We start from the raw sequence: 102,857 nt of genomic DNA, 5'->3' as shown, positions 1-102,857 counted from the left end.
TTAGGCTGACGTTCATTTTATGATTGGCATTATTATTTGAAAATGTAACAAGTTCAGTTTGAAAAAATCTATCAATTTTCCACAAGGACCCTCCAACAACAACTTTTTATCAGAAGTATCACTGCTTTACATCGATAACCGCTGGTTGTAGCTACATCGACACATGCATGAAAATACATGTTGACAATAAAATACCTGAACAGATCCAGATATTCCAATGACATATAATAAATCATGTCTAATGTTCAAAAATTGTATTGGGACATTTACAAACCAGTGTTGACATTTTTATGTCGGTCCATATATGACTCCTGATTGTGATATGCAGATTAGCCAGCTAACTGCATCATTGACATTTGACCCAAAACTAACCTTGCCAACACCTCTGCAAAACCCCAAATATGTGACTTCTGGGAATTGCACATGAAAACCTAATTGATGTTCAAGAAGTTGTAATTGATGCTATGCAAATAGAAAGTTGTAATCGGCATTGGTGCCAAGGACTACACCGGTGTGAGAACACTGTTAAATGGCCTCATTAATAATTTGACCAACAGCAGCCAGCATTGTTTCTTCTGATGGTAATGTAATCGGTTTTGGTGGTTGATGGGTCACTAATAGTTGTGATCAATCCTGAAACAACTTAAATGTCCATGATTCTAAATTTTTTAACTGATCAGCAGCAATATTTTTGATGCTATCAACAACTTGCATTGTGATTTGTTAGCAATTGGTACAGCACATGATGACAGTTTTGGTGTTCTTGTAAGCAATCCTTGAACAATGTTGCCTAAATCCAGTTTTGTAATATTTCACATAAATGGGTTTTCTTGCATTAACAGCACGCATTGGTAATACATGTTCACATACGACTGTTATTATATCTAAATGTCAGGCAGTTCTCTGATGCGTGATTGTACTATCAATATTTCACCACAAAGATCTACAATGTTCCTGCTGTTCTTCAAAAGGGGTAAAATGAATATGTGTCTACTGATCATTATGACATGAAAGATAAAAAGGTGATGAAGTAATTGAAATAAAATCATCCAATTCACAGTTGGTGAAAAAACAAACAATGTATAACCTTAAGCAGCTATGCCCATTGTTTCAGATCTGCTTTCATAACTGCCCCAAATGGCATTATAGGGTAATTGTTTTGAATCATTGCGGTATTATTGACAATGATGGGTGCAATATGATATCCCATGTGTAAATATCATTTGTCTTCTGGAATGTCGTCAGCCCAACCTAAAATTGATCTTATTCATGACCGTTTGATGTTAATAATATATATCACTAAATCAGTTGAAATTAAAGGACTGAGTGCAGGCTCATGGGCACTTCTAGACAATTTTGGATCTTTGTTAGGTGAACAATTTATTCATGGTTGAATTTCTTCATTGATCAATGCACACTCCTGCAGGGAATTAAATATTATTCCAAATGGTGCTATTGTCTGAAAACACAAATGAGTTATTTGCGCTAAGACCACCAAATATTAGGCCAACTGTAATAATTTCTCGATGATGCTAATGCAGTTTCAATTTAGCGCAGTTCACCAGCGGTTAACATGTGTAGAAAAAGTCAGATTAAATTCTAGTTTGACATTAGGATCATCAAGGTAATGCTTTGAGTTGTATTTACAACACATTGCATCACTGCAATGATTTCATATAAAACAAGCAGAGTTTCATCAGAATTCATCATCACTGTTGTATTATACATCCTTTATGTCTTCAACAAGTTCATGCATTAATGTACAAACTGTTTTTTGGTCCATGATGTCATTGATAGCAATTGCAGACAAATCAATCTGGACTCACAAACTGATCCAATAAGCAGTTTCAATCAATCTACAAATCCTTTAGAGTCACCTAGTCCACCAAGGCCTTTTTTTTGTTGTTGTTTCTTGTATTTTCTTTAGTTGTTCTTGGTTTTTATTTACTTTACACATATCAGCTTGAGCTTTTCTTGGGGTGCAGATTCTTTCGGTTCATGTAAGGGAATATCGGTTAACCTCAGGTGGCATGTCTGTTTATTCAGACTTATCTTATTGATCTAGTCTCTGGCCAGTTTCAAATTATTTAGAAAATTAGCTACATCTGATTTAGTCTTTTCTTCTCCTATGGTTCAATAGAGGTTAATAAGCTTTTCCAACTCAGGCCACATTAGATCTCTACCGCTTAATCTGCTTTGTCCAGTCCACTTCTTGTGCTCCAAAATATACTTGGTTAGTACCATTCCATATGGTATTAAAGAGCCAAACCATATATATTTAATATTTTTGCTGTACTGATTCTTAAATCATCTTTTGGTTCTTTCAAGTTTGATCTATATTCAGGTGATTTTCTTGTGAAAAATTCGTAAGCGCTTCTCCAATATCTTATTGTATTTCCTCTAATTGTTTTTGTATTTTTGTTAATTGTGCTGCTGCACTCCTCATTCAGTCAGGTTGTCAATGTGTTCCCATCATCACTGCAGTGGTTTCTGTGACTTTCTACGCTTGTTCCATAGTTGCCACCTTTTCTTTTGTCTGTTGAATCAGTAGTGCATATGTTTTTCCAGACCCCATCATGAGGTACCCGTAGTGTCCTGCCATTTATCTTGATTGTAACATATCTTTGAAATTTTTAAGGCCTGCTCTAATGTTTCAAATCAGTTCCTGGTGCTCAGGAGTGGATTTACGACATTGTTTTTCATACTCTTTTATTACATCACTGGTGGAAAGAGACATTTTACGATTATTATGTTTGTTAAATAGTTGTGAGATACACATTTGTGGTAGATGCTAGTGTGGAAACATGTAAGATATTTTTATTTTGGTCTACCAATCAAATCAATAGTGTAAAAACTATACACAATAACCCTTCAAACTCCATTTGCCTTTTTGTTATTTGGCCCAACCACACTCAAATACATTTTAGGTCTAAGTCCCACATACTCTTTGATAGGTTTAAAAGAGCATTCGTCTTTACATTAAACAACATTTCTATTGTTATTACTAAACAACGGGTGTTCTTTTGGATAATCACTGTTGTCAAATTCATTCACGAGTACGTTTGATTAAATGTATGAATAAACATCATTGGTAGTTACATACATAAGCAGCGAGCTGGTGTTGGTATAAAGCATCTCAACGCAATTTTGGTAAAAAGGTTTTATTTTGTAATAAAATTCATACCTGAGAAGCTTCAGCAAGTCAAGTAATCATGAACCAACATAAGTAGGTATTGTCAACTTGAGTTTTGTCCCTCTTTTTACTATTGTCAGCAATTAGAAAATAATCAAAGATACTTTGGGTTTCAAGTGCCAGATCAGCAATAAGTCTTTTAAGCTTATCTTGTTCACTATCATGAGCTAGGTCGACTTGAATTTTCTTTCATAAATTCCCCATTATCTTGTCAAACACGAAAATGTTCATGAACTCAAAAGAAATCTTTTTCAAAATCATTGGTGGTCTTTGTTCTCAGGCCCATATTCATTTCAATGATGCATGTTGGCATTCTATGGACTTTACTTAGATGCATTCCCAATCCCAAGTAAAACCAGATGTGTATCGATATCAGTCAGCAATTCCAACTCGATTGTCATTTTTTGTACATGCACATCCCAAGTCATTCCAGGTAATGTAAAATAGTGCAAGGTATCTAACTTATCAACATTCATAGCAGTGTCACAAAAATTTTCAAACACATCAGCGGGTAATAATATTCAGTTCCATAAATACAGATCATGATAGTCGACCATGTTCTTTTTACAATTAAATGTGGATCAGATTTATAATAATAATAATAATAATAAAGACTTTATTTAGAGAAGGTAACTCAATTAGTTACAGACCTAATCTACCTTGAGGCCTTCTATCTGCTATGTACAATATATACAGTATATACAACATGATGTGAAGAATCTGGCTTGACACTAAATAATTAAGTAATTTTAAAATTCAAAGTATCAAGCCTGGAACACATTCACAGGCATCAGTGAAAACATAAACATATATATAAAACATAAAATATAATCCTGCATTGAAATATTCAGCTATGAAAATGATGTAAAATTACAGAAAAGCAGGTGGTATTTTTTGTACTAGAACTGTTCAATTTTCTAAAGATTTCATCCATTTAAGACATTGATTGTGAAAAGATGAAATGCTAGGAGCCTGCCTTATTTCACTGGGAATGTTGTTCCATACCAGTGGACCAGTATATTGAAAACTTTTTTAAACAATTCCCTCTTTGGCCTTGGTATAATGTAATTTTTTCTTCTTATAGACCTTAAATTTGGAGTGCCATCAGCATCTCTTTGGTGAAAGATATTGCTTAGATAGACAGGAATGTCTTTTCTGGATACTTTATACATCAATTTGGCCTTTCTAAGAAATATTCTTTCATGTATTGTTAAAATCTTTATATTATTCATTGCATCCTGAAAATTGTCTATACTTTGATCTAGAATTAAATGGCAAGCCCTTTTTTGGAGTCTTAAAAGTGTTGTTATGTTTGAATTAGAGGTATTACCCCAAATTACATTACAGTAGTCCAGATATGGCTGAATATAACTCTTATAAAAGATGACCCTATACTGAAGAGGAATGTATGTTTTGATTTTCCTCAGTAGCCAAAGATAAGAGTTAACCTTTTTTGAAATATGTTTAATGTGAATAGACCAAGTAAGATTGTTATCCACAAATACACCAAGAATTTTATCTTGGGAGGTCATATTGAGGCTCACATTGTCAAATAGAACCTGGAGTTTGTCGCTATCTAGCCTTGCTCGTTTTTGTTGTGTTGTAACTAGTAGGGCTTTTGTTTTTTCTGTATTTATGATCATACTGTTTTCCTTGCACCATACTTGAAGTCTGTTGAGAGCATCTTGTAAATTATTTTCAAGTACTGTTTTGGTTTTACCAATCTCAGACAGTGTAGTATCATCTGCATAAAGGTCAGTGGAAGAAACTGAAGTTCCAATCTTAAGAGGTAAATCATTGATAAATAGTATGAATAAGAGAGGCCCAAGGATAGAGCCTTGTGGTACTCCACAATTAATATTTTTATTTTCAGAAAGTTGACCATTTAAAGATACTTTTTGCACTCTATTGGTTAAGTAAGAAGTAAACCAGTTTAGGGAGTTTTCACTGCTTTGATAGATTTTTAGTTTTTCAAGCAAAATCTCATGGTCTACAAGATTAAAAGCTTTATGAAAATCAACCATAATAGTGCCTACCATTTCTCCTTGATCTAATGCTTTCATCCATTTATCAATCAAAGATACAAGTGCAGTTTCACAGGAGTGATTCTTTGCATGTTCATAATCTTCTTCTGAAAATCTTCGTATGAAAATGAAGAAAAAATGCCTTGATTGGTGGCGGGGCCCCGAGTGGCCGAGTGGTCTAAAGCGCTCTTCATTACGGATCACTGCCATCTCACCTCTGTCTGCGGCGGTTTGAGTCTAAGATTCAGCCAATGTGGGTATGTGAGAAAGCTTGCCAGTAGCTTCTCGTGGGTCGGTGGTTCTTTCCGGGGTTTTCCGAGTTCTTCCTCCACCATTAATACTGGCCGCCATGTATAGCCTATCGTGCTGAAAAATGGCGTTAAACCCCACAACAACAACAACAACAACTTGATTGGTGGCAACTGAGTTTTGGCACACATGTCCCAATCATTTTTTTATTGGTAGGGATACATGCCTTTTCCAGTTAATAAGTCATTGTTAGTTGTACAATATCGTCTAGTGATTTTGAAGTAGTTCTGCCACTAAATTGCTAACTAGTTTGTCTATTAATGAATTCAAACCTATAACGAATCAATGAAATGTAGTTGTCATAGTTTAAACATCATATATTTTTTAAGTTGGTTGGAATAACACTTATTGGTGCATTTCACAATGCTTGTATCATTATCATACCCAGGTGACAATGTACTGCAGGAAGTTTTGCTTGACCCAGTTTAATTCGTAACTGTAACTTGCATGCGGTCTGTGCAGATCCTCTATACAAGCCAGTCATGTGACACTAATCTTATACTCAAGAAGCTTCAGTTCCATCAAAAAGACAGATCCATCAATGAATAAAACTCATAAATATCATACATGTGTAATTGATTATAATCATATAGGCTGGAAAATAGAGTTGTTGTCAATCACTCTAACCATAATGTCAAGTGATTTAAGAAACTAAATCCTTACCATGACATAACATTGGTGGCTCAGTTTGCTCATCACCTGTAACAACAATGTAACAAAAACCAAAAGGGACATGTTCAGTGATTTGCATTATATATATATATATATATATATATATATATATATATATATATATATATATATATATATATATATATATATATATATATATATAGCATTTATTTAGTCCTGATTATTCACATGAATATTGAAACATTCTATGTCTGCATACATGATATATGGGACTTCTGTTTTTTGTTGCATCACTGTAAACTTCAAAATGTTTTACCAGGTTCTGGCATAATCATAAGCTATATTTTTAATACTAATTCCACTTCAATAAAAGTCAAGTCCATGAAGCTGATGTTGGGTGTGAAATACATGCATGTAACGTCGAAAAAGAAATTACGACTGTGGTAACCAGTTAAATAACCAGGCAAGATTTTTTTTATCCATAATAGTGAATTATCGATTCAACCAAGCAACAGTAGATTAATCTTAATCCCCTTGCTTTGTCTTTGTGGAGTAAGTGTAAGTTGATAAAGCCTTTATCCCAAGTCAACACATTAACAGCAATACCCATGATTTTTTTAAAATTTTGTTTCGTTGTGGCCATAGTAACCTGCACCAGAAATTCTAAATCACCAAGTTTGAGTTCACCCAAGTACTGCTGGTATAAATGTAGTTTGTCTTATCACTAGCTGGGTGCAATGCATTTAAAATCACCTTTCAAAACATCTATCATCATTGTTTTCTACATTTACCACAAACCCTGGTGGAACATACTCTCATGTTGGTAAATAACTTGATCCGCAAAAGAGTTGGCATAGGGAAATATGCACTTTAAATTGCGCACATCAGTCATGAGTCCATCCTGCTAAAAAGCTATTCACGTTGAATAGTAAAAGGTTAAGTTTTTTTGTCATTAAAACACATCATCGGCCATATATCCTTATTCATGTTTATTGACAATTTTATATCATTAAAGGACAAGAACATTATCAGACATTGGTTTTTGTTCAAATCCTTTACCTTCTATATCATACCTATGATAATCTCCAATTACAAATTTATGGAATAAAATATGTTTAAGTTAAGAGTTCATCCTAATCCTGTTTTGGCATATTTTTCCAATTTCTTGATAATCTTTTCAATTCGTTTGTTACTTTCATTGTTGATAGCCTTGGTGTCTTTGTCATTTAAAATTTTAAGAGCAATGCAATGAATCCATGATATTGTGATTTTAAACCTCTCCTTGCCATGATTGGGCAGCATAATTAAATCCTTATAAAGAACAATATCACTTTAACCCTTGAGGTACCAGAGTGATAATGATATCATGATACGAATCTTATTTGAAAACATTTCTGGAGCATCTTTAAATGGTTTTTTGTCGGATAATTGCAAGGTGATTTTCTAATTTACCAGCGTGCTTGTGAAACTTACATTCAGGAACTTGCTGTGCTTTTTCAGTGGCCTCAGTTGCAGTAGTACGTATAATACGGTGACGATGTTTTTGTCCACGAACATACTCAGATGCCTCGGTAGTAATGGCAGATTTTGTTCATCTAATAATGCAAATGTCAGCTTTATGCAGATGGCTTGGTAGCTGTATTCCACACTGTTGCACAATTTTCCTTGGTTGAATTACAGTTCGCATGCTAATATATAAGGGAAATTGTTCTCCAAATAAAAAGTCTCTCAATAACTTGTTTTAATATTTTTACTCTATCAAGATCAGAACTGCCTCAATCTATGCTATTATTTCATTTACTTACATGTCTGTTTCCTCAACAGCATGAGTAAGGTGGTAAATGCAATTTACAATATTCATAATGGCATGTTCTGCTGCATAGGTCATACTTTTCAGGGCCTACACCCAATGCCAGTATAAAAGAAGAGCGATTGACATAATGAAAGTATATATATATATCTCGTCTTTCTCTTATTAAATTGATAAATTGTGGTACAGAAGTAAACACTTTATAATCCAAAGGATGGTGTCAATATTTAGAATCACCATTAAATGGATAATCATCCCACCAATTAATAATACATGTACTGCAACCCTTCAAGAAATCTCATGTGAAGTATACAGTGGAAAATTAAACACATTTTAGATCTGATTGAAGCATAGCTGCACATCATAACTGGTTGAAATCCAATAATCAACCTAAATATATGCTTCAAAACAAACATTTAAGAAAACAAGAAATCAGGAACCATAACTGACGTGAATAATAACGTGAAATGATGGATATAAAATATATTCAAGGTTTCATTGATATTAGATTGCATGTCCAATTTACTTAAAGCTAAACAATCTTAAATATAGTTAAGATGAGCAACCAAAGCTAAAACATAATGCAGTCATGGTTAATAAATCCAGTAAATGATGACACAGAATGCTGGAAATTAAAATCACTCATCCATTTCTAACATGATGCGAAATCTGGTTTGAATCCAAGGTTCCATGTTAAAATCACGCTGTGGAAACCAAAGTTAAAAACATTCCGGACAACTCTTGCAAATTACACCTTGAAAATGCTACAAATCTAACTTGCTTGCAGTCTTGTCATGGTAAAAAGCTCCAGGTAAAATTTGGCTGTAGTCCAATGATCCAAGGTAATGTTATGCAGCGTAAGTGAAAGTGAGATGGCCTGGCAATAAGGGTTTGGGCATTTATTGTATTTTATCCTAAAATATCACAATAAGCAGCTTCTTATATTGTTTTTTTTATGTGGTTTATATCTGAAGAGGGCTTGATTCTGAGGTAAGGCGAGCATGATGTTAAATATTGATAGATGTAAGATACAAAATATTATTTCTAGTTTATCAAAGATCATTGCTGTATCTCAATGATACTGGAAATAATTTGATTCTTCTCAATGTTTTGAAATCACAGAGAACATGCTGGTCCAAATTTACACACACTTTTATCAAATGAGCTTAACATTTATGTAGTTCATAATATTTATCTCTTCTATGAATTAAGTATATGTGCATGCTGATACATCTTCAAACTAAACGTGAATGAAAGTTTCAAGCTGACGTATCTGAGGCTGGCTTAAAATACTGCAGAAGTATTTTCAAGAAATGCTTACTTTTGAGGCCCACAGAGATCTTAATACATGTATATCCAGTATATTATTTTCATACTGAAGCCCTATGTGTAGAAATGGAAATTTGTTCAGTGAGCAGTGTATCAGCTTGAGTTAATAACAAAGTCGGTCAGTCTGGCTTTAGGAGACAAAGTATTCTGATAACATTTGAAAGTTACATAGCATTTCAAATAGCATACAATTTTCTTCAACATCATATATTTTTGTATTGAAAATTTTCAAAATATAAAAATTCAGTTGAAAGTAAACATGCTTTAAATTTCTTTTTGTAGAATTTGCTTTCAATGCAGTTTTTTTCTATCTACAGTATTATTTTTACCTCCTATATGTAATGTAATAAATGTGGGGAATTAAGATAGTGAAAAAGTAATAAAAAAGCAATGATGAATGTTAAAGGCTATTACTTTTTTATTTAATTTACTCGCATGTGATCCTTTCATTTTCTTTCAATATTTTTAATCCATAATAAATTCAAATTCTCAGAGCTTTGGTGTTTTAATTTTGGTCCATTTCCAGGAATGCAGTAAAATGTTATCATACAATGCACACACCTAACCTCATTATATGGGCAAACAGTAAAGTTATCAAAATGTCCACTTAGCTTAAAATCTATCCAAGTCTTCATCACCATCATTATCTGTGTAAAAAACACAAATTAACAAGTTTATCATCTACTCAGTTTATATTGATGTTGTCAACATCTCTGCCTAAAATACCAATTTCACCCATAAAATTGTCAATATTTTCATCAAAACTGGCATCCACATCACTTGCAGTTTCAGTGCTGTCCCCCATTTTGACCTTGGCAATTTAAAATTCACTACTTGTTAAATCCAATTTTCTATTAAACAGATACATTAATCTCTGTTTATTTCATGAAAGTCAAGATGAAGATCTGCACTGCCAAAGACATCATTTCCCAATAAAACGTCTATATTTTCATAAAGAGGGCCTTCACTTGCCACTTCACTGCTAACCGCCAAGTTGATTTCAGATATTAAAACTCATGTTTCAAAAAAACTTAGAACAAGCAAAAGATATTTTCATGATATGCTCAAACGGGTTGGCTGATTCAAATGTATTAAGAGTTTCAAAGAACCAGATTTCTTAGGTAATGGCAGCTGTTCACTGGTTATGTTCTGTAGATTTGTCGAAATTTGCAACATAAATTCCAAACCATAATTCTTTCTTAATTCAAAACAACAAAGAATACACATTAAAAAAAACCAAATTAATAGGGTGGGATTCAATCCTGGATCTTTTGTGTGACAGATCAACAGATGTCCACTTGACTACACTGGTTGACACTCTGGAAAATGATACTCTATGTTTATGTTACCATTCCCTATTTAAAAAAGAATCTGGATTGTTAAGTAAAATTTAATTATCAAATTTACGCACATCGTAACTTATGCATAGTGAGTGTTTTTCGAAGGTGTACATAAATCAGATACATCTTCACAACGTACACACCTGCCATATGTTGGTTACTATGACTCTTCATCGATAGGAGACAAGAAAGTTGTCCTAGTGATGTAAACTTCCGGCACGAACTTGACAGAAGACAAACACAGCTTCACATACAACAATAATGTCAGAAGGAGATGCAAGGTCGAATAATTGGTCGGAGGGGAATATCAATTGCCTGACAGATGCAATAGTTGAAAATTATCACAATCTTTTTATAAGTCATAACACCGGGCTTTCTGAGCGCAAGAAAAAGGAGATTTGGGTTAAAATTGTCAATTCATAAGTATTGTTTTTATCTTACAGTATTGTACCACTTTGCATATGATTCAAAAACCATAGAGAAAACAATCATGTTCCAATTGATTATGCAGCCGATCTGCTCATCCCTAGTGATACATTATGCCAATAATTAACATTTAAACACCATTCCAAAAATGATCTCACAAATTTAATAATAAAAAACAATTATAATCAATATATACCTGTTCCTCGATACTAAGTGTTTGACAACAGTGAGAATAAAATTATTTGGTCACAATGCTGATCAATTTCTCGGTAAATAATTTGTCACTATGAAAATATTATCAAAATTATTAAACGAGAAAATATCCTAATTCATGGACTAACACAAATAATATAATTATTATATCTATGTCTACATAACAGAGGATATTTTACATATAATTTACAAAGTTTAGGAGAGTTACCTTCACCAGATTTAATACAAATTTTATTATTGAATGTTTATCACAATACAGTAATATAAATCTTATCTTTTCAACAACAAAAATTCCTGCATCCAATGCTAATATGTTATAGCTTCTAATAATATTGACACAAACACAAGTCTAACTAGTCATTCTAGAGAGGATAATGGGCTGCATTTATTTGAATCGTTGCTTTAAAAAATTATGATATTTAAATGATACAAATTTGATTCTTGACATTGCTTACATATGACATTTTAATTGATACTGCTCATGTTTATTTTTGTAGAGTAAATGCCTGTGGAACTGCCCTCAGAACATTAAAACAAGTTAAGAAGAAATGGTCTGATCTGAAGCAGTCTTCAATGAAGAAGGAAATAGAAGAAAAAGTATTACATTGACTGAAGGTGGTGCCATGAAAAAGGGACTAAGAGATTATGAAGAAAAGGTGATTACCTTTTCACATAAAGTTCATCAAATGTGCAGGGGCTATAGATGAGACAGTTAAGTTTTCAATAACAAGCATGGCATTTCAATTTTTAAAATCAACTGCAACTCATCAAATAAAACATTACCTCGTTTGTCATACTAGGTAACTGTGATCATTATGGCATAACATTTTGTAAAATTTGATGAATATTTTGTTATATATTTAATATGGTACAGATTGTTATGAAATTAATTTCCTTCCAAATGCCATCTATATAATTGCACACAAGTTCTCCTTTATATTATTATTGAATGCATCATTGAGTTAATAATTGCAACAACCCGTTTCTAACAAAATTTTTATCATTTTAATTTCATACATCAACATGAAAATTGGTTAATGTTATGCTCATCATCTGAAGAAGAAAAATAAATAATTCTTGCCATTGTAAATTTGTTAATTTTTAACCATGTATCATATTGCAGGATTAAATAAACTGGCAGTAATATTAGTACAACTTTGTCCTTCATTATATGAATGGAACTTTTTAAATAATTATGGTAATCACCTTAATATCGAAAGATTCAATGAATTTATGAATACAATGTCAATGAATGAAATAAACAATGTGTCATTTTATATGTATATGCTTGATGCAATCATTCTTATATATATTCATGTTATTTTCTGACAGGATTTAACCTACTGTTATATCTGCATTGTTTCATTTGTACATGATTATATGTATGTATGTTGTGTGTGTGTGTGTGTGTGTGTGTGTGTGTGTGTGTGCATGCATATGTATGTATATGTGTGTGTATGTATGCATGCACAAAAAATGATAGAGTGATTGTAGTTTAGTTGAATATATGTATAAATTACACTTCCGGTGAAATCTAACTAAATTCTTTTTTTAAAGCAGAAACATATTTAAATGAAAAATGTAGATTAATTTTATTAAATGGTGAAGAATGAAAAATGAGGGTTTTTTTTACAAACATTACTATCATCTACAATCATGCATGTATACAGTTAATAACTGATGGGTGACTGAATATTTTTCTGACCAAGGCAAAATAAAAACAGCTAGTGATCTAACCAGGCCTGTAATATCTACTGCATGATATATGATTGAAACTGTCACTCTGATAGCTACTGTCAATAGAGTTTTGACAAGTATGCATCATGTTGAATCTAGTGGCCAATGGGCCCATGTAGTGTCTGCTACATGATATATGATTGAAACTGTCACTCTGATAGATACTGTCAATAGAGTTTTGACAAGTATGCATCGTGTTGAATCTAGTGGCCAATGGGCCCATGTAGTGTCTGCTACATGATATATGATTGAAACTGTCACTCCTGTCACTCAGATACTGTCAATAGAGTTTTGATAAGTGTGCATGGTGTTGAATCTAGTGGCCTTTGGGCCCATGTAGTATCTTCTACGTGATATATGATTGACAATTGTCAATCTGATAGACAGTGTAACTAGAAAGTGATAAAACAGCATGGCTTTGATTTAAGTAGTCAATGGACCTATGTAATGTATGCTATATGATATATGATTGGCATTTGTCCTGTGTTGGACAGTGTAAAGAGAGATTGGGTAACCCTGGCTAGTGTTGATTTGAGTGGTAAATGGGCAAAAAGTCTGCTTCAATTTTACCATATGATTAACAATGTTAACAGAACCTGGTTAAATCAAGTAATTTCATATCATAAGTGCAATGACACATTACAAGTTGTACCTTATGTAAGAAAAAACCCACCAACATATCCCATCCTCACACTTACACTCACCCTAAAGAAATATATAGACAGAATGATTTAGTTATTAGTTTTTCTGCCTGTATTTATGACTATATTTATTTTGATTTTGGTATACAGCCTTATCATTCAATTTTATCGTTAAGTTTGGTGTAATTTTGGCAATATAAAAAAAAGATATTTTATTACATGTACAGAATATGTACACTAAAATAAAATAATTTTTTTATGGATGAAATTGTCCAGGAAATTGCATAATCAATGTTAGAGTTTAAAATACATTATCAATGTTAGAGTTTAAAATGCAAAAATTACCATTCAGTTAAATTTGTATGATAATCAAAGGTGAAAATTTTTGTAAGTGTGTGTGTGAAACTTATAGTGGTCTTCAACTAGCTATTAATTTGATACTTATGTTATTAAAGTATACATCGCCATGGCATTTTTTATGTTTTGAAATGCCGGGAAATTGTATGTTGTCCTTTGTTGTACACTGAAATCAGTGCATTTAAAAAGAAACTAGTTTGAAGGGGAGGCTACTTTACCAGTATCAATATGTAAAGTTATAAAGACTTAATTGTCTACAATGTTACATCAAAAGCTAATTGAAAAGAAAATGTCTGTTATTTCTATATTGCTAATGATATATTTTAAATATTTTTAAGTTATTGCTCCTATTTCACACACGCACGATGCAGAATGAGTATTCTTTTAAAAAATGACATCGTTACCCCCCCCCCCCACCGTTAACAGATTCTCACTGGGCAAGTAGATGTTATTTTTGGCAGGGTATTTCCAAGTGGCATACTTAAATTTGAATTAGTGAGACAATAATTCGATGTTACAAACCTGAATGTGTGCGGGTACTGGATGAGATCTCAGTGTTGGTCTTTATACATCATCTCTCACCAAATCTGTGAGTTGCAGAATAATTTAGCTTGGAAAACAATATCTTGATAGTAAACTTCGGTCATCCAAAGTATCGAGGACCTGTGTTCTGTCCCGGAACACATGTTGGCATTGCAAACTTCATTGGACATTTCGCTGCTGAATAAGTCCAAAGATGATAAAAGCTGCCAATTTTTACTTGCGCAAAATTTACACCAGGTAGGTGCTTGCCTTAAAGTTACGCGAGTATTTATGTTAATGCGTAGCTTACGGAACTTTAGTGAAACGGGAAAATTCTGCTTATGCAAGGTACTTGGCATAACTTATGCCAGATGTTACGTAAAGCTTATGTACTTTACTGAAACAGGCCCCAGTTGCCATGTGAATAGTCTTAATAATGGAGGGTGCAAGGAAGTGCAAATAATCTGTAAAATTTAGCACACAGCCACCCTATGAATGTACACTTCCTTAGAAATTGCAAGTTTGCACCTTACCCTTTATTTTTATATGGTGTATTTACGTTGACATTTTAATATTGTAGATGCCATTTTTTGCGGGGAGATATCTTTGTTTTCAGCAAGTCATAATACAGTCATATGCATTACACATACAGTTATATTTGTTACACATATCTGAAATGAACAGCCAGAAACTGAAACAAATATTGATTTTTCTTCTGGTTGGATAACACAGCACATGTTTCTGTCAGTTAAAAATAAAACAAATATTGATTTTTCATCTGGATGAAGAGAATAGGCACACATTTGTCAGTAAACATGAAGAATACATTGATTTTTCGTACATTGAGAAAGAAGCCTCAGAAGTAATTTGTTGCCATTTTTGAACTACATTTTGAACTAATTTCATTCACTTGAAATGTAATGGCGGCAGAAGGTGGTAAAGTCACAATCAGAATATTCTCTGACTTTGATGTCGTAACATATGTGGTGCACTCCGCCAGGTACGGTTCACCAAACAAATCAAATTGATGTGCATCCCTACAACCACTTCTGAAAGTATTTCATGACCTGACGGAAATGGTCGTGCAATGTTCTGATTGACCTGAGGAACAATTTTGTCAAGCAGAAATAGCCAAACAATTTCCTGAAACTAATGGTCTCCATATAACAGAATAAAAGACAGTATGTAAAAGTAAGCGACACTTCATGTTGCTGTTGTTGTTCTAGGGTTTAACGCCATTTTTCAGCACAAGATAGGCTATACATGGCGGCCAGTATAACTGGTGGAGGAAGAACCCTGGAAAACCCAGGGAAGAACCACCGACCCACGAGAAGCTACTGGCAGGCTTTCCCACATACCCACGTTAGCCGAGCCTTGGACTCGAACCCACGCAGACAGAGGTGAGATGGCAGTGATCCGGAACGGTGAGCGCTTTAGACCACTCGGCCACTCGGGGCCCCACTTCATGTTGCATGTGAACAATTATAACTATAGTGAAACCACGAACTGAAATACAGATAGGTGAATATTACAAGAATGATAAATGTTACTTTTGAATAAGGGTTTATTGCTTCATTAGATAGCAAAATTGGAAGAGTGGTCTAAAGCGCTCTCCGTTACGGATCACTGCCACTTCACCTCTGTCTGCATGGGTTCGAGTCTCAGATTTGGCTAATGTGGTTATGTGAGAAAGCTTGCCAGTAGCTTCTCGTGGGTTGGTGGTTCTTTCCGGGGTTTTTCCAGGTTCTTCCTCCACCATTAAAACTGGCTGCCATGTATAGCCTATCGTGTGCTGAAAAATGGTGTTAACCCCTACAACAACAACAACAACAACAAGATAGCGAAATAAAGCATTTATCTCTTTATTATGTCCACATCATGTGAATAGAATGAACATTCAACATAGCTGACACGCCACTAATCTCCCTTAATTTGAGAATCTGAGTACTGTATTATTTTTACTTATTATGCAATGTTTGCCAATTCTTTTAATTTAATCTGCCATCATCTGGTGTTTATTGTATCACGTCTTTCTTTGTGCACATTGCAATTCAAAATAGTAACAGAATTAGTTTCTTTGTGTGAGAGTGTGTGTTTATATATATATGTATGTGTGTGTGTGTGTGTGTGTGTGTGTGTATAGGGAATAATGGCATGTCAGCACAATACTGGCTATATACTACCATTTAAAAACTACAATGTAAAGGCAAGGAATTGCTAATAAAAGTTAAGGAAGACAAACACTTACAAATAAGCATAAACATATAGTACTAAAACATAAAACATAATTAGCAAAATTTTAAAAAAATATACAAAATATAAAATACTGGTGAAAAATGAAGAACTGAGGGGTAAGGGAAACAAAATAAAAAAGTTTGGTATCACAAAGTTTGATCAAACCTGATGGATTTTAAAAAAGCTGTTAAAAATGTTTTCCATGGAAGCCAAATGGTTATTATGGAACACTTCAAAGACAAACACACAAAATAATTTGATACAATATCTCATTGGGAACATTTCTTCTAAGTCCAATAAAAACTGCACTGCTTTTTTTGAAGAAGTTTTCCACCTGGTTGCTATTGAAACCAAGCTCTATGGGAAGCCACCATAATGAAAATTCCTACAAGTTTTATTTGAATTGGCCCAGTTTTGTTGGAGGTCATATCATAAATGTTTTCAAATTGGTTGCTATGGAAGTTAATGGGTATTTGTGGAGTCAATAGAAATAACATTTTGGAACGTGTCATAAAGAACATTCTGACACAATTTTATCCAAACTGTTCTGGCTGTTTTGGAGGATTTTTCAAAAATGGATTTTCCATCAGCTACTATGGAACTATCAAAAGCAACTTTGAAAGAACAAATCATTAGGCACATCTTCAAAATGCTCGAACAAAACTTGGTATATTAGTTTTAGAGATGTCAAAAGTTATTTTACTTTTGGTTCTATGGAAACCAGTTACATGAGAAACCACCAAACAGCAAATTTGATAGAGCATATTGAATAAAAGCTTGATCCAACTAACTCTGTAGTTTTGGAGATCATGTCAAATATGTGGTACATGCTGACAGACACATAATACATTGACAGATGATGCATCATTCTGAATAAGATATTCTTAATTTTATTTATTTAATGCATGAATTCTTGAATATAGTGGAAACATAAGGAACATACAAGATTAAACTTCATAGTTTTATTGAATAAATACAATTTAGTACAAAACATGCACCATTTTGGTATAAAGAAATATAAAATAAAGCTACTGCATCCAATCCATTGTCAAGATTTGTCCTTGTAGCGTATAGATTGCTCCTGGACAAGGGTATGAAGTTGTTCTTTCTTTGGAGACAAATTTGAGTTTAAAACTTGACTGGACAAATTCATACTGATAGTGGACCTGTAAAATTAAATAGAAAATTGTATGAAATCTTCAAGAATAATGGTCATAGTGTCATCACCTTAAAAAAATGTAATCATGGAAAACATAATTCATTCTAACATTCTTAACACTGTCAAGCAAACGGATCACCAGATATACATATAAATCCTGTTTAAAGTGTACATACATCTGTGCAGAAATGAAGAATATATTCCTTATTGTTAAAGAGTTCTTTTTAAACACATTTTCTTACTAGGTCCTAATGATACAGCCATGTGTATTCAGTAATATGACAATTTTAATGTAAATATTTTACCATCATAGACTTTGACAAGGTTGAAAAAAATGATTTCTCAACCCCAGAAAAGTGATACTCCTCAAGGCCATAGACCATTGTTTAAAGCTTTAAAATCTTTGTATCCAATTAATATTATAAAAGTAATTTTTATGTCATCTTCCTTTATTCCTTTTTATTAAGTCTACTGATCAAATACCAGAAGGACTTATGGAATTGCCCGTCCTGCATCTTTTCATCAGCATAAATGTGTAATCATTACTTCTAAACTACTTCAAGAATAGCCAAGAAACTTTATTCACACATTCATCCAATGGTCTAGTTGGTACTAAATAAAAATGGTACTGTTCAGACATCCAATCCTGCCACAGTGGCCATCTTGAAAATATTGCTGTCACCACTCCTTATGAAATGGTCATATCAAAGCAGGTTTTCACTAAATGACTTCTTGCCAGTCCAGCTGGTCCTAAATGAAAATGGTGCAAATGAGACATCCAATATGGATGCCATGGCAACCATCCTGAAACACTTGGTATCACAACTCCTGAAAGTCACATGCAAAGACTACTTCAGTATCCAGTTGGTCTTAAAGAACATTAGTGATGATCTTACAGCCAACATGGCCACCACAGCAGCCATCTTGAAAATCTTGTCATAATTCTCCCAGGCAGAAAATTCACTTTTCACCAGAAGACTTCTTATAATTTTTACTAGGTACCAAATGAAAATGGTGCCAATCTGACACACAGTATGGCCACCATGGCAGCCATCTTAAGTTTCTCTTTATATGTGGTACTTATTTTCTCCGCATATGAAGTATGTGTGAAGCTTTTATATATACATTTATAGTACTCATTAAGTTTTTCCTGATACATGTATGAAGTACTTGTGATGTTTCTACACATATAAAGTACATGTTAAGTTTCTCTACATGTACAGTAGTTTCTATACATATAATGTTCTCATTAAGATTATATATGCAGTCCTTGTTATATATATATATATATATATATATATATATATATATATATATATATATATATATATATATATATATAGATATATATTCCTTATTATGTTTCTTTATATATTAAGTGCATGATAAATTTATATACATACGCAATCCTTGTTAAGATGATGTATGCCGTCCTTGTTAAGTTAATATGTGCAGTCCTTGTTAAGTTTCTCTATATATACAGTATTTAAGGTTCCCTATATAATAAGTCCTTGTTAAATTTCTCTATATATACAGTGCTTGTTAAATTCCTCTATATATACAGTCCTTGTTAAATTTCTCTATATATACAGTTCTTGTTAAATTTCTTTCTCTATATATACAGTCCTTGTTAAATTTTTCTATATATACAGTTCTTGTTAAATTTCTCTATTTATACAGTACTTAAGGTTCCCTATATAAGTCCTTGTTAAATTTCTCTATATATACAGTCCTTGTTAAATTTCTCTATATATACAGTGCTTGTTAAATTTCTCTATATATACAGTCCTTGTTAAATTTCTCTATATATACAGTACTTAAGGTTCCCTGTATAATCAGTCCTTGTTAAATTTCTCTATGTATACAGTTCTTGTTAAATTTCTCTCTCTCTCTCTCTCTCTCTCTCTCTCTCTCTCTCTATATATATATATATATATATATATATATATATATATATATATATATATATATATATATATATATATATATAGTCCTTGTTGAATTTCTCTATATATACAGTCCTTGTTAAATTTCTTTCTCTATATATACAGTTCTTGTTAAATTTCTCTATATATACAGTTCTTGTTAAATTTCTTTCTCTATATATACAGTACTTGTTAAATTTCTCTATATATACAGTTCTTGTTAAATTTCTTTCTCTATATATACAGTCCTTGTTAAGTTTCTCTATATACACAGTACTTAAGGTTCCCTATATAATCAGTCCTTGGTAAATTTCTCAATATATACGGTTCTTGTTAAATTTCTCTATATATACAGTACTTAAGGTTCCCTATACAGTAGTCCCCCTCTTGAACGGCCCCCCTGACCAGCGGCCACCCGCTCCTTACGGCTAGAATCCATTGGCACCGACGAGTTTGTGTTCAAAAGTACCCCTCGCGAAAGACCACCCGGCTAACGCAACCAGCAGCCAGCATATCAGCACAATAATATAAAATTTACCCCTCACAAGCGGCTGCATTTTATTTGAATATGTATCCAGAACCAGTATTTTATTCATAACGTGTGTTAAGTAATCCGATTTCGGTTTCCCCGATGTCAGGTTTTCGTTACTGAAAGAAGTGTTGAGTAAAGTACATTTACCATTAAGGTTAATATTATATCATTTACGCCTCATGAGAAGCCAAATTTATTCCATAAAAACCGAGAAAGACTCAAATTTTAATCCATACAAAAGGGTACATACATGTAATCCAATTAGCCTTACTGCTGTGTTATCATAAGATGTCCGGTTTAGTCACTGATAATTGTTAAAATTACAATTATTGAACAGTAGTAACAGCTGAAAAGTGGCAGTATCGATGTACAATACACAAGTCCGCTGGAAAATGGTTTGATAGCCTTTATGGCTTCCCTTAGTAAGATGTTGACCTTGTTCACTTTGATAATTAGTGGCTATTACTACTGACAATAATTGTCAAAATTACAAATTCTAACGGCCGCGAGGTCAAATCTGCGTGATGTTAAATGGGCTTCTCTCACTTAGTGTAAAGAAATGTATAAAAACAATAGGGTAACAGACTGCGACTAACGAATCACGTGACAAGATCACTTCCTTTAAAAATACATGGCAATTTGTTTAGATGCAAACAAACTTGTTTTATCAGTATTGTAGTTGGCAACATGGGTAGTTTACTGCAAAAAGATCAACATGTCATCGAGGAAAATAAAAATTCTCAGTTTAGAGGAGATAGTGAAAGTAACTGAACTGGGGGGAAGGTCGTCGAGGATCCTTGCAGAAAACTAATGTTGGGAAGACTCAGATAAACAATATCGTGAAAGATAATGAAACAATTCTGCAGAAGTGGGAAGGTGAAATGGACAGAGAAAGGAAGATTGTTTGAGCCAGGAGACGTTTGTATCCTGATTTGAATGACAAGAAAAAGCAACAATTTTGTCAGTTGAATTGGGATATGATGACTTTACCGCAAGTAACGGATGGTTGCACAGATTTCAAGCGCAACACAATATTAAGTGTTCTGTCCTTAGTGGAGAATCAGCTGATGTGAATAATGAAGTTGTTGAAGATTGGAACAAAAGACTAAACGATATATGCAGGGGATATGACAGCAAGGATATTTTTAATGTGACGAGACTGGTTTGTTTTTTAGACTGTTACCAACAAAGTTACTGATGATGTGAACTGTAACATAATTATAAAGACAGTTTTAAAACTATATCAATGGTTATTCATAGCATTCTTTTGAAAATGATGACACAGTTTTTTTTACATTTATTTCACATCATGCATGTGATTTTTTAATGAAAATATTAAATATTTAAAATTAAATGTACTTGTGACTTTCTTCATATGTATTTACTGTTCACATTTGTCATCCCCCCTAGAAAGGCCACCCGCATTATAAGGCCATTTTCCTACTGCATTAGGGGTGGCCTTATAAGAGGGGGACTACTGTATAGGTCCTTATTAAATTTCTCTATATATACAGTGCTTGTTAAATTTCTCTATATATATACAGTCCTTGTTAAATTTCTCTATATATACAGTACTTAAGGTTCCCTATATAATCAGTCCTTGGTAAATTTCTCTATATATACAGTACTTAAGGTTCCCTATATAATAAGTCCTTGTTAAATTTCTCTATATATATACAGTGCTTGTTAAATTTCTCTATATATACACAGTACTTAAGGTTCCAAATATAATCAGTCCTTGGTAATTTCTCTATATAAACAGTTCTTGTTAAATTTCTCTATATATACAGTACTTAAGGTTCCCTATAGAAGTCCTTGTTAAATTTCTCTATATATACAGTGCTCATTAAATTTCTCTATACATACAGTCCTTGTTAAATTTCTCTATATATACAGTCCTTGTTAAATTTCTCTATATATACAGTCCCTGTTAAATTTCTCTATATAATAAGTCCTTGGTAAGTTTCCCTATATAATAAGTCCTTGTTAAATTTCCCTATATAATAAGTCCTTGGTAAGTTTCCCTATATAATAAGTCCTTGGTAAGTTTCCCTATATAATAAGTCCTTGGTAACTTTCCCTATATAATTAGTCCTTGTTAAATCTCCCTATATAATAAGTCCTTGTTAAATTTCCCTATATAAGAAGTAATTGTTAAGTTTCTCTGAAGTTTCATTTACCTATTGTGTTTGAGATGACTTCTGACTAGATGACCAGCTGCTAGTGCTGACATTAAAGAAAGCTCACTTGCTAGAACTGTGGCACACACAATCTGAGCCAACTTCCTGGCATTTTCCCCTGGTGCTAATTCACATGAACCACTCACCCCAAGCATCTGCAATTAAAATTTTCAACCACAGTTTAAGAGTTTTTACTTTTCTTCTTAAGTGAATTAGTCATTGTTAGAGATGTGAAAATTTTGGGAAATTTTTATTGGGTACCTGTCAATCATAACAACCAGTTACCTGGGTACCCAATCAAAGGGAAATTGTATTAAATGTGAACCTGAATTGCTTTGTTGTAGGTGCACATATGCCAACCCCCAAGAGATGTAAAAGCATAATTTATTACTAATATAAGTGGCAAAAAGCATAATTTGAGCATAAAAAGACCAATCTATATATTACATGCTATAGTTACAGACTCTGTATGAAAAATGCACATTTTTATTTTATTTAATGTACATTTATTTTTGTTACTTACCTGATCTGCAGTTACATTTTTTGTCACAAATCAGCTAAATCCACATGGATTAGTAGTTAATACAAGAGTATATACATAAAAGAAATGGATAAATTAATTTATGCATAACACTCATTTTATACATATCTACAGTAACGTTCAAGAATAGTTATAAAGTCCACAACTGATCACTGTCATAGTATCCTCAACCTGACATGGTTTGTCCATTAACGATGGTCCTGTGCAACATGTTTTTAAGTTTAACAAAATCCCTCTCCTCTATTTTTTTCAGTAATATAACATCCAAAAATTACATTGATACAGCCTGTTTTATTTATTATATTTGGCACCTTTTATTTTAAATTTATACTGGTCCACTACATATTTAGTATCAAAATAGAATGACTCTGTGGCAAGTGGTTTCACATTCAATAATCCCGTCTGCTTTCTTGGCACTGTTTCAAGAAAAATTAATGCAAAAATTACCATATTTACACACATGATAATTTTATTTTAGATTTTTGTTGTCAGTGTTATTAAATAACTCAGATTTTCCTTACATTTAAACACTACAGTGAAAAATTTCTTTCTGTAGTTGTCCATTTCGTTAATTTTTTCCTAATATGGTATAAGAAGTGCATGTTATGGGACCAAGTTTTTGCGTTGCATTTGCCATGACAAAAATATTTGTCTTGGGTTTCCCACTAATAAAAAAAAAAAGAGAGTCCAGTAAACAAACCTGTTAACAGTGGCCGTAACTTGAACAGCTAATATTCGCTCCTGTGCCACAAACTTGAGGCAAAAATGGCATTAGTTAAACTGGACATGTATATTGTGCTTTCTTTTATTTGAATTGTAGTACATATTTAAAATTTTATTTCGTCAAATTTTTCTTAATCAGTACTTATTGTTGCTGTTGACAAAAGGTACTGACCTAGTTAATGTCATCAGGATCTCAAAACAAGCGCATTTAAGTCGCGAGAAAAATGGCATATGAACCATGGACAGGCACAAAGTTAGAACAGTCTAGCTTTAAATATCAGCATTGATTCTTAAATAGGTCACTCAAGAAAGAGAAGTGTCCTCCCTTGTATTATTATATAGTACATGTATGACAAGTAAATTGGAAGCAGCCATACAAGCCCCTGTGATGATGAATAAATGTCACATGACATGAGCTTATAACTGTAATCATTATTCTGTGTCTCAATGTGAACTTGGAATACTTTTTTAATAATGGGTACCTGGTTGTTCATTTTATTACCCAGGTTATTATTAATGGGTGGATAACCGAGTACCTGTTGGCATCTTTAGTCATTGTGCCCAATAAAGGGTATCTAAAATCATTTAGCCATTATGTCCAGTACGGGTTTAAAAAATCATTTAGCCATGATGCTCAGTAAGGGTTTCTAAAATCATATAGCCATGATGCCCAGTAAGGGTTTCTAAAATCATTTAGCCTATATGCCCAGTAAGGGTTTCTATATTCATTTAGCCATGATGCCCAGTAACGGTTTCTAAAACATTAAGTCAATATGCCCAATAAAGGGTTTTTCAAGTCAGTTAGTCCTGATGCCCAATAGAGGGTTTCTAAGGTCAGTTAGTCCTGATACCCAATAGAGGGTTTCTAAGGTCAGTTAGCCCTGATGCCCAATAGAGGGTTTCTAAGGTCAGTTAGTCCTGATGCCCAATAGAGGGTTTCTAAGGTCAGTTAGTCCTGATGCATAATAGAAGGTTTCTGGATCATCATGCTAACAAGATTTTCACAAAAAAGAGAAAAAGACTGATAAAAGATACAAAAGTTGCATCAATTCATCCCTCTACAATTCGCAAATTTCTGAAAAGGTTACACCAGTGAAACGATGTGGGAAACAAAACTATTACCAGAACACAGGCAGATAGCAGAGAAACAAATTGTCACTAGTTGTCAAAAAGTGAACAGTAGCAAGTAGTGCAGGAAATAACCAACTTTTGTAATATATATGTGCCTCTTATGGTATCCATTGACATTTACATTCTCTGGGATTTTCTGAATATATGGAAAAAAAAACTTGACAAGTGTGAAGTAAATTAGAAGAAACATCTGGCATGGCACAGTGGAATGATTACACAAAGTTGGGCATGATTGGAAGAAAGTGTTTTTACTAATAAGATTGTTTACAAACTGTGCAACGTGATGGAAAGATAAAGTGTGGAAAAAGAACAGTGAGTAATGGACAGGCTACTGTCTTGCTATCTCAGCCTAGGCCTGACAGAAAGCAAACTTGATATGTGGGGCTGTTTAACCTTTTAAAGTGTAGAGATCTTGCTTGTAGATGGTAATATGAACAATGACAAATATACTGAAAAAGAACATGAAATCTTCCTGTGGCCTGTTATTATGAAGCACTCCTCCATCCAACCATCCAGCTGTGGGTGTACAAAGATTACAGTGTACCTGAGCATTAATCCAGAGACAAGACAAATGAAAAAGAGGAAAAATATTCCACAAATAATGTTGCTGGCACAGATATCTGCTCTTAACCCTGTAAAAAAATGTTTGGCAAGTGTTGAAAACTGATGAAAAAATGTCAATGAAAATATCAGAACTCTTGAAAATCTGCTAACCCAACTCATTCACACCTTGAAAAATCAGCACATTTTGTATGTACTGGTCTGTTTCAGACATTATAAAAGAGCTGATAATTACTACTGTCAAACATCACAAAATACTGAGGATTTACATTCATATCAAAGAAAGTTTATTCATCGTTCATCTGCAAAACGCGCATGACTGTATGACATTAAAATTTTAAACAATTATGGTACCCGAGCGTACACCAAGTGGTTGCTGGGTAATTGTACTGACCAGTTTGCCTGGAATGGAAAGACAGGAGCAAGTCATGACGTACATGCTTATCAGTCTTATTTAAACAGTAACAATAAGCAACGTGTTTCAAGCCATCTGGTCTCAGATATCCCAAGAAATCTTGTTATATTTATTAAAAAATATGATGAGCAAAAACGTAAAAAGATAAACAAATTTAGGCAAAGGGTCTTACTTTTAAACAAGCAGCCTGGGGAGGCAGGATTGTTCCACCACCCACTGTACCAACTTCTAGAGACGGCATGGTACAAGTGATGTACAGGTCCTCCTTGTTTGGTCCACTGGCCTCCATAAGAGTAATACAGTTTGAGCTGACTACATTCTGGGCAGGATCCTGGAGATAAACTGTATTAGTCAAGCAATTTTTCTGGTAAAACTAAGCAGCTGCCACAAAATTAACCCAGTTAAAAGCTTTTCTTTCCACTGCTAATTTATAGTTTCTGATGTTTTACTTGAAAAGAAATTCCTCTCCAAAAATGCACCCAACAGAAATTATTAAAAAAATTTAAATTTAAACTCCAACATGATCAACAAAATTTGTTGCAAGTTGATGTCATTTAAATTAACAACACTGTTTTTCATTAACAAATACCAGGCAGTAACAATTTCTGTGTTCTGGGAAGCTGATGACACCTGGGATGTCAAGAACTGTCAATCACTCCAAATGAATGGTGAAAGCTTAAGATTCAATATATCTTTTACAGTTTTATTAAAATGGACTACTTTCTACTGAGAGAAAAATAAATAATCAAGCTCACCTGTCCAGTTGCAATGAATATGGCAGTGACAATATTAGCAGCATGAGCATTAAATCCTCCAATACTTCCAGCCATGGCTGAGCCAACTAAGTTCTTGCTGATGTTAACATCCACTAGGGCCTCAACAGAGGTCTTTAGAGTAGTCTGTACCACACTGGCTGGAACAGTGGCTTCACACACTACTGATTTGCCCCTTCCTTCAATCCTGTAATTAAAGAAAAAGTGATCTGAACATTAGGAAGCACTTCTGACCTATTTTATTTGATACATATGTATAACGGTAGTGCAAACAGCACATAATACCACACCAAAATAAGCTTAGTTGTTTGAATGTAGTTTTAAAAGCAGTGACCTTGACCTTGGAGCTATTGACCCCCAAATATATATCATGGTTCTTCAAGTGGCTAAATGGAATGAAATGTACTGAATTTTGACAAATTCTGTTATCCAGGATTTCAGTTATCACGCAAATTTGAAATGCATAGGCAAAATCTATTTTTAACAATAATGACCTAGACCTTGGATCAACTGACCCCAACATTAACAGGATTCTTACTTGGGGTTGGAAAAATAAATGTAGCATGATGGGTTGAAATTTGCTCACTAGAACTTAAGTCAGCATTCAGAAAAAACCCAAACAACTGCTGCCTACCAAAGTCAGAGACGTCCAAACTAGATTGAAATCTGTTAATTAGAACTTGTTACTGTTCATAAACAAAAGCATACAACTGCTTGCCTTCCCAAGTGAGATACAACCATGCCCACTGATTAGCTTGAGCGTACAATTTAACCAGTATATCAGTATACCATGGTACGGATTCTGGTGGTAGAAGTACAGCAGTCCACTGCCAATCATTCACAACCTGAATTTGACTTCAATGACATTTACATTTTAATGTTGATTTTTTTCATCTTCTTCGGAAATATTTATTTATTTCCCAAACCAAAGTTAGTGTTGGCAGGAAAAAAAATGGGTTGGATGGGTAACCAGAACCACATATTTCATTTTAAATTTGGTTTATTACTAAATGATTATACAATATGCACATGTTGATCTTGTGTCAGTAAGTCTTGCAAGCTTCATGCAATTTGATAATTATAGGTTACTGCATTCGTATGGGAAAATATGAATGAGGTTTTTGGATGGAATACTGCATGACCTTGGGCATGCAGTATATTCATCCAACAAAACGAGTTCATATTTTCCCATACAAATGCATTAAGCTTTTTATTATATGCTCATTTTTTTATTCTACCTAAGGCTTAATTATATAAACAAAATACAATACAAGAAACAAAGTAACTGAATGTATGCCGTATTCCAAACTAAATACACAAGCACAGATTCATCATTACACAACATTATTAATCCATACATAACTCCGCCCAGATAAATTTGAACTTAGTCACGCTAGACATAAGGCTAGACATAAGTTTTGAAAGAAAATGGCATTTTGGTCTACTTAAAATTGAAATTTAGATTCATAATGTGAATGAATGTGCATTGCAACAACTTTTCCATTTGATCTGGAATGAATAGATTTTGGTATTTTTGTTGATTCTACGAAATTTCGTGATTATGGACTGGATTCATCTGTGCAAATTCTACTTGAAATACATCAGATTAAAGTAGCGAGGGAGAAGTGTCTTGACATCTGCAAGTGTGTTTCTGTTCTGTCATTGAATATTTGAAATCATAATGTGGGAAAAATTGAAGTCTTTCAATTGCAATAATCAAAAAGACGCTATGGAATTTAATGTTTATTTCATTTTGAGAACAGTAAGGAGGATGTAATTGCACTTGGAATATAGTCGAAATTACAGTACAATTTCGAAATGTGTAATCAAGCTTGAGAACCCATGACATGGCTCATGTAATTCAGATTTGCAGAACTAAGAAAGGAAATTCAGGATGTAAAACTGAAAGTATATTTTTTGCCATTCTTATTACCAGCTAAAGAAGACAGTTTATGCCTTGTAACGCAGAATGTAGCAAAGCAGCTGGCATGTGGCAGTCCACAAAACTATCTGCTTAAGTTATTCAGAAACAAATGTAATCAACAAAAATGTAAACCGCCTACTATGTGAGTGTGCATGATTTGTTTACAAAAAGTGCTGGCCATCTGTCTCCATTTTTTGTTTACAACAAAAAGTAGTTCCTTTATGAGTGCAATATGAAGTTGCATGCGAGTTAAGTATACTAAAATACTGAACGATTCTGACAATGCAAAGTTAATGGGAAAAAAAATGAGCATATAATAAAAGCTGTTGGAAACCTTGCACATCCAAAAAATGTCATGTATAGTATATATATTCAACACCAAAATAAGGCATAACTCTAAAAAAAATACACTGGAGCAAGATGACAGAAAGACATGTGCATGTAGGCATTGCATCAATAACGTCTGCAAAATTTGGGGACATTTTGTCAAAAGCTGTGGAATTAACTGCACACGCAAGAACTATCAGATACAGTATATACCTTTAGAACAATAATATGCATGCACCAGAGCACACGAACTTAATAATATGTGCATGCCGATTACATGTCAAAAATATCTGTTACATTTCAGCACAGTCCATGAAAGATGTGGGAGTTGATGAACACACAAATATTGTGGAACAGACAGACAGACATGACTAATGCTATGTGACTCTGCAATATTCATGGTGGAAGCACTAAAATGTCTTTGTATATCTCACCAGTATGGGTAAAATTACAATCATGTTTAAAGAAAAACAAGTATAATGCTGGTAGCCCCGTTTTTTCAAATGCAAAAATATTATCATCTGTTTCAATGTCCAAAACTTACAAAGAAAGAAATCAATTCCTATCAAAACTATCTCAAAAACTATAATTGGATTGTACTGGGACTAGATCAACCATTTTCTTTGTTTCTGATCTTGATGAAAGAACAACTAAGCTGGCAATGTAAATATGATGAAATCAATAAATATGTAGTCTACATATAAATGCTTTTGATATATTTTATGCCAATGTGTAGTTTTCAAAACTTTAAACTACCTACATCAATGCATCAGTTAGTCAATTTCTGAAACTCAAGTTTTCTGCCCCCTAATTATCATCTCAATCTATATAAAGTCATTGTTGCAGTGCAATTGGTAGATTGAACAGGGATAGTTAAAAGGACTACGTTCATTCCAAATCAAAAGAAATATTGCCTTTTTTTCAATTAAAATATCCCCAGTTATAGTCCCAATTATGGCCCCATATGTTGTATGCTGCCCTTTTCATGCAGACTGAACATTCAGCCAATTAATGCTTGTAATGTAACAGATGACTGATAAAGTACTACACAATATCAGCAGAAATTGCAAGTAGTATTACTGCCATGCATTACTGAATGGGATGGCTGGTATTCAGCAGGGTGAACATGAATCTATCCTGGGCTTTGCACCAAGACAAGGAAATCCCAGTCATGGGGTTACATTATTTGTCTCCCCAAGGCTCTCCTCCAAAAACTATTTTGGTAAATTTCCCTAAGTGTCGGCATCTGTTTGATTGGAAAACAGCTCCATTAGGCCAAGCAGAAGACAACAATGCTTGCGTTCCTTGACAAAGTAGTCTCAAGAGTGTGGACACCATGATTGAGACAAATGGTCTAAGATAACCAGACTTAGGAAAAGTAAGGTAAGCAAAACAGGTAGATTTCTGTCGCATGGGTGAGAAAACATGAATCACAATTTTGAGCATCATAGTCTGAATCTCTCTCTCTCTCATGATAAATATAGACTACCAGATTAAAGAAATTTACCGAAATGGACAAGTGATATATTGATACAAATGGCATTCATAAGTTCCAAATAACAGTTGCACATAAGAGTAATATGTTAAGTAAATTTAGTAATTACTAAACCTGGACTTTTGTACTGACTCCAAATATATCTACTAAACAAAAAGACCAAAAAACAGTCAGTGCTTTTTCTCCTGGGAAACAATTTATTTCAGAACAGAACTTTGTTCCACAACTGATATAAATTCATCTTTTATCATGTCTATTAAACAATGTCAACCTGAAAATAAAATTAGATATACAATATAAAACTTGAAAAATCTTAAGTTTCAGACATTTTCCCACAAAAATTTAATGCAAAACTATCATTGATAATCTTAAAATTGCAACTAATAAGAGACTTTTATTGGCAGTATTATGCAGTCATATTCATTTTTCGAATACTGGGTGATGGATTGAAGCTAATTAATTTGTTAGTGTGTCTGAAAGTTAATTTCAAAATAAAATTACTGACCACAACAGTCCAAAACTGAGGTTTTCAAAAATACAGGACAAATTATTAATTAAAGACTTACCAATTTACAGCTGAGGGCTTTTTGTCTGTGCAGAAATTACCACTCAGGCTGATAATTTCCATCTGGGGAAATTCCTCACTAATCTTCTGAAGAGCCTTTTCTGTTCCCTGAAAATGCAAAACAAGCTTTGGGTTTTTTTTGTTCTTTTTATGTCTGAAAAAATATCTAACCATGAAGTAAATTCATCTGATAGAACAACCATAAGAGTTTTTGCTGTTATTATCTCTGAAATAAAATATCTCATTGTGATGATTTGGCACCGTTATTTGCAACTAAGAAAATTCATCTGATAGAAATATGATGAGTTCAGGTGTTATATATATATAGGGTTATATAAATATAGGCATGTTACATTCATATTTAAAACAAATCATCTGAGATAGCAAAAGAAACGCAAATAATAAGCGGTCCAATAACATTCTTTAAATTTTTATACTTGATCAGTATTTTATCTACCCATGCGTCATGCGTCAAATATGCAGACTTTTCCAATTTGATGCACAAAAATCATCAACGGTACGTAAATTGATGCACCCCAGTGATATGTTTTGCTGATTAACACAAAACAAAGGTTTGGTCTAACTACTTTATTGGCCAGATTACAACTCTCCCAAAGAGGGCAAATGCACATATCAAGTTTCTTGCGTTAATGTTACCATAATACATAGGGTTAAACTGAGTGTGGAGCCTGGAGCTGACCTTATGTGACCTGTAAGTGTAACATCTTTTGTAGCAACAGGATGTTAGAACCATATAATCACCACACACAAGAAAGAGGTGGAAAATAAACACGTGATTTTAAAGAGATTCTCACGAGAAACTATTATTTTATGCATATCCTTGTCATGCAACGAAACAACAATGTCCATTGTATGCCTTACATTGTTCCAAGATACTGTCAGCATTCGACTGAAAATGGTGTCCACGGCAAAAAAAAATTAAAATAGATCCGAAACGAAAGAAATTATCATTTTGACCATGTTTACAACCAACCGACGATAATAGTACTGTTATTGAACCAGTGGAGCCTTCATCATCTAAAAATGAGGTAATGGTTACTTGGAAGATAAAACATAATTTTGTGCAGCAATAGTCGAAAACATACAGATGGCTATGTTGTCAAAAAGAAGTTAAGTCGAGTGAAGACTGTGACAGTGAATAAGCCTTATGTTTTGCGTACAGAGGCTAAAAGAAGACCTCCATGACCAAATGTGCAAAAGATAATAACTTTCAGATCAGTACACTGTCAAGGCATGCTGGGTTGCCAGAACAGAAACTGCTGAGTGAAGGTCCACAACACCAGACAGATCTGAAAGCAGGTTTACAAAAACATTCTTCCAAACAAAACATAGCAGTGAAAGTGTTACTTAAGTGTGTACATTGGCTGAGTGTAGAAGACATCCCTTTTTTAAAATACATATCTCTTCTTAATTTTAATACACGACTTAACAGCTGAAGAAATTTATGCCATTGGCATTTTGAAGAATTTCACCATTCAGTATGACTTAGCTACCACCTGTTCAGACTTAATGGAAAGCCTGACAAACGTTGTTGAGGACAGCCTTATATGTGACCTGCATATATGCTCAGATTATTTCCAAAAACATGAAACCATCAACAAGATTTTTAACAAATATAGAATATTCTGATGCTTCTGGCAAAGGAATTGCCTTATTGGCTTTAGTCACATTATATAACTAATATTTTTGTTGTGTATTTAAACAATTATTTTTTTAAAAACTACTGAAGACTGATCATCGGCTTGAGTAGGAGTTGGATTTTGACTTGCTTAATTTTGCCTTGATGAGTCAAATGACTTACATGAAGTCATTTGTGGATAAAACACTGCTTGATATGGTGTGAATGGCTGCTTGAGGTGTTGGCTGTGTCCTGTATTATCCAACCATGAAGCCACCATGATTGATTTATGAAGAAAGACATGATAGCTCAGTTGAAAGAGTGTTGGACTTGTACTCCAAGGTAGCAGGTTTGATACCCAATCAGGTGGTGTGTACCTGGAAAAGGCAATTAGCTCTGATTTCCTCATTATGATATGCCAACTGAGAAAGAAGTTAAAACCAACAAAAAGCATAGTCATCTCATTCCTTGGGAGATAAGGCAGATGAGAGACAGTATGTGTTTTTGTGTTTTTTTAATATTTTTAACATAGCTGTAACAATTTTAGTCATATCACTACATTATCTGCTGTGTGGCAGTTTATAGTGAAGTCTAGCACTAAGGTATCATGCCGCAGACATATAGCATGATGTCCTACCCGGTCACATTATCCTGACACCAGGTCTACCAGTCCTGATGCTAACCTCTTAATGCTGAGCAGCAAGTGAGGTAGTTACTTGTTCCATTTGTATAAGTCTTTGGTATGACTGGTATGGGTTTTGAACCTGTGACCTCCTATTTCTAAGGTGGATGCCTGGATCACCGAAGTAGTCCAGATGAGAGACACAATGTAAACCAAAATTCACAAGATCAAGCTCCCAGTAGTACTAGGAGTTCTGTTTCTATCTACCTAAGCACAGGTGTACAGAATGAATTATATCTGATAACAAGTCATTCTATCTGGCCCAGATTCTGAATAAAGCAAAACATTGAGGTAGAGAACATCCGGATACACCAGCTTTATATTCTCTATCAGCTTAACATTCATGGATAATTGGATTTTTTTGGGGGTCATTATTCCAACAGAAACTTGATGTGAAAAACAAAACATGTTTGTCATACTTGGACAAGCCACTATGTTGCTTGCACTTATGATTCCTCTAATGTATGACATGAGAGTTCCTTCTCGTGGTTTTACAGATACATTGTGCTATGCTGGAGAGAGATTGGTAGCTATGTTTATGTAACTTCACTGTCAGCATTCATGAATAAAATAAGAGGGCCTTCTCTTGGTATTATGGGCAACACCATACTATGCATGAGTGAAATTGGTAGCCATTTATACAACCCACTGTATTGTCTGCATTCAAGAAACTTCACATGCATAATACAACACTGCTGAACAGGTCCTTCTCATGCATAAATACAGGTCCTTCTCATTCATAACTGACAAGTCCTTCTCATGCATAATTCAAGAGGTCATGCATAATTATAAGTCCTTCTCCATAGTACAACAGGTCCTTCTTATGCATAATTACAGTTCTTCTCATTCATAATTATGGCAAGTCCTTCTCATGCATAATACAACAGGTCCTACTCATGCATAACTATAACTCCTCATCCATAAACCAACAGGTCCTTCTCATGCAAAATAGAAGTCCTCATGCATAATACAACAGGTGATTCTCATTATATAATATAAGGTTCTTCTCATGCATAATAGAATGGGTCCTTTTCACGCTTAATGCAGAGGTCCTTCTCATGCACAATGCAACAGGTCCTTTTCATGCATAATATGACAGGTCCTTCTCATGGTTCTGAAGACATAGCATTATGCATTTGACTGCTTGCATATGTATGTGAATTAAAGACAACCTACTATGCTGTCTGCATTCATAAACCTCTCATGCATAACATAAAGATTCAATCTATAGATATCACATTGTGCTACGCATGATTGTTGTTGTTGTTGTTGTAGGGTTTAACACCATTTTTCAGCACATGATAGGCTATGCATGGCGGCCAGTATTAATGGTGGAGGAAGAAACCCGGAAAACCCCGGGAAGAACCACCCACCCACGAGAAGCTACTGGCAAGCTTTCTCACATACCCACATTGGCTGAATCTGAGACTTGAACCCACGCAGATAGAGATGAGATGGCAGTGACCCGTAACGGAGAGCACTTTAGACCACTCGGGGCCCCTGCTATGTATGAGTGGTAGCCACAATTATGTGAATGTACTGGACATCCTACTCTACCTTTGAACATATCTCTTTCTGTGAATTTGATTGGTTCAAATACACTCATTATATCCTTGCACAGAACTTTCATTAATGACTGGCTGCAAACATGGAAATTTTTCTTGCCACAACATCCTGAATCAATTTTTTTCTACTATTTGCTATTGCTATTAACAATAAGGTGGCCATATTTCCAATTGGAAGCCAAATGGACACTGCTGAAAAAAAAACCAGGCAGCTAAAAAAAAAAAACGAACAGCAGCTGCTATGTAGGATGGAACATCGCCCATTTATCCTAATTAGAATTTTCCGATTGCCAACCAAAAAACAGAAAACAAGTAAATGCACTGGGTGCATTGAGAGAATCCATCACACTATCCGACGTGAACATGCCAAGTTGATGCAGAGAAATGCCTACCAGCCTAATATAATGCAAACTGTCACATTCATATTATTGCTATCACACAGTATGAATCTTGCACCCTACCACAAGGACAAGCAGGATTTAAATGTCATTGCACCCTACCCCAAGGACAAGCATGATTTAAATGTCATTGCACCCTACCCCAAGGACAAGCATGATTTTAATGTCATTGCACCCTACCCAAGGACAAGCATGATTTAAATGTCATTGCACCCTACCCCAAGGACAAGCATGATTTAAATGTCATTGCACCCTACCCCGAGGAACAAGCATGATTTTAATGTCATTGCACCCTACCCCAAGGACAAGCATGATTTAAATGTCATTGCACCCTACCCCAAGGACAAGCATGATTTAAATGTCATTGCACCCTACCCCAAGGACAAGCATGCTTCAATGTCATTGCACACTACCCCGAGGAACAAGCATGATTTTAATGTCATTGCACCCTACCCCAAGAACAAACATGATTTAAATGTCATTGCACTCTACCCCAAGGACAAGCATGATTTAAATGTCATTGCACTCTACCCCAAGGACAAGCATGATTTAAATGTCATTGCACCCTACTCCAAGGACAAGCATGCTTCAAATGTCATTGCACCCTACCCGGAGGAACAAGCATGATTTTAATGTCACTGCACCCTACCCCAAGGACAAGCATGATTTAAATGTCATTGCACTCTACCCCAAGGACAAGCATGATTTAAATGTCATTGCACCCTACCCCAAGGACAAGCATGATTTAAATGTCATTGCACCCTACCCCAAGGACAAGCATAATCAAAATGTCATTGCACCCTACCCCAAGGACAAGCAGGATTAAACAGTCATTGCACCCTACCCCAAGGACAAGCAGGATTTAAATGTCAATGTACAGGAGTAAATAAACAAACCTCTTGTACAAAGAGAATGTTGACAAACGCTGGTCTCTCAACAGACAAAAAGTTATCCAACCAAATAATTCTTCCAAATCAGGTCATAAAAACTTTCAATCTGGAAAATGATGAATGCAAGCTGGTGCCAACATATACCCTCTATATAAATACTATTAGATTTAGTTCAAGTTTCTACCTCTAGTGATCAATCCCTCAGATAAACATCCAACATTATGTCCTATCCAAGACTGCATCTGTGGTGAATATCATTGTTGGGTGTGATGTATTATGCCATATCCAATACTGCATCTGTGGTGAATATCATTGTTGGATGTGATGTATCTTGCCATATATTATGTCCTATCCAAGACTGCATCTGTGGTGAATATCATTGTTGGGTGTGATGTATTATGCCATATCTAATACTGCATCTGTGGTGAATATCATTGTTGGGTGTGATGTATTATGCCATATCCAATACTGTATCTGTGGTGAATATCATTGTTGGATGTGATGTATTATGCCATATCCAATACTGTATCTGTGGTGAATATCACTGTTGGATGTGATGTATTATGCCATATCCAATACTGTATCTGTGGTGAATATCATTGTTGGGTGTGATGTATTATGCCATATCCAATACTGTATCTGTGGTGAATATCATTGTTGGGTGTGATGTATTATGCCATATCCAATACTGCATCTGTGGTGAATATCATTGTTGGGTGTGATGTATTATGCCATATCCAATACTGTATCTGTGGTGAATATCATTGTTGGATGTGATGTATTATGTCATATCCAATACTGTATCTGTGGTGAATATCATTGTTGGACTCAACCAACTTTCAGTGGAAGTAACGTAAACAGTCATTAAAACCCATGTATATGGCACTTCTGTTGACCTCAGTAGGTAAACTTTGTAAAAAAAAATACAGGATTTCAATCGGAGATCAAGTGCTGGAAAATTCAATCTATTTTTAAAGGTAATCAGTTATCAAACTGTGCAATACTGCTTGAACTTGCATTTGGGATTATAATTTCATTCACAAGATTTGAATGTTGCAGCATCTCAGCAAGAATTATATGAAAGCCAGAAAATCATCTATTCTTCCTTCTATCTAGATTCACTCCAGCATAAATAAAAAATATTTGATATACAGAATCTTAGGTGGGTGATGATTTAATACTGAAGTTATCAAACTCATTGAAGAATGTCTGGCTTTTGTTCACCAAGGCTTGCAAAAGCTGGAAACTATTCAAATCATTTCAACCACGGAATATTAAATCATTACTCTTCTGAGACCCTCAATATATATATAGCATATGGAGAATGTTTTATTTTCCTATGTTAATACTGTATATACTTCAGTGTGTGGTACCAAAAAGGTGATATTTTAATGAATGGCAAAGCCACAAGTTAAAATATATCATTTTGGTACACATGACATATTCAATATTAACGTAGGAAAGGAAAATTTTCTTTTTATTATATATCAAACAATTCAGCAATGTAAAATATGTTTAATTTTTCTCACATAAAAATGTCCTTATCTCTGTATTAATATAAATTTAGAGATAATGTGTAGTAAAACTGAAGGAAAAGATAGTGTTTTTTCTTATCAATAGATCAATTGTTTTATTAAACCTGCTTCATCATCTGCAATGTCATCAAAATCAGGCAATGGTTAGAAATTTACAATACAAATCCACCCCTAATGACCTCATCTGTGATGTGATCAAAATCAGGCAATGGTTACAAATTAACAATACGAGCCCTCCCAAACCAATCTTGAAATGCTCATGACTTCAAAATATCATGAAAGATTTTGCTTGAATTTTCAGTTCTTACAATGCCCTTTTTTATCATGCTTTTTTTTCTTGACATCATTGCCACTAACATTAAGACTTTATTTTCCATCTGACCAAATTACGCATTGGTTTACCTTTGACACCATGTTCATGCCCATGGCATCCCCTGATGTAGCCACAAATCTGATGTAGAGGAGCCTTCCTGCCTGAACAGTGTGTGTCTTTTTAAGTCTACCAAATCTGTGGAAAAAAATATCAAAATATATGTATTGAAGAAATATACGTCTATTTTAAAGAAGTGTCCCATGTGGGTTTGGTATCACTCACCTGGATAATTGACAATGTTAGCTTATTCCTGAAAATTCACATATATACAGAAACTGAAGAGGGGAAGGGAAAGGTTGGAGCATTTAACTACTTCAGCATGCATTAATTTTGGTGTTGCTTATTTCCATAATATGTACAGAGCTCGAAACATTGGAGCCTAATGCCTCTAATTTCATATCAGGCACCTCCTGTGCTCTAAATGAGGTACTGTTTGTCTTGTCCAAAAGGTAAATCTAATTTTTATTGCAAAGATGTAATGTGGAAGTTTATTTTCAAGATGTTGAAAGACTAGTAGACTATTAATATTTATCCCATGTATGCCCCTTACCCTTATGAAGATCATATACTTATAATTCTATTGAAAGCATTTTGTGTACAAAGTGAATCACGTGACCTATGAATGGGGAACTGATTGCCTTGGTTACCTACAATTAGTGCTCATTTGGCTTTAAAATAAATGTGATTCTACCAGAAGTAGGACAAAATACTATTCTTGATATTTATGTCCATTACAATACTTAATGCAAAGTAATTTGAAAACATTTTTCATAGATAATAAATGACAACTGACATCTGTCATGCATCTCACTGCTAAAAGTATCATAAAAACAAACAAGTGATTTTATATATATATATATATATATATATATATATATATATATATATATATATACACACACACACACATATATATATATATATATATATATATATATATATATATATATATATATATATATATATATATATATATATATAGTCGAATCTGGTTATTTGGGGCAGCCGCTTATTTGGGACAAATCTTAAAGAATAAAAACAGATTAAAAAAATAAGCAGAATTTGCTTTGTTTATTTGGGACGACATGCCACATAATCGGGATAATAATTGCTAGATGGCACACTTGTGGTGTGTTGCATGACGGTCATTACTGCAGTGGCATGGTAGCCATTACTGTGTTCATCGCTGTGTCAATCAGTAATGCACTTTTACCTGGAAAATATCAGATCCTTTCCAAGATGCCAAGGAAAGATTTGACATTAGCAAACAAAATTGCCTTACTCGACCAAATTAAAAGCCAGCTGCCTAACACCAGTCATCACCAACTGACGGAGATAACTGGAGTGTCAAAATCTACAATTGCATGCGTGATACAGCATCAAGATAAACTGAGAGAGGAATGGGCTTTACACGAAGGACATCATGGAACAACCCAAAAACGGAACTGTGAAGGCAAGGATTCAGACGTTGAAGAGGCCCTCAATCAGTGGTTCTCTATGGTAACTGGACAAGGTGTATGTGTCAGTGATCCAATGATGAAAAGTAAGGCATAGGAGTGAGCTAAAAAGCTGGGTCACAATGATTTTAAACCAACAGATGGCTGATTGTCTTGATGGAAATCTAGGCATGACATTAAATTCAAGAAAGCACATGGCGAGAAGGACAGTGCTGATGCTGTAAGTGCTGAACAACTGAAATTAACAAAAGAGCCTGACTTGCCTAATAAATTTTGTGCAGATGACATCTCCAGTGCTGATAAAACAGGCCTGTTTTATCATGCCATACCACATGGTTCCTTGACCTACAAACATGTAGCACTGTTGGGATCAAAGAAAGCAATGGATCGCATAACTGTGTTATGCTGTTCAAACATGTCAGGAACTGATAAATGAAAGCTGTTATTGGGAAAAGTGCTAAGCCTCGATGCTTTAAGGGGCTTAGAATAGAAAGTTTACCAGTTGTGTAACTTGCTAACAAAAATGCATGGATGCCTGCTGAAATTTTTAAGAAATGGCTAAAGAGTTGGGACATGGAACTACAACGGAATTCAAGAAATATTTTGCTGTTACTTGACAACTGTGCAGCACACCCTCATTTTGATTGTTTGAAAAACATCCATGTGGAATTTTTGCCTCCCAACACTACATCCTTGGTGCAACCAATGGGCATAGGAATCATAACATTTTTAAAGACACTGTATCGTGCAAAGTTGCTAAACTACATTCTTGATTCAATTGAAGAAAACCTACTGACATCATCTTCAACAGCCAAGGAGATTAGTGCAAAGATTAACATTTTACGAGCAAAACAGTTTGCTGCTGATAGTTGGCGAGAAATAAGCATCAAGACCATTTAGAACTGCTTTTCTCACTGTGGTTTTAAGCATTCAGGCTTGGATATGATAGATAGTGAAAATGACATCATTTTGGTAGTGCAACACATCACAAACTACGAAGAATTTGCATGCATTGATAACAATCTTCAATGCTGCAATGAATATAAAGATTGTGAGGATGAAATTGTTGAATAAATTGCAGCAAAACACCAAAAGACATCAGATGACCTGGAAAGTGAGGAGATAATGATAACACACCAGAGCCTCGATGTGTGACTAGCCAGGATGCCCGAAAAATGATTGCTGAATTACAACACTAATTCATACAGGAAGGCAATGAAGGCAACCCAATATCTGCAATGATTTCGTTCAGCTACAATCAATTAAGGGAATATGGCAGGGGACACTCGATAAATTCATCAAACATCATTATCTGTTAAGAACATTAAACTGAAATTGTTTTAGCCTAAATATTTTCTCTGACCTAATCTATTTATTTCCAGAATTAATTTACATTACATGTATTACAGTGTTTTTGTTGCTCAGTAAACGATAGTTGGTGTTTTGTTTTTTACATTTTTATACAGTACACGTATATGTACAGTATATATTTACCCTTGTGTACTTACTTCGCATAATTGGGGCAGCCGCTTAATTAGGCCAAGTTGTTCTGGTCACGATGTGTCCCAATTAACCGGAATCCACTATATATATATATACACACACACACAGTGTGACCCCCCTCCATTAGTGATGGGAATCGGTCAGAAATTCCTAATCAATAATCGGTTCCACTTGACCAACTGATAATCGATTATAATCGGTTACTAAAAGCAAATTTTAATTTTTGTTTGTTATTCAGTTATATCTTTGATCAATAGTTCAAGATGTTAGTAAATGTACAGGAGTAATCTCTTTTAATGACATGTATACTTTAACCTGATAATAATATTACATTTTTGTCTATTGTGTTGTGTTATTTTTGTTCTACATCTTTGTTAAATGAACGCAACTTTTTATGGCTGATAAGTCATATGCAACTGAAATACTGCTACAATCCCCCAAAATCCTTTCATTCATGTGTCTATAATTTTAAGTGTAGAAGGACATGGTATTCTTGTTTGTCATTGTTTACAAATACTACAAATAATGTTGTATTTAAAACTGAAACAAATCATCAAAATGTGTTTAAATTTATTAACTCAACTATTTAATAACTTGATCATGTAATAATGGCTATATGTTCCTAATTAAGAAATTTTGCACCTATGAAATATCATATGGTTTTATACTTGTAGTTGTGAAGGGAATTAATAAATTTCAGGTCAACTTTAGTGGCTGGGAGTTTTACTAACCCTTGTGCTTTGCATACAACTAAAAAGTAATCTCCCTTTACACATAATCGATTATGGAGTTTCACAATCGATTATCTTATTGGTTCGCTCAACCAACTGATGATCGATTATAATCGATAATCGGAACAACACTAGCCTCCATTATAACATGAATTCAGATATAACATGATTATGACATGGCTCCCAAAACTTCATATACATATATTTTTCTCATACATGAAAAAAAAAATTCTTTCTTAAAAGTATGAAACTAATGTGTATAAAGTTTATTATCATTTTGGGGAAGAGATCATGTATGAATTCTAATATAAGACAGTCATGGCATTGCTCCTGCTATTTCATATACATGTAGTATTACTGTACACAAGAAAAGGTTTTCCATCTTTAAGAGTATGAAAAATAATGTGTAAAAAGTTTATTCAGAGATCACACTGGGCTTTAGCAATGTCACAAACTGTGATGTATTTTCCTTACTGGTGACAAAATATACCATCTGGCAATTTTGTTTTTGCAACAAAATTTTATGTTAACGGTCAAGACCAAAGGCAGTATAAAATGCAAATTAAATTTCCAGTCTTTTGAAATAATATCTGGCCATCAAGTTAAATGAAGATGGAGTATCTTGTAAAAAAAAATTAACTTGATATGTTTTCATTTCCCTATAAATAGCCTTGTCCCCTGGGCAGCCTCAGCAGGATGATAGCTGTCTCCAGCTGACCAAAATCTAGGCCAGTTTAAGTACATGTACCTGTATCATGTAAACAACTATAGCAACATGCTACTTGTGACAACTGTAGTGAATTGGTTAGTGACAATCTGATGTAGATCAAATGAGGACAACCAATTTTATATATATATATATATATATATATATATATATATATATATATATATATATATATATATATATATATATATACACAAGTATTGTGTTTTCTAATGGGATGTGAGTCATACACAAAGTTTATAACATGTATACTCCAATTCATGGATTAATTATATACATGTACAGTACTTAACGGATAATGGACTGTACTACTCAAATGTAAATTATCAATATACAAGTATTTTCCAGCCTAGTTTGTCTTCATGTAATCAAAAGGATGTATGTTTGTGACGCTTTTATTCCCCCCTCATGTTTTCGGTAAATGCATAATTTTCTTCAGCTAACTGACTTAGTTGTTTATAATATAGTTTGGTCTATAACAAGGTTGGGTTCTATGGACCCAACTATTGTGTTATAGCAGGGTCACACTATCTCTCTCTCTCTCTCTGTGAACAAATGTCATTTGAAGTATTTATTAGTTACAGTATATACCATTTTTGGAGATGTGTCCTGAAAGTAGTGAATTTGCTTCAGTGATCAGAAACAATGACAATGGCAAACTTAATGAATGGAATGGCTAGAATGCCTCATTAATATGCACAGATGATGCTTACAATTGAACAGATCCAAAAGGAAAGGTCACTGCATAAGCTCTTATGGTCAATGAAGTTGCTAGAATGTTCATAAATGTTGATGAAGGGACTGAAGGGAGACACAACAGACAACAAATGCAGGGCCATACCATAAGCTCTTCCAGTCCATTACCAGTCATGCAAAAAATGAAGTATCTACAGTGTTCGTAAATGCTGATGGCGGGATGAAGGAAGACACAACAGATGACAATTGCTGGCCATATGACAAGTTTAACTGAAGTTCAGGGCAGTGTGCTAACAATGTTGATCTCTGACAAATGAACTTTAATTTCATCAAATGTTACGATTATCCTGTTACCTATACACTATACCTATACACTATACATTATCTTTACAATTCAATGTATACTTAAATGTGAGATCCATGTTGATGTAATGACTGCATTGTTTGAAGCAATTTGCTCATTCATCCATACTCTACAATTCTATTAACTCCTGATGACAATCAGCAAGCAATTACTTTATTCTGGAAACGAAAACTTGCTTAAAGGAAATCATTTCTTTAAGTCGAAATAATAATGTGACATACATGGAAGTAAATTCACAGATGCCAGGATGGACAAATGGCTAGAGAAAACCAATGCTATATGCCTCCACACATTATTTAGTTGCAGTTCACAGAATAATATAAAAGTAGAGATACAGCGACATCAACCAAGCAAATATATTCATATGGTCATAAACTAATAATTTATTTCATATTTGGAAATTACTAACCTGCCTGTACTATCAAAACTGTCCTTGACCTTCTGGAAGTTTTTACTATCTTCTAGCCAATACTTTAATTCACTGTAATCAGAAAAGTGATAACAGTCATCAATAAAATAAACCTAGAAATAATTATTAGCATCAAAAAACGTACTAAAACGTAATCTGAACTGTAGTACCTGTCTTTCATAAGTGAAATTATCATTCACATACATATTTGTATATACAGTAGCAATTTACAAAACTTCACCCAAGAGTAGTTGGATTTTCAGATGGTAAAAGAGAATACAAGCTTTAATATGGAATCTAAAAAAATACAGGAGGCCCAAGTGGGCAATAAATTGTATATAGAAGTTTTCAAAAGCAAATTCAGATATTATTTTGAATCTGGAGTGTAAAGAAAATTTTGGAGAACTAAGCTGCCACACTGTCTATAAGATCTAAACAAAGAAAATAGGTGTGTTTCCAGTTTCATGTAAAGAATAAGTTGGGTTGATTTATCAGAATGTGATTATTTTTTTATACTAATTTTGTTCTCCTTCATTTATAGAAGATGAGCCACTGATATATGACCCAACTGTATTCTTTTGTGAAAAAAACTTTGTAAGAACTCAACAACATTTGTTATATAATATTTATGTGTGCACTCTATATAATTACTTAATTTGCATTTGATAGAACTTCCTCTAAATTTGAACAGACTGCGATTAGCAATCAAGCTTTCAAGTCTATATCCAGTAGGTGCTAAAAAACCAGTGTGAGAAAAAGCAAGCATGTTAATGAAAATGATGTCCAATACTGTTACTGATAAAAAATTTTAATGCAATCCGGTCCCAACAGTCTGAAAATCTGAAATTTATTTGTGATGTTGAAGGTCGGGGGTATTTTCTTTCTTTATAAATGGAAATTTTTTTGGGTTGCCATCTGGAAAAATTTAAGGTCTTGATATCTGCATTATTTGACTAATTAAATTTTAAAGTTTTTCATGAAAAAACCATCTTGGACAATTGCTATGTTCTGGGGTTGTTTAAAAACCTAAAAATCAAAACAATGTTCGTTGCCTGACAAACATGCCCCAGCTACCAAGTGCAGAGGATCAATTCAAAAGTGTTCTCCATGGTATAGCAGTGTTAGGGACCAGCTTTGCACTGCTAAAAGAGATCACTGTAAAGCTGAGAGGCTTTGGCTTTCCACCAGACTCACTATTCATAAGCAAATCTATGAAGCCGCTAAGAAGAATGTCACAAATATAGTCCATGCAGCGAAATCAGCCCACTATATTACTAAGATCATGGAAAGTTCCAGCTGCAAAGAGCTCTTCGAGATTACTAACAAGCTAATGTCAAGGAACAAATCTACACCACTTCCAACTACCTTCTCTCCAGTTGAACTTCCGGACATGTTTGCAAATTTCTTCCGTGACAAAGTACAAACCATTAGAGATAAGCTTGACACCACAATTTCAATTGACTCGTCGTCACCATACAGTTGGGATACAGAATTTGAGCGGCAACAATTAGCAGCATTTGAACCTGTTTCTATGGATTTTGTACGTACAATCCTGATGAAGAGTGCACCAAAGTCATGTGAACTTGATCCAATTCCAACATCACTGCTGCTTGAGTGCTTAGATCCAGTATTGCCTTCACTAACTGATGTTATTAATACCTCTCTCTCATCCGGGGAATTCCATCATTTTTCAAAACTGCCATTGTAAAGCCTCTGCTGAAGAAACCAACACTAGACCATAATGATTTAAAGAACTATCGCCCAGTTTCTAATCTCCCATTCATACAAATTTTTTTAGAAAAGGTTGTTCTATCCCAGCTTGTATCTCATCTAAATTCAAACAGTCTTTTTAGCAATGTACAATCTGCATATTGCCCTTGCCATAGTACTGAAACTACTCATCTAAAAGTAGTTAATGACATTCTCTCTGCGTTGGATAGTGGAAAGATTACAGTCCTCACCCTCCTTGATTTGTCTGCAGCATTTGACACAATAGACCATGATATATTACTTCACCGTCTCCAGCATGTATTTGGCATTCATGATACAGCCTTACTGTGGTTCAAGTCCTACTTGGTCAACAGGACACAAATTGTATCTTTAAATGGAATACACTCTAGCCCAGTTGATCTATGTTGTGGTGTTCCACAGGGGTCTGTTCTTGGACCTGTTCTCTTCATTCTGTACACTCAGTCGCTCTCAAGTGTCATAGATCATCATCCAGTGTCTCACCAATTGTACGCTGATGACACCCAAATATACAAATCTAGCCACCCAACTGAAGTTGATGCTACCATCCAAGGTGATGAGAGGTGCATTTCTGATGTGAAATCATGGATGACATGTAACAAGCTGCAGATGAATGATGATAAAACTGAGGCCATTCTGATCACAACACAAAGACTTTCTCATTCACATCCTTTACCTCAAACAATAAATATCAGCAACACCAACATTAAATTCACACAATCAGTACAAAACCTAGGTGTTACTCTGGACAGTACTCTCACATTGCACCAACATGTCATGAACATATGCAAGGCTGCATATCTTGAGCTGAGATGCATCATCTCAATTCGCAAATATCTTTCAGTTGATGCCACTAAAACACTTGTGTGTTCATTAGTACTTTCAAGACTGGACTATGTTAACTCAATTCTGTCTGGTTCATCTCAATATCTGCTCCAGAAACTTCAAAAAGTTCAAAACACAGCTGCTTGGATCATACTTAGAGTACCACGATCAGAGCACACCTCCCCGCTGCTCTGTACCCTATACTGGCTATCCATTCGATCCAGAATCAAACACAAAATTTGTTCTCTGTGCTACATTTCACTGTCGGACTCTAGTCCAACATACCTATCCAACCTCACCCATTTGTACACACCAGCAAAATACTTACGCTCCTCTTCTGACAATCATATACTCATTATTCCAAGTATGAAAACAAAGTCATATGGACAGCGTTCTTTTGCATACCAGGGCCCAGCAACGTGGAATGAATTGCCCACTGAACTTAGACACAAAAACACAGTGATCACATTCAAGAGGGCCCTCAAAACTCACTTATTTCGACTGCAAGAACAAACTTAAAGACCTAATAATGTTTCCTACCTTAAATATTCTTAGCATGTTTTTTTAATGTTTTCTAACTTCATGGTGTTTGTTTTTGTAATCATATCATTATATGTTTTTTATCTTATAGGTGTTGTCTAATGTTGTAAAGCACTTAGAACTTCGAAAGATTAGGCACTATACAAAGTCCTCATTATTATTATTATTTATTGCTAGTTACTGGTGTTTAAAAAGCTAAACTGCAATAATGAGCTCTTTTCATATTTTGTTGATAAGAACAGATCCACCAGCTACAGGTATCTAACTTTTACTTCTACAGTTAACACACAGCAGATTACTACTTAAAATAAAGGGCAATCACTCTGAAATATTCATTTGGCTGAGGTACAAGGTAGATCTTGCCTTGTCTTATGTAAACAACATAAACAAATTGCAAGCTTTGTCATACTAGAAAACCCAAGAAATATTATAATTATTTAAATCTGGAAATAATCTACACTTAGTACAGCATTCTTTTTTATTGAGAAAACAGCAGGATCACTATTAACAGAATTTTAAGTCCTCAACCTGAGGTTAAAGAAATTCTCAGCCCCAATGTTAAATTTGCTTTACTTTCTCATGATCATCACATTTTAGAATGTACCTTGAAATAAATCAGTTAATTAAATTGGTGGTGCCATTTTTTAAACCATCAAGCAACAAAAAAACCTTTTTAAAATGACTGTCTTTATTCAAAACAAGAAAGTAAAACTCTTTTAACAAAGAGCTTAATCTATAAAAAAAACTTGAACAATAAGTTTAATTTAGAGTGTGCATAAATGTATGGATGGATTGGACATCAAAGTGAAGCAACCTCGACAAAATCAACCCTGTTTAGTGTACAGTATTAAATCTCTTTCAAAATCTTCAAGTGTGAACCTACCTTGCCTCCTTTGCCGATTCCAATCTTACAACAGGACCTCTTGTCATACCATCTCCAATAATCACACTGTGCACTCCTCCACTTTGCTGAAAAACATAAACATCAAGTCCAAAATTCTAATCATGGAAATATGACAACATGATTAGTGAATGACAAGTACTGAGACCAACCTGAGAGATTACTGTTTTAAATACATGATGCTAATTAAATTCTTAATTATTTGGAATTTAAACATCATCAAAATTAAAAGAGAAACTTTACTAATCAATAAAAGAAATGTCGACTAGAGTAATCAATAAGTGATGAATGATGTCATAAAGTTGACATAGTACTGCAATGTCAGAATCTTCCACTGGGGGGAGGGTGAATATAAATGTGACACGTACGTCTAAAACAAGAAAAACGTTTTACAGTTAAACCTACCATTAAGGCTCTGCAACCCCTATTGGTGCTGGCAATAAGACATCCCTCTGTTGTAGCCATTGGTACATGAAATTCTTTTCCATCCAATAAAAGAGGCCCTGCAACACCTACAGGTACTGGCATGTAGCCTATCACATTCTCACAGCAAGCTCCATCCACCTAAAATCATCCAATAGTTCATACAGTGATCTGGTTGAAGTGGAACTGTTCTTGTTTGGTTAATTTAAAAAATGATTGACAGAGCGGTTACTTATGTGGAAACAACACAAAATCCAAGCAGATACTGTGAATTTTGATTTAAATTTTGAGTCTTATGTACGACTGTGTGGACAAGCTTTGGACAGACAGATAAAAGAGACTGAAGAATAAAAATATCAAAAACACTATTGAGTGACTGTTCAAATGTTTAATATGGACTGTAGTGTAAAATACAGTTTATGAATACATATTTGTGTGCATTTGGATTCTAAATGTAGCTTTAACAGTTTTAGTCATATTAATATGTCTGCAGTATGGCAGTTTCTAGTGATGTCATGCACTGGGGCATCATGCTGCAGACATGAGCAGCATCATGTACCACCCAGTCATATTATTCTGACATCAGGCTGACCAGTCCTGGCACTAACCTCTTAATGCTGAGTACCAAGTGAGGCAGTGTGTGAATGTAAATTGATGTATGCAATAGAAGTGGTAAGACAGGACCACAAATCTATATTTACAAAATAAAACCCAGATAACCCTACAATAATAAGTTCATTAAATAGTTATGAAACTTTTATATTGATAAATAAATAGCTACTCTGATTTTGTCTAGTTGCCTAAAACAACCATTATCATTGGGGGAAAAGCAGGCACACAGACAGTCATATAGGCAGACAGTGAAAAGTAATGTAATCATTACAAATTATTTGAAGAACAAATGCCCTTAACATTATTGTAAATAAAATCAATTACTCTTGGTTACTATAAGTAAATATTTAGCCAATATTAGGGTTCCCAACATAAAGGGATGCAGCTGAAGCACTGTAATAATAATGGTACTTGGGTTTATGTCCTTTGGTAAGCAGAATATGACTATATTAAATGTGAATTTCAGGTAAACACTTTTAATATTGGCAAAATCAGGAACGGGAAAGAACTTCTAATGGTGTGGGATGGCAGACTGGCAAAACAACTGGCTAATTCTATGGACTCATGATATTGCCAGTTTCACTGCCTGAGACACAACTGGTAGACAAAATGTCCTTTTTAACCAACAAACCAAATGTGTATTTGTTATTCAAGCCTGGTTTCCTCATCACAAAGTTCCATCAAGCTGACATCTCCTTCATAATGAGTCCACTGGAACTTTAAGCCTTCCTGGGATGCATCAGACTTTGCATGTTTATATGACACTGGCAATTCAAATAAAGGCACACCCAAATCATAACAAAAAAGGCCCAGTGATTTCATCCACCTTGATTTAAGAGGTAGTTCACTACAACCCAACTGTAAGGCATTATCAGAACCAACTTCCTATTGATACATTCTACCCAAGCATAGGAGACATTGAGAAAGGTTTTTATTTCCAGGAGACTGATGTGATGAGCCTTCTCTTGCAGTGTCCTCTTGCCGCTGACCATTACAAAGTCCTGTAGCAAATGTGATCCGATCTGACAAAGTGGCATCTGAAAAGATTCTGATTTTCAGTTGTGGAACTTCTAAAGGTATCCCTGTCTTGCCACTGAAGCAAAAAAGCCTTTGATTTCAGATGAGACCATAATCTGATGAAGTAAACAAAATAAGATTGGCACTAGAAGGGCCATCTGTAGAGACAGATGCAAAGGCAGCTAAGATATAACACGTCCAGCTCTGAATTGCATAGGCCAAGGAGTTGAAGAAACTCCCTTGCCAAAATGAACATTCTGGTCGATACCTTCTCCAACACACTTACAATATTATCAATTCTATTGGGAGGGAGATGAACCAGGTTGATATGATTTAGAAAATCCATAACTAGACGAACAAAATAAGGAGAAGAAATAAGATCTGATTTCTCCACATTGACTATCCTGCCAAAGCTGCAAATGAGTAGAGAAAATCGTTCATATCATGAAACAGAACTAAATTTACCAAATATTTTTGCAATGTATCATCCAGGTCTGTAACCATCATATGGTGTAGTACAATGTCTTGGTGAATGCTCAAGGGCTGATACCGAGGCTAAATGGAAGGGTGCAGAATGGGTACACTACCTTGCCGTAGCCAAAGTTTTTATATTTGCATGCTACCATGTAAATAGGTATATGGAAATATGCATTGGACAGGTTGAGACTAATCATGTATTGGTCATGGATATCACAGGTCCATCCTGAACTTCAGGCTAATAATAAATTTAGTGAGTTTGCTCAAGTCAATGACGGATCTCAATTTTAAATTTTGTAACCAGAAAAAGTTTGGGATAGAAACTATAGCAATAAAAATAAATGTCCTATGTCAAAATTAAATATAAATTGCAATGCATTCCTTGGAAGCACTGTTCACATTTGCAAGTGAAAGTTTAATTTGGTTACATCCAGGACACATGGCCATGTAATGGGAATAAGGGGAGTTAATCTGTAAGAGTTTCTTCCCTGGGTTTAAATGACATCTAGCTGGAAGGACCTCTTTTTACCTTTTAGTGAGGGCTAGATTCAGAGGTAACAGAAAGGAATTTCCTAATGTCAGTGTGATTGGTAATGTGTGAAAACAGGAAAAAGATCAGGGAGTTGTGGTATGACAATTAAAACCAACCAACAAACAAACATGTATTCTATATCACAGTTTTCCAAATTTTCATAATTTCTTATTTGGGCAAAGACTACAAAATAAAATGCAAAGACTACAAAATAAAATTTCATAGAACAAATATATAAAAACTTACATATTTATAGTCATAACTTGTGTATGGAAGCAAATCCATAGCTGTTGTATCTGATATTGCACTTGACACCAAAAGTCTCCTGTAAAAAAAAAAAAAAAAAACCATTTTTTAAGTATTATATACAACATGAGGTCAAGCAGTTGGCCATGAAATCTGGATCTGTAGAATGCTTTCTGCAGAAATTCTTCCAATGTTATTGACTGCATTTGTGACAAGTAGCTGTTTCAAGGTTTATAAGTTCGTCTATTTGTGAAAGATCAGCAGCCCTTATAAAAGGCTTTTGAGACTGGATGGTTTTTGTCAAAGTTGGTCTAATTCTGTCCAGACTGTTTCTTGAGGTAAAATTATTTAAATATTTGTTTCATTTTTAATAAAAGATCATCTTTGTTGACTGATCAGCATTATTTGCATACACATGAAAGTCTGTTATGTCATTGTTTCATAGCAATTACTAAGAAATTATTAAAAGATATTTCTATTTTTTTTAAAGTTCTTAACAGTACCAAAATTTTAATGTCCAGACCATCATCATGTAGATCAAGTTGAAAGCCTTGCACACCAGAATGCTTTTTGTTCTATTTGCATAAATTATGATGAGCATTTATATGAAGCAATTTCAAGGTTTTTCTGGGGGGTTTTTTTTGTAATGATGGATATATTCCAGTCATCAGCATCATTTTTATCAATTTAAAAGTCATTCATGCCTTGATGCTTTCTGTTAGATTTGGTTAAATGTATTTGAGCAGTTTTTAAGACAATGTTATTTAAAGGATTCTCAAGTTTAGCAATGGCTGGAATATTTGCCAGCAGATCAGTATCATTTGTATAAATAAGAAAGTCCTTTATACCAGACTTCTTTATTTTTTGGAATTTTGAGATGTTCTTTAAAGATTTTTCCATATATAGTAATGGCAGTCATATTTGGTCATAGATTGGCATCATGTGTACAAACTTTGAAGTACTTCACACCCAAAATATTTTCTCTAAAATCTGGTCAAATTTTTAGGAAAAAGATGTTGAATGGCTTTTCAAATTTTATGGCAGATAGCCACCATTTATAAAAACTTGAAAGACCTCCATGCCAGGATGCTGCCTGCCAAGTCTGACTGAAACTGGTTTAGTGGTTTTTGAGTAAAGCTAAAAATGACAACTGTTGGTGGATGCCTAACAGATGCAAGTAAATACCACAAGTTCCCTTTGCGTTATGGCCAGTAGAGCTAAAAAGGATAGAGAAATGTAAAAGAAAACATCATCGTCCACAAAAAAGGCAATTTACTCTGCAAATTTATCTGCATGAACTGAAGGAGTTATTATATTCTGGGTGATTCAAAGAAGCTTAAGTTTGCATTAACCTCTAAAAGCTCAATAATTTGGAAGGGACAAGGATCATTTATATAGATGGGATAAAGCTCATTTATTTGGAAGGGATAAAGCTCATTTATTTGGAAGGTATTAAGCTCATTTATATGGAAGGGATAAAGCTCATTTATTCGGAAGGTATTAAGCTCTATTATATGGAAGGGATAAAGCTCATTTATATGGAAGCGATAAAACTCATTCATATGGAAGGGATATAGCTCATTTATATGGAAGGGATAAAACTCATTATATGGAAGGGATAATGCTCATTTATTTGGAAGCGATAAAGCTCTTTTATATGGAAGGGATAAAGCTTATTTATTTGGAAGAAAGAAAGTTAACTAAACATCCATCATTTCTTGTAATAAGAAACAAAGATTATTTAACTGTCTCCTGAAATTAAGTACCTTATTGCAATGCCTCGTTCATAATTCTGTAAAATTCCTTCTAGCTTGTAGGCAGGAATGTGTTTGGCTTTCACCAGGCTGAGGATCTCGTCATCTGACAATGCTGATGCCCCATCCTGTCAAACAACAAAAACAATACTAATTTCAAACAAACCATTTATTTCCTCTTCTGATAATAAATTATGACTGATTTAACAAAAGTGAAAATGAAGTGAAATAGATCTAATTTATAACCTACAGGCATTAAAATACCTTTTCAAGTTGTATAATTCAACAGGAAATGGAAACCATTTCAATTACCATATATATTCACTTAATAGTTGAGACCAACTGCAAAAATTCAGATTCAGATCTACTAATGCATAACATTTCTACAGCTCTACCAATGCATAACATTTCTACAGATCTACCAATGCATAACATTTCTACAGATCTACCTGTGAACATTTTGTTAAAAGTAATCAGCAGAACAAACAAGACACTGATCTGCTGGTGCATTATGCAATGGCAGATCAAGTTTTGTTGTTTGCAGTTGGACTTTGTTTGTGAGTATATGTGGTAATGCCAGGGTTTTAATTATCTTGTCTATTCCTATCCTTGTAGAGATACAAAAAATGTAATATTTAAAAATATTTTAAAATCATACTTTTATTCTGGCTACTTTCTAGATCTTTTTGCTATTATTTTATCACCTTTTCTAATACCTTTTGTTGAAACCTGAAAAAATTGTGTGTTGCTATGTTTTCATTCTGTGCAAAAATTTCAGCAACATTTATCAAAGACAATTTTATTTAAGTAATAGTTGAAATTATGGCTCCTGAACCTCATAAATAAATAAAAACTATACATCAAATTAAGCAATAAGGAAATGAAAGGAGCACAAATCATGAACTTACAGTTTTAAGTAATGAAATAGTTAGAAATAGTTTTAACAATGCTGTTAACTAACACTTTCTAAAGAGCAAGAAAAGTGCTTCAGTTATTGATGAATGTACAAGATTTTTTCAAACATCCAGAAACTAAATCGGACCTCAAATAGGAAAAAGAAATTCTCAACATGAATGATGCTCTACTGTGTAAAAAGAATTTCTAAGAATTCAAGATAGTACCATATGTTCCTTTTAACAGCTGAGTGCTAAAACCCTCAGAGATATTCTTCAGCGATAACAAGATTGTTTGAAAATTACCTGCTGTGGTATACATATGTCAGATTCAAACCATTTCTGTTCAAGTTTGGTTTGGGTTTTGTCAGCTTAATGCCAATTTTTTGTACATGATAGGCTAAACATGGTGTTGGAAGAATGCGGTGAAAACTCTAATAAGAACCACCTACAAACAGAATACTACTGGCAAGACCTGTCACATACCTACATTGGCAGAGCCAAGACTAAAAAGCTACATGGACAGCAGCGAGACATCAGTGATCTGTAAAAGTGCCATAGATTATCTGGCCACCCATTTGCATTTCTGACAAAACAGACATTATTGTGAGTCTTTTTGTGAAAATGCCACGTCAATATGACAACAGTAAGATGTTCAAGACAGTTGTTGAGGCAGTCATACTGGATGTATGATTGGTACCATTGTCGTTTAGGATGATCTAGGTATCATAAGAAGTCAATTGGTGAAACCCCATGTTGATTTGTCTTTCTGTTTTCATGAAGTAACAAAAACAAAACTTTCAAGATGGCTACCATAGTATGGCTATATTGGATGTCTGGTTCACACCATTTCCAATTAAGACCAACTAGACATTGTAAGAAGTCTTCTGATGAAAGTACAATGCTGACCTGACCAGCCATCAAGAAGAAATTGCCATGACATGATGGTCAGTGTGGAGGCAATACTGACAGTCTGATTGACAACATTTTCATTTACATTCAGTGAAACATTCAGTGAAAACTCCAAGCTGACATGACCATTAATTCAGGAAAAGCAGTGACAAGATTTATAAAGACTGCCACTACAGTAGCTATACTGAATGTTCTGAACTGTATCATTTTCATTTAAGACCAACTATACATCATAGAAGTCCTTAGTAAATAATCGATGTCAATATGACTTGTATAGGAATAGTAATAACAACAAAATTTTCAAAATGGCATTAAAAGTGGACAAAAGAATGGAACTATTTATATTTAGGAACTGACTAGACATCACAAGCGATCTTTCAGTGTAAACACTATGCTGATATGACCATCCATTTAATAGGAGCAGTGATAACAAGGCTTTTAAGATGGCTGCTGTGTCAGCCATATTAGACATCAGACTGGTGCCAATATCGTTTAGGATCAACTAGACCATGGGATGAAGGTGTGTATATAGGTAGTTTAGGAGAAGTAGCAATAACAAATTTATGCTAACGGGTTGATGTATGACGGACAAACAATCTATCACATAAGCTTTTCTGGTATATGATTAGTAGAACTAGAAATAATTTGAGCACACAACAATTATTTACTGGAATCAAAGTTGCATGTCATGCAAAATGATTGCTGTAAATGCAGCTAGTGTTATATACAGCCTTTCAATTACTTACATCAGATTTGAGAATAGTCAGGCACTCCGAGAGCGGCCTGGGTGCCTTCAATGTTTTAAAGGGAGGGAACTCTGTCTGGCAGGACTCGGTTTGTGTCTCCTTGGTATTGACATCAAGGTCTGAGTCTTCATCTGAGTCTCCCACAATAAAATTGGTCTCATGGTCATCAACTGTATCACATTCTTTATGTTCTATAAAAGAAAGGGCTCTCTTTGAGAATCATTCATTTTACTGTTTTCTATGAAAAATTATAGCAATATCAAGCATAAAGGAGTAGAGAAATAACTGTCTTAATTCTGTGCAATTATAAACTATCCTAAGCATGAAGGAAGGTATATGCATCAAATTTTACATTTTTGTTCTGGTTATGACTAAACATTCGCATGTCTAAGAAATGTATGATTTAAAATTTAGTTTCTTCTGTTTAATTATTTTTCTGCATTCTTCTGAAGTCAACATTCTGTTTATTCACCATGACATTATGTTTATATTTTAGCAGTAATTACCAGTGTTTTCTCCAGGTTCCTAAGACAGATGGAATTTCACCCTCTGACATTTTATTTGTGTTGGGTGGATTTGTAATTTTTTTTTGTGGGGGGGCAATTTCACTAGACTGGCAGACCAATATTATCTTACCCAACTCATATAGTAATAACTTTCAATAAACAGAAAAAAACTCCAATTTCAAAGTATTCTCCAGCAATTTCTCCCTAAATAATTACATTCAAAATAGCAGCTTTTGTTGTGTATATTTTGTGCTTGACTTTTGTAAGTGATTAAGGACAGAGTTTTGTGTAAACCTGATTTTGGTCAGGTTTGTAAGTTATAAATAAGTTGTTTACTGATATCTGCATTCAAGGAATACGCTTATTTACAAATTATAACTTCTGGAAGTGAATTTGTGACCCACATCCTGGTCATTTTCTTGTGTCTTAAGTCACGTGAAATTAGTATATAAGGATGTGGTAAACAAAATTATATTCTTTACCCTTTTAAGTTCAGTCTGTGGAATCATTTACTGTTGTGATCAGATATGATTTGAGAGGAATCATTTTATTTAAATTATTCCTTGTATTCTTGACTTTTTGAGCTAAAGCACTAATTTGGGATTATTGTGAATTCATTCAAAGACAATATGGATTATATTATTGTCATACATCATGACTGTTGGCACATCAACATATTCAAGACTACTGGTACACTGGTACATTCAATACTGGAATTCAATCCGAACACTCTATACTTTCGGACTTGTGACAGAACTTTTAAGACTACTTGGGACTTAATTCACTGTACTATAAGTTCCTCTAAGTTTTCACTTTGTATTCTAGGGAAATAAATTTATTTGTTGATTTTACAAAACTTGTTGGTTTTGCTTCTTTCTGTTACTTAGTTTAACACCATAGAGTCGTAACACTTCACAATAGGTCCTAAGTGCTTGTTGGGTAACTATATGTTTTAAAGAACTTAAATGTCTTGCTAGACTTGATGTCCTAAATTTGTGCAACCTTCACTAATTGTGAAACATCTTTCTTTACCAGCCTTGTCACACATCAAACATTTCATATCCAGTTTCTGATCAACAATTAAGAGCTATGGGCTAACTTTCAACCAAATATCCTGAAATCACTCATTTCAGAACACTCTGATGTTGATGGACCCCCATTATTTTATAACCATCTTCACTATCACTAAAGTTTTTCAAATTAGTAAGTAAGGCTGACATGTCTACAACAAATCATAACTTTTACATGACAACTGGAACATGAAATAATTCCATGTAATGATTAATCCATTTAAATGCCAAAACTGGCAATTTGTGTCAAAATGGTTATTTTCATTAAATATATTGATAGGAAAAGTAGTTTCTTCTTAATTAATTCTACAAAATGTATTTTCCACAATAATTTAGATTATTTGATAGGACTAGTTACCTGTTTACGTTAGCTTCCACTCAAATTTTTAGCGAACAAAGACCTTCGAAACCACAGCAAGACATGCTGTATTACAGATTATTATATGCTCATTTTTTTTCTCCATTAACATTACATTGTCAGAATCATTCAGTATTTTACAATATTGCACACCTTCATATTACACTCACGCGCAGGACATGTGTGCCCAAAAGTGCATTAGAAACTACTCTGTAAACAAATCATGTACTCTTGTGTAGCAGACGCTTTATGTTTTGGTTGATTAAATTTGTTTCTGAATGAACTAAAGCAGATGTTTTGTGGACTGCCACATACCAGCTGCTTTGCTATATTCAACGTTTTTTGATACAATGTTTCGGATTTTGGCGATAGATGCCAAATTTAACAAAACTGCTTGGTACCTACAAATAACATGCAAGTTATAAAGGCATAAACTGTCTCCTTTACTGGTAATAAGAATGGCAAAAAATATACTAAAAGTTTTACATTCTGAATTTCCTCAAAAGGTACTTCTTTAGTTCTGCAAATCCGAATTACATGAGCCATGTCATGAGTTCTCAAGCATGATAAAAAAATTCAAAATTGTACTGTAATTTTGACTATATTCTAAGTGCAATTACATCCTCCTTACTGCACTCAAAATGAAATTAACATTAAATTCAATAGCATCTTTTTGATAATTGCAATTGAAACACTTCATATATTTCCCACATTATGATTTCAAATAGTCAATGACAGAATAAACACACTTGCAGATGTAAACACGCTTCTCCTGCGCTGCTTCAATCCGATGTATTTCATGTAAAATTTGCACAGATGAATCCAGTCCATAATCACGAAATTTCGTAACTTATGTCTAGTGTACGACAAGTTCAAATTTATCTGGGAGGAGTTAAGTGCGCATTAATAATGTTGTTGTTGTGTAATGATGAATCTGCACTTGTGTATTTAGTTTGGAATATGGCAGACATTCATTTACGTTGTTTCTTGTAGTGTATTTTGTTTATATAATTAAGCAAATATTAGAATAAGAAAGTGAGCATATAATAAAAAGGTTACTGCATTTGTATGGGAAAATATGAACTCGTTTTGTCAGATGGATATACTGCACTCCCAAGGTCGTGCAGTATTCCATCCAAAAAACTCGTTCATATTTTCCCATACAAATGCAGTAACCTATAAATATGTACCAACTCATGGTTCTAATACTCTAATGATTCCATAAGTGACAATGTTAAGATTAAAGCAAGAAAAAGACTTGAACTTCCATATCCAGCTGAAAAGTCCCTTAAACATTGGTTGGTTGTATCAAAGTTACAAAATGTGTATTCCATGACTACACTGTTTAGAACCTCAGACTACCACAATATTACCTCAAAGACAAAGCAGAACAAGCAAATACAGTCACCTAGAATATACAAGAGAAAATTTACCGCCATTTTGTTAATTTTCTATCAACATAATTCATGAACAGTTCAGATATAAGGAAGTCAGTTTACATTAACTCCAATGCAAAAATAATATGTGGGGCTTAACTTCATTTAACGGGATTGGTCAGAGTCTTGGGTCTTGCACCTAGCAACAGTAGTCATCTCAAAAGTTACTTCATAGTATAATAATTAGTGAAGATCTACCATGATGGTAGGAGATCTTACGCACACATGATGGCCAGATTTCAGTACACTGCTTCCAATTCAATTTTGGATATCAATGTGACTTAAATTTGGCAACTGGCAGTTGGATGAGTCTGCCAGAGACCATGTTCTTACAAGGCTCACTTTTAAGACACTTGTTTTGAGCTGTTCATTATTACATCAGTTCTACCATAGTGTAGAAAAAAGCACAGAGAACAGGTCACATGTAGCATTCTGTTTACCACCAACAAAAACAATTATGAAATACTTCCAAACTGGAGATCATTTGCCTTGCTAACTTTCAGCCATTTGGAGTAATACATGGATACAAAGTTAAATCATTTATCATGTGCTTTTATTGGTTGTTTCAATGGAAAGCAGGTTTTGTAAATGTAAACAGTGACAGCCTTTTTATGAAGCATACAATAAAAAGTCTGATTTTACCCAATGACATAATGCTAATCAGAATACTTCTACAAATTTCAGGGGAACCCTGATGACCAAGTGGTCTAAAGTACTCATCTTTACTGATCACTGCCATCTTACCTCTCTCTCTAGTCTCAAGCTAGGCCAATGAGTGTATTTGAGAAAGCTGCCAACAGCTTCGCATGTGTCAGTGGTTCTTACTGGGATTTTCTCCCAGGCTTTTCCTCCACCAGTTACTGGCTGCCATGTATAACCTATCTTGCACTAAGAAATGGCATTAAACCCAAAACAACAACAGCATATTTCATTATTTCATGTGCAATTAATAAAATACTTTCTGTTATTGATATCCAAGGCAAACATCACATTTCATAGATTCTAAGTAAATCCATATTTAAAAAACTCTTAAAAGAATAATAATGAACATTCCTTACATCAAGGAATATGTGCCATGAAAAAACATTCCACATTTCATGGATTATATGTGCCATGAATAAACATTCCACATTTCAAGAATTATATGTGAGATATAAATATTCCACATGTCAATGATTATATGTGCCATGAATAAATGTTCCACATTTCAAGGATTATATGTGAGATATAAACATCCCACTTCTCAAGGATTATATGTGCCATGAATAAATGTTCCACATTTCAATGATTATATGTGCCATGAATAAATGTTCCACAATTCAAGGATTATATGTGAGATATAAACATTCCACTTCTCAAGGATTATATGTGCCATGAATAAATGTTCCACATTTCAAGGATTATATGTGAGATATAAACATTCCACAGTTCAAGGATTATATGTGCCATGAATAAATGTTCCACATTTCAAGGATTATATGTGAGATATAAACATTCCACAGTTCATGGATTATATGTGCCATGAATAAACATTCCATATTTCAAGGATTATATGTGCCATAAATAAATGTTCCACATTTCATGGATTATATGTGCCACGAATAAACATTCCATATTTCAAGGATTATATGTGAGATATAAACATTCCACTTCTCAAGGATTATATGTGCCATGAATAAATGTTCCACATTTTAAGGATTATATGTGAGATATAAACATTCCACAGTTCAAGGATTATATGTGCCATGAATAAACATTCCATATTTCAAGGATTATATGTGAGATATAAACATTCCACAGTTCAAGGATTATATGTGCCATGAATAAATGTTACACATTTCAAGGATTATATGTGAGATATAAACATTCCACATGTCAAAAATTATATGTACCATGAATAAACATACCACATTTCATGGAATACATGTGCCATGAATAAACATTCCACATTTCAAGGATTATATGCGAGATATAAACATTCCATATTTCAAGGATTATATGTGCCATGAATAAATGTTCCACAATTCAAGGATTATATGTGAGATATAAACATTCCACATTTCAAGGATTATATGTGCCATGAATAAATGTTCCACATTTCAAGGATTATATGTGCCATGAATAAACGTTCCACAATTCAAGCATTATATGTAAGATATAAACATTCCATATTTCAAGGATTATATGTGCCATGAATAAATGTTCCACAATTCAAGGATTATATGTGCCATGAATAAACGTTCCACAATTCAAGCATTATATGTGAGATATAAACATTCCATATTTCAAGGATTATATGTAACATGAATAATAATGAACATTACATATTGTCATGTACTTCATATATCCATCCATTTGCGAGAAGCAGAGGTAAAAATATTTTAAATGACCACTATGGTGGACTACTGAACGTCAGTTGGCATCATTTTCATTTAGGACCAACTAGACACCATAAGAACTCTTCTGTTGAAAATCTCATATCAAAATGATGAGGTGTAACAATAACAAGATTTTCAGATAAGCGACTTTTTAATTTAGGACCAAGAAGACATTACAATAAGTGCTGATATGGCTTTACACATCTTTGGAGTAACAATAGCAAGATTTTCAAGATGGCTGGCATGGTGGCCATGTTGGATATCAGATGTGCATTATTTGCATTTAGGACCAATCAGACATCAGAAAAAGTCGTCTGGTGAAAGCACAATGTTGATATAGTCAGTCATGTAGGAGAAGTAACAATATTATTATTTAACAAGATCACATTTAGGGAAACCACACTGGAAGTCCAATTGGCATCATTTTCATGAACAACTAGATATCATGAGAGGTTCCTCAGTGAAAAACCCATGCTTATATGATAATCCATTCAGGAGAAGTAGTGATTCAAAGATTTTCAAAATGGCCACTGTGGCGGTAATAGAGGATATCTGAGCAGAACTATCTTCTGGTAGAACAAACTAGACATCATAAAGAAGTCTTTTAGTAAAAAGCCCATGATAACATAACCATCCATTCAGAAGTACTGGTAAAAATATTCTCATTATGGCCACAGTAGCAGCCATATTGGATGTACATGCAGCACCATTTTCATTTAAGACTAACAAGACATTTAAAAAAACCCGGGAGCAGAAATAGCAAAATCAAGATTTCCAAGACAGTTGTTGTGATGGCCATAGTAGATATCAAATAAGCACCATTTTCATTTTCTGTTTAGGACCAATAAGACAGTAAAAGTCTTTCCATTCAGGAGCTAATGAAAACAAGTTTTCTCCCTATGGGTGGCTTGGTGGCCATATTGGACATATCAGCACCATCTTCATTTTGGACCAACATTAAGCTAAAGTCCCATGTTGATATGACTATCCATCCAGGAGGAGCAGATACAAGAAGATTTTCAAGAAGGCCACTATGGTGGTTATACTGGACATTGGATCAGGACCATTTTCACTTAGGGCCAAATAGACCTCACCTTTCAATGAAAACCTAAGCTGATATGACCATATTTTTTTTTTGAGAAGTAGAGATAGCCTAATTTTTAAGATAGCTGCTGTGGAAGCCAAACTAGATTTCAGAGTGATGCCATTTTTATTCTGGGGCAACAAGACCATGCAATGAATGTGTTGGTAAATTTTTCCGGCAATCTTTCAAATAGTTCAGGAGGAGTGGCAATAACAAACTTGTGCTAATAGACAGATCGACCAAAGACCAACCCATAACCTCCTCTGACCAGTAGAGCTAATAAAAAGGTAAACATGACCTTTTATCCGTGTTCATCAGGTCAGAGCTAATTATAATTTGATAGTCAATTCTGCATAAAAGCAAAGATAGGCAGGACTATATAATGCCCCATTTTCTTTAAAAAGTTAATGGATAAAATATGAAAAGACTAATAACATATATACCATTTTCAAATTCCACTGATTTCTTGCCATCACTGGTACAACTCTGCTTAGACTGCAATGTATCAGTCATCATATTCTGCATGGCTAGCTGCTGTTTAACTTCCGATTCTACATCTCCATCGAAGAAAAGGTACTTGACCATTAGAGCTACTCCAAGGAAAAATGTCAATCCATAGTCTACATTGGCTGTAAGGAATCTGTAACAGAGAAAAAATACTGGGATCACATGTGGTTGCATAGCTGCCAACACCAGAGTGATAAAATACTGACCGATTTTTACAATTTAATGCATATCTAACTATTTACAACATCTATAAAACCATCAGTAAAGTAACCTACTTAATTATTTAATGTCAAAGATGCATGTGTTGCACTCTTGCACCTTATGAATGGGTCCCCTCTTCCATTCGGGTGATTATTCAGAAGGTGCAAGAATGCAACACACACTTCAACACTGGCTGTTTATAGGAGTTTTTTCCATACGTATTTTTCAATCATTATCAATTCCAATGTAACATCTTTCACTGATGACCTAAACTCTGTGATTTTTTTTTACTGAACTGTTTTCCTTCTAGCACACTAGTAATAATCAGCAGCAACACTTTTGATCTACCAAATTTTGATCAAATTTCATCAAGGTTTTCTCTGGCATTTATAAACATTGCAAATTCAGGCTGAGATGTTGATGAAGCAGCAAGCTGATGTTTATTAGCTTTTTCAAGCTATTTTATGTCATTGGTGCCCCCATGCCCAATAGCAAAATGACAATTATGCAATTTGAAAACACAAGGTTTTCTTCATTACTAGATGGTTTCACAAATCTAAACAGGATGACAAAATTGTCCTTCCAGTTCTGTTTTCTTTACTTTGCTGGAGAAAATTCTGAATCTTCTGCTGTCCTTTGTGACATGATTAAAAGTTGAATACTACGAAGAAGAGATACATTGATAGCAGCAACTGTTTGCGTAATCCAATATGGTGGGTCAAGATTGGCATAGCCTCGATTTCGAACGAACCAATGGTATTTTAGAATTCATATCCCTATATCCATGCAATACATTTGCTCTCAGAATGGAACCTGGTGCCCGCTATAAACAGAAAATTGCAAGGAAATTTTTAATCTAATTTTTGTTAGTAAAAAACAGATTTTAACAAGAAAAACAAGCAGCCATATTTGGGTCCAAAATACCGGGACATATATGGAAAAAATGGGACACTTGGCAGCTCTGTGGTTGGTAAGGTTTAATGATCTGTTGCTAGGAAGATTTTGAAGTAGAAAGATAAATCTGCTGATTTAAATTCCTTGCGAAGTGTTCAAACAATGTAAAACATTTGCTTTCTCATACTGAAACATTTTCAAAATATAAATATGTGCACCAAATAATGTCAAACAATTTATTATACTCAACGTCACACAACTGATTATGCTTAAACAACAACAACACCATCAAGCATCATTTTTTTGAGGGAGGTACATTCAACCTTACGTAACAATCTATCTTTGACATTTCTGGAGGGGCCCCCAGTGGCAGAGTGGTCTAAAGCGCTCTCCGTTACAGATCACTACCATCTCACCTCTGTCTGCATGGGTTCGAGTCCAGGATTCGGCTAATGTGGGTATGTGAGAAAGCTTGCCAGTAGCTTCTTGTGGGTCGGTGGTTCTTCCTGGGGTTTTCCTGGGCTCTTCCTCCACCATTAATACTGGCCGTGTGCTGAAAAATGGCGTTAAACCCCACAACAAATGACATTTCTGGAAAAGGTCATAAACCACTTTGTTTATTGATCTGAAAAACAAACCCACTCCATGTTAATTTTTCTTTCAGCATAACTGCTTAAATAATGGACTTACTGACTGACTGGTGTTTACAAGTGCATCTGCACATGAAAAACTATAAAGTACACAAATGAACAGATACACTGGTTCCCTTCTGGAAAAGTCAATCACAAGAGAAATCACATTTGCCCAAAATCAAACTTATGCATTTCTATCATTTTAACACCCTCATCAGAGGTCATCCCATCTTTTCATTCCAGATGCTGTGACATCAGATGCGAATGATCAATGTATATATACATATACAGTGTTCAGGACTATCCAAAGTAATGCACACTTGAGGCTTAACCTCATTTCAATGGCCAGATATCCACTCCACAGGTGTATTGTTCAATCTCAAAATACCAACATTTATATTCAGTCTTCTTGTTCATTATTGTGATAACTGTCATTTTACCCCATGCTTCAGATGGCAAGGAAAGGTAATTTTTAATGTCCAAAAAACTTGGGGAAAAAGAAAATAATTCTTAACAAAACTGTCTGAACACAAAAGGCTGGGTGGTTGCAATACAGATAAAATAATACCATTATATATATATGCATACACCATTTCCAAACAGAAAATTACATAAAACAGCAGTTTGTCAATATCAGTAAAGTAATAGTTCATCTGTCTGAACTGCCATACACAGTCATCACACTGTGCAAAAGATTAAACAATTTCCAGGAAGCTAGAAAGAGACTAATGCTTCATAAACAGGGATGGTCCTGGCTTTTAAAAAGCTGTCGCCAAAAAAATCGCCAACCTCAATATTTTGTCGCCAATTTTCAAAAAGTGTCGCCAAAACAAGTAGTGTACATTTTTCCAAGTGTTAAAATTTAGTCTATTAATGTAACAGGCAATGAAAATTACAAAAGATGGGTTAGCTAATACTTTAATTACAACAAGCATTAACAAAATGTTACAAAGTGTTACATGATCTGTCGCGATTTTAGGACTGCCCACTTGTTGAATGCAGTTTCAAAGTCTAATTTTTCACATCTGTACATGCTGATTCTCATTAAATTCTCAAGAGATGAGATGCAGAGCTTATTTCTGATGTCAGTTTTTATGAGGTTCATCTTACTGAATCCACGTTCACAGTCTACAGTGCTGACAGGTGAAACCAGTAGCTATCAGCAGCCCCACCCCACCCCCCACCCCTTTATGGCTAGCTTCACAAAGCTTGTAGTGAATTGCTTCCTAAATCCCAAGAATGATCACTGAATGCTGTATAAATTTTCTCGACAAGCAAAATAGGATCTCCATTCCCATGAATGAAACTTACACGAGTCAACACCTGGCAATATTGGACCGTATATATAAGCATAAATTCACACCCAATTTAGGGATTCTTTCACTCCTGTGTTTTGAGAAATAAATAATTATTATAAATTATGCAAAACTGTTTGGTTTTTTTGTGCTATTTCTTGTTGCGGAGTTAAAGTCTCTGCAGCCGTAACACAGAATTGATGGCAAAAGGAAAAGATCAATGAGTAAAATGCTGCACTGGCGACAGATATAATTGTGATTGAGATTTTTTCCATATGCTTTGTATTTATACACAGTGGGTACTTCAAACGTTATCGGTTTTCTATAAAGGTTCAGCGAAACTATTGTATTGGTATATGTAAAAAAAAAAAAAAAAACCCACAGAAGGATTAGCCATACAATTAATTGTATCTGTTCTATTCGCGTCTTCAGAAGTCGGTCAGTTGTAGGTATAGTGTGGTAGCATGATTGACTATCGCAGCATACAGTACTCAGCCCAGATGTCAGCATAAGCAGATTATGATGTAACAATGCACTGTAAAGATGGGGTCGTCAATACGAACAAAGGATTGTTTGTGTAACAGATTGATTCTAATGCATTGCTTAGTCAAGTTTGTGGCTTCCTTTCGTTCTCCCGTTTAATTTATCCAGTCCAAATCCATGATTGTATGTACAAATTAAATAACCAAAAAGTATGTCGCCAAAAAAATCGCCAGATGGGATATTTTTGTCGCCAATAAGGGAAAAAAATCGCAATTTGCAACACTGGTGAAGCCCAGGACGATCCCTGATAAAATTTCTAAGATATATTTCTCTCTAGTTCAAATTTCCTCTGTGATAGTTTCAAGTATGAAATTCTGTGAAGGGCACTGCCATTTTTAAAAATTCATAATTAACCAATCATTGTTTGGGTGGTGTATGTGTGTCTGTCTGTGTGCGTTGGATTTTTAACATAGCTTTTTAAAAAAAGCTAGTCATATCGCTACGATGAATGCAGTGTGAAAGTTTATAGTGATGTCTAGCACTGGAACATCATGCCACAGACACGTAGCATCATTTCCCACACATTCACATTAACCTGACATCAGGCCAACCAGACCTAGCTCTAACCTCTTAATTCTGAGCGCCAAGCAAGGCAGCTGTTAGCACCATTTTGTATGCATCTTTGTTATGACTCAGCCAAGGTTTGAACCTGTGACCACCCACATCCAAGGTGGATGCTCTAACCATTATGCCATAGAGCGGTCTTATCTGGGTAGTAATGAACCATTAATAAAGCAGTACATGCTATGAACATGAGGTATGAGTATTGCTGAAGATGTGATGTGATTTTGATTTTTAACGAAGCATTTAAAAAAATTTCAGTCATATCGCTATGATGTCTGCAGTGTGGCAGTTTATAGTGATGTCTAGCACTGGGGCATCATGCCGCAGACATGTAGCATGATGTCCCACCCTGTCACATTATCCTGACACCAGGCCGACTAGTCGTAACACTAACACTAACCTCTTAATGCTGAACGCCAAGTGAGGCAGCTGTTAGTACCATTTTTGTAAGTCTTTGGTATGACTCGGCTGGGGATCGAACCCACTATTGCTGAAGAAGTGTCTACATCAGGATGAACATTATTCGCATTTTAAGTATCAATGTTGCATTATTTTTCTCTCTGAATAACGAAGAAACAGATCTCTGTGATAAATATATAAAACTAACATTAAGTACATAAACAGAGCAGCAGAACATTAATTTGACTGATGAGGACAGGATCTTAAAACATCCTAAATTTTAGGCAAATGTAAAGATAAATGTTACATGAAGTTAGTAATCTGCTAAACCAATTTTCTTGGAATGATTAACAATATTTCACTAATGCATCCAATGAATACTCTGCATAAGGCTTTTTATGATAAATAGCAAGGAATAGTGCAATTTGGGAAGGACCAAACATCTTAAGCTGATGATGAGTCATAAATAGTTTAAATTATTTTCTACATTTAATAAAATTATATCAGGAAGTTTTATCAATTTATCTTTTGAGAAAATGCTGTGCTTAATTTAAAGACAGCAACCAATCGAATTTTCTACTGGACTGTATCCATTGATAAATGTTAACTTGAAAACAAGACTCAGAATTGATGCTCTACTGTATGTTTTTTTTTCTTTCTTCAGAAATCTAAAATAACACCATTTATTTTATTTAATTACTGAGTGTTGAAACCATCTCTGAAATTTTTGAGCAATAACAAGATTTTCAAGAGGACCATCATGGTGGCAATACTGGATGTCAGACTGGCATATTTTTCTTCTAGGACCATCCAGAAAACCTAATGCCATTTAGGACCAACCAGACATTAAAAAATCTTTTGGTAAAAACCCAATGTTGATATGACCACCTGTTCAGGAGGAGTAGTGATAAATCTTTTCAAAATGGCTGCCTGGGTGGCTGTACTTTTGTTAGATTGGCACCTTTACATTTAGGACCAATTAAACATCATAGATGTTTATTTTTGTGGCAACCACTTGTTAATTTGACCATCCATTCAGGAGTAGTGATAACAATATTTTCTAGACGGTTACTGTTGAAGCTATATTACACCATTTTCATTAAGACCGACTTGACTTTGCGATAAATGTGTTGAAAGTTTTATGGCAATCCTCCAAGTAATTTAGGAGTAGTGGCGATAACTATTTCAAATGGACCGATGGACAGTTCATCACACATGCCCTTATGGTCTATGACCAGTTGAGTTAATAATACTTATATATGAAATAAATCTTTGGACTTTAATTTTTCCATATGATGTAAATATAAAACAATGGTGGATAATCATAAAAGGGAAATTCCTGACAGTCTCTTAATTGCAGCATACATAATCATGGTTTTTCAAATACCGTTATGTTGTATTGAACCAAATTACTCTTCTGTTTCATCATCCAAACCGTATTTAGTGTGTCCAAAAGTTAGGATCAAGAACAAAATTACCAACCACAATTAAACATGAGTTCAAAAATGCAGTGTTCTGAGAAAACAAAATGTGTGTAAAGAAACTTGGGGTCTCCAAAGATTTAAGGCAGGGGTCTCAAATTCAAACCATCCTGAGGGCCACATGAGGGCATTTTTGATGGCCCAAGGGCTGCACCACCTTTGTTGTCTCTCATGACACCTTGTGACGCCAATCATTTTGCAGGCCACAGGATACAGCTTGGCGGGCTGCAGCACCCATGGGCTGAGTATTTGAGACCCCTGATTTAAGGTAATGAGAGTAATGTAACAGGAATTTGAACTTGTGTCAGGGCTCTCTCATTGATGGGGCTGGAGAAGAAAGTGTCCTGGCTAGGCATGAACTGACAACAGCCTTATTTTCAATTATCTTCCAATTTCAATTACTTACAAAGTTAAGTGTGCACAATCACCTGGTTAGTTTTATGGACAATGTTGTAGGGGAAACAAATGTGAGATATTCCTGCATGTAATCATGCTATTAAAGATTTATTTTTCAATTTATTGCTATAGCACCAACAAAAAAAAAATGAATCTAATACATTGGATCATGACCTAACCAAATGAATGTAAGCCCAGACTACAACTTTGAACATTATTAATCTCATGTATGAAAGCTGCATCTGACCAAATGAGTATGCACAGAACAATTAATGTAAAATCATCATCAAATGTAAAATATGGGTTGTACTCTTTCTTTGCAAATAGAGCTATCACACATGGACTTACCATATCTTCTGTAAAATTATTTTAAAATAGTTAATGATGCTATCAACACCACTGGAAACAAAATAACTGTCTTGTCTAACAATGCAGGCAAGGAAGAAAAGAATGTGGATTTATTTAAGAAGCAACCTACTTAGTGAGGTAGAATTGCCAGAGAGCTGTATCTGGTTCCTTGTAGGCACCATCCACCATTTTAAAGATATCTGAACTCAGTGGCAATGCCTCATCTCCATTTGAAGCTGTCAGGCGACTGTAGATGTGTACAAGGGCAAGCCCTGCAGACTGAAATGTTTTTTTTCATGAGAATGAAAAAGTATACATAATGATGAATTATATATTGTAACTCTTAAAACTGAACAAAGAAACAAAACAGGGATTACCAAGAAAAGTTTCAGAGAATAGTATGCTTTGCCTACAAAATTAGCTATGATGTATGTTATAAACTCTATAAACAATGAACTTTAGACTATTTGCAATTTGTTTCTAATGCAGAGCAAAAAATAATGTAAACAAAATTATTAATGCCAAAGCACCTCTAGGTCAGTATACCTCTCCCTTGACAATTCATGTACAATGGGATCTAAGAATACTGACCACAACATAAATAACTTACTGAAGGACTTGTCAAAAATTAATTAACAGAAGGACATAGAGTGTGAAAGGAGGAAGGGCACAGTTTAAGAGGATAAATCCTTTTTGAATAATTGCATTGGGAATAATTGCCAATAAATAGCATTTATAATGAAGTTCTTCCCTTTATAGTAAAAATTCATCTTTTCTTTCTCATATAACCAATCTCTGAATGATTATTTAAAATATTACTCAAGTGGTTTCAACATGCATTGCATGTACCAGCAAAATCACTGCATATTACATCACTAACTTTTTACAACATTCTAGTGTTACTGTAGATTCATAATAAGTGTTATAACGTAGTTTTAAACAAAATCAGTCATATCACTACGACGTCTCTAGTGTTACAGTTTATAGTGATGTCTAGCACAGGGGCATTATGCCACAGACATGTAGTATCATGTCCCACCCAGTCACATTATCCTGACACCAGGCTGACCAGTCCTAACGCTAACCTCTTAATGCAGAGTGCCTAGCAAGGCAGCTGTTAGTACCATTTTTATAAGTCTTTGGTATGACTAGGCCAAGGAGATACAGAATAAAACAAGATTCTTTATTTTAAAAAGTGACACTAATTTAGAAGAACAATATCGAAACCCAATTTTTTAAAAAAAACTGTTGTATATCTAAAATACTTATGCTGTGACATCATTGCAAGTTATAACAAAATTTCTGCTCACCCTTGATCAAACCACTAAGTGTCAATTATGTAATTTTATCTTCACTACAAATGTGGAAACTCACTTTTCCATAATGAATCCTATCTGAGAAACAAAGCTTTCATGAACATAGTATGCCTTTTGCTGGTTCCTTTGCTAGCATTGATCACATATGTGAATGAGTATGACATGATAAACTACTGATTAATCTTATTTTTTCCCTCAAAAACATATCATACTGAAAGCTCGATTGTAATCAGCATTTATAACATAGTTTGGAGACAATTTTAATGTAGTTTTGATTAATTATTAAAAAGCAATTTTACTGATCTCATGGTTCCCATACTTTTCTAATGATAAATTTCCAGGTCCTTTTCAGGGTTTTTCCAGGATGAAATTAATTTTTTCAAGGTTCACATATTACCATTACTGAATGGAATAAAAGAACATTTTAGATTGTAAAACATGCATTTTCTAAATCTAAAGATGTTTCTCTTTCAAGACTCTCCAAAACATCAATGTCAGAAAAGATGATTGTGTACAAAACCACAAAATGTATCACATGAAACAAGTTTGATTATATTTATACAAATTGGCATGTAAAGTCATTTCAATATACAGAATAAAAATTCTAACTTTATTTTGCTGACCTGCATTATGTTGCTACATGGAAACAATAAAATGAACATAAATTAGTTTTGTTTCCTTTCAAACCTATAATTCTAAAGAATTATATATATATATATATATATATATATATATATATATATATATATATATATATATATACACACACACACATATATATATATATATACACACACACACAGTAGTCCCCCTCTTATAAGGCCACCCCTAATGCAGCAGGGAAGTGGCCTTATAATGAGGGTGGCCTTTCTAGAGGGGGATGACAAATGTGAATAGTAAATACATATGAAGAAAGTCACAAATACATTTAATTCTAAAACATTTAATATTTTCATTAAAAAATCACATGCATGTTGTGAAATAAATGTAAAACAAACTGTATCATCATTTTCAAAAGAATGCTATGAATAACCATTGATATAGTTTTAAAACTGTCTTTATAATTATGTTACAGATCACATCATCTGTCACTTTGTTGGTAACAGTCTAAAACACAAACCAGTCTCGTCGCAATTAAAAATATCCTTGCTGTCATATCCCCTGCATATATCGTTTAGTCTTTTGTTCCAATCTTCGACAACTTCATTATTAACATCAGCTAATTCTCCACTAAGGACAGAACACTTAATATTGTGCCGCACTTGAAATCTGTGCAACCATCCGTTACTTGTGGTAAAGTCGTCACATCCCAATTCAACTGACAAAATTGTTGCTTTTTCTTGTCATTCAAATCAGAATACAAATGTCTCCTTGCTCAAACAATCTTCCTTTCTTTGTCCATTTCACCTTCCCACTTCAGCAGAATTGTTTCCTTATCTTTCACGATATTGTTCATCTGAGTCTTTCCAACATCAGTTTTCTGCAAGGATCGTCAACCCCCCCCCCCCCTTTCAGTCAGGTGAATTAATTTCACTTTCTCTTCTACACTAAGAATTTTTCTTTTCCTCAACATGTTGATCTTTTTGCAGTAAGTTATTCATGTTGCCAACTACAATACTGATAAAACAATTTTGTATGCATCTAAACAAATTGCCATGTGTTTTTAAAGGAAGTGATCTTGTCACGTGATTCGTTAGTCGCAGTCTGGTACCCTATTGTTTTTATACATTTCTTTACACTAAGTGAGAGAAGCCAAAACGGCTTCGATATGTACCATTAACATCACGCAGATTTGACCTAAAGACCTTCAAAATTATATCCTGTTGTATAAACAAGGACTGAATTTTCTGTAAAATCAATTTGTCTTCTTGTAATTCATTAAACCAGTCCCCAAGCCTGTAATGATACAGGGGCTAGTATCGTCTTTTAATATTAATACAAGGAATGACAATTTCTCATTTCAGCTCTAAGATTCAACAATTTGGACTACAACTTTGGCTTAAAATGAATAGCAGTACGTTTTCAAATCCGGGTTTCCTCTGAATACTCTCAACCCATTTTTCTAGTATCGTTTTTTAATATTAATACAAGGAATGACAACTTCTCATTTCAGCTCTGAGATTCAACAATTTGGACTACAACTTTGGCTTAAAATGAATAGCAGTGCATTTTCTAATACGGGTTTCCTCTGAATATTCCCACCCTATTTTTCTAGTATCGTTTTTTAATATATAATATAAGGAATGACAATTTCTCATTTCAGCTCTAAGATTCAACAATTTGGACTACAACTTTGGCTTAAAATGAATAGCAGTACCTTTTCAAATCTGGGTTTCCTCTGAATATTCCCACCCTATTTTTCTAGTATCGTTTTTTAATATATAATACAAGGAATGACAATTTCTCATTTCAGCTCTGAGATTCAACAATTTGGACTACAACTTTGGCTTAAAATAAATAGCAGTACGTTTTCAAATCTGGGTTTCCTCTGAATATTCCCACCCCATTTTTCTAGTATCGTCTTTTAATATTAATACAAGGAACAACAATTTCTCATTTCAGCTCGGAGATTCAACAATTTGGACTACAACTTTGGCTTAAAATGAATAGCAGTGCATTTTCTAATCCAGGTTTCCTCTGAATACTCTCACCCCATTTTTCTAGTATCGTCTTTTCATATTAATACAAGGAATGACAATTTCTCATTTCAGCTCTGAGATTCAACAATTTGGACTACAACTTTGGCTTAAAATGAATAGCAGTACGTTTTCAAATCCGGGTTTCCTCTGAATATTCCCACCCCATTTTTCTAGTATCGTCTTTTAATATTAATACAAGGAACAACAATTTCTCATTTCAGCTCTGAGATTCAACAATTTGGACTACAACTTTGGCTTAAAATGAATAGCGGTGCATTTTCTAATACGGGTTTCCTCTGAATACTCTCACCCCATTTTTCTAGTATCGTTTTTTAATATTAATACAAGGAACAACAATTTCTCATTTCAGCTCTGAGATTCAACAATTTGGACTACAACTTTGGCTTAAAATGAATAGCAGTGCATTTTCTAATCCAGGTTTCCTCTGAATACTCTCACTCCATTTTTCTAGTATCATTTTTTAATATTAATACAAGGAACAACAATTTCTCATTGCAGCTCTAAGATTCAACAATTTGGACTACAACTTTGGCTTAAAATGAATAGCAGTATGTTTTCAAATCTGGGTTTCCTCTGAATACTCTCACCCCATTTTTCTAGTATCGTTTTTTTAATATTAATACAAGGAACAACAATTTCTCATTTCAGCTCTGAGATTCAACAATTTGGACTACAACTTTGGCTTAAATCGAATAGCGGTGCATTTTCTAATACGGGTTTCCTCTGAATATTCTCACCCCATTTTTCATATTTGGAACAACAATTTCTCATTTCAGCTCTGAGATTCAACAATTTGGACTACAACTTTGGCTTAAAATGAATAGCAGTACGTTTTCAAATCTGGGTTTCTCTGAATATTCCCACCCCATTTTTCTAGTATCGTCTTTTAATATTAATACAAGGAACAACAATTTCTCATTTCAGCTCTGAGATTCAACAATATGGACTACAACTTTGGCTTAAAATGAATAGCAGTGCATTTTCTAATCCAGGTTTCCTCTGAATACTCTCACCCCATTTTTCTAGTATCGTCTTTTAATATTAATACAAGGAATGACAATTTCTCATTTCAGCTCTAAGATTCAACAATTTGGACTACAACTTTGGCTTAAAATGAATAGCAGTACGTTTTCAAATCCGGGTTTCCTCTGAATACTCCCACCCTATTTTTCTAGTATCGTTTTTTAATATATAATACAAGGAATGACAATTTCTCATTTCAGCTCTGAGATTCAACAATTTGGACTACAACTTTGGCTTAAAATGAATAGCAGTAGGTTTTCAAATCTGGGTTTCCTCTGAATATTCCCACCCCATTTTTCTAGTATCGTCTTTTAATATTAATACAAGGAACAACAATTTCTCATTTCAGCTCTAAGATTCAACAATTTGGACTAAAACTTTGGCTTAAAATGAATAGCAGTGCATTTTCTAATCCAGGTTTCCTCTGAATACTCTCACCCCATTTTTCTAGTATCGTTTTTTAATATATAATACAAGGAATGACAATTTCTCATTTCAGCTCTAAGATTCAACAATTTGGACTACAACTTTGGCTTAAAATGAATAGCAGTACGTTTTCAAATCCGGGTTTCCTCTGAATATTCCCACCCCATTTTTCTAGTATCGTCTTTTAATATTAATACAAGGAATGACAACTTCTCATTTCAGCTCTTAGATTCAACAATTTGGACTACAACTTTGGCTTAAAATGAATAGCAGTACGTTTTCAAATCCGGGTTTCCTCTGAATATTCCCACCCCATTTTTCTAGTATCGTCTTTTAATATTAATACAAGGAACAACAATTTCTCATTTCAGCTCTGAGATTCAACAATTTGGACTACAACTTTGGCTTAAATCGAATAGCGGTGCATTTTCAAATCTGGGTTTCCTCTGAATACTCTCACCCCATTTTTCATATTTGGACATTTAGGTTGGGGTGTGGGGTCATTGCAATTGCATATTTAAAATTTGGAATTTTCAGCCACCGTGCTTAGCAACATATGGTAGTCGCTTACCAGTGGGCCTAGCAAATCTAAACTTATGTTATATCAACTCATACCTGCACGAAATCGATAGGAAAATTTATTTTCTCTGAAATGGCAAGTATTATAAAAGTTATGTCTTTAATCCACTGGCAGACTAGACGAAGCTATGGCATAGATGAAACCTGACCATGTACTCACCATTTGCATTACTAGTCACATGACTTCACAAGTCTCAAACAACATCGGAAGCCCAATAGTCACGTGATATAAACAAAAAACTCCTTTTTAATGGTGTTGTACAGAAATTAAAGTATATTAAATGAAAGTCTGATACTTTTTGAAAAAACCAGCAATCTGGCCAGTCTGATTTATCAAGCAGAGAGTACATTTCAACAAAACTCCAGAAGTTGTTCTTGGAGTATATAAATATGGAGAATTTTGTGTTCTTTCGTTTTCGTATTTTTATTACAACCAGCATACGACTTTCATTTAATATTATTATTTTTTTCTCTCAACATTTGAAAATGTGGGTTGTTAGTTTTGTGTACTCATACGACTAGCAAGGCAAATCGTGAGTACCAGGTAACAGTTCATCAATGCTGTAGTTTTATCTTGTCTTTCAGCAGATTAGAGACATAACGATTTTAATAGTCACAATTTCTGAGAAAATGAGTAATTTTCATATTGATTTCATGCATGTACCACTCCGTCTAACAATGTTTAAAGTTTGCTAGTAAGTAAGCGGCTACACATTGCCATGACCATGCTGGCATCTTGTGATGCTAGACTGGTTTTCATACCTTCTATGTAATGAAAGACACGAATATCAAGCTGAGTTTGAAGATATAAGTCAACCAGACAAATCTAATCCACTGAGCATTTGGATTCACTCAGCATATATGTTTATTGCAAGCACCCAAATGATCCATACTGCACCCTCCAAATATGTAATGAAAGACACGAATATCAAGCTGAGTTTGAAGATATAAGTCAACCAGACAAATCTAATCCACTGAGCATTTGGATTCACTCAGCATATATGTTTATTGCAAGCACCCAAATGATCCATACTGCACCCTCCAAATATTCTGGTTAGAGCTTGATAAATTTAACTCACGATCAGTTTAGTTACGACTCAATTATGTGATTGTTTTGGGCGTCAACTGGTGGTGGAAAATTCCCAGGTTTTTCCTGACTTTTCATCAATATTTGTGAAATTCAAGGACTTTTCATGGTTGGGAAAAAAAAGTTATCATTTCTCCGGACTTTTTCCAGATTTCCCAGCAGCGTGGGAACCCTGTGAGCTATTAACAGTCATAAAAATTTTAAACTAAAAATAAACAAATTAGAGTACCAGTTCACATGCCCTTATAAAATATACACATTCATGGACATCAAATATATGATAATCTCTAGCCAGCTCATTTCAAAGAGTATTTAAAAAATAACTTAATGAAGAGTGAAATACCATTATTATTTTGACCCTCTGTGTAACAGGATTTGGCTTCTTTGATTCCTTTTCCTCATGTAGAACTTTGGCAAGGTGCTGTAGGTTTCCAAAAGGGTAAGCATGTCCCTTCTCCCTCGATAGCTGTAGATTACAATTTAACAATAATTTGATTTTAATCCCAAGATTACAAACATATTCTGAGCACAAAATGAAACTAGGGCTATAATAAACCAAAGCAAGAATCAACCAATATCTTTTAAGCTTAAAAATAAAGGCTGTATAGTTTCACAGAATCCCTCCATCCTACCCCATTTAACTGTTTTAATTATGCACCCAACTCTCACCCCTAACCCCATTTCATTCATGTAATTCTGCTCCCAAAGAAACTATTGATGGTCAAAGTACCGAGACAGAATAAAATCAGATGCTTGAAAGTTTTATGTAACATTCAAACCAGGACTATTAGAGACATCTGCTTCACGGAGAAATTAAATTTGCCAATTTATTACATAACCTTTGTATATATAATAATGTTATTTCATAAATACAGCATGACACAACAAAACAGTTCCTAAGAAGTCATTTCAGAGTATTTTTCCAGTTTTGTCAAGAGTCCCTCAATGGGACTGATATTCAACTGTCTGAAAGAAATGTCATAGAGTCCAAGATAAATCCATTTATTCCTTTTAAACCATGACCATAAAAAAGATTTGGTAACAACATTTGTTTCTTATGTTTAAGTCAAGATATCCAGACACCTTCCAAGTGCATTTTTTATATATATAAAAATCCTTCTTGTGACCTTGACCTTGAAAAAAGATATCATGGATAGAAAATAAAATAGCTTGTCTCATACAATGTCAAGATAAAAATACATGTTCTGTTTGGTTACATGTATAATATTTTGGAAGGAAAAAATAAATATATCCAAGTGATATTTACTTAGATAATTATACTAAACTGACTTAAACAAAACCAATCCAGTAAGCAGTGAAAACAAGAGTTGGCAGGAAAGTGCAGCATAATTTCCATTTAGTATTCAGTAAGTATGATAAATATATAATTGAAAACCCTATGCAGCTACAACTATCCATTCAGGAGGAGTCATGGTAACAAACTTTTTAAGATGGTGGCCACGACTGAGTAGAGTAGCACCATTTCAATTCAGGACCAACAAGACATCACAAGAAGTCTTTCACTGAAAAATCTATGTCATTATGACCAACCATTCAGAAAGAATAGCATTAACAAGATTTATCAAGATCACTGCCATGGTTGCATTACTGAATGTTAGATCAGTACCATTTTCAAATATGCCCAACTGGACATTATATGATGTCTTTTATTAAAAATCACGTTATTATGACCACTGATAAAAACATGTAAAAATGCCACTGAGGTGTATTTCATGGTATACTTATTTTTATGGATTTCACTGCCTCCGAACCAGTAACTTAAGAACCAAAAAAAATACATTAGCCACATATGAAGCCCAATCATTTTTTCTTACTGTGCTTCATTCCTAAAGATCAAAAAAGGTATTTTTTTAAATGTCATTTGTGTGATCTGATAAGCTAATTTTAGCTTTGATCGTGGAGGGGTTTTTTGTTGGAAATTTTAATGTATTTATATTGTTTAAATGCATGTATATCAATACAGTATCTGGTAGCTGTAATTTCTGCTTAATGCCTTAAATTGATGACGTGTTGTGATATAAATAAGGATAGAGAAAAGGTTAATGCATTCTAATGCTAGTATTACTGAAATTGAAAGAATAATAAATGATACAAGGACATGAAAATTAGATTTAATACATGTTTAAACATATTCTTCATTTAAACGAAGCTGTGTCTGTGTGTGTGTGTGTGATTAGGATTTTTAATGTAGCTTTAACAATTTTTCAGTCATATCGCCACGATGTCAGCAGTGTGACAGTTTATAGTGATGTCTAGCACTGTGGCATCATGACGCAGACATGTAGCATGATGTCCCACCCAGTAACATTATCCTGACACCAGGCCGACCAGTCCTAACACTAACCTCTTAATGTTGAGTGTCTAACGAGGCAGCTGTTAGTACCATTTTTGTAAGTCTTTGGTATGACTCGACTGGGGTTCGAACCCACGACCTCCCGCTTACAAGGCAGATGCTCTAACCACTAGGCCACCAGAGTGGTCTCAAATACAATCAAATGAAGCCGTTGTTGAAAAACTTAAATCCTCATGAAGGCATGTCTTATTTTATCCATGCATGCTGAATCTCAATGAGGAACATGACTTTAAAGTACCAAAACTACTGCCTGAAGCACAATTACTAACGAAACACTAGAGAGAGAATTGAAGCTCACACTTCACTGATTTTCTGAGAAAACCACATTAACAACATTGCATCACTCAAGTATGCTGGTACTCACAAATGTCTGTCAGGTAAATAATCCTGAATTGTTCAATTAACAAATCCAGCATTATCAAAAAGCCACAGATGATTAGGGCAAATTATTCAGTCACTTTCATATGAGCCGCAATTATCCATTCAGCATGAATCAGCTCGACTAAATAGATTTTAAGGTCTCCATGACCTACTGCTGTGGAAATGTGATTTTATCTCTTATTTGTAATCTTTATGTATTGTAAAAGTGAATAGTTTTTGCATAAATCCCCATTTGTTTGCACACAACACTAACAGTTTCAATCAAGAAAATCTTTAATGTGATAAAAAATGCACAGAAATTAGTCATTGCATTAACTTATTTATAATTTCTAACCTGACTCTGACCAGGTTGGCCCTAACACTGTCATTATCTGTGCATTTCATGCTTAATGGAGTTTCCATACTAACAGGGTGCCACACTGCGTACAGTATGGGCAAGTATATTCTCCTCAGACAATAGAGTGACGTAGTTCATCCTATTCAGTAACTGCTGGATAATTTCACAAATTACCAGAAGGCTGAGAGTTGAGAGTTATATCTCTTTGCACACATGTATTTAGAAATAACACTGCTTGTTAATTGACATAAAAGGCAAATTTGTAGTTATCATTCTTGTCCTTTGCTTGATTCGACATTATAAATACCAGAAGCAGTTTTCGGCTTCCATGAACATACATTTGTGGTTGTGCATCCACTCCTTCACTGAAAATGGACTTTTCCAGAAATGATTGGCGAGCAGGGTCATCTTTGACACTGAAAATTTCAGTATGGTATGAAGCAGACAGACAATAACAGTATTAGGGACCCCCCTGGTCATTTTTTAATCGGTGGGGGGTTTACAAACAAAAGCAAGAATCAACCAATATCTTTTAAGCTTAAAAATAAAGGCTGTATAGTTTCACAGAATCCCTCCATCCTACCCCATTTAACTGTTGTAATTATGCACCCAACTCTCATCCCTAACCCCATTTCATTCATGTAATTCTGCTCCCAAGAAACTATTGATGGTCAAAGTACCGAGACAGAATAAAATCAGATGCTTGAAAGTTTTATATAACATTCAAACCAGGACTATTAGAGACATCTGCTTCACGGAGAAATTAAATTTGCCAATTTATTACATAACCTTTGTATATATAATAATGTTATTTCATAAATACAGCATGACACAACAAAACAGTTCCTAAGAAGTCATTTCAGAGTATTTTTCCAGTTTTGTCAAGAGTCCCTCAATGGGACTGATATTCAACTGTCTGAAAGAAATGTCATAGAGTCCAAGATAAATCCATTTATTCCTTTTAAACCATGACCATAAAAAAGATTTGGTAGCAACATTTGTTTCTTATGTTTAAGTCAAGATATCCAGACACCTTCCAAGTGCATTTTATATATATATAAAAATCCTTCTTGTGACCTTGACCTTGAAAAAAGATATCATGGATAGACAATAAAATAGCTTGTCTCATACAATGTCAAGATAAAAATACATGTTCTGTTTGGTTACATGTATAATACTTTGGAAGGAAAAAATAAATATATCCAAGTGATATTTACTTAGATAAATATGCTAAACTGACTTAAACAAAACCAATCCAGTAAGCAGTGAAAACAAGAGTTGGCAGGAAAGTGCAGCATAATTTCCATTTAGTATTCAGTAAGTATGATAAATATATAATTGAAAACCCTATGCAGCTACAACTATCCATTCAGGAGGAGTCATGGTAACAAACTTTTTAAGATGGTGGCCACGACTGAGTAGAGTAGCACCATTTCAATTCAGGACCAACAAGACATCACAAGAAGTCTTTCACTGAAAAATCTATGTCCTTATGACCAACCATTCAGAAAGAATAGCATTAACAAGATTTATCAAGATCACTGCCATGGTTGCATTACTAAATGTTAGATCAGTACCATTTTCAAATATGCCCAGCTGGACATTATATGATGTCTTTTATTAAAAATCACGTTATTATGACCACTGATAAAAACATGTAAAAATGCCACTGAGGTGTATTTCATGGTATACTTATTTTCATGGATTTCACTGCCTCCGAACCAGTAACTTAAGAACCAAAAAAAATACATTAGCCACATATGAAGCCCCAATCATTTTTTCTTACTGTGCTTCATTCCTAAAGATCAAAAAAGCTATTTTTTTAAATGTCATTTGTGTGATCTGGTAAGCTAATTTTAGCTTTGACCGTGGAGGGGTTTTTTGTTGGAAATTTTAATGTATTTATATTGTTTAAATGCATGTATATCAATACAGTATCTGGTAGCTGTAATTTCTGCTTAATGCCTTAAATCGATGACGTGTTGTGATATAAATAAGGATAGAGAAAAGGTTAATGCATTCTAATGCTAGTATTACTGAAATTGAAAGAATAATAAATGATACAAGGACATGAAAATTAGATTTAATACATGTTTAAACATATTCTTCATTTAAACGAAGCTCTGTGTCTGTGTGTGTGTGTGTGATTAGGATTTTTAATGTAGCTTTAACAATTTTTCAGTCATATCGCCACGATGTCAGCAGTGTGACAGTTTATAGTGATGTCTAGCACTGTGGCATCATGACGCAGACATGCAGCATGATGTCCCACCCAGTAACATTATCCTGACACCAGGCCGATCAGTCCTAACACTAACCTCTTAATGTTGAGTGTCTAACGAGGCAGCTGTTAGTACCATTTTTGTAAGTCTTTGGTATGACTCGACTGGGGTTCGAACCCACGACCTCCCGCTTACAAGGCAGATGCTCTAACCACTAGGCCACCAGAGTGGTCTCAAATACAATCAAATGAAGCCGTTGTTGAAAAACTTAAATCCTCATGAAGGCATGTCTTATTTTATCCATGCATGCTGAATCTCAATGAGGAACATGACTTTAAAGTACCAAAACTACTGCCTGAAGCACAATTACTAACGAAACACTAGAGAGAGAATTGAAGCTCACACTTCACTGATTTTCTGAGAAAACCACATTAACAACATTGCATCACTCAAGTATGCTGATACTCACAAATGTCTGTCAGGTAAATAATCCTGAATTGTTCAATTAACAAATCCAGCATTATCAAAAAGCCACAGATGATTAGGGCAAATTATTCAGTCACTTTCATATGAGCCACAATTATCCATTCAGCATGAATCAGCTCGACTAAATAGATTTTAAGGTCTCCATGACCTACTGCTGTGGAAATGTGATTTTATCTCTTATTTGTAATCTTTATGTATTGTAAAAGTCAATAGTTTTTGCATAAATACCCATTTGTTTGCACACAACACTAACAGTTTCAATCAAGAAAATCTTTAATGTGATAAAAAATGCACAGAAATTAGTCATTGCATTAACTTATTTATAATTTCTAACCTGACTCTGACCATGTTGGCCCTAACACTGTCATTATCTGTGCATTTCATGCTTAATGGAGTTTCCATACTAACAGGGTGCCACACTGAGTACAGTATGGGCAAGTATATTCTCCTCAGACAATAGAGTGACGTAGTTCATCCTATTCGGTAACTGCTGGATAATTTCACAAATTACCATAAGGCTGAGAGTTGAGAGTTATATCTCTTTGCACACATGTATTTAGAAATAACACTGCTTGTTAATTGACATAAAAGGCAAATTTGTAGTTATCATTCTTGTCCTTTGCTTGATTCAACATTATAAATATCAGAAGCAGTTTTCAGCTTCTATGAACATACATTTGTGGTTGTGCATCCACTCCTTCACTGAAAATGGGCTTTTCCAGAAATGATTGGCGAGCAGGGTCATCTTTGACACTGAAAATTTCAGTATGGTATGAAGCAGACAGACAATAACAGTATTAGGGACCCCCCTGGTCATAATCAGGATTGAAATTATAAAAGTAGTGTGCATTTTTTATTTCATTTATGCTTTTCATTTTTTAATCGGTGGGGGGTTTACAAACAAACAGGGAGGTATATTCAAAATATAGTGGTTGAATCTGGTTTGCTTGTACGTGAAGCAGGCTCAAACATAGGTGTGTTCCACTGCTTTTCAATTTAGTTAGCATCATTAAATTTGGATGACTTTGAGCACATCAAATGTTGACAATGCTTACAAGGTGCACTGTGCATTTGTTTCACATACGGAATGATGACATTATCCAAAATATCAGAATCAATGCTGAATTCTACCACTCTCAAGCCACTGTGTTAATGCCATGGTCATCAGAAAGTAGTGAGCGTGCAACCTTACAGTGTTTTAAAAATGAGATCATACACATGTACTTTAATAACCAATAAGCTTAGTGTTCTAGGCTGCATCAGCTCCCTTTCATGAGGGGTGTAAGTAACTGACCTTGGCAGGTGTAAGTAACTGACCTTGGCAGGTGTTTTGATTTTTGTTCATACCGGTGGTAGAATTGTTTTAACCACTGAAAAGCCACAAAAAATGAGACAGATAAAAATACTATAGTATGTTACGGGTCAGATGAGCTATATTTTCATTTAGAACCAACTAGACATCATAAGTCATTTAGTGATAATCCACATTAACCACAAAACCAGAACTGACCAGCACTGTACAAGCCAGGTAAGTTAATATAAAATCATGATTTGTTAATTTTCTGGGCATAAACAGGGGAAATTTATAATTTTCATTAGTACATAAATTGTCCTGAAATAAGTAATTATTGTCAGGTGTCTGGATATTTAGGTCAATAATGGTATACAAAATATGAAATTGTTTTACACCACTTACCTCAAGCACCAGGGCTAAGCATGCTGGGTAAAATGTCATGAAGGCAATGTAGTTAACAACAACTGATAAACAACCAAAGCAGCACATGGTATGGAGCTGTTTCACCCCTGCAAGACAAGAAAATAAAAGAAATCTTGAAATAATGTTATGTTCAAGAACATTGATCACCCACTAAAGTGCCTAAAATGAAATAAAAATCTTAATCAAGGTGTGGTGGATGTATATACAAACAACAGAAACTACATACACCAACCAGCCATATTTTGTGGGACATAAAAATATAAACAAGAACTTTGTTGAAGAAATATAGATACTTCCCTCCCCCCTTTCAAGAAGAGGACATAATAACACCATGACCTCAACCAGGATTATCACCCAAGGGTTGGAATGTAACAGTAAGTAACAGAAGTGCATGATATGTATATTCCAAAAACATATAATGTGTAAATTGGGGGCGAAACCTTTCACAAAACATGTATCCCAAGTGTGCCTGAGAATGCCCACCTGGCCAACGTTTACGTAACTGCTAAATTCAAGAGCAGTTGACCAAGGAATCTGGATCAGGATGCTTTCTGTACAAATTTCTTTCAATGCTGTAAAATGTATATGTTATGAAAACAATTGTTTTGTTGCTTATACAGTTTTTATTTTCTTAATCTGGAATTTTTTGGATACATCAGCATAATTTGTCCAATATTGAAAGGCCTGTTTCAGAATGTTTTCTGCCAAATTTTATCAAATTCTGTTTGGCAATTTAAAACAAAAAGAGTTGTGTAAATATTCTTCTGTTATTTGCAATGACATTCATGATGGGCATTATCTGTATAAATGTGAGATGCCGTCAAGTTAGAATGATTTCTGTCAAAATACCTGGGACTCAAGACATCTGTAATGGCCTCAGAAAATGTCCAAAATTTATTTTCTTTATTTTAAAAAGTTTTATATATTTTGCTTCGACATACCTTTGTCTTTATTAAAAAAATACATATTTTTCATATTTATCATGTAATGTCATTTGGCAGTTGCGTGTAAGGTGTAGAATGTGGAAAGTGTGTAAAGTGCACTTGACTTGAATGTATTTAAACAAATTAAACCATCCCTGCAGTTATGAAGTGATATGAAACTTTCCAGAAATTATCCTTATTAGATAAGTTGAAACCTCTGAAAATTTTATGTTGTTTCAATGAATAAGTTAATTTTAAAGAAAATGGCTAGCTTCTAATGCAGGCATTACTGATCAATGGGCTTTGATGCAACACTGAATCTTATATATAAAATCAATATCTGAATTTATTTATGGTATTTGATGTGATATTGCCATATACACTATATACAACAACATATGTACACATGAAATAGTGAGAAACTGACAGCTAATTTTGTTCCTAAACATGCTCATGTTCAATAAAAAATTAAAATTTTACCAGATTTCCAGCTCTTTTCAGTCCTCAGAAACTGTCTGTAACCATTTAACACATATGCAAATTTTATACATGCTCTGATTTGCACTAATCACTACAGAACAAAAAATGAGGGCAAAATGTGATCACCAGTCATGTTAGTCACTATACAACTTTAGGCTGTTCCGAGTCTATGCTCTTAATATAAGTAAAAGAAATGAGTGAAGACAACATGCTTTGTAAAATTTAACAAATAATCTAATTCCCTAGAATACAAAGTGAAAAATGACGAGAAAAAAAAGAACTTACAGTACTGCGAATTAAATCCAAAAATAATACAAGAATTAAAGACACATGTCCTAGTAATAAAAAGTCCTGAATAAACTCATTTCAAGTACTGGTGAGATTCAAAATTGAAGGTGATGACGTGTCTGTTATGGTCAGCGAAGTGCTGATGTGTCAACAGTCTCTTGTTGAATCACAGAAATATTATTCCAGGTTCGAATGCAGTACAAATTCCAATGAATGTCTTTATCCAAGAATTTTGACAGAGTACTTTTGTATTTCCAGAGAAAATAATCAATTGAATTCAATAATTTGAAGAAAATTAAAATTCAGCCCAAACTGGCCACAACATAATACAGCTTAAAGTGCTAGATGTTAAAGTACGACTGGTAAAATTATCACAGTCACAAAGATAATATAGTTCTGTTTGACCTCAGGTCACATTAGCATTTTCTAAAAACAACAATTACCTAATGGAAAATAACCTTCTTGGACAGGGGTGCACAACCCCTGGCCTGCAGGCCACATCTGACCCTCGAACATGTTCTGTCCGGCCCTCAGGGCAAAGTAAAACAACACAGAAATCTGGCCTGTGAACAGTAATTAAAAAAATGTGTTTGCGGCCCTCAAGTGGTCTTAGAAAATGCAATCTGGCCGATGGCTGAAAAAGGTTGTGCACCCCTGTTCTAGAATGATCTTAATAAGCCTTATTTATTTACATCACAATAACCAGTTAAATTCACATGGGAATCTCCAAAACCCTGACCCTGATCAACATATTTACCACTTCTTGTTTACCTGAATAATAATTCAGTTAATGAGCTCATACACATATAAAATAATTAAGCTATTATTAGTTGTTTACATAAATGAAATTTTAAAAAATAAAAAAGTTGAACAGGTCAAGCAGAAATGAACTCAATTTTGGACAAGCTCAAGTCCAGCAAACAATGTTACATTACAATAACATGTAATGAAATAAAAAATTTTTAAAACTAATAGACAAACAATTAAATTATATATAACAAGGCCTACTTCACAGTAACACACAATGCCATTTTATGTTGATTTAAACAAAACCAATGTTCATATGTCTACTGCTATTTGTATCGGTAACTGTATTATTCCGCCCTTTATTTATGGATGCATTTTGAGGCATTCTTTACCCCAAATCATATTCAGATTATCTGGATGAAAGCAGTTAAAAATAGAAGAGGCAAACTGAGAAATCATGGTTACAGCAAGTAAAAAGAAGCAGCTGATAATGGTATTACTGAGGTCTATTAAAAGGGAATGATAAAATCCCAGTGTGATTTGTTATTACCTTGATAACATTAAGTTGCATTTATCATCCATATTTTACTCTTCTATGATTTCAAAATATACTGAACCGTTCCAGTGGCCTAGTGGTTAGAGCATCCGCCTCGGATGCGGAAGGTCGTGAGTTTGATCCCCGTTTGAGTTATACCAAAGACTTACAAAAATGGTACAAGCAGCTGTCTCACTTGACGCTCAGCATTAAGAGGTTAGTGTTAGAACTGGTCGGATTGGTGTCAGGATAATGTGACTGGGTGGGACATCATGCTACATATCTGTGGTATGATGCCCCAGTGCTAGACATCACTATGAACTGCCACACCGTAGCGATATGACTGAAAATGTTTTAAAAGCTACGTTAAAAAGTCCAAATCACACACAAAATATATTGACACTCAGACACGCATGATCATATTATGAATGTTATGAATCACACCCATACATTAATCTTATGAAATCAGTACTGAATCCAGTAAATATTGTTAGCATCACTATTCATTTTGATTTCAATTTAATAAATATTTCAGTACATATCTTTAAACTATCGGAAGACTAGAGTTAAAATAGATCTATCGGTACTCAATGGGCTACCAGCACATTATAACACACACTAATAAAACTGACTACAGCAGTTTTGTAGCAAAAGATTATTGTACAATTTATTTATGTTTAGTGCAAAGATGTGTATAAAATATTTTTTTTTTAATAAAAAAGGCAGATTGCAGTTTGAGCCAAACCATGGCCTTTTTCTTTTCTTGCTAATTATCTTACTTCTTTTCTTTTAAATATAAATAAGCTTCTATTTATGTTGCCTTCTGTAAATTATGAGTATTTTGTTCACACCATTTTTTCTGTCTTACTTTCTGTTTATTCCATGCTTTTGGTGAATAAACCAAACATTTTCTGTTGAATGGTTTGTATTACGAATTGTCAAAATATTTTCTTTAAAATACTGCAGTTTCAACTGGTTTCTTACATATTAATGTTATTAATGCCAAGCATAGGGGTGGGGTAGGCAAGCATGAGGGTGGGGTAGTTAATGGCACTTAACACACACTAATGGCTATATCATGCTGAGTAGGTGGAAGCTAAGTGCCTTTCTCAATGACAGAGACAGCAAGTACAGTCTGTACTATGTGAAAGTTTTGCACATGTGACCCCATAGGTTAAGAATCCATCAAATTATTGTTCATCATTTTTTTTAAAACAAAGTCAATTACAGGTTTTTCTATTTTAAGTCACACCTGCTTTTCTATTTGTAGTTACTGTGTCCAAATTTGAAGGTGCACCAGCATCATTTGCACAAACTTTAAAAGGTTTTGTCCACATTCTTACTAAGCAAGCCTGGAATGTATTTAATTTAATATAAAGTACACCGTCATGATCTTTTATCTTTTTATTCTGAAATTATTAGTATGTGCCCTATAAGCATCACTGAGGGAAAGTTTTTGTATCAAAGAAAAAAAAATTAAGGGTCACTGGCACAGCCTAGCATGAACCCTGCTTTCTGATGTTTTCGGACATAAGAAAGGAATAACTTTTGGCTGATTAGAGAACATGCAGAACAAATTATAGATATTTTCTTGGCCATGAAAGAGCAACATTTATGCAACCAGTATTAACCTACAGGCCTCTTCCTGCACCGTACAGACCAGCCCCCAGTTCATGACTTAGAAACTGTTCATTGCACCATCCTTAAAATATACATGAACTTTATTGGTACAATAGTTGATACAATAGTTAAAAATTTTTAAAGAGCCGGGATGCTTTTTGTCAATTTTGGTCAAATTCTGGTGACTGATTCTAAAGCAAAAATTTGGTTTCAGGTTTTTCCAGTTTTAGCAAATAGTGGCAATATTTGGTCAGCATCATATGAGCAGATTTTGAAGAGCTTCATACCAGGATGTTTTCTTTCAAAAAATTAGTTAAATTCTGTTTAGTGGTTCTTGAAAAGTGATCTAAAGGCTTTCTATGTTCAATAATTGTATAAATTTATACTTATTAAGCAATCTAGTCAAATTCTATTTCATACTTTGAAAAGAAGCTGTTTAATAATCGTTCTTTTTTAGTAAATAATTTTTTCGAGTAAAATGTTTCTTTGATAATACTTACCCAGTAATAATACCTTAGGAGAACTACAATTACCATGCAAATCCAGCCCTTCCCGGTTAACACTTTCTAGCTAAACAGCTAAAAGTAACCTGGTCACCTAGGTCGGAGTTAGAGTGATCTCCACTTGATTTCGAAATTTGTCAGTTACTACTGGAGCAGTAGGCATGCTCTCTATATGGATGTAACTGGTGTGGCTGGAATGGTCTATGTTTATTATGACTGGGTAAGTATTATCAAAGAAACAGATTTTACTAGAAAAAAAATTGATTTCTTCTTAAAATGTTACTCAATCATAATATCATGGAGGACAGGTGAGAGTTGGAGATACATCCCCTTACTCAAAAGAGACCAACTCCGGTCCCCTAAGGTAAGTGACACAACTTCTAGATAACTTTACTGTAAAAACAGACTGAGGGTGGCTATGAAAGGTATAAAAAAAAAACATTTAAAACAAACCAAAAGCAAATCTAGCAGAAGTTGTGAAGCCGCATTTTTATGAAGCTGTAGAATGACCTGGAAAGGTAACCTTTTGCACCACTGATAAAGATTCCTCCAGATCAATATGAGCCTTTTAGGATGAAAGATGTCTAATCAAACCTGGAGAAGTGTACTCGGATCTCCATCCCCTGCACGAATAATTACAGTTAGAAAAGCTTTGCTCATGTGTAATGTTTGTGGTGACAGTCCTAACTTTGTAAGCCAATATGCAAAGCAAATTCATTGGTGTGGGTTTAGTCTGATATGAGGAACAGATAGCTAACTATATTCAGGATGAAGCATCCATATTGATGTATCGTCCTTCCCCTCCTGACGATAAATTGTGATCTACCTTGTTGCAATGGCTCAGTCTTCCTGACATACCACTTTAGATCTCATGCTGGGTCCTGAAATGACTTGGAGACGAAGTGTCCAAGTATACAGGAATCATTACCATATATCTGATTACCCATAAATGGAAGCCTGTTCTTGGCAATGAAAGCAGGAGGCTTCATGAGTGATACTGACCCATCTTGTCAGAACTTCATGTCAATGGTCTCACTAATAAGAAATGTATTGGCTGATTTTGCCTGCCAATCACCAGAACAGTGAGGAGGCTGGACTTATATGAGAGGTGAATAAATTGAACTCTTAAGAGTAATTCAAATGGTGCCTTGTTCAGTCAGGTTTATACCCATCATATTACAAAACTGAAAGATGTTCCCATGACCTGGACAGAAATATAGGATATATAAATGGTAACTTTCAGCCAAAATATTTATGAAACTACCATTTTGATTTTCATTCTATTTTGGAATTGACTTTAAGTTTATGCCATCTGTACAATTTCATACTTTTGGATTCATTAAGAAAAATATTTTTTAAGTAATGAGTGTGTGCAGGGATTAAAGCAAATTTCACAACAGTCCAATTAAAATGAAAACCAATTAATACGGCACTGAAATAAATCAAATTGGTGTGAATAACTCCAGTTATAAATCACTTTGGTGTGCAATGTTAGCTTTATCAAGTTCTTAACACCAATAACAAGGCATATTGTCTAATATAGTCCCAGCACCAATAGCAAGGTTTCTTACCAGATGGAGTCCCAACACCAACAAGTGATTTTACCTGATAGTCCCAAAACCAATAACAATTAATCTTACCAGATAGAGTCCCAACAATAACAACAATTTATCTTACCTGATAGAGTCCCAACACCAATGACCAGAGTTTCTACAACTGTATCTAGTGTGATGATAGGTCCCAATAAGGACATCCCCTCTCCTATGTTTGACCTAACCTCATCCTGACATTTGGACTTCAAGGCAAATGCAGCAAGATTACTAGCTTTGGATAAGTCAATCATCAGAAGAAAAAATGGAATTGCTTCACTGAAATAAACAAAACAAAGACAAAGAATAACTAACTCAATTGCATGGCAATAACCAGTTACATTGTCTGTAAAGGATTACTTTATTTTTTTAAAACAAAAGCGAAACATGTCTCTGTTGTTAAAATCAATCCAAAGTAAATGTTAGTGTTAAGAACATATATGCACTATAGCTAAAAATACAAACATTCGGTTAAGATGACCCTGTTTTAAAAATCTTGGAATTATATGTGACACAATGTGAGTTATATTCTATGCGATGTTTCAAACATTTCAACTGATAATACACAAAATCTTAACAGTGCCAGGTACATTCAAGGTTAAATGGATCACAAACTAACGAACATGAAATAATTAAATTCTGTACTTACTTTAAATTAGTCAGGTCATTTCCAAACAGATTTACAACAGCTATACTGAATACAAAGCTTGAAAATATTGTAAATAATCCTGATATACCTGTAAAGAAAAGAGTAAAATATTAAGTATTTTATCTTTCAGCAATGAATCAATCAACTGTGATTGTTTAGTTTTAAAAGTATAGCATACTTCAGTAGACTTTTCTGAAGAAACCTTAAATGATGTCATAAAATATTTAAAACATTGCCATCTGTGACAACTTGTTTTAAGACAAGCTATTTCTTTTTCTTTAAAAATATTTTCGCTGATTATTAAATAAACAACTTGTTACATGTTGTTTTCTAATCATCATTAAAAAAAGACATTATACAATAAGCAGGTGTCAAGCCTAGCAATCACTGCATATTTAATAAGTCATGTGGATTCTGAAAACAAATTTAATAAATGTGTACTTACCTAACAAATTTAATAACTGTGTACTTACCTAACAAATACTTGGAACCAAATTTACGCAGGTTTCTGAACTGCATATAAATGAAAACAACTGCCAGGCATCTTGTCACTGACATAATTATTACATCCGATCTTTTGATATTCTGAAAAAAATACCAACAAACCTAGATAGGCTCTCTTGCCATCAATTCTGACAACACATATCATAGTCAGACAACAAAACTGACTGTGTTAGAAATAAACATTTAAATTTAATGACAAGTACTCAAAAGGAAGTTTAAATAATTAAAAAAAAATGACATCTATAGGTGTCCAATTCATTGTCCTACACAAAAACATTTTGTAGTGCATCATTACACAGGAGCTGCAGTACCTCAGTTGCAGAGCATTGGACTCAAAATCCATGGGTCATGGGTTGAACACCCACCGATGCCAGCTCGACCCAGCTGGCTTGTGTCCATGGGATAGGCACCTAGCTCCCACGCCCTCAGTATGATATAGCCAAAAACCTGTTAAGAATGCCATTAAAACCAAAACAAATCTCTATTCTCTAATGTAAGCTGACATAATTAGACTTCATTTTGCTAAAATGAGGGATTCGTCATGAAATAAAGATAATAATGGCAAATTTTATAATTGGGTCATGTACATCCCTATCTTCAAAGTTTACAAAAAGATTAAAAACTGCTGAATGTATTTCATGTTTCACACCTAATGCACGGTCACATGTTTTGCTACATGTACATGCTGTTCAAAGAAATGTTGTTGGCAGGGCAGGTGGTCTAGGGAATAGAATAGAATTTATAAACATTTATGATAGACCATGCCTGGGTACAAAAGTCTATCCCCATATGGGCCTAAGTGTTATGTACTCAGCTTAAATAACAATTTTGCAATTCTTCTGTAAAAACTTTTTCCCAACTCCACCACCTTCTTCGAGAAATCAACAAGATGGGTCACATAGATTTATAATAAATGTCACTTAAGAATAATTAGGTAATTTTAAGCTGTTATAAATCATCAGATTTGCACAACTCTGATGTTTTGATGTGATGGCTGTTCTCCACCATGGCCTTAATTTCAGAGAAAATATCAGACATGTAAACAGTTGCAAAAAAGATTCACACATCCCCCCACTTTACTTCATTCACTTTCCACCCGGGAAGGTGGAGACTACATTTGTTTCTTATGTAATCATTAGCATAAAAGAATGTCAAAAAAATTAACATCTCCCTCATGTGGATAAGACAGAGTTCAGGTTACAAATAACAGTCCATATGACCAATGCAAATGTGACCACTGACCCCTACCCCTGGGCCAGCATCCAGGACTGAAACTTTTCTATTGATCTACTTATCCTTGTGAAACATTAGTCCATATATGATCATCCTCACTTAATTGGTGTACACAGAATTCTGGTTACAAGAAACGTTCCATATTATAATATTAGAACTGTGACATTTGAACCTGACCACACCTCCCCCATGAGTTGGCATCCAGGATCTGAAATCTTTTTTGTAATCTTACTTGTGACTCTTCAAATAAAATATAATCATTCTCCCTCCCTCTGAAAAGATAAAGTTCTGGTTAAAAGCTGAACTGTGTGACTGACAGATGGATTTCAGGTTACATACCAATCACAAAATACCCTCAAAAGTCTGGATACCTCCCCATACCCAGTGTCTCTATCCCTAGATTACATTCAGAATTTGATATGTTTGTTGTTATTTACTCATCTTCATGAAAATTCACACCAAATACACCCTCCTTCAACCAGTATTAATAGAGCTCAGATTACAAACTATTGTTTATAATATCGATGAAAATGTGACCTCTGACCTGCTTCACCAGATACTGTCCTCCCCCAGTGCATCTGAAAACATCATACATTACATAAAACAACTGAAAAAATGATGAACTATTCTAAAAAAAATACTTTTTTTGTGAATATTCAAACAGAAATTTGGTATTCAAGGACTGATTTGTTGGCAGCATTTTGTAGAAGAAACAAACATGGCAAGATGTAAACATTACAATGTTGAATCAGTTTATAATAGAATAACTTAAAACCTGCTAAATCATATGAAATTTTAATTCTGACTCACAAGACGTTATGTTGACCATTGTCTGAGTGGCACCACTGTCACTCAGTACCAACCATTCAGGAGTAATGTTAACATGATTCTCAAAATGGCAGCAGAGGCAGGCATACTAAATGTACCATCTTCCTTTAAGACCTACTTAACATGACAAGATGCATTCTTTTGAAAACTCTATTGTCGATATGACTCTTATTCAGGAAAAGTAGTTATAGATTTCAGATCAGTGCCATTTTTCATTTAGGCCCAAATAGATATCATAAGAAGTCTTTCAGTAAAAAAAAGCATGTTTGTATGACCATTCTTTCAAAAGGAGTAGCCATATGGATGTCCAAGCTGTACCATTTTCATTTAGGACCATGAAATGTAAACATTCATGGCAACCCATTCAAGTATTTTAAGGAGTAAAATAATAAATCTGTGCTAATGGATATACACAAGACAACAGATAATGGATTAAAATATCATCACATAAGCTCTTCTGGTCGATGACTAGTAAAGCTAAAAATAAAATATCACAGTACATATACTGACCTCCTCCTCCTCTGAACAAACATAATTCCAGCCACAGATCTGGTTTGCTCCTTTGAGAAGACTCATGGACATAACACTGACTGTAAGGGTCACCGTGGAAACAATCACTTCCCATGGATGGGATGCACAAAAATGTCCATGAACTTTAAAAAGTTGTGACAGCATTTTCATTCTGCTGTCTAAAATATGACAAAAATATATGCACTGACAGATGTATGATACAAAGAGAAAATTCACAAACTACTCAAACTTGCTACATCAATAAATACTCCACAATGAAATAACCTGAAGACTGGTCCACAGTCAAGTACATTAAAAGTGAAAAAGTGAAGTGGGATCACTAAACTGGTTTTAGTACTTTGAGCACTCTTAAACAGATTTAACATAAGATTCAATCGAGTTTCACCTTGAAAGAAATGCCTTTAGAGCACATTATATATTTCTTATCTCCAAATTTTCAAACACTTTGCACAAATGCTTGTAATTCAATCAACTTTAGCAACTGAAAGATAAGTCACTTTGGTATATAAAAATATGTACAGCAAAATAATTAACATCAGGTACCAAGAGTCATGTCAAAATATTTTAAATGAATTTTCAGGGCTAAACTTGGGTAAGTATTACACTTTTCCCTCACTTAAGCATAACTGAGCAGCTTATAGGAATCAGTCTTATTATTACATAAAAACAGACTCAATGAAGTTCAAAGCTGTACCTGGACAAGCAAATAAAATATTTACCTTTTCATTAAGTGCTGTGTACTATGCAGAAACTAAATGGGAATACTGCATACATATACTATGTACATCAAGGCCCACCATACCTGTAAAAGAAAATTGTATACCTTTTGAAATAAGGAAGAAATAAAGCTCCCACTTTCTCTGCATGATATAGCCAATAATGTGCTAAAACTGCCATTAAAACCCCCCAAAACATCCATCCAATTACAGCATGAATGCATGCTACCAAAACATTATTAATCAACCCTCTCTCTTATCTGTGATTTAAGTCAATATCTATCAATTTACATACCATCTCCTCTACTTGCCAGAGAAGCAAACATTTTATCTCTCAGTCAAACCCTGTAATCTAAACAGTTACCAATGACAGAGTGCAGTCAAGGGAGCAAGAGGCTGAGAGTGGTGTCTGCACTGCATTACATAACTTGGAAATTAAACTACAATCCCTATAACCTATTTATATTTACTTTATCTTGTATATAATATTATAATTTTCAACAATTTCAACAGGGTTCATACAGAATTCTGAATAACTTCAAAGACTTTTCCCAAACTTTCAAAGACCACAAACAAAGATTTCCAAGACCTATTTTCGCTAACAATTTGTATACATGTTATATCAGAAAACAACAAATACAAAATACTACATTATTGATTAATGATGAAATGAACCTGAATGGGTCATTGAAAGAACTTGACTGCATCCAAATCTAACAACCTTGGATAATTTTATATGCGATTATGGAAAGAAATTAAAATGTTTGGGTTTAATTAAATCTTCAAAGACTTTTAATGACCTACGGGTAATCTGCTCGATTTCCCAAACTTTCCCAAACTATGAAAGACCACATGAACCATGTGAATCAATAATTTTCTCAAATGGTTTGAACTGTATTCTCTATTATGTATCTGAATTTGTTAGTTTGTGTACATAACAATTACACTTTAAATTTTGGAAGGAACGTGGAATGGTCTTCCAAGTGATGAAAATATTTTCAAAACTCTCTTTGTTGGTGGTGCTGTAATTGCATCAAAACATTTCTTTCAGTCCTACAATTAAGAAAAGTGAGAAAGAGGTTTATGATAACCTAGGCATACACTAAAGTGCACAAAGTTGTGTTTTTTTTATATATAGGCCAACCATACTTTGGGATTAGACAGACCAAACAGTGTAACTATTATTTCTTGCTAATTCCAAACCTTTTCAAAAATGTGTGAAACCATCCTCTACAAATCTGATACAAGCTGACAGAAGCAATATGCTAGTGAAATGTAAATGTTCCATTTCTAATATTTGCACTGAAATAAACTAAGAAAGTGAGCATTTTCCAATGCTTTTAACAAGCAAAATTTTAAACTTCTATCAGAGCTTCCATGCACATGTAAAATTTCATGTGACTGGTCAATAGAGAAAAAGTCTGGGCAATGAGATACAGTAAATAAATGGGGGGGTCGTCAAAACACATATTCTCAGGCAACTGATGGCTGCATTATGGACCCAGGCAATTGGGTCAAAGGAAATTCCTGTTTGAAGTTATTAGAGAACTAGATACTATAAGTTTTGCTAAATCTATTTCTCATCCACTTAGTTTCTATATCTTTGCTACCAAACTCTCCAGTCAGGTCTTCATTTTACATATGGAGGAAAGCAATTTTCTTAAGTTTTATTGATGGTAGTTTTATACTTTGCTGCAAGTAAATAAAATGCTTAAAGTTTGACTAGACACCATAAGAACATGTATTTATTTTACAGTCAGGGTTCTCGTTAGATGCACACCCTTGGGTTTTGATACCTGAATTTAAATGTGATCCATTTCTGACGCATTGTGATTACAACCTGTGCATTTTTATGACGTACATAGAATTGATCATGAGAATCTGTCTTAATTACACTTGATTTGCTTTAAGCATGATTTCTTACTCTGCATGCACTCTCCATAACAAATTTACTGTATATGCCAGTGACTGAAATTTGCTATACTACTTTTTGAAACCTTACTGGCCTATAATATCATACATATGTAAAATCAATATAATCTATATTGAGTTCAACAGGTAACTGATGTCACACTTTGATGCTATAACAGAGAAAGAGGGAATCAATTATGACTTGATTGGATTAAGTATCAGCATTTGATCGATTGCCCATCAGATTATAATCAATTAAACAAAACTGGAAAATATGGGGGCTCATGAAGCCAGTTGTCAAAGGTAAGTGGACAAACTCTTGATTATAGTTACTTTTTTGCGAGGAATTGGCCTCAGTCAGTGAAACATTAAAAAAATTTGGAATTTAAATTAATGGCTTTATCGCTGTATAATTAGTTTTCAGTGAAGACTTTTTTTATAAAATAAAATCTTGAGAGAATTCATTCAACGTCGTCAGTGAAGCTGTGTGACTAACCATAGTCGACGTTTCTCAACCTATAAATGTACCTACTTTTAGTCTGTGTCTGCATCACTAAATCATCCAAATTTGATCAATTATGCAAAATCATTGTTGCATATATCAATATTGGTGTATATATCTGGCTTAATGAAGCCTACATAGCCATAATTCTAATCATCCAAACTCAAATAAGTGCTGAACAAAATCCACAGCATCCATTTTGGATAATGTAGAATCTGACCCAGATATAGTAAATACCATATTACAACTATTTTAAATGGTAACAACATGATAGGACATAATGGTCATTTTCCTCAGTGCCTATAGTTCTAGCATGTACTTCCCAAAAGGTAAAGCTAAGCAAACCATCTCAAAATGGACAATTTATAAAAGGTCTTGAAATACACTTATATGCTGATAGTGTACATGTGTCCAAATGCACTTGTATAAGAATCAGACTGAGGCACTGAAGGGTACCTGAACTGGAATGCAGTAGAGGCATCAAAAGTGCTTATATGACATAAATGGATAACCAGCAATAAAAGCAAACTAACTTCTGTTCTGTTCTGAAAATTAAGCACAAGAAATAAAACTGTCAAATTGTTGGTTAAGAGATCTCATTATTGTCACAATACATTTCTTTTGTCATTATGAGTGAATATGTAATCTACTGTCCTGAAAATGACGACTCAAAACTGTCATATAAAAGTTTCTACACCCATAGACAGATAGAAGCTTTCACTTCTGCATAAATATAAAAGTCTCAGTGTGACTGAATTTTGATATAAATTATATTGTTTATAAATTATTCTGCGATTTCTTCTTACAGGCTAAGAAGACAATACTGCAAGGATATTAATGTGTAAGATTCCAAAGAGCAATACACACTAGTACTAAAATTATTACCCCCACTTTGGGGGCTATGACATTGTATATAAGTGAACACTAGCTAACATCTAACTTAATCCTACATGTAAGACCTCGACGCTGATATTTATGTTGTGGGTGTCAAGGTCTTACAGTTAATTAACGGCACTGTGTAGCATGTTTTGATGTCGACTAACATCGTTACGAATAGTCAAATTTTCAGGAATATTTCACACAACTGACAACTAAAATAACAAATCTTTTGTACAAAGTAAAGTCATAACTTTTTAGTCAGACTTTACTTACTCTGATGTCTTTTCTCTAATAAATTCAAATTCTCACAAAAGAACTGGACCTGTTTTCAAGTTTCGTTGGCCTATATTTCAGTTGGCTGAAAAGTGATGAAATCGGGTTAAATTGCAATATTATTCTTTAACAAAACAAATAAAAATATATTATGGCTATTGGAACTGTAAGAAATGGTTCCTTTCATTCAAGAAATATATCCCCAACATGAACTTACTTCAGCATAGATCGACTACCGTCGCATTACAAGAAATTCAAATGTATGTCAACGGAATGTGAAAATGTGTCCATTTTCAAGTATCATATTATCATTTCGCTAGGATAAAGACAGCACAGGAAGTATATTAATTACACATAAATTAGTGGAAGAGTGTTGATATAGGCTGCCAAAAGTGTGGGATGTTCCTGAAACTTTGATTACACATCCTGATGTCAACGACACCGGAACACACTATACAAGGCCGTTATTTGGATAGTAAGACATAGCACTAAAACAAAAACAACATGTGCTATGTCTTACGTAACATTGTAGGACTAACATCTAACTACGATAGTGTCACCTCGAAGAAGGGGTACAAATTTCTGTATCAACTAACGTCAAGCTCCTGTGCATGAAACTGGATAAATTTAGTCAGCTGCCATTAATAATCTGTAAAATTTGTATGGTGTGTTCAAGTCTAAAGTAGTCCAACAATGTAAGACGCCCCTCCTGATATTTGTTAAATTTTTTGACGACCTAAAAAAAAACAATTTAAAAAAAAACACAAATATCAGCGGGTGCGTCTTACATTCTAGGAGTCTGAGGCGTCTTACATTGTAGGACTAAAGTATAAATCTGAAAGGAGAAGTTAGTGAACTATAGCAATGACACAGTTCAGTTTCACTTTGGGGCCCTAGTCCTACAGTGTAAGATATTTATGTTGTTTCGCTCGACTCGACACAAATATCAGGGTAGACGTCGACTCTTACGCTGAAACTTTGAAAGATTATGTAAGCACTCACTGCATTGTGAATCAACATTAAAACAGCGATGTTATGACCTTTCCATGATTTTCCGTCGTAATGTCTAAATTTACATCTCTTCAATCTTAATTCATACTTACTGATCCCTGTTTACAATAGAACTGTATGTAAAGTTTGCATTTAACTTGTATCTTGTTCGATGTTCATTTCACGTTATGAAATTTCACTGTAACCTTTCAACATAGCTCTTTCGGAACTACTTGGTAAAACCCAAATGCACAATGTCGACTAGTCTGGTTCCCTAAACCTCTCTCCACATTGTTATCAATAGTGGAGAGAAATCAGGGAACCAGACTAAATGTCGACATCATCAACTTTCATTCGTACAACTTCAGCTCTTTGCCTAGTCTGGTTCCCTACTTTGTATGCTCCCTGAGTTGCACTCTAGTAAAGCGGAGTGCAACGCAGGGAGCATACACAGCAGGGAACCAGACTACTCTTTGCCAAACAAAGATTGACCGAGAATGCACAAATGATTGAACTTTTTAGCCTGGTTCTAGACCTCTATGTAGCAATAGCCCGCTAACATGCACCTGAAATATAATTTTGTCTTTTGAAATATCCGCAGTGGCTCCGAATGTACCGCAGACTCGTGATCTTGTCTCGCAGAAATAGCTGGATACTGTCCTCAGTTCCATAATACCTAGACCTCGATGCAAAAGTCCGTGATTGTAGTTAAGCAGCAGAGGGGCTGTACAGACCGAAACTTTTTGCACAATAAACCCCTCCAGGAAACTATTCCTCGATAGAGGGCTTATTTCGACGAAATAAACCCTTCTATTCAGAATACAGGACAAAAAAAAATGTCCCCCGAAAACTCGAAGAGTTTCCAGGGACAAACTCGTTGAGTTTGCACTGACAACTTGGGTTACTTCAATAAATCTGAAACAGTTTCCGTGGCGGGGTCGTTATTGAAAAATCCATGGGTCGGGTCCATCCCCTCTGCTGCTCTGGGAAATGAGTTTCCAAGGAAAAACATTTTTATGTTAGCGGAATTAAATCATTGACAAATAAATAATGGCAAATATTGGAGAAGCACATACGACTAGATTAGCTCGAGAACGTCTCGAAGCAATTCAGAAATTTCTTCCTGTCCGTGATAGTGTCAGACAAAAATTACAACTAAGACAGCAAGCACGGGAAGGCTTTGCAGAGACTACGGAGGAATTATTTAAACCCGTGACCAAAGCTACTGAAAAATCCGCAGCTGTTACCAAAGAGGCTTTAATAGAGCAAAGGAAAATTTTACAGGATATTTCAGCTGGACTTAAACCCCCGCCTCCACCCGATGAAGTTGTTGTGTCAGTACCTGCTGGTAAGCGAGTAACAGGGAGAATTACTGACCCCGCCAAAAGATTTACGCCGGATTATATTGAACTTCTTAAAAATGTACCAGAAGAGAAATTACCTGAGACAATACTGTTAGGATTGATTAGAAGAGATGTGTCTTTAAACCCAGAACACGGTTCTATGACAGATGATAATTTTATCAAATATTCGTATCGTATACGTGAAAATAAAAAACAAATCAGCAGGGACGATACAAAATACGATAGACTTGTAGATGCTATACGTAAACTTGAAATTCCACCATCGCAACCTCAAGAAGAAAAATCACCGTTGCAACACACAGAACGACAACAATATCCTTCACGGCGAAGAGCAATAGATCCTGACCTAACTCCGTTAAGTGAATACGAGGCTGCATCTGAAGGAAGTCCGCGGGGCCAAAAATTCAAACAAACTAGGTCGCCGATAATTAGCTTAACAACATCTTCTGAAAGTTTGCCTCAAGACATTTTATCCCCAAGAATTGTACCATCAACAGGGGAGGGTTTAGGATCCGGTTTTATTGCCTGCCCTAATAATATCATCGATGATGTATCACGGTTGGAAGTTCTCATCGGAGGAAGACGTGCCGGAAACAATTCTCCGGAAATTATAAATGAAGCCGCAGATATCTGTCAGAGACTATTTCAGCGTGGCATCATGGATATCAGCATCTACCGGGGGCTCATTGATGAACTCGCAGACGGTTACCACAGCGACTAATAATTAAATTTGCTAGCAAATTCAGTTAGATAAACAATAATTAAATAAAATGATACTACACGATTCTTTTCGCAGACCAAGAAGTGTCAGAGTAGTAAACTCACGATTACCAGTATACGAGGTTGTTTACGGAGATGGAGTCGGTGATGTTGTTAGGGATTTAGTCACAAGAATCGCTCCGAAAGCTGGACCGTTAGCAAAACAATTCGCGATGAAAGCCGCTGATGTTGTCAAGGATAAAGCCATTGGCACTGTTGGTAGTCTTGCCGGGAAAGCATTTCAATCAATCAAGGATCGACTAGCACAGCTGATACGAAAAAAAAACCCAGTCGAGAGGTTGGTGCCAGTAAAACTACCATCCACTGAAGCTATGCCGGCAAATGTTAGTAGCGTAGTAAATAAGGCCGTAAATCAGAAATTAGCTGAGATCGCAACAGCAGGAATTACCTCCAAAGCGTTGCAAGATAGTGTAACTGCTAATTTGATAGCTGGTAGTGGTTTCCGGTGACGATAACATTTTAATTAGATCATCACAAATAATAATAATGTTTGCACGAAAATCCAATGACGCGTTTGATATGTCCAAACCAGTACTTAAAGATGATTCTGTACGTGATTTTCAATATTATTCTTATGAAGCACGTGATCCTAACCAACGCGGAAGAATTGAACTACAGGTCCAGGATACAAGTAGATACTTCTTGCCCGCTGAGGCCTTCATCGAAGTTGAAGGTAGGCTTTTAAAGAATGATAAC

General features: G+C 34.4%; 1 protein-coding gene across 2 annotated transcripts; it reads right to left on the bottom strand.

Annotated features, from left to right (window-relative positions):
* Positions 1 to 17,716: 17,716 nt before the first annotated feature.
* On the bottom strand, positions 17,717 to 100,285 carry LOC149801707 (3-hydroxy-3-methylglutaryl-coenzyme A reductase-like). 2 transcript variants are annotated; one of them, XM_089955986.1, is made up of 22 exons: positions 100,131 to 100,285; positions 95,466 to 95,548; positions 94,726 to 94,904; positions 92,124 to 92,235; positions 91,651 to 91,738; positions 91,090 to 91,280; positions 84,296 to 84,402; positions 77,143 to 77,265; positions 69,839 to 69,987; positions 62,892 to 63,088; positions 55,617 to 55,807; positions 53,078 to 53,193; positions 51,312 to 51,390; positions 48,410 to 48,568; positions 47,987 to 48,072; positions 43,990 to 44,061; positions 38,132 to 38,237; positions 31,022 to 31,128; positions 26,692 to 26,896; positions 26,109 to 26,267; positions 22,566 to 22,720; positions 17,717 to 17,935 (listed from the first exon to the last, which is right to left on the bottom strand). In XM_089955986.1, the coding sequence occupies exons 3-22, from the start codon at positions 94,894 to 94,896 to the stop codon at positions 17,818 to 17,820; spliced, it is 2,691 nt and encodes an 896-aa protein (XP_089812112.1). In that variant the 5' UTR covers positions 94,897 to 94,904; positions 95,466 to 95,548; positions 100,131 to 100,285; the 3' UTR covers positions 17,717 to 17,817. The 2 variants fall into 2 exon arrangements, with proteins under 2 accessions (XP_089812112.1, XP_089812113.1); XM_089955987.1 differs by lacking the exon at positions 100,131 to 100,285 and adding an exon at positions 99,028 to 99,046.
* Between the last annotated feature and the right edge of the window lie 2,572 nt (positions 100,286 to 102,857).

This window comes from Sinohyriopsis cumingii, chromosome 4, assembly GCF_028554795.1.
Source record: "Sinohyriopsis cumingii isolate HCF-2022 chromosome 4, ASM2855479v2, whole genome shotgun sequence".
NCBI classification, from domain to species: Eukaryota; Metazoa; Mollusca; class Bivalvia; order Unionida; family Unionidae; genus Sinohyriopsis; species Sinohyriopsis cumingii.
The sequence above is the reverse complement of the archived record's forward strand: the minus strand, read 5'-3'. Positions and strand labels throughout refer to the sequence as shown.

Coding starts and splice junctions, on each gene's coding strand:
- LOC149801707 (XM_089955986.1), bottom strand. CDS start 94,896: ATGAAAATGCTGTCACAACTTTTTAAAGTTCATGGACATTTTTGTGCA. Junction 63,089..69,838: donor TGGCAATTCTACCTCACTAA/GTAGGTTGCTTC, acceptor TCTCTGTTACAG/ATTCCTTACAGCCAATGTAG. Junction 55,808..62,891: donor ATCAGTGGAATTTGAAAATG/GTATATATGTTA, acceptor TTTCTTTTATAG/AACATAAAGAATGTGATACA.